The following is a 144,179-nucleotide window of genomic DNA, read 5'->3' on the forward strand; positions in this document are numbered from 1 at the left end:
TGAGGGCTTACTGTAATTGTGTTAAGTTTGAATGTACAATAAGAAATGTTTCCAGTATTACCGCTAACAGTAGAATAGAGAGTCAAACACAAATACAAATAGACAGACAATGGAAGAGTAAAATAAACTACATTTTGGGTGTAGCATTAGTTGAGAAAATCAACTGAAAATCTCAGAAAAAATATAAAACATAAAGTGTCACTAATGCAGGGGTGCCCATTATGTCGATCGCGAGCTACCAGTCGACCGCGGGGGGTGTGTCAGTCGATCTCCAGCCACGCTTTTAAAAAAAATAGACCTAAAAATTAGTGATCATCAATCTTCACCAAGACGTCACTTAAATGACATTCACGGTACCGGAGGGTCTTGTGAGATGACGCTGGCTGCTGCAAGATCATTATTATGAAAATATGACCGGGAGGAAGGCGAGAAACACTTTTTATTTCAACAGACTCTCGCGCCGTACCTTCCGTCAAAACTCTAAAGGCCGACTGCACATTTCCTATCTTCACAATAAAAGCCCTGCTTCATGCTGCCTGCGCTAACTAAATACAGAGTCTCGGAAAACTGGCGTGCACAAGCGATCCCTCAGAAAGCTGGCGTGCACATCACTTGTGCACGCCAGCTTTCCGAGACTCTTATTTTGTTAGCGCAGGCAGCATGAAGCAGGGCTTTTATTGTGAAAATAGGAAATGTGCAGTCGGCCTTTAGAGTTTTGACGGAAGGGACGGCGCGAAAGTCTGTTGAAATAAAAAGTGTTTCTCGCCCTCCTCTCTGTCATTTTTTCATAATAATGAACTGGCAGCAGCCAGCGTCATCTCACAAGACCCTCGGGTGCCGTGAATGTCAATCAAGCAAGCTACGGAATTTGCCGCCAATGTTTTTCTTGTAAAGTGTATGGAAGCTGGATGAATTAGATGCCAAAAACCAACCACTTTCATGTGGTATTGTACAGAAAGGACAACTTTTTTTCTCCATTTGAAAATGTGGGCGTTATCATCATTACTGTCTGATTCCAATCAATGCAAGTCATCAGAATCAGGTAATACACCAACTTATATTCTTGTCTTCGTGAAAGAAAGACATCTATATGTGTTACACATGCTTGCATTATCATTAAACACATTTAACTTGTTTACAAAAATGTCTCTTTCATAAATAAATAAATATAAATGATATATATAAATGAGGTAGATCCCCTCGAGTTGGTCAATTGAAAAGTAGCTCGCCTGCAGAAAAAGTGTGGGCACCCCTGCACTAATGAATAAAGCAATATACCATATTTTTCAGAATATAAGGCACACTTAAAATTGTTGCTTTTTTTTTTTTTAACTTGACAGTGCGCCTTACAACCCGGTGCGCCTAATGTAAAGAATAAGTTTGGTTGAGATTACCCAACTCGAAGCTATTTGGTACATGGTGTAATGATAAGTGTCACCAGTAGATGGAACACAAACATAAGGGATACATGTAGCCTGCACTATGATGGGTCTCAAGTAAACAACACCAAAATTTTAAATGTTCCATTTAGAATATAGAATATTACTCACAACGTTCAAAAATCTATCAAAATGTTTTAGTACGACTTTGGTAAGCTATGAAACCGCATCGCTTGATGGATTGTCAGCGCATTAAACATACAAGTATTATTAGATTATATTAGATTAGAATAGATAGTACTTTATTTATTCCGTCAGGAGAGTTCCTTCAGGAAAATTTAAATTTTTAGCACAATCCCATTCAAGATCAGAAAAACATTACGGGGAGACAGAACAGGATCGCTGACGGGTCTGCTGGCTTCCAGCGCCCCTTACAAAAAAGTTGAGATACAGGTAAACAAGGGGGTGGGGGGAGAAAAAAGTAGAAGATTAAAATTAAATTAAAAAAATCGGTCTTAGCCTGGGCCCTGGAGTGGGGGTGCAGACTGAGGCCAAGGGAAAAAAACAACTCATAGCCATGGTACACGTCCCTCTTCCATGTGTGTAAGAGGGAACCATCAAACATCAAAGAACACAGAGGACATTAAAGACATTAAAGCAGCAGATACAACCAGACACTTCTACATACAGCTATGAAAAAAAGTAAAAGAAGCATATCCACTGTGGTGGCCTCTGCTGTGTCCCACGCCATCGTCTGCTGGGGTGTAGGGAGCATGGCCAGAGACAGGAGCAGACCCAACAAAGCAACCAAGACAGCCGACTCCATTTTCGGCCTGTGTCCAGTCCGCATGGATGAGCGAGGATACGTCCAAGGTGACTGAGGTGTCCGACACCTGCTCACCCAGCGAAGACACCGCGAAGACTCTCCGTCCTGGCGCTCAGTGCTAGCTCCACAGTCCTGTCCCCTCATCCGCATCTCCTCCAGTCCCTCTAAACAGACTCCGGTGTGGCAGAGACCCAGCAGCTGATCTCCATGGCCAAAAGGCTCCCGGGAGGCAGATCCAGAAGTCCCCAAAAAAGCATCACAGAGGTCACGAAAGTGCCACCCCTTGTCACACAGTCCCAAAAGGCAAAAAAATATAATAACACATGAAAACAAGAGGAAAACACAAAAGTTTGACACAAGAGCACAGAGCTCTTGCCAACAGCAGCCACTACAGCAGAGCCATCTTGGAAAAAAAAATTAAATCAAATAAAATAAAATATTATTACGGAGTGTGTATAAAGTAAGACATATTCTCTGGCGTTTTGTTTCGCAATATTATGCAAAAGCAACTTTTCTTATGTTCTGGTACCTGCTAATCTGTATTTGGGATCTGCGTACCTGAAAACTTGGGCAAGTCCGCGTCGACGCCGTAGGTGATTAGCTTCTTCTTTTTCTCTATCTTCTTGTTATGGGACATTCATTCTCCGCTGTTGCCATTTCTAATATAAAGTAGTGTAAAGTTCTTACTTATATCTGTCAGTAAACTTGCCATGAAAGCGCTAAAACATACCGGTGTTGTGAGTTTACATAATTCACCCAAGGAACTTTAGTTTTTAGAGTTTCCGGATAAGGAGGTGCTGCTCTGTCATTGATTTAAATAAAGTCTGAATGTCATTAAAACAGTTAGGTCCATCTTTTGACACTTGTTCCACTCCCGTCCTTGCACGCTACACCGCTACAACAAAGACGACAGAGAAAAGACGCTGTTGAAGGTGAGCCACGTAAATAAGACCGCCCACCAAACGGCGCGTCCGGAAGCGACTGTCAGAAAGCGGTTTGAAGATGATCTGTTACAAATAATTAATGCAACATTTTGACCAAAGAACCACCATTACATGTTATGTAGACCACAAGAAAGCGTTTTCAATTTAGAAAAAATAAATAAATTAATGACTCTTTTAATGCGCCCTATAATCTGGTCTGATTTATAGATGAAAAAATTATTGAAAAATGACCATTTATCGGCAGTGCAATTTATAATCCAGTGCGTCCTATGGTCCGGAAAATACGGTATGTTCTGGATTAAAAAATCACTCCATATTCTCTACTGCTTGCCAGTGTTACCATATCTGAGTTATTGTGCAGAAATATGGGGAAATAACTACAAAAGTACACTTATTCACTTAGCATGATAGAAAAAAGAAAGATCAGTTAGAGTAATAATTAATGAGAGATACCGACAGAGATTACAAATACATTGGAGGCAGCCACCACAGTTAACATACTTCACACAAAAGTCAGAATTTCTCCGTGTTTGTTGGTCCACAGCTAATGAAGATTTTTGGCAAAATTAGGCTAGTAAGTCATTTCTTTAGTCCATCCATCCATCCATCATCTTCCGTTTATCCGAGGTCGGGTCGCGGGGGCAACAGCCTAAGCAGGGAAACCCAGACTTCCCTCTCCCCAGCCACTTCGTTTAGCTCTTCCCGGGGGATCCCGAGGCGTTCCCAGGCCAGCCGGGAGACATAGTCTTCCCAACGTGTCCTGGGTCTTCCCCGTGGCCTCCTACCGGTTAGACATGCCCTAAACACCTCCCTAGGGAGGCATTCGGGTGGCATCCTGACCAGATGCCCGAACCACCTCATCTGGCTCCTCTTGATGTGAAGGAGCAGCAGCTTTACTTTGAGTTCCTCCCGGATGGCAAAGCTTCTCACCCTATCTCTAAGGGAGAGCCCCGCCACACGGCGGAGGAAACTCATTTCGGCCGCTTGTACCCGTGATCTTATCCTTTCGGTCATGACCCAAAGCTCATGACCATAGGTGAGGATGGGAACGTAGATCGACCGGTAAATTGAGCGCTTTGCCTTCCGGCTCAGCTCCTTCTTCACCACAACGGATCGGTACAACGTCCGCATTACTGAAGACGCCGCACCGATCCGCCTGTCGATCTCACGATCCACTCTTCCCTCACTCGTGAACAAGACTCCTAGGTACTTGAACTCCTCCACTTGGGGCAGGGTCTCATTTCTTTAGTCGTTCTGTGTATTTTTAATTTTTTTACGTTTATTTTTACCTGGAGTGCGTGTTATAGTGCCTGCTGGTCACGAAACACTGCAGAAATTTAGGAGCAGAGTGCGTCAAATACGGCCGCAATATTGTTCTTTCACGAAATAAAAGCATGTTTTATTGTAAGTTTACGAGCTGGAGTATATTAAGATTGTGGAGAGGCGGAGCCGGCGGGCCGACAGCGGGGTAGGACAAACCGTGGTCCTACTCAAGATGGCGGCCAGGAGGCGGAGTATGCAGCGGAACGGAGCGGCGCTGCAGCGATCGGAACCAGGTGCGTAATACACACACCTGCTCTCAATCGGTGCATCTCCTCCTACTGTATAAAAGGGGAGAAGGAGGAGCAATCGTGGCAGAAGGAGAAGGAGAGAGAGGAACGATCAGACGAAAGACCAGACGAGCGATCAGACGAGCGAGAACCACGGAGAGCCACGGAGCGACAAAGACCAGCACAGGAAGACGGGCGACTGAAAAGGAGACCGGCGCGAGCAGAGAAGGATGCACTGAAAGAGCGAGCGACTGACACTGCGAGCGACTTTTAGTGCAAAATAAAGAGTCAAACCTGTGCGAAGCGATGTCCTCAGGTAATGATTCATGCAACCCACACAATGGCGTCAGGAAGCCGTTCACAAGGACTTATTATTATCTATTATTAAGGACTTTCAAGACCGGGCTTCACGGTGGCAGAGGGGTTAGTGAGTCTGCCTCACAGTACGAAGGTCATGAGTTGTCCTGGGTTCAATCCCGGGCTCGGGATCTTTCTGTGTGGAGTTTGCATGTCCGTCCTCCCCGTGAATGTGTGGGTTCCTCCCACTTCCAAAGACATGCACCTGGGGATAGGTTGATTGGCAACACTACATTGGCCCTAGTGTGTGAATGTTGTCCGTCTATCTGTGTTGGCCCTGTAATGAGGTGGCGACTTGTCCAAGGTGTACCCCGCCTTCCGCCCGATTGTAGCTGAGATAGGCACCGGCGCCCCCCGCGACCCCAAAGGGAATAAGCGGTAGGAAATAGATGGATGGATGAACTTTCAAGACCAATTTTCCAGTTTGTCCAGTACCCATTAAAAGGCCAAAACCAGTGTGAATCAATCCATAGCCTTGTTGTTTGAGGTCACTAAAAGCTATCTGTCTGAAAAATACGTAAAATCTGCTAGAACCTTAGCCTAACATTGAACCAGCAGTTATCATTAACTGAATGGGGAATAGAAAATGAAGCAGTGTTTCTGTAGACTATTCAATATGATTGTTTACTTGTTTGTTTGTATCATCATCATTCATGTATACATCATTCCCAGGGGCGTCACTAGACCTAATGCTGTACTGGGGCACACCTGGGGCACAAATATTTCATGTGAGCGTGCAAAGCGCGCAAGCAAAAACATTTTTAGCACTTATTTATCATAAAAAATACATAAATAGTGCTTTAAACCATGAAATCATATCAGATTATGTTGTATGGATCTTTGATGAACCACCTGAAATTAACAAATGCATTTGACCTACTTGTGCACTTTTTTACTCCAGACTTCTAAACTGCTACTGGTAAAAGCAAAAAGGAAGAGCAATGAATCTTTTTGAAATATTTATTGCAGTAATCATCTGCAAATTTAACATCTACAAAAGTAAAACAAAAAATAAAGCACCCCTACATCTCTGGGTTCTTTTATATTATTTAATTTCCATTTATGGCAATGTGGCTAATCCTATTTCAGATACACAAAACTATAAAATATACACAAAACAATAAAGCCACAGTAGTAGAATAAATGAACAACTGTTGTGTGTCTGTTCAGGGAATCATTTTCTGAGAAGTAAACTGGAACGTCTCCTTTTCATTTTTGCAAAGTGGTCAATCACTCTGGACAGACATGGAAATATTACAGTAACTGTTATACAGTTGACCAGTGGTTCCCAACTGCTGGGTCGCGACATAAAAGTGGATTGTGTGTCATTTTCAGTGAGTTGCAGTCAGATGTGTGCATGAAAAAAAAAGTTTAGGGAGAAAAAAATCAAATTGTGGCAACAAAACCAGATTATTTTAGCCTTTTTTCTAGTGACTATTAGTGAGTATTTTAGCAAAAGGCAAACCGACTAACAAGTTGGAGGAGGACTCAGGACAGACATGGAAATATATTTGAAAAAAATCTAAATGGGGCAACAAAACCCGATATTTTCACCCATCTTTCTGAAAACAAATACAGAAATGTTACTATTTTTTCTGGAAATAAAACCAGATGCTTTAGCTGTAGCCATTTTTCTGGTGACAAAACAAGATTATTTTAGTCAAAGTCGCACCGATTAACAAGACAAGTCTACTGTGCTATTTTTCTGTCAAATAAACTTGAATGATTTCAAAATTTGGCTCACGACTTGATGATATGGAAAAAAAATTTTCTTCCTGAAGATAAACCATTTGAGAAGCACTCAACTCACACATGCTGACTCCAAATCATCATTGATGCAGAAGCAGCAGACAATAACCAACATTATGTTTCATGTTCATTGGAAATTCCCCCGACAGCTCGTACAGCAAATGAATATGTTTGTCTTCATACAAGGAATAATGTTAGCTAACTTAGCATCAACTTAAGACAATGATGTTGCCTAGCTAGCTAGGACTTCACTTACATCTCTCATTCCTCGCTTCTTCTCTGCTGCGGGCGAATAACTTTCTTAAATCCATCTAGGAGTTACAGTTTGAGTCAAATCAAAATCAAAATAATGTAATTAACAAATTGTTGTTGGCTAACGTTACCTACCTCAAGCAGTGATTCGAATCCCCTCTCTCTCTCTCTCTCTCTCTCTCTCTCTCAACCGAAGTCTGATCCACACGTGAATAAATTACCATATTAAGTAGCCATGTGCTCACTGTTACGTGGAGTGAATACAGTAGCAATCAATTACCATACTAAGTAGTATGTGCGCTGTTGTCTATGTTATGTAGACTTAAAACTCTGAAGCGTTTTTTTTTTTATTGGTGAAATTTTTACTGGGGCACTACAGATCAACAGTGGGGCACGTGCCCCAGTGAAATATGTCTGGCGACGCCCCTGATCATTCCTTACAAGAAATAAAAAAGTATTATTGTTTACTTGTTTGTTTGTATCATAATTCATGCATACATCATGTTTATTCAAATGACAACCTCCCGGCATGATGGACCGATGCACCACTGTCCTCTTGGGGGCGATACAGAGCCGTATATACATGACAACAACCTAATGTAAGGGCTCGTACAAAGCCAACAGATCAAGCGTGTAGCTTTAATTTTTAAGGAAACTTATTTAATTTTTTTCCCATTTTATAATTAGCCTATTGAGTCAGACTGTGGAGAAATATGATGAGTATTCCCAAGCACTTCACCCAAAATTCAAGCATTATTCAAACCTTGAAAACACAACATTAAAATCCAAGCATTTTCAAGGTTTTTAAGTCCTCGTATAAACCCTGTGTTTGGTTGGCCATGCTCCCTTTGTACACGACTCTGCAACCCCACTGGCATTGCACCCCACCCCGGGGGGCCCGTCCTACAATTTGAGAAGGACTGGATTACATAATGTGGATGTGCCAAAACACATTGAAGTCACGAAGCAACGGTTGCATTCGTTGCTCTGTGAAATCAATGTCAACAACAACATGGAGAGCATTTTTTGTCCTTGTCCCCACTCATTTCTTAGAGCCTTAGGTTATCATATAGCGCTAAACATTTCAAGTGACTTACAATGTCTCTCACTGGGGTGACGACTGACGGGATTATCCTCACCCCTCAGATAAAAATGCTTCCTACTCATGTTGCAACGGTCCTATACTGCGTTGCATTTTTTAAGAGCAGCCAAGTTGGGAGTCATAGGTAGCTTTTGGATTTTCAAAATTGACCAACATCCCAGCTTGGTGACACAATCTTCTACAAAAGGTGATATGAATGATTTATAATCGAGCTTTAACTCAAAAAGAGCAAGGCAGCAACAAAAGCAGCTCAAGCTGCTTCTTCTTATTTATTTTTATGGCTGGTAACAACCAGCTTTATTAGCAGCTCAAGCTAGTTGGTAGCTAGTAGCTGGCTAGTCTTTTTGGTTGGTGGAGCAGTGTGAGCAAGGTGATGTGTCACCACCCCTGAAAAGTAGTTCCTCTGTGTTAGCTCTTACAATAACAATGTTGCTATAGGTTGGTTGATAAGTTAAAGTTAAAGTACAACTGATAATCACACACACACACGCTACATGGGGTGAACTTACCCTCTGCATTTGACCCATTCCCTTGTTCCACCCCCTGGGACATGGGTGTCAAACTCTGGCCCGCCTTGAGGCAATATCAAATTAACATTAGAGCTGGCCCGCCGGTATTATACAGCGGCAGTGCCGCTGTAACACCGCATTCACCGCTAATACTTCCCGGGAGACTCCTGAAGGTCAGTGCTCCTCCCGAAAATCTCCCGGGGCAACCATTCTCCCAAATTTCTCCCGATTTCCACTTGGACAACAATATTGGGGGGCGTGCCTTAAAGGCAGTGCCTTTAGCGTCCTCTACTACCTGTCATCACGTCCGCTTTTCTTCCATACAAACTGCGTGCCAGCACAGCCACGTAATATATGCAGCTTTTACACACACTAAATTGAATGCAACGCATACTTGGTCGACAGCCATACAGGTCACACTGTTACAAATATGCGCCACACTGTGAACCCACACCAAACAAGAATGAGGGACACATCCGCACCGAACACAACATACAGAACAAATACCCAGAACCCCTTGCGTCGTCTACCACCTGTCGTCACGTCCGCTTTTCTTCCATACAAACTGCGTGCTGGCACAGCCACGTAATATATGCAGCTTTTACACACACTAAATTGAATGCAACGCATACTTGGTCGACAGCCATACAGGTCACACTGAGGGTGGCCGTATAAACAACTTTAACACTGTTACAAATATGCGCCACACTGTGAACCCACACCAAACAAGAATGACAGACACATCCGCACCGAACACAACATACAGAACAAATACCCAGAACCCCTTGCGTCCTCTCCCACCTGTCGTCACGTCCGCTTTTCTTCCATACAAACTGCGTGCCTGCACAGCCACGTAATATATGCAGCTTTTACAGACACTAAATTGAATGCAACGCATACTTGGTCGACAGCCATACAGGTCACACAGAGTGGCCGTATAAACAACTTTAACACTGTCACAAATATGTGCCACACTGTGAACACACACCAAACAAGAATGACAGACACATCCGCACCAAACACAACATAATAATAATAATAATAATAATGGATTAGATTTATATCACGCTTTTCTATTGTTATATACTCAAAGCGCTCACAGAGAAGTGGGAACCCATCATTCATTCACACCTGGTGGTGGTAAGCTACATCAGTAGCCACAGCTGCCCTGGGGTAGACTGACGGAAGCGTGGGTGCCAGTTTGCGCCTACGGCCCCTCCGACCACCACCAATCATTCATTCATCATTCATTCACCGGTGTGAGCGGCACCGGGGGCAAAGGGTGAAGTGTCCTGCCCAAGGACACAACGGCAGTGACTTTGATGTCCATAGGTGGGAAGCGAACCTGCAACCCTCAGGTATCTGGCAGGGCCGCTCTACCCACTACGCCATACCGCCCCTAACATACAGAACAAATACCCAGAACCCCTTGCAGCACTAACTCTATTGGGACGCTACAATATACACACCCGCCCCCCAACCCCGCCCACCTCATTGTTATTTTATTTTCAAATTCATTAGCCTGTGATAACGTTAATGTTTATATTTACCTCGGAGGGCTGCAAATGGAAGAGAGGCATTATTTTTTTTTTGTATTATTGTATTTAATGTACCAATTATGTTTTTTCGTTTGTTTTTTGATGGTTGCTTTTGCAAGATTAAGTTATGTAAGTGTTGCTTGTTCCATATTCAGTGTTAAAGCAAATCAGTGTCGCAAACTGAGCAATAATTAAGGTTATATTCATGCACTCTCTCTTCCTACTTCAAAGGTTCAATGTTTGATTCATTGTTATTTTATTTTCAAATTTATTATTAGCCTGTGGAAAAAGTGTATTTTTGATATGTACCTCAGAAGGCTGCAAATAGAAAAGAGGCATACGATTTTTATTTAAATTTTGTTTGATATGCCATTGATATTTTTAAATTGTTATTATTATTATTATTATTATTTTAAACTACATGTTCCATGTCACTGTAAAGTTATATAAGCCTTGCTTGTTCAATATTCAACACAAAACTTGTTTGGGTCCCTATTAATAATTTGTTCGACCTCGGCCCGCGGCTTTGTTAAGTTTTAAATTTTGTCCCACTCTGTATTTGAGTTTGACACCCCTGCCTTGGGAGATGAGGGGTGTAGTGAGCAGCAGCAATGGCCGCGCTCGGTAATCATTTTGGTAATTTAGACCCCGTTTACACTTAGCCAGATAAGGTTATCCCAGGTAAATCCCACCAAACCTTATCCGTGTCCACACACGACATTGCCACAGTTTAAAGGCCTACTGAAAGCCACTACTAGCGACCACACAGTCTGATAGTTTATATATCAATGATGAAATATTAACATTGCAACACATGCCAATACGGCCTTTTTAGTTTACTAAATTGCAATTTTAAATTTCCCGCGAAGGATCGTGTTGAAAACGTCGCGTATGATGACGCGTACGTTTGACGTCTCGGGTTGTAGCGGACATTATTTTCCAGCCCGATCCAAGCTATAAGTAGTCTGCTTTAATCGCATAATTACACAGTATTCTGGACATCTGTGTTGCTGAATCTTTTGCAATTTGTTCAATTAATAATGGAGAAGTCAAAGAAGAAAGATGTAGGTGGCTAGCGGTGCATTGCAGCTGCCTTTAGCCACACAAACACAGTCGGTGTTTCCTTGTTTAAAATTCCCGAACGTGAAGCTTTACTATGGAACAGAGCGGTCAAGCGAACATAGATCCTGACCGCATGTCAACCGGCAGGTTTTGGTGAGAAAATTGTGGTAATAAGTTGGCTCTTACCGTAGTTATGAGCGGAGCCGGCGTCCTCCTGCAGCTGCTGCGGCGACTATTACCTCCTCCCACGGAGACACTGGCGGTCACTACACCAGTGGCCACACCCCTACGACTTTCAGGTACGATATAATCTCACTAAAACACTAGCAACACATTAGGCAAATAAGGAATTTTCCAGAATTATCCTAGTAAATGTGTCTAATAACATCTGAATCGCTCCCACTGCCATCGCCTTTTTTTTTTCCTAGTCCTTCACGCTCAATATCCTCATCCACAAATCTTTCATCCACGCTCAAATTAATGGGGAAATTGTCGCTTTCTCGGTCCGAATCACTCTAGCTGCTGGTGGCTATGATTGTAAACAATGTGAGGATGTGAGGCGCTCTACAACCAATGACGTCACGCGCACATCGTCTGCTACTTCCGATAAAGGCAAGGCTTTTTTATTAGCGACCACAAATTGCGAACTTTATCGTCGATGTTCTCTACTAAATAATTTCAGCAAAAATATGGCAATATCGCGAAATGATCAAGTATGACACATAGAATGGATCTGCTATCCCCGTTTAAATAAGCAAATCTCATTTCAGTAGGTCTTTAAGAAATGCACGGCGCACTTGGTCTAGTAAAAATTTGTCCGAGGAAGGGGACCTTAAACAATGGGGCATAGGCTAAATAATTATTCGTTTAAGGGGTTAGACGACTTAGTGTAGACTTGGCCTTAACTCCCAATTCCAAGACTTGATGCTGAGTACAGATGCAGGTCATGTCATGTAAACATAGTGTTGTTGGATGTTTTTAAGAGGGTTTTATAGAAGGAAAATACAAATACCAAGACCAGCAGTGTTAGCTGATTTGTTCTAGCAGTTTTTCAATATTTAGAATGCACGGAAAAGCTACATATTTGTTTGTTTGATGGGCAAAAATCCCCCCAAAAAATGCAGTTCCCCCAAAAAGTACAGGTTGAGTCTTCCTAAGAGGGCGGTATAGCTTGGTTGGCAGAGTGGCCGTGCCAGAAACCTGAGGGTTGCAGGTTTGATTTCCGTTTCCACCATCCTAATCACTGCCGTTGTGTCCTTGAGCAAGACACTTTACCCACCTGCTCCCAGTGCCACCCACACTGGTTCAAATGTAACATAGATATTGGGTTTCACTATATAAAGTGCTTTGAGTCACTAGAGAAAAGCGCTATATAAATATAATTCACTTCACTAAGATGAATATTGTATGTAGCATAGCCATACAGGGGAAAAAAAACACTTTTTCATTGTAAAATCACTTTTAGTCAGCATGCAATATAATTGTAAGGATGTGTATAAAGTTTGTAAGACTGTGTCAGTGTGAGAAAGTATATTTGATAGATTTAGGTGGAAATAGAGTAGACAAAAGACTCCACTTAGCCTTTGTGTTGAATACTTCTCACTTAGGTGATGGATGGGTTGGCTTCTAGGAGTCAGGACAGTCCAAGGAGGGAATTCCACAGAGAGCATTAGCAAACATTACATCATAACATTCTGTTTTAAATCTTCATCTGTATGTATATATTTATTTTTCATCTCATCTTCCTTTTGTTTCTTTTACTTTACTCCTCGTGGCTTGTAAATTAATGCTTGTTCCCTTCTGTTTTTTTAGAGCACTTATTGTGTGTCACCTTTAATAACTTCCCCACCTCCTGGCTGGTGTTTCCCGTATTTACTCGCCGGCTTCTTAACTACGTACACCTGTGCAATAAAGGTTCCTGCTTAGTTTTAAAAAAAATACCTACATAAAGAACGTATTCTTTAAAAAAATTTCAAGCTGCATGATATGTGCGAAATTGTAACAGTATAACTTAACACAACTACAATATTACAGATACTGTTCAATTTAAAGTAGAACAAGGGTCGCTTTAAACTGAGACGTGTACCTAATAGAGTGTCCATTTTGAGGTATGCTGCTAATTCCATGGTCTGGCAATAACGTGACCATATATGGACATCTGTCTTCCGAAAGTTCCTGTCTAGTCTCCTTCAAAATAAAGCAAACATGAGATGGATTTATTGACTTTTCTCTGATTTGCAAGAGCTCTGGTTATAATTGATCACATATTTGATGTTTTTTTTTGGAGGATCATGTCACACTTTTTTTTTAACCCAAACCGTTCACACTTCATTCTAATGAGATCCACAAAAAATAAAACAATATTGAATTATGACTGACAATGTCAGAGAAGCATTAATTCAATATAATATTCATACTGTGGTTGTACTTTGCTGTGGTTAGACTAAATAATTTATTTTTAAATACATTTAATTTTGAAAAACTAGCATTTTCATGATGTTATAAAGGCAGAATTTGTCTAGAGAACCTATTTTTTAATCACCATGAGAAAAATCTAAAGTGTCATTTTTTTGACTGCTCCACAAAGGAGTCAGGTTTTCATAACATCATGAAGAAAAAACAAAGCCATTGTAAATTAGCATCGAGCTAATGAGATGAGTCCTCTGTAGAAACTGGTTGAGTGCTTGTTTCCTTGCCAAGTGCTTGAGCTGGTGGCCACTCTGTAACTGGATGTGACATCAAGTGCAACAAAGGTACCGACATATGGTACCGTTTGATTTGAACATGAATCGATACCCGATTGTACTGACGGAATTTGGTCAGTACTTATAAAAGTGCCCTTTTCGGAACCCATCCCTAGCCTTGATGCTAGCAAAGTTTGTATTTTGGTGTTGGTCGTCATAGTTAAATTGTCAATAATCCCAGAAAATTACAGCATTATTCATGGAAATGCACCAAATAATCATTTTATAATCAATTTGTGTTGACCACACATGGTCCTTTACCGTAACATCGGACGATTTCCTGTAAGGCAGCACAAGTTGGCGTGCGGTCAGTGATCAGGTCAATACTAATATCCGTGCAAAGATGAGTGGGGGGACTCCAACTGGTGTTCTCCCTGGCAAATTTTCACTTCAAAAAACATATTATGTATATATATATATATATATATATATATATATATATATATATATATATATATATATATATATATATATATATATATATATATATATATATATATATATATATACACACACACACACATATGTGTGTATATATACATATATATATTAATATACATATAATATGTATATATACATACATATATATATTAATATACATACATATATATATGTATATATATATACATATATATATCAATATACATATATATATATATATATATATATATATATATATATATATATATATATATGTATATATATGTATATATATATATACATTAGGGGTGTGGGAAAAAATCAAATCGAATACGAATCGAATTGTTTACGTTGTGCGATTCAGAATCGATTCTCATTTTTAAAAAATCTTTTTATTTTTTTTTGGATCAATCCAAACAAACCACTACACAGCAATATCACAACAATCCAATTCCAAAACCAAACCTGACCCAGCAACACTCAGAACTGCAATAAACAGAGCAATTGAGAGAAGACACAAACATGACACAGAAAAAACCAAAAATAATGAAACAAAAATGAATATTATCAACAACAGTATCAATATTAGTTATAATTTCAGCATAGCAGTGATTAAAAATGCCTCATTGACATTATCATTAAACATTTATAAAAATAATAAAAAGAACAATAGTGTCACAGTGGCTTACACTTGCATCACATCTCATAAGCTTGACAACACACTGTGTCCAATGTTTTCACAAAGATAAAATAAGTCATAGTTTTGCTTCGTTTAATAGTTAAAACAAATTTACATTATTGCAATCAGTTGATAAAACATTGTCCTTTACAATTATAAAAGTTTGACATGCTACTCTGCTAGCATGTCAGCAGACTGGGGTAGATCCTGCTGAAATCCTATGTATTGAATGAATACAGAACCGTTTTGAATCGGAAAAATATCGTTTTTGAATCGAGAAATGAATCGAAAAAATCGATATATTATCAAATTGTGACCCCAAAAATCGATATTGAATCGAATCGTGGGACACCCAAAGATCCACAGCCCTAATATACATATATATACAAACCCCGTTTCCATATGAGTTGGGAAAATGTGTTAGATGTATATATAAACGGCCCATAATATCATCAGAAGGTTCAGAGAATCTGGAGAAATCACTCCACGTAAGCAGCATGGCCGGAAACCAACATTGAATGACTGTGACCTTCGATCCCTCAGACGGCACTGTATCAAAAACCAACATCAATATCTAAAGGATATCACCACATGGGCTCAGGAACATTTCATAAAACCACTGTCACTAAATACAGTTCGTTGCTACATCTGCAAGTGCAAGTTAAAGATTTACTATGCAAAGCGAAAGCCATTTATCAACAACATCCAGAAAGGCCGCCGGTGTTCTCTGGTCTGACGAGTCCACATTTCAAATTGTTTTTGGAAACTGTAGACATTTGTTTCCTAGGGAACAAAGAGGAAAAGAACCATCCAGATTGTTATAGGCGCAAAGTTCAAAAGCCAGCATCTGTGATGGTATGGGGCTTCATTGGTGCCCAAGACATGGGTAACTTACACATCTGTGAAGGCACCGTTAATGCTAAAAGGTACATACAGGTTTTGGAACAACATGTGCTGCCATCTAAGCACCGTCTTTTTCATGGACGCCCCTGCTTATTTCAGCAAGACAATGCCAAGCCACATTCAGCACGTGTTACAACAGCGTGGCTTCGTAAAAAAAAAGAGTGCGGGTACTTTCCTGGCCCGCCTGTAGTCCAGACCTGTCTTCCATTGAAAATGTGTGGCGCATTATGAAGTGTAAAATACGACAGCGGAGACCCCGGACTGTTGAACAACTGAAGCTCCATATAAAATTTCACTTTGAAAGCTTCAACAATTAGTTTGTTCAGTTCCCAAACGTTTATTGAGTATTGTTAAAAGGAAAGGTGATGTAACACAGTGGTGAATATCAATCAATCAATCAAACAATGTTTATTTATATAGCCCTAAATCACAAGTGTCTCAAGGGGCTGCACAAACCACAACGACATCCTTGGTACAGAGCCCACATACGGGCAAGGAATAACTCACCCCAGTGGGACGTCGGTAACAGTGACTATGAGAAACCTTGGAGAGGACCGCATATGTGGGCAACCCCCCACCCCTCCCATGCGGGTCTAACATGATATTGTTGGTGCTGTAAATAATTCTGATGAATAACTTGTGTGATGACTGTATTATGCTGATAGTATATATTTGTTGCATGAATAGATTAACGTGGACTCCCACTTAAACAAGTTGAAAAACCTATTCGGGTGTTACCATTTAGTGGTCAATTGTACGGAATATGTACTGTACTGTGCAATCTACTAATAAAAGTTTCAATCAATCAATCAATCAATCAACAAACTAACGTATACAACCAATAGTAAGCAAATGTTAAATCTTACTTGTGAAAAGTAATCCCCCGATTCCTACTTTCAACAGTCCGCTTATTTGAGCAGGAAAACACTGAACACCAGCCCAGCATCTTTGTTTTCTACCTGTCAACTGTCAGTACTTTAGGCCAGTGGTTCTCAAATGGGGGTACGCGTACCCCTGGGGGTACTTGAAGGTATGCCAAGGGGTACGTGAGATTTTTTTTTAAATATTCTAAAAATAGCAACAATTCAAAAATCCTCTATAAATATATTTATTGAATAATACTTCAACAAAGTATGAATGTAAGTTCATAAACTGTGAAAAGAAATACAATAATGCAATATTCAGTGTTAACAGCTAGATTTTTTGTGGACATGTTCTATAAATATTGATGTTAAAGATTTCTTATTTTGTGAATAAATGTTTAGAATTAATTTCATGAATCCAGACGGATCTCTATTACAATCCCCAAAGAGGGCACTTTAAGTTGATGATTGCTTCTACGAATAGAAATCTTTATTAATAATTGAATCACTTGTTTATTTTTCAACACGTTTTTAGTTATTTTTATGTCTTTTTTTCCAAGTAGTTCTAGAAAGACCACTACAAATGAGCAATATTTTTGCACTGTCATACAATTTAATAAATCAGAAACCGATGACATAGTGCTGTATTTTAATTCTTCACTCTTTTTTTCAACCAAAAATGTTTTGCTCTGATTAGGGGGTTCTTCAATTTAAAAAAAAATGTTCACAAGGGGTACATCACTGAAAAAAGGTTGAGAACCACTGCTTTAGGCTGCTCGCCCGACTCCTCATCACCACTTCAAGATGGCGGCCGAATTTCTCGCGTCACAGCAGCCAATGCTGCATCTACTTATGACAGTGGTTCTCAAATGGGGGTACGCGTACCCCTGGGGGTACTTGAAGGTATGCCAAGGGGTACGTGAGATTTTTTTAAAATATTGTAAAAATAGCAACGATTCAAAAATCCTTTATACATATATTTATTGAATAATACTTGAACAAAATATGAATGTAAGTTCATAAACTGTGAAGATAAATACAACAATGCAATATTCAGTGTTGACAGCTAGATTTTTTGTGGACATTTTCCATAAATATTGATGTTAAAGATTTCTTATTTTGTGAATAAATGTTTAGAATTAATTTCATGAATCCAGATGGATCTCTATTACAATCCCCAAAGAGGGCACTAAAAGTTGATGATTACTTCTATGTGTAGACATCTTTATTTATAATGGAATCACTTGTTTATTTTTCAACAAGTTTTTAGTTATTTTTATGTCTTTTTTTCCAAATAGTTCAAGAAAGACCACTACAAATGAGCAATATCTTGCACTGTCATACAATTTAATAAATCAGAAACTGATGACATAGTGCGGTATTTTACTTCTTTACTTTTTTTTTTCACCAAAAATGTTTTGTTCTGATTAGGGGGTTCTTCAAATTAAAAAAAAAATGTTCACAAGGGGTACATCACTGAAAAAAGGTTGAGAACCACCGCTTTAGGCTGCTCGCCGACTCCTCATCACCACTTCAAGATGGCGGCCAAATTTCTCGCGTCACAGCAGCCAATGCTGCCTCTACTTATGACAGTGGTTCTCAAATGGGGGTAGCGTACCCCTGGGGGTACTTCAATGTATGCCAAGGGGTACGTGAGATTTTTTTTTAAATATTCTAATAAATAGCAACAATTCAAAAATCCTTTATAAATATATTTTTGGGAATATGACTTAAACAAAATATGAATTTAAGTTCATAAACTGTGAAAAGAAATGCAATAATGCAATATTCAGTGTTGACAGCTAGATTTTTTTGTGGACATGTTCCATAAATATTGATGTTAAAGATTTATTATTTTGTGAATAAATGTTTAGAATTAATTTCATGAATCCAGATGGATCTCTATTACAATCCCCAAAGAGGGCACTTTAAGTTGATGATTACTTCTATGTGTAGAAATCTTTATTTATAATGGAATCACTTGTTTATTTTTCAACACATTTTTAGTTATTTTTATGTCTTTTTTTTCCAAATAATTCAAGAAAAACCACTACAAATGAGCAATATTTTGCACCGTCATACAATTTAATAAATCAGAAACTGATGACATAGTGCTGTATTTTACTTCTTTACTCTTTTTTTCAACCAAAAATGTTTTCCTCTGATTAGGGGGTTCTTCAGGGGAAAAAAAATGTTCACAAGGGGTACATTTCTGAAAAAAGGTTGAGAACCACTGCTTTAGGCTGCTCGCCGACTCCTCATCACCACTTCAAGATGGCGGCCGAATTTCTCGCGTCACAGCAGCCAATGCGCATCTACTTATGACAGTGGTTCTCAAATGGGGGTACGCATACCCCTGGGGGTACTTCAAGGTATGCCAAGGGGTATGTGAGATTTTTTTTTAAATATTCTAAAAAATAGCAACAATTCAAAAATCCTTTATAAATATATTTTTTGGAATATGACTTAAACAAAATATGAATTTAAGTTCATAAACTGTGAAAAGAAATTCAATAATGCAATATTCAGTGTTGACAGCTAGATTTTTTGTGGACATGTTCCATAAATATTGATGTTAAAGATTTCTTATTTTGTGAATAAATGTTTAGAATTAATTTCATGAATCCAGATGGATCTCTATTACAATCCCCAAAGAGGGCACTAAAAGTTGATGATTACTTTTATGTGTAGAAATCTTTATTTATAATGGAATCACTTGTTTATTTTTCAACAAGTTTTTAGTTATTTTTATGTCTTTTTTTCCAAATAGTTCAAGAAAAAACACTACAAATGAGCAATATTTTGCACTGTCATACAATTTAATAAATCAGAAACTGATGACATAGTGCTGTATTTTACTTCTTTACTTTTTTTTTTCCACCAAAAATGTTTTGCTCTGATTAGGGGGTTCTTCAATTTAAAAAAATGTTCACAAGGGGTACATCACTGAAAAAAGGTTGAGAACCACTGCTTTAGGCTGCTCGCCCGACTTGATTGATTGATTGATTGATACTTTTATTAGTAGATTGCACAGTACAGTACATATTCCGTACAATTGACCACTAAATGGTAACACCCAAATAAGTTTTTCAACTTGTTTAAGTCGGGGTCCACGTTAATCAATTCATTCCTCATCACCACTTCAAGATGGCGGCCGAATTTCTCGCGTCACAGCAGCCAATGCTGCATCTACTTATGAGATGTGTATGCATACAAAGCTACGTACCGGAGATTCAAAAAATACACGACGCGCTTACCCGTGTAAAAAAAAATGTCCGAGGAGGGAGACCTTAAACGATAGTTTAGTGTGGCTGAAACGTGGCTTAGGCTAAATAATTATCAATTTAAGGGGGGTTAGTGTATAAAAGTAGCGCCATATTTACCGCCCGTCCGAGCACCCACTGAAGTGATTGCTAATCCATAATAAACCAGTCATAGTCGTCACTACATTCCATGTTGTGATGATCTATTATAAGAAGGGTCACTCACTGGGGAAAAAACAAACCATCATTAACAACAGCCGCCTTGTTTTTTAAACTGCATAGTTTACTCGCTTCTCCGCGACTGGATGTCATCTGCGGAGACCTGTCAGGGACGCGTCGAGTGCGCGCGCACACAAGTCATCTGCCTTGAGAGCTCGAACACAAGCGCAGCCTTTATTGGCGCCAACACGGGACTGGAACGCGCATCCTTCCATTACGCACCGGAGGGCTCACATGGACTCCCCGGACCAGCACCCCCTGACACGCGGGGACCGGACCGGGCGCTCGGACGGCGTCCTCACCACTTCCGTCAACTTATGGCGTTGAAAAACAAAACGCCGCTGCGCCAAAAGCACCGACGACCCAGGAGGAGCTTTCGGTTTCGCCCCGCCGGGAAGTTCCAAACTCCCTCCGGTGAGTCCGGTTACGTGCCGCGTTCGCCCCACCCCGCCGGAACACGGACGAACACTTCCACCATGCTCGCCGTGCCCTGAGGGGGAGATGGACCTGGAGGGAGAGGAGCTGAACGGCTCCGCTTGTGTGTCCCGGAACGAGAGCGGCGCCGGGCTGCCGCGCGCCTCCGCCGGACTGTCCACTGCGCTGGCCAGCGTGCTGATCTTCACCATCGTGGTCGACATCCTGGGCAACGTGCTCGTCATCCTGTCCGTGTACAGGAACAAAAAGCTCAGGAATGCAGGTGAGACAGTGACAACGCACCTTTTTAGAGTTGGAGTGGAAAACAAAACAACAAAAAAGGCATCTAATTAATTAGATGCCTTTTTTGTTGTCAGCACCACTGTCTAATTCCAATCAATGCAAGTCATCAGAATCAGGTAATACACCAACTTATATTCTTGTCTTCATGAAAGAAAGGAATCTATGTGTGTTAAACATGCTTGTATTATCATTAAACACCATTAACTTGTTAACAAAAATATCTCTTTCATAAATAAATAATATAAATAAATAAATGGGTTGTACTTGTATAGCGCTTTTCTACCTTCAAGGTACTCAAAGCGCTTTGACATTACTTCCACATTTACCCATTCACACACACATTCACACACTGATGGAGGGAGCTGCCATGCAAGGCGCCAACCAGCACCCATCAGGAGCAAGGGTGAAGTGTCTTGCTCAGGACACAACGGACGTGACGAGGTTGGTACTAGGTGGGATTTGAACCAGGGACCCTCGGGTTGCACACGGCCACTCTTCCACTGCGCCACGCCGTCCCAAAAATAATAATAAAAATAATAAAAATAAATATAAATAAATATAAATCATAAATAGGAATGAGGTAGATCTCCTCGACTTGGTCAATTGAAAAGTAGCTCGCCTGCAGAAAAAGTGTGAGCGCCCCTGGCCTAGCCTTACTCCTGGGTTTATTTTGTTCACCATAGAGATTAATTGGGTTCACCTGCCTCTGGTTAGTGGTCCCAGGCTCAGTCTGGCGTCATCGTTTTCTGTATGCAAAGGTCACGTAGGTTGATTTCTTGTTTCTTGGCTCCTAGTTCACGATTCCAGTGCTTCCTGTGCGATTGGCACAATTTCCTTTTGCTTGTTTCCTGTGTTTGGCTTAAGCTATGATTTCTGATAAATAAATAATCTCCTACCTCACGCTGTCGTCCGGAGTTGTCCCTCTGCATCCCGGGAGAACCCTGTCGTGACAATCCGAGGTCGGGTTGCGGGGGCAGCAGGCTAAGCAGGGAAGCCCTGACTTCCCTCTCCCCAGCCACTTCGTCCAGCTCTTCCCGGGGGATCCCGAGGTGATCCCAGGCCAGCCGGGAGACATGGTCTTCCTTACGTGTCCTGGGTCTTCCCCGTGTCCTCCATCTATCTTAATCCATCTATAGGCGCCGATCTACATTTCTGCTAGTGGGTTCTTGGTGTGTGTGAATTTGTGTTGTCCCGATACCAAAAGTATTTTGGTACTTTTCGGTATTTTTCACAATAGGGGACCACAAAAAAATTTGAAGCGGCCGGAATGAGAATCAGCACCTCCAAATCCGAGTCCATGGTTCTCTCCCGGAAAAGGGTGGAGTGCCATTTCCGGGTTGGGGAGGAGACCCTGCCCCAAGTGGAGGAGTTCAAGTACCTAGGAGTCTTGTTCACGAGTGGGGGAAGAGTGGATCGTGAGATCGACAGGCGGATCGGTGCGGCGTCTTCAGTAATGCGGACGTTGTACCGATCCGTTGTGGTGAAGAAGGAGCTGAGCCGGAAGGCAAAGCTCTCAATTTACCGGTCGATCTACGTTCCCATCCTCACCTATGGTCATGAGCTGTGGGTCATGACCAAAAGGATAAGATCACGGGTACAAGCGGCCGAAATGAGTTTCCTCCGCCGTGTGGCGGGGCTCTCCCTTACAGATAGGGTGAGAAGCTCTGCCATCCGGGAGGAACTCAAAGTAAAGCCGCTGCTCCTTCACATCGAGAGGAGCCAGATGAGGTGGTTCGGGCATCTGGTCAGGATGCCACCCGAACGCCTCCCTAGGGAGGTGTTTAGGGCACGTCCGACCAGTAGGACGCCACGGGGAAGACCCAGGACACGTTGGGAAGACTATGTCTCCCGGCTGGCCTGGGAACGCCTCGGGATCCCCCGGGAAGAGCTAGATGAAGTGGCTGGGGAGAGGGAAGTCTGGGCTTCCCTGCTTAGGCTGCTGCCCCCGCGACCCGACCTCAGATAAGCGGAAGAAGATGGATGGATGGATGGATGGATGGAAAAAAATGTCATTATTGGCTTTATTTTGACAAAAAAATCTTACGGTACATTAAACATATGTTTCTTATTGCAATTTTATCCTTAAATAAAATAGTGAACATACAAAACAACTTGTCTTTTAGTAGTAAGTGTTATGTATCGCAGAGGGAGTGGCGGAAAACGGACACCAGGGGGCAGTATGTCCAATAATTTATTATATATAGTAAATATATATATATAAGAATAATAAACAATACTAAACTAATAAGATAACCCAAGGAAATGGAGTGTGTCAAACCCAAGTGCGAATGTGTGTTACTATGTGTGTAGATTAACTGAAGTGTGTGTTACCGTAAATATTGAATGAGGAAGCAGACAAAACCAAAGAGGGCGAGGCAAAAGGAGTCCAAATTCCGGCGAGGGGTCCGTGGGGCAGAGAGAGAGACGTCAGATCCCGGGGACGAGCGAGGAGTCGGGAAACGAGGGAGGCAGTCCAAATCCAGGGCAACGGAAGGGAAACACTGCGGAAAACACGGGAGAACAAACAAGGATGTCAGAACACGAGGGATTGATTGATTGATTGATACTTTTATTAGTAGATTGCACAGTTCAGTACATATTCCGTACAATTGACCACTAAATGGTAACACCCGAATAAGTTTTTCAACTTTATTTAACTCACGTTAATCAATTCATGGGAAAAGCGCAGAGAGAGAGAGCATAAGCCTTACGGTATACGATTAGAGAACTAAGTTCCCGCGCCGATCCTTGGGTCCACTGGCCCTTTATAGAGCTTGCCCTCATCAGTACCAGGTGAGTAGATTGGTAAATGAGTGCAGGCTGGTCGCTGCGTGGGCGTGCTGCGCTCAGCGTGATCGGGGGCGTGTCCGGGAGGGAGACACAGACAGCGCGTGTGCCGCAACAGTAAGTAAGCAAACAAAGACTTTTAATTTAGTCTGCTGACATATGCAGTAACATATTGTGTCATTTATCATACTATTATTTTGTCAAAATTATTAAGGACAAGTGGTAGAAAAATAATTATTAATCTACTTGTTCATTTACTGTTAATAGCTGGTTATTTTCTGTTTCAACATGTTCTATCTACACTTCTGTTGAAATGTAATAATCCCTTATTCTTCTGTTTGATATTCGGATGATACCACACATTTGGGTGTCAATCCGATACCAAGTAGTTACAGGATCATACACGGGTCATAATCAAAGTCCTCATGTGTCAAGGGACATATTTCCTGAGTTCATAAACATAATATAATTTTTTTTTTAAACGAAATCGGATTTTGTGATGTTAAAACATATTGAAGTAATCATGGGGACGCAGTTGTGAGAGTGGCTGTGCCAGCAACCTGAGGGTTCATGGTTCAATCCCCACCTTCTACCACCCTAGTCACGTCCGTTGTGTCCTTGAGCAAGACACTTCACCCTTGCTCCTGATGGGTCCTGGTTAGCGCCTTGCATGGCATCAGTGTGTGAATGTGTGTGTGAATGGGTGAATGTGGAAATAGTAGAAAACCTCTATATAAGTATAACCCATTTAGTGGTATCGACGAGATACGCTATTGTACGTGGTATCACTACAGTGGATGTTAGGTGGCGATCCACCAATGGCGTTTGTTTATAGTGTCCCGGAAGAGTTTATGTTGTGTTGCGGTGCAAATATTCTTCCGAAATGTGTTTTTCGTTGTTTAGTGTGGTTTCACTATACGGCACATATTTATGACAGTGTTGGCTTTTGATTGATTGATTGATTGATTGATTGATTGATTGAAACTTTTATAATTAGATTGCACAGCACAGTACATATTCCGTAAAATTGACCACTAAATGGTAACACCCGAATAAGTTTTTCAACTTGTTTAAGTCGGGGTCCACGTTAATCAATTCATGGTATTGTTCAAACTGCCACCCTCAGTGTGACATGTATGGCTGTTGAATAAATATGCCCTTCATTCACTCGCATGCAGTGTTTTAAAAGTCAAGATGATTGTTTCGTTAGTTTATTATTGGGCACAATGAAATCTTGGTTAGACTTTGTTAATTAGAGACTATATGATTTGTAACATTTTGATTGATTTTTGAAAAATTATTTTAAAGATTGAATGTTGCCATCAATCCATCCATTCGTTTTCCTACCGCACCTGTTCAAGAATTGTCATTAATGGTAATAAGGTAAGAAGTATTTTATTTATTATTGGTTAGCTGCAGAATAACAATGGCTTCAAAAAGAATAATAGACTTATTATACTCTAAAAATGTTGGTCTTACTTGAAAATGCACGCATTTAGTTGTATTCGGTGTTAAAATATATAAATGGCTCTCACTGGAATATGGTTTTAAAATATTAGGCTTCCATGGCTTCCTCAGCCAAAGAGGTTCCCGACCCCTGCTTTAGTGAATCACAATGATTACATAACATATGCACACGTGCATGTCTGTGCTTTGCAAAGGGATTGGGAAAATCAACTGTATAAAGGTTGAGAGCAGCCATCAACAAACAATTTCCAATTTTTAAAACCGTTAACATTGGAAGTGTGATTTGCATTGCTGTTTTTAAAATTACGTCAGTTTTGAAGTATTGAAATAAATCCAATGGTTTGTGACATTAGACTGGACTTTCCAATAGTGTATTTTAACCCATAGTGAGGTGCCAAATCAGTACAGTAGAACCTCAGCTTACACCAGGGGTGCCCATTACGTCGATCGCGAACTACCAGTCGACTGCAGGGGGTGTGTCAGTCGATCTCCAGCCAGGCTTTTAAAAAAATAGACCTAAAAATGAGTGATCATCAATCTTCACCAAGACGTCACTTAAATGACATTCACGGTACCGGAGGGTCTTGTGAGATGACGCTGGCTGCTGCAAGATCATTATTATGAAAATATGACCGAGAGGAAGGTGAGAAACACTTTTTATTTCAACAGTCTCTCGCGCCGTACCTTCCGTCAAAACTCTAAGGGCCGACTGCACATTTCCTATCTTCACAATAAAAGCCCTGCTTCATGCTGCCTGCGCTAACTAAATACAGAGTCTCGGAAAACTGGCGTGCACAAGCGATCCCTCAGATAGCTGGCGTGCACATCACTTGTTCACGCCAGCTTTCCGAGACTCTTATTTTGTTAGCGCAGGCAGCATGAAGCAGGGCTTTTATTGTGAAGATAGGAAATGTGCAGTCGGCCTTTAGAGTTTTGACGGAAGGGACGGCGCGAAAGTCTGTTGAAATAAAAAGTGTTTCTCGCCTTCCTCTCTGTCATTTTTTCATAATAATGAACTGGCAGCAGCCAGCGTCATCTCACAAGACCCTCGGGTGCCGTGAATGTCAATCAAGCAAGCTACGGAATTTGCCGCCAATGTTTTTCTTGTAATGTGTATGGAAGCTGGATGAATTAGATGCCAAAAACCAACCACTTTCATGTGGTATTGTACAGAAAGGACAACTTTTTTTCTCCTCCACTTGAAAATGTGGGCGTTATCATCATTACTGTCTGATTCCAATCAATGCAAGTCATCAGAATCAGGTAATACACCAACTTATATTCTTGTCTTTGTGAAAGAAAGACATCTATATGTGTTACACATGCTTGTATTATCATTAAACACATTTAACTTGTTTACAAAAATGTCTCTTTCATAAATAAATAAATATAAATGATATATATAAATGAGGTAGATCCCCTCGAGTTGGTCAATTGAAAAGTAGCTCGCCTGCAGAAAAAGTGTGGGCACCCCTGATTTAGACAGTCCATATATGTGAAGCGAAATACCCTCTTTTTTCACAGCTGCCAGTTTGTCCTTTCCGTACAGCACATGCTAAATATAAATGCAAAACAGGGACCGCAGTACAGTTTCAATCTTGATGAATCACAATCTGTGTGCTAAATATTCATATTCGCATTTTCTCATCCCAGTATTGTGAGCGTTCTATCATCAGCATATATTCTGCATATTCATGAAGACTGCGCTCCATATTTCGCACACTTAAGAGACTAAATCTTCTGCTCACAAGTTCAGTAAACCAGCTTTGTGTGCGCTATCAAGTGTGCACGTGTTTTAATACATGCAAACCTTTAGTAAATCAGGCCCATAAAGCATTCCACCAGACGTTATTTTGATTTCAGCCTCACATTTCTTACAGAAAGTCCAAATAACTTGGAAGGCAGGGTTGAAGACGAGTAATATCTATCCCACCAGATGTATTTTGCAATTAGATAGATAGATAGATAGATAGATGGATGGATAGATAGATAGATAGATAGATAGATAGATAGATAGATAGATAGATAGATAGATAGATGGATGGATGGATGGATGGATGGATGGATGGATGGATGGATGGATGGATGGATGGATGGATGGATGGATGGATGGATGGATGGATGGATGGATGGATGGATGGATGGATGGATGGATGGATGGATAGATAGATAGATAGATAGATAGATAGATAGATAGATAGATAGATAGTACTTTATTGATTCCTTCAAGAAAATTAAAATTCCAGCAGCAGTGTACAGTGTTGATATCAATTTAAATAAAAGTAAAAAGTAAATAATGAGGGTTTAAATGGAAACAAAATAGAGAAATGTTACAATAAGAATAAAAACTAAAAAGCAACAATGGGAATACAAATATAACAATAAAATAAGAATATAACAAGACAAAGCAGGCAGTAGTGACCATTTTATGAAAACTAGGGATGCACCGAAATGAAAATTTGTGGCCGAAGCCGAAGCCGAATAAAATTCAAACGCTTGGCCGAAGGCCGAATACCGAATAATGAATGCAGTTTTTCACAATTTTTTAAAATATTGCATAAATAGCCTAGAATAAATATTTAGACATGTTTTTCAAATAAAGTAATTTTTTATTGAATATTGACATTTTTTTTAATATTCCAGTAGTCTTTGCTTTTCAAAAAAAGCACAGTTTTTCATTTATATTAGGCCTTCAAACAAAACATGCATTCCAAAAAAAAAATAAAGTGCATTAAAGTGGATAAACCCACAACAAATGAATTATTGTCCTTTTGGCAAAAGTCTGCTTAGCCACAGTAGATATGCTAATAATGTAAACAGAAGGCTTAAGTAAATCTCAATTAAGTGTGTGCTTGTAACCTCATACACTTATACAGGTAGCCTACACAACAGGCTAGTAATGTAAACAGAAGGCTCAAGTAAATCTCAATAAGTGTGTTTGTAACCTCATACACTTATACAGGTACACAACATATCCCAACGTCACTGCACGTTGGTTGATTGCGTCACCGAGTCAAAAAATTGCGTCACACGCCACTATTCGGCCTTGTTTTTAACTTATTCCACCGAAGGCCGAATGTGGCTTTTTTTGCCATATTCGGCCAAATATATTCGGTTACCGATTAATCGCTGCATCCCTAATGAAAACGTATTGCATTGTTATTGTTTTGCATCCCGCCCCCCACCCCAGCGAGGAGTTGTACAGTCCAATGGCGTGTGGGACAAAGGAGTTTTTGAGTCTATTAAGCCGCTCATGTTGTTATAGCAAATAATATTGAGTCGTCATGCATTGTTAGCCACAACCATATTTTTTTGTCCAACCATGTTTCAATGTACACAGTAACAATAGTAACTGTGGATAACCATCATTCATTCCTTTAGACCAGGGGTCTCAAATTCAATTTACCTGGGGGCCACTGGACGCAGAGTCTGGGTGAGGCTGGGCCGCAAGAAAATATTTCTTTAAAAAAAATGTTGCATATTCCTCAGCGTGTCTAGTTGTATAATGACATTTCAAATTGTATTCTTTGTGCACTGCAACTTTCTCCGTGCAAATAAGACACGTCGGGGTGTCCCTGTGCTCAACAAAGAAATATTGCATCTCCCACTTTTCCTGGAATTGTCTTTGCCCATCACCTTTCTCTTCACTGCAGGTTTTGAAAAAGACATGTTTGGGGTTGTGGAATATATTTGTAGTTAGCCGACGCATGGAGAATAATGTTATTTCCACAATGTGTGTCGTTCCGCTTTTCCTCCCTACAGCAACACGGCGGTCGGTGGATAATAGTACCGGGATAGTGAGCGCAAAAAAGTGACTGCTCCCGGAGTGTTATCGGGCGCCATATAGAAATATATGTAGTGTTCATCATGTGAAGCAATGCAAATTAAACAATAAAACAAACAAATAACGGTTTGATGTGGTCCAAGGTTATCGAGGACTGTTCAATCAATCAATGTTTATTTATATAGCCCCAAATCACAAATGTCTCAAAGGACTGCACAAATCATTACGACTACAACATCCTCGGAAGAACCCACAAAAGGGCAAGGAAAACTCACACCCAGTGGGCAGGGAGAATTCACATCCAGTGGGACGCCAGTGACAATGCTGACTATGAGAAACCTTGGAGAGGACCTCAGATGTGGGCAACCCCCCCCTCTAGGGGACCGAAAGTAATGGATGTCGAGCGGGTCTAACATGATACTGTGAAAGTTCAATCCATAGTGGCTCCAACACAGCCGCGAGAGTTCAGTTCAAGCGGATCCAAGACAGCAGCGAGAGTCCCGTCCACAGGAGACCATCTCAAGCGGAGGCGGATCAGCAGCGTAGAGATGTCCCCAACCGATACACAGGCGAGCGGTCCATCCTAGGTCTCGACTCTGGACAGCCAGTACTTCATCCATGGTCATCGGACCGGACCCCCTCCACAAGGGAGGGAGGGACATAGGAGAAAGAAAAGAAGCGGCAGATCAACTGGTCTAAAAAGGAGGTCTATTTAAAGGCTAGAGTATATAGATGAGTTTTAAGGTGAGACTTAAATGCTTTTATTGAGGTAGCATCTCGAACTGTTACCGGGAGGGCATTCCAGAGTACTGGAGCCCGAACGGAAAACGCTCTGTAGCCCGCAGACTTTTTTTGGGCTCTAGGAATCACTAATAAGCCGGAGTCTTTTGAACGCAGATTTCTCGCCGGGACATATGGTACAATACAATCGGCAAGATAGGATGGAGCTAGACCGTGTAGTATTTTATACGTAAGTAGTAAAACCTTAAAGTCACATCTTAAGTGCACAGGAAGCCAGTGCAGGTGAGCCAGTACAGGCGTAATGTGATCAAACTTTCTTGTTCTTGTCAAAAGTCGAGCAGCCGCATTTTGTACCAAATGTTATTACTGACGGACAGGTGTCGCGGTGTGACTGCAGCCAGGCACGTAAGAAAATCCTCGCCTCCATGGTAACGTCTTCGTCTCTTTCACTCATTTGCAGCTTTTCCACTAATGCAGGGGTAGGCAACCCAGAACGTTGACAGAGCCATTTTGGACCGAAATAACCACGCTGTCAAACGGCCGCGCTAACATTAAACTTTTATATTAAGGCGGGGGACGCAAAATAACGTCTCGCAGGCCGCAATTGGCCCGCGGGCCGCGTGTCTGAGATCCATGCTTTAGACCAAGGGTGTCAAACGAAATTTAGCTCAGGGGCCGCATGGAGGAAAGTCTATTCCCACGTGGGCCGGACGGGTAAAATCATGGAATAATAACTTAAAAATACAACTACGACAGCTTCAGATTGTTTTCTTTGTTGTACTTTGGTACAAAATAGAACAAGCACATTCTGAAAATAAACCTTTTGACAAAACAAATTCTGGGGGAAAAAAATTGTTGCAGTTTCAAAATCACCATGAAGAACACAATTAAATTATACTTATTCTGAGTGTATCTACAAAGTAATTAAACTTTAAATCATAACCCATTTAGAAATAAACAAAAAAACTAATAAAGCATAAATACAAACTCTTCTATGTATCAATGACCTCATTTGTCATTTCCACTGTTTACTTTCTTTGAATTTTCACAGAAAATAAAATAATTTTCACAGAACTATATCAAAATACGGCATTTTAAGTGAGGTTACCAATTGTTTATTTCACTCCCGTTTGTTGTACGTTGGGTTGAGTGGGAGGAGTCACAGCCCCGCTTTACCGCGTACATCTTGCTCGGTATACTTGCTCGCCCCGGAATAAACTATTTGCTTGCCTAACAGAATTGCTATTGCAACATCCAGTGGACACATTTAGAATGGTCGTTTCTTTAATTTAAAAATGCAGCTCAATTTTGCACTAAGCACACATCTTGTGGGCTGACTTGATCTGGTCTGCAGGCCGCATGTTTGACATTTCTGCTTTAGACATTGTTTGGATTTTGCCATACATTCCAATTCACGCAGAAGTAAAATAACATATAATGTGAATCTGGGCTTCACAGTGGCAGAGGGGTTAGTGCGTCTGCCTCACAATACGAAGGTCCTGCAGTCCTGGGTTCAAATCCAGGCTCGGGATATTTCTGTGTGGAGTTTGCATGTTCTCCCCGTGAATGCGTGGGTTCCCTCCGGGTAATCCGGCTTCCTCCCACTTCCAAAGACATGCACCTGGGGATAGGTTGACTGGCAACACTAAATTGGCCCTAGTGTTTGAATGTTGTCTGTCTATCTGTGTTGGCCCTGCGATGAGGTGGCGACTTGTCCAGGGTGTACCCCGCCTTCCGCCCGATTGTAGCTGAGAGAGGCGCCAGCGCCCCCCGTGACCCCAGAAGGGAATAAGCGGTAAAAAATGGATGGATGGAATCTATTCTTGTTAAACAAGAGCCCATCAACTCCTCAGTACCTCACAAAAGTGCCATCGGTCTTAAGACCGTAATGTCATAAGATCATCATGAGAGATATTATTATTGGCTCATACTCTGGTCACATGTATCGTGATAATCAAACAAAATGCAAATGTGACAGTAGACCAATGACACAATGTGCTATGTCCCAGTTTTCTTGATAATAGTTTGTTCCTCAGCTTATAACATCAATAATATTTGGGATTCGTGGAAGTTTCACCTAAATCCTCTTATGAAAAATAAAAACCTAAAAAGTGGCTTCCAACTGCTTTGCCTGGCAGGCTGTTATCTAAAGTGAGTGCCGCGAGGTGTGATGGAGTTTCCACAGCCTTGCATGTCCATAAATAATAACAACCCTCCATTGCCTCCATTTGGCTTTATCCTTGGGTCTCCATTGCTGATAAATCACATCTGTATGAAGACCTGGAGATGGCTCACGGGGTGCCAAGGTGACAGACTGTTGCATCACTACACCTCATATCATGTTGTCATACACTTGAGGGGTCCCGAGTGCAGTGTGAAGGTGAGCAAGGTGTTTTTCTGATTCTCTTTTTCCTACCCTTTAATACAGGGGGTCTCAAACTCAATTTACCTGGGGGCCACTGGATGCAGAAATTGGGAGAGGCTTGGCCTGTACAAATCTAACATGCCCTTTTTAATGTATTCACCTTCTTTGAATGGGTTTCCCGCCTTAGCAACATACTTTCCAACCATTCCTAATTTTCCGTCAGACTCCCGATCTTCAGTGGGCCTCCTGACAATCGCCCAGGACACCCGTTCTCCCGAATCTAACTTGCGGGCCACACTCACATAAAAATTTCACTTCATGGTGCAGGCCGCAAAATACCGTCTTGCGGGCCGCAATTGGCCCGGGGGACGCGTGTCTGAGACCCCTGCTTTAATAGAATAGAATAGAAAGTACTTTATTGATCCCTGATGGAAATTCAGCAATAATTTCTGAAGAATTAAGAAGAATCTTTTTCAGTCCCACGGTGGCTTTTAGAATCTTGGCTGTGGAGCTCCATCCATCCATCCATTTCCTACCGCTTATTCCCTTTGGGGTCACGGGGGGCGCTGGTGCCTATCTCAGCTACAATCGGGCGGAAAGCGGGGTACACCCTGGACAAGTCGCCACCTCATCACAGGGCCAACACAGATAGACAGACAACATTCACACTCACATTCACACACTAGGGCCAATTTAGTGTTGCCAATCAACCTATCCCCAGGTGCATGTCTTTGGAAGTGGGAGGATGCCGGAGTACCCGGAGGGAACCCACGCAGTCACGGGGAGAACATGCAAACTCCACACAGAAAGAACCCAGGACTACTCAGGAGAGTGGTTCTTAACCTGGGTTCGATCGAACCCTAAGGGTTCGGTTAGTTGGCCTCAGGGGTTCGGCAGAGTCAAAGACACATCCGACTTATCGTGTAAATCAGGGGTGCCCATTACGTCGACCGCGGAGGGTGTGTCAGTCGATCTCCAGCCAGGCTTTTAAAAAAAATAGACCTAAAAATTAATGATCATCAATCTTCACCAAGACGTCACTTAAATGACATTCACGGTACCGGAGGGTCTTGTGAGATGACGCTGGCTGCTGCAAGATCATTATTATGAAAATATGACCGAGAGGAAGGCGAGAAACACTTTTTATTTCAACAGACTCTCGCGCCGTACCTTCCGTCAAAACTCTAAAGGCCGACTGCACATTTCCTATCTTCACAATAAAAGCCCTGCTTCATGCTGCCTGCGCTAACTAAATACAGAGTCTCGGAAAACTGGCGTGCACAAGCGATCCCTCAGAAAGCTGGCGTGCACATCACTTGTGCACGCCAGCTTTCCGAGACTCTTATTTTGTTAGCGCAGGCAGCATGAAGCAGGGCTTTTATTGTGAAGATAGGAAATGTGCAGTCGGCCTTTAGAGTTTTGACAGAAGGGACGGGGCGAAAGTCTGTTGAAATAAAAAGTGTTTCTGGCCTTCCTCTCTGTCATTTTTTCATAATAATGAACTGGCAGCAGCCAGCGTCATCTCACAAGACCCTCGGGTGCCGTGAATGTCAATCAAGCAAGCTACGGAATTTGCCGCCAATGTTTTTCTTGTAAAGTGTATGGAAGCTGGATGAATTAGATGCCAAAAAACAACCACTTTCATGTGGTATTGTACAGAAAGGACAACTTTTTTTCTCCTCCATTTGAAAATGTGGGCGTTATCATCATTACTGTCTGATTCCAATCAATGCAAGTCATCAGAATCAGGTAATACACCAACTTATATTCTTGTCTTTGTGAAAGAAAGACATCTATATGTGTTATACATGCTTGTATTATCATTAAACACATTTAATTTGTTTACAAAAATGTCTCTTTCATAAATAAATAGATATAAATGATATATATAAATGAGGTAGATCCCCTCGAGTTGGTCAATTGAAAAGTAGCTCGCCTGCATAAAAAGTGTGGGCACCCCTGGTGTAAATAAAAACGTGTCCCTATCGGCGTATTATGGATACCTCCAAACAATATTCCCTTTAACTTTCCATCTGATTTGCAGGTTTTTTGATGGATTGATTGAAACTTTTACTAGCAGATTGCAAATGAAGAGAATACATTATATGAAACAGTACAGTTTACACAGTACATATTCCATACAACTGACCACTAATTGGTAACACCCGAATAAGTTTCTCAACCTGTTTAAGTCGGGGTCCACGGTAATCAATTCATGGTAATGTGAGTAAGGTGTGTAATTTGTTGTGAGTTCATGCACTGTGTTGGTTTTGTTCTTTGAACAAGGTGATGTTCATGCACGGTTCATTTTGTGCACCAGTAAAAAAACAGATAACTTTTTCTTGAATTTGAAAAAAAATATATATATATTTTTCACTAAAGAAGGGTTCGGGGAATCCGCATATGAAACTGGTGGGGTTCGGTACCTCCAACAAGGTTAAGAACCACTGACTCAGGACGTTCGTATTGTGAGGCAGACGCACTAACCCCTCTTCCACCCTGCTGCCCGCTGTGGAGCTCAATATAAATAATTAGCCTATAAGACACTAGTGAGAAATATTTGTCATCTCGCTATTGGCGGCCAGAGTCGAAGGACAATGTGGAACAAACAAGTACCTGTTTTATTTCCATTGACAGGCATCTTCCTAGCAATAAAGTATTCAGGTTGTGATTTATTATACAAAGCACTTAGCCCAGTTTTCACTGGTGCTCATTTCAGCTCGCCCTGTCCTGGCTTGTGTTACCGCCGCTAAAGGGTAAAGACGAAGAGATAACAATAGCTGTGTCAGCTTTGTACAGTAAATAGTAACGCAACGCAGTTGTAAACCGACGCCGAATTTGACAAAGAGGGATATGACACAGTAGACAAAGGGCAACAAAGTAGGACAGCCATGTGACTGTTCAGTACCGCAATTGAAATAACTAAACAAGCTCCGCTCCCACTGCTATGGTTGATTCCTCCATGTCCTCGGAACGTTAGAGTATTGTATTGTTTCGGTTTTTCATCCAAATGGGCTGACATCGGGTAAAAAAGTCACGCGGACGAGCAAACCACAGCTTTTTAAGAACACTGACCTGTAACTGGAAGCACAAAAGAGACCCCCGGTCGACATTCCCCTGATATTTTCTCGTCTAATCTAATGTGACTTGCAGGAGTAATTGTGCTTCATCCTCGGTTCAAATAACAAACTAACGTTTATTTGCCTGGGGTTAAAAGGATCTTTTTGAGTACATGCACCTGGGGATAGGTGGATTGGCAACACTAAATCGGCTCTAGTGTGTGAATGTGAGTGTGAATGTTGTCTGTCTATCTGTGTTAGCCCTGTGATGAGGTGGCGACTTGTCCAGGGTGTACCCCGCCTTCCGCCCGATTGTAGCTGAGATAGGCGCCAGCGCCCCCCGCGACCCCAAAAGGTGAATAAGCGGTAGAAAATGGATGTTTGGATGGTTTACAGCTAGAAATGTAACGATAAACGGTATTAAAAGTAATGGCCAGGCTACTTGGAAAATGTAGTAAGCTTGTGTTTCGGGCACGTCCGACCGGTAAGAGGCCTTGGGGAAGACCCAGGACACGTTGGGAAGACTATGTCTCCCGGCTGGCCTGGGAACACCTCGGGATCCCCCGGGAGGAGCTGGATGAAGTAGTTGGGGAGAGGGAAGTCTGGGCTTCCCTGCTTAGGCTGCTGCCCCCGCAACTCGACCTCGGATAAGCGGAAGAAGATGGATGGATGGACATTTAAACCTGTCTGGGTGTCACTAAGATTAGGTGGGTAAAGTGTCTTGCCCCAGGAAACAACGGCAGTGACGAGGATGGCGGAAGCGGGGATCGAACCCGGAATCCTCAGGTTGCTGGCACAGGCACTCTACTAACCGAGCCATGCCGCCCCAAAACCCATCCATCCATCCATTTTCTACCGCTTATTCCCTTCCAGGGTCGCGGGGGGCGCTGGCTTTCAGTAGGCCTTTAAAGGGAAAAGATAAAGCTAAACCAGCTGTTGTTTTCTCGTTTTCTTTGTCCATCCGTCCATCCATCCATTTGCTACCTCGTCACTGCCGTTGTGTCCTGGGGCAAGACACTTTACCCACCTAATCTTAGTGACACCCAGACAGGTTTAAATGTCCATTCATCCATCTTCTTCCGCTTATCCGAGGTCGGGTTGCAGGGGCAGCAGCCTAAGCAGGGAGCCCCCGCGACCCCGAAAGGGAATAAGCGGTAGAAAATGGATGGATGGATGGGTTTTGGGGCGGCATGGCTCGGTTAGTAGAGTGCCCGTGCCAGCAACCTGAGGATTCCGGGTTCGATCCCTGCTTCCGCCATCCTCGTCACTGCCGTTGTGTCCTGGGGCAAGACACTTTCCCCACCTAATCTTAGTGACACCCAGACAGGTTTAAATGTCCATCCATCCATCTTCTTCCGCTTATCCGAGGTCGGGTTGCGGGGGCAGCAGCCTAAGCAGGGAAGCCCAGACTTCCCTCTCCCCAACTACTTCATCCAGCTCCTCCCGGGGGATCCCGAGGTGTTCCCAGGCCAGCAGGGAGACATAGTCTTCCCAACGTGTCCTGGGTCTGACGAGGATGGCGGAAGCAGGGATCGAACCCGGAATCCTCAGGTTGCTGGCACGGGCACTCTACTAACCGAGCCATGCCGCCCCAAAACCGCCTAAATATATAGTAAAACTACAGTTTTAGTGCAAATTACATGGACAAATTATTAAATTGGGGCCACGAGCAGAATTTAATTCAGATTTGTTTCCCTATTTCAAAACAAACTTGAATATAATTTGTTTTGGACTGTAAAGGCTAGAGTATACAAACGAGTTTTAAGGTGAGACTTAAATGCTTCTACTGAGGTGGCATCTCGAACTGTTACCGGGAGGGCATTCCAGAGTACTGGAGCCCGAAATGAAAAAGCTCTACAGCCCGCAGACTTTTTTTGGGCTTTGGGAATCACTAATAAGCCGGAGTCCTTTGAACGCAGATTTCTTGCCGGGACATATGGTACAATACAATCGGCAAGATAGGCTGGAGCTAGACCGTGTAGTATTTTATACGTAAGTAGTAAAACCTGGAGCGAATTTACGGTGGATGAGATCACTCCACGGAGACAGCCCTCGCAAAAATGACTAATGATCTATTGCTAACGATGGATTCTGATGCGTCATCTATGTTGCTGCTCCTCGATCTTAGCGCTGCTTTCGATACTGTCGATCATAATATTTTATTAGAACGTATCAAAACACGAATTGGTATGTCAGACTTAGCCCTGTCTTGGTTTAACTCTTATCTTACTGATAGGATGCAGTGTGTCTCCCATAACAATGTGACCTCGGACTACGTTAAGGTAACATGTGGAGTTCCCCAGGGTTCGGTCCTTGGCCCTGCACTCTTCAGCATCTACATGCTGCCGCTAGGTGACATCATACGCAAATACGGTGTTAGCTTTCACTGTTATGCTGATGACACCCAACTCTACATGCCCCTAAAGCTGACCAACACGCCAGATTGTAGTCAGCTGGAGGCGTGTCTTAATGAAATTAAACAATGGATGTCCGCTAACTTTTTGCAACTCAACGCCAAAAAAACGGAAATGCTGATTATCGGTCCTGCTAGACACCGAACTCTATTTAATAATACAACTCTAACATTTGACAACCAAACAATTAAACAAGGCGACACGGTAAAGAATCTGGGTATTATCTTCGACCCAACTCTCTCCTTTGAGGCACACATTAAAAGCGTTACTAAAACGGCCTTCTTTCATCTCCGCAATATCTTTTTAGACCAGTTGATCTGCCGTTTCTTTTCTTTTTCTTCTATGTCCCACTCTCCTTTGTGGAGGGAGTCCGGTCCGATCCGGTGGCCATGTACTGCTCGCCTGTGTATCGGCTGGGGACATCTCTGCGCTGCTGATTCGCCTCCGCTTGGGATGGTTTCCTGCTGGCTCCGCTGTGAACGGGACTCTCACTGCTGTGTAGTATCCGCTTTGGACTGGACTCTCGCGACTGTGTTGGATCCATTATGGATTGAACTTTCACAGTATCATGTTAGGCCCGCTCGACATCCATTGCTTTCCTCCTCTCCAAGGTTCTCATAGTCATCATTGTCACCGATGTCCCACTGGGTGTGAGTTTTCCTTGCCCTTATGTGGGCCTGCCGAGGATGTCGTAGTGGTTTGTGCAGCCCTTTGAGACACTAGTGATTTAGGGCTATATAAGTAAACATTGTTTGATTGATTGAACCATTTCAAGGTCAAAAAAAGTTCAATAATTATTTCTGGGTGGAAAACCAAACTTTTTGGCAAACCTATCTTCTTGCCTCAGCCCATTCATGTGTCTGCCTCGCCAGACGAGCCAAGGATGAGAGAAACAATGTGGAGGGAAATGTGCTATTACATTCTTATCAGGGACGGACCAGGAAGGGGCCTGGAATATGTTTGCAGTAAAATATCATTCATTAATTGACATTTTACATGCGTCTATCCACGCTAAATGCAGCCCCCTATGGATAGCAGGCCCGCGCTAAATGGAGCCCCCTATGGATAGCAGGCCCCTACGCGCAGCGCGTGGCCTTGGATCCATGGCAACTACTTTTGTGGACTTGAAAGAGCTCGGCATGAATATGTAGTACGTTTGGTAGGCCACCCTTTTTGCAGGGTTAAACGAAAAAACTTGGCGTACCAGATATGGCCGGCGGGCCCCACTTTGGGCTAAACAGACAACAAAAGCCTCCAATATAACTACCGTATTTTCTGGACTATAAGGCGCACCTAAAATCTTTTAATTTTCCCAAAAATCGACAGTGCGCCTTAAAACCCGGTGCGCCTGATGTACAGAATAATTCTGGTTGTGCTTACTGACCTGGAAGCAATTTTATTTGGTCCATGGTGTGATGATAAGTGTGACCAATAGATGGCCGTCACACATAAGAGATACGTGTAGACTGCCAGTAAACAACACCAAAACTTTAAAGGCCTACTGAAACCCACTACTACCGACCACGCAGTCTGATAGTTTATATATCAATGATGAAATATTAACATTGCAACACATGCCAATACGGCCTTTTTAGTTTACTAAATTGCAATTTTAAATTTCCCGCGAGTTTCTTGTTGAAAACGTCGCGGAATGATGACACGTACGCGTGACGTCACAGACTGTCAGGAAATATTAGCGCTGCACCACTAGCGGCTAAAAGTCGTCTGCTTTAATCGCATAATTACACAGTATTTTGGACATCTGTGTTGCTGAATCTTTTGCAATTTGTCCATTTAATAATGGAGACTATAAAGAACAATGCTGTGACTGGAAAGCGGTGGATTGCAGCTGTCTTTAGCACCGAGACACAGCCGGTGTTTCTTTTGTTTGTTGTGAATCAGAGCGGTCAACCAGCATGTTTTTGGATGGGGAAATTGTGATATATATATATATATATCTTACCGGAGACATCAGTGGATTATACGTCGTCCTGCAGCAGCTGTCAAAAAAGGCAGCTGTGAGCTTGGCTCCTCGGCTTCTCTCTGAGACACTGCGTGTTCACCGCAGCCATTCGACCTCGAGGTATGACTTTACAATCTTTAAAATCTCACTAAAACACTATTAAAACAATAAGCAGATAAGGGATCTTCCAGAAGTAGCCTAGTAAATGTGTCTACTTACATCTGAAACGCTCACACTGCCGCCGCCCGGAGCTGTCGCTTTTTTTTTTTTAGTACTTCACTATCAATATCTTAATTCACAAATCTTTCATCCTCGCTCAAATTAATGGGGAAATTGTCGCTTTCTTACTGCTGGTGGCTCCCATTAAAAACAAAGTGAATATGTGTGGAGCCCTGCAACTCGTGACGCCACGTGCACAGTTGCGAACTTTATCGTCGATGTTCTCTACTAAAGCCTTTCAGCAAAAATTTGGCAATATCACAAAATGATCAAGTATGACACATATAGTGGACCTGCTATTCCTGTTTAAATAAGAAAATCTCATTTCAGTAGGCATTTAAATGTTCCATTGAAAGTAAAGAAAATTACACAAGGCACTCAGAAATCTGTCAAAATGTTTTAGTATGACTTTGAAGCCGAACCGCTTGATGGATTGTCGGCCCAAAACGACTACCCTAGTCAGAAATACAAGTATTACTATGGTGTGTGTATAAGGACCGCAAAATGGCACCCATTAGCAGGTATATTATCCGCTGTTTTGTTTCACAATATTATGCAAAAGCAACTTTTTTTTACCTTCTGGTACCTGTTGATGTGTATTTGAGATCTGCACAAGTCCTGAAAATTTGCGCACATCCGCCATTGTAGTCCGTGTCGATAAGATTCTTCTTTTTCACTATCTTCTTGTTATGGGGCATTCATCCTCTGCTGTTGCCATTTATAACTTCTATCTCGCTATGAAAGCGCTAAAAACTATCAGTGTAGTACAAACGTAGGTTTACATAATTCACCGATGGAACTTTAGTTATTACAGAGTTCTGGTCGGACTGCTTTTCACGGGAACATTTCCGACGTTGTTGTTGCACTAGTGAGTCACGGATGAGAAGATGCTGCTCCATTATTGATTTAAGTAAAGTCTGAATGTCATTAAAACAGTTAGCTCCATCTTTTGACATTTATTCCACTTCCGTCCTTGCACGCTACACCGCTACAACAAAGATGACGGGTAGAAGACGCTGCCAAAGGTGAGCCACTTAATTAAGACCACCAACAAAACGGCGCATCCGTGTTACGTTCCCAGATGGCTCAGAGTCTAGGGATCGTAGGGGAACGCAACATAAAAGTGTATAAACCAAATTTGTTGTAAATTAAAGACCCCGGAACCAAGAATTGAAAATAAAAACTAGTGTTATTGAAAAGTAACCATTGGGGGTGGAGGGGTTGCAACAAGACACAACACTAGCCTCGCTTCGGAATACAGGTGCTGTCAAAGTAATGAACAAAACATACCAAATAACACCTCTAACAAATAAAGGTAAGCTGACTAACTAAGGCTATTTAATTAGTATCAACCAAAAACCTACCTAGTCTAGCCAAAGAGGGGGTCCAAAACAAAACAAGGGTGGCAGCCACCACTAAGCCTGGTGTCTCTATACACAAAAGAATCCTACGTGTGTAGTGTTTAGAGGCCTCTGTCTAACCTTTCACAAGACGAGGCTGCAGATACTTACAACAGTTGAAAGGTCAAACAAAAAGGAAGACAAAAAAAAAACAGGTGGCACAAGTTTAGCAAAGAGCTTAACAAAAATGATTACAAAACAAAGAAGTGTCTATCAAGTTAAAGTACCACTGATAGTCACACACACACACTAGGTGTGGTGAAATTTGTCCTCTGCATTTGACCCATCCCCTTGTTCACCCCCTTGGAAGGGAGGGGAGCAGTGGGCAGCAGCAGTGCCACGCCCGGGAATCATTTTTGGTTATTTAACCCCCAATTCCAACCCTTGATGCTGAGTGCCAAGCAGGGACGTAATGGGTCCCATTTTTATCGTCTTTGGTATGACTCGGCCGGGGTTTGAACTCACAACCTACCGATCTCAGGGCGGACACTCTAACCACTATGCCACTGAGTAGGTCAAAGCTCCACACGGCATGTCAGTCAAAGAATCCACCCTCATCCAGTGGTGAGCAGGTGGTTTTTAAGCAGCGCAGGAGGATGAATGGTGGACCGGGATTGGCTGGCTGATCAACAGGTGAAACGAAGAGCAGCTGGGAACAGGAACCGGTTGATTGGCAGCAGATGCAGTGATTGAGTGTGACCTGTACAAATAATAGAAGAAGAAACACAAAACAAACCAACCACCACTGCGTGGAACGTAACAATCCTGAAGTGACTGTCAGAATGCGACTTGAAGATGATCTGTAAAACATAATCAATGCAACATTTTGACCAAAGAACCACCATTACATGTTATGTACACAACAATTTAGAAAAAAATACATAAATAATATTACCTAGGGGTGTAACGGTACGTGCATTTGTATTGAACCGTTTCGGTATGGGGGTTTCGGTTTGGTACGGGGGTGTAGCGAACGAGTTTTTAAGCTAAAGTCTTAACAAGCTGCTTTGCTTCCTCTACCTCTGTCTCAGCACCCAGCATTGTCCCACCCGCACAACCATCTGATTGGTTACATATATAGCGGAAACAGCCAATCAGTGGTGCGTATTCAGAGCGGCAACAGCCAATCAGCAGTGCGTGTTCAGAGCGCATGTAGTAAATGCTTCAGCGTCGAGCAGATAGGTGTTTAGCAGGTGAGCATAAGGCAGCGTTCTCTCCCCAAATGATAATAAACACCTCTCAGTCAACTACTACTAACATCACTATGAGCCCGTTGACCTTCTAGAAACTTAAACTGCATCTCAGTTCGCTCGCAGTTCTCAATCAATCAATCAATCAATGTTTATTTATATAGCCCCAAATCACAAATGTCTCAAAGGACTGCACAAATCATTACGACTACGACATCCTCGGAAGAACCCTCAAAAGGGCAAGGAAAACTCACACCCAGTGGGCAGGGAGAATTCACATCCAGTGGGACGCCAGTGACAATGCTGACTATGAGAAACCTTGGAGAGGACCTCAGATGTGGGCAACCCCCCCCCCCTCTAGGGGACCGAAAGCAATGGATGTCGAGCGGGTCTAACATGATACTGTGAAAGTTCAATCCATAGTGGCTCCAACACAGCCGCGAGAGTTCAGTTCAAGCGGATCCAAGACAGCAGCGAGAGTCCCGTCCACAGGAGACCATCTCTAGCGGAGGCGGATCAGCAGCGTAGAGATGTCCCCAACCGATACAGGCGAGCGGTCCATCCTGGGTCCCGACGAGCGGTCCATCCTGGGTCTCGACTCTGGACAGCCAGTACTTCATCCATGGTCATCAGACCGGACCCCCTCCACAAGGGAGGAGGGGACATAGGAGAAAGAAAAGAAGCGGCAGATCAACAGGTCTAAAAAGGAGGTCTATTTAAAGGCTAGAGTATACAAATGAGTTTTAAGGTGAGACTTAAATGCTTCTACTGAGGTAGCATCTCGAACTGTTACCGGAAGGGCATTCCAGAGTACTGGAGCCCGAAATGAAAACGCTCTATAGCCCGCAGACTTTTTTTGGGCTTTGGGGATCACTAATAAGCCGGAGTCCTTTGAACGCAGATTTCTTGCCTGGACATATGGTACAATACAATCGGCAAGATAGGATGGAGCTAGACCGTGTAGTATTTTATACGTAAGTAGTAAAACCTTAAAGTCACATCTTAAGTGCACAGGAAGCCAGTGCAGGTGAGCCAGTACAGGCGTAATATGATCAAACTTTCTTGTTCTTGTCAAAAGTCTAGCAGCCGCATTTTGTACCAACTGTAATCTTTTAATGCTAGACATGGGGAGACCCGAAAATAATACGTTACAGTAATCGAGACGAGACGTAACAAACGCATGGATAATGATCTCGGCGTCTTTAGTGGACAAAATGGTGCGAATCTTAGCGATATTACAGAGATGAAAGAAGGCCGTTTTAGTAACGCTTTTAATGTGTGACTCAAAGGAGAGAGTTGGGTCGAAGATAATACCCAGATTTTTTACCGAGTCACCTTGTTTTATTATTTGGTTGTCAAATGTTAAAGTTGTATTATTAAATAGAGGTCGGTGTCTAGCAGGGCCGATAATCAGCATTTCCGTTTTTTTGGCGTTAAGTTGCAAAAAAAAAAATTAGCCTTCACCTCAAGCCAGAGGTGAAGGCTAATTAGCTTTAAGCGTTACGTTAGCTCATTTCGCGGTGCGTGTGTGTGCGTGCGTGCGGCGTGCGTGTGTGTGTGTGCGCGTGCATGTGTGTGTGTGTGTGTGTTTCACGGACTGAAAAGCTTTGAATGGCAGGGTCCCTGCTACAACATCTTGATAAAAATATAACATTTACATAATAAAAATCAACTACAGGCTTCCCAAATGCTGTGATAATTTAAGCACGATGAGTTGACTTGAAACTGTTTAATGTTGCACTTTTTATATGTAGAAGAAACGGTTTGTCATTTTATTTAATCCGAGCTACAATTTGAGGCAGTTTAATGTGGATTAAGGTGGGTAGAATTAATATAGTGTTCCCAGTGTTAAAAGGATAAAGCCATTGTTTACAAATGTGGTAAATAAATAACCAAAAAATGTATATTTTGTTGTTTTCTTACTGTACCGAAAATGAACCGAACCGTGACCTCTAAACCGAGGTATGTACTGAACCGAAATTTTTGTGTACTGTTACACCCCTAATATTACCCCTCTAAAGCGCCTTATTATCCAGTGGATATAATACGGTACTCTAACACAGTGGTTCTCAACCTTTTTTCAGTGTTGTACCCCCTGTGAACATTTTTTTAATTCAAGTACCCCCTAATCAGAGGAAAGTTGGTTGAAAAAAAGAGATAAAGCAGTAAAATACAGCACTATGTCATCAGTTTCTGATTTATTAAATTGTATAACAGTGCAAAATATTGCTCATTTGTAGTTTTCTTTCTTGAACTATTTGGGAAAAAAGGTATAAAAAGATGATGTGGTCCTGATGGCTTCATCTGACCGGGATCTTCAGCTCTCACTGGATCGGTTTGCAGCCGAGTGTGAAGCGACCGGAATGAGAATCAGCACCTCCAAGTCCGAGTCCATGGTTCTCGCCCGGAAAAGGGTGGAATGCCATCTCCGGTTTGGGGAGGAGACCCTGCCCCAAGTGGAGGAGTTCAAGTACCTAGGAGTCTTGTTCACGAGTGGGGGAAGAGTGGATCGTGAGATCGACAGGCGGATCGGTGCGGCGTCTTCAGTAATGCGGACGTTGTACCGATCCGTTGTGGTGAAGAAGGAGCTGAGCCGGAAGGCAAAGCTCTCAATTTACCGGTCGATCTACGTTCCCATCCTCACCTATGGTCATGAGCTTTGGGTCATGACCGAAAGGATAAGATCACGGGTACAAGCGGCCGAAATGAGTTTCCAGGTCTCTCCCTTAGAGATAGGGTGAGAAGCTCTGCCATCCGGGAGGTTCTCAAAGTAAAGCCGCTGCTCCTTCACATCGAGAGGAGCCAGATGAGGTGGTTCGGGCATCTGGTCAGGATGCCACCCGAACGCCTCCCTAGGGAGGTGTTTAGGGCACGTCTAACCGGTAGGAGGCCACGGGGAAGACCCAGGACACGTTGGGAAGACTATGTCTCCCGGCTGGCCTGGGAACGCCTCGGGATCCCCCGGGAAGAGCTAGACGAAGTGGCTGGGGAGAGGGAAGTCTGGGTTTCCCTGCTTAGGCTGTTGCCCCCGTGACCCGACCTCGGATAAGCGGAAGATGATGGATGGATGGATGGATATAAAAATTACTAAAAACTTATAAAGAAAGATTTCTACACATAGAAGTAATCATCAACTTAAAGTGCCCTCTTTGGGGATTGTAATAGAGATCCATCTTTATTCATGAACTTAATTCTAAACATTTCTTCCCAAAGAAGAAACCTTTAACATCAATATTTATTATAAAATCTAGCTGTCAACACTGAATATTGCATTGTTGTATTTCTTTTCACAGTTTATGAACTTACATTCATATTTCGTGGAAGTATTATTCAATACATCCATCCATTTTCTACCGCTTATTCCCTTTTGAGGTCGCGGGGGGCGCTGGCACCTACCTCAGCTACAATCGGGCGGAAGGCGGGGTACACACTGGACAAGTCGCCACCTCATCGCAGGGCCAACACAGATAGACAGACAACATTCACACACTAGGACCAATTTAGTGTTGCCAATCAACCTATCCCCAGGTGCATGTCTTTGGAAGTGGGAGGAAGCCGGAGTACCCGGAGGGAACCCACGCATTCACGGGGAGAACATGCAAACTCCACACAGAAAGATCCCGAGCCTGGATTTGAACCCAGGACTGCAGGAACTTCGTATTGTGAGGCAGATGCACTAACACATCTGCCACCGTGAAGCCCTTATTCAATACATATATTTATAAATGATTTTTGCATTGTTGCTATTTTTAGAATATTTAAAAAAAATCTCACGTACCCCTTGGCATACCTTCAAGTACCCCCAGGGGTACGCGTACCCCCATTTGAGAACCACTGCTCTAACATAAAGGTGTTGGACTTAAAAAGACTAGACTCTTTGTACCGTGTCCTCTCAGCGAAGGTGGTAAAGTCTTGCAAGAGTAAGTCGCACAACGATGCTAATGAGCCCACAAGAGACAACAATTGCAACAATGAGCGTCGAGTCTTCTCAGACACTGTACATTATGTAACGCAAAAGCGGTTTGGCATGATGTATGGGGGAACAATTTGATTATCGATTAATGGACACAGTCGAATGGATCCTGACAAGAACACCATGGGCGCATTCAAAAGTTCTGCACGGTGGCTCGCAGGAATGCAAATGGGCCTGAATGATGAGAGCAGTCACACCAGTTTACAGTTAGTCACATTTCTTGGCTCGTGCGAAACTCTGAGCAGCACCATGTTTTTTTAATTTATTTTTGTCCCGAAGTCGGTGGAATTGTTGGTACTGTCGGTTTCTCAACAATCTCTTCTGTGTTCTTAGGAAACTATTCATACGCATGAATGTTTGATTGTGCAGAGTTCCCCACAGGAAAGCACAGTCCCGGAGCAAAGCTGTTCCTGCTCTTGTTGGGTGTTTGGATTGGTTCATCTAAGACGTGTTGGGTTTGTGCAGAGGTTATAAAACAGTGGCAAATAATGCACTCGTTTAGTAGTGTCACCTCACAGCGGGAGGCTTCGTGCTTTAAAGTTGACATGTGTTCTTACAGTGTGCACAGACCAAAATCATGCATTCATCCATCCATCCATTTCCCACCGCTTGTCCCTTTTTGGGGTCGCGGGGGGTCGCTGGCGCCTATCTCAGCTGCATTCGGGCGGTAGACTACAGAACACTTTTCCACTTTGCATCATTCCATCTTAGATGACAAGCCAGCATCGTTCCTTGGTGTTGCTGATAAATGGGTTTTGCTTTGCATAGCAGAGTTTTAACTTGCACTTACAGATGTAGCGACCAACTGTAGTTGCTGACAGTGGTTTTACGAAGTGTTCCTGAGTCCATGTGGTGATATCCTTTACACACTGATGTCGGTTTTTGCTGCAGTACCGCCTGAGGGATCAAAAGTCTGTAATATCATACCTTACGTGCAGTGATTTCTCCAGATTCTCTGAACCTTTTGATGATTTTACAGACCGTAGATGGTAAAATCCCTAAATTCGTTGAGAAATGTTGTTCTAAAACTGTTCGACAATTTGCTTACAAAGTAGTGACCCTCGCCCCACCCTTGTTTGTGGATTACTTAGCATTTAATGCAAGCTGTTTTTATACCCAATCATGGCACCCACCTGTTCCCAATTAGCCTGCACACCTGTGGGATGTTCCAAATAAGTGTTTGATGAGCATTCCTCAACTTTATCAGTATTTATTGCCACCTTTCCCAACTTATTTGTCATGTGTTGCTGACATCAAATTCTAAAGTTAATGATTATTTGCAAAAAAAAAAGTTTAGCAGTTTAAACATCAAATATGTTGTCTTTGTAGCATATTTAACTGAATATGGGTTGAAAAGGATTTGCAAATCATTGTATTCTGTTTATATTTACATCCAACACAATATCCCAACTCATATGGAAACGGGGTTTGCACAATGACAATAAAGATATATTCTATTCTATTCTATTTTATTCTATGCTGGTAAACTTTATTCTTTGCAAATGTTAGGTCATCTGGAATGTGATGCCTGTTTCAAAAAAGCTGGCACAAGTGGCAAAAAAGACTGAGAATGTTGAGGAATGCTCATTAAACACTTATGTGCAACATCCCACAGGTGAACAGGCTAATTAGGAACAGGTGGCTGCCATGATTGGGTATAAATGACATGTCCATGAAATGCTCAGTCAATCACAAAAAAGGTTTGGGCGAGGGTCACAAATTTGTGAACAAATGCTGTTTAAGAAACAACATTTCTCAACAAGCTATTGCAAGGGAATTTGGGGATTTCACCATCTACGGTCTGTAATATCATCAAAAGGTTCAGAGAATCGAGAGAAATCCTGTCAGTAGCTACAGTTCGTAAGTGCATGTTAAAACTCTACTATGCAAAAAAAAAAAACAATTTATCAACAACACCCAGAAACGACGCCAGCTTCACTGGGCCCAAGCTCATTAATGATTGTTTGCAAAAAAAAAACTAGTTTCTCAGTTCGAACATTACATATCTCGTCTTTGCAGTCTATTCAATTGAATATTAGTTGAAAATTATTTCCATATTATTGTATTCGGTTTTAATTTATTTTATTTATACGACGTGCCAACTTCTCTGGTTTTGGGTTTTGTACAATATAAAAGATGCAATTTAAACTACCTTAAGCCTTTTTGACCTTGGGACTAAACTTTTCCACTAGAGTGGCCTAAGGCCCACCTCAAATATTAAAACTGAATTATGTATTCTTAGTCCTGATTTTAATCGTATTCAATAATTATATGTAACCTACTTACACTGTCACGCTCAGCAAAGGTTGGACTGCCTATCCTGGTTGCATTTGGACAGCTTTGGACCTTCCTATTGTAAGGCACAGGCACTAACCACTAACCCACTGTGCTGCCTCATGTAATCGTAATATATAGTAATAACAAAAGTGATACAAATAATACTCTCGGCAGGGTTCTTGAGGGTGCATGGGAGTTTGCCCAACCAGTCTACTTGTGCTTTGTGGACTTGGAGAAGGCATTCGACCGTGTCCCTCGGGAAGTCCTGTGGGGAGTGCTCAGAGAGTATGGGGTATCGGACTGTCTTATTGTGGCGGTCCGCTCCCTGTATGATCAGTGTCAGAGCTTGGTCCGCATTGCTGGCAGTAAGTCGGACAAATTTCCAGTGAGGGAAGGCTGTCCTTTGTCACCGATTCTGTTCATAACTTTTATGGACAGAATTTCTAGGCGCAGTCAAGGCGTTGAGGGGTTCCGGTTTGGTGACTGCAGGATTAGGTCTCTGCTTTTTGCAGATGATGTGGTCCTGATGGCTTCATCTGACCGGGATCTTCAGCTCTCACTGGATCGGGTTGCAGCCGAGTGTGAAGCGACCGGAATGAGAATCAGCACTTCCAAGTCCGAGTCCATGGTTCTCGCCCGGAAAAGGGTGGAATGCCATCTCCGGGTTGGGGAGGAGACCCTGCCCCAAGTGGAGGAGTTCAAGTACCTAGGAGTCTTGTTCATGAGTGAGGGAAGAGTGGATCGTGAGATCGACAGGCGGATCGGTGCGGCGTCTTCAGTAATGCGGACGTTGTACCGATCCGTTGTGGTGAAGAAGGAGCTGAGCCGGAAGGCAAAGCTCTCAATTTACCGGTCGATCTACGTTCCCATCCTCACCTATGGTCATGAGCTTTGGGTCATGACCGAAAGGATAAGATCACGGGTACAAGCGGCCGAAATGAGTTTCCTCCGCCGTGTGGCGGGGCTCTCCCTTAGAGATAGGGTGAGAAGCTCTGCCATCCGGGAGGAACTCAAAGTAAAGCCGCTGCTCCTCCACATCGAGAGGAGCCAGATGAGGTGGTTCGGGCATCTGGTCAGGATGCCACCCGAACGCCTCCCTAGAGAGGTGTCTAGCGCACGTCCAACTGGTAGGAGGCCACGGGGAAGACCCAGGACACGTTGGGAAGACCATGTCTCCCGGCTGGCCTGGGAACGCCTCGGGATCCCCCGGAAAGAGCTAGACGAAGTGGCTGGGGAGAGGGAAGTCTGGGTTTCCCTGCTTAGGTTGTTGCCCCCGCGACCCGACCTCGGATAAGCGGAAGAAGATGGATGGATGGATGGATGGATACAAATAATAAACGTAACCATTTAAAAAGCTATACCCACTTATATTCCTCATTACTGTACAATTGTTTACCATTGTACTGTAACTGAAAGGTGAATAACTTAATTATCCTAAATAAATAAACAAACAAAAAAATAATGTTGTTCTTTAAATAAATATTGAACGTCTTAAAGTGTATTTTTTTCGAAGATGGTAAAACGAGGTCGGACAATCGAAGCTCTCTCGCTCGTTCATTTGTATTGATGGGCGTATATTGCCCATCCAATTTGAACCTGAAATGTTACCTCATTTGGCTCTGTAATCATATTTTTTTCCTCCTGATTTTTGTTACTTCCTGCTGACGAGTCACGAGTAGTGCGTGGAATGATGGCGTCCCCCGCTCTCCGTCCAGCGAAACAAAGATTGTGAATGACTGTAAAGAGGGCTCACTGCGTTCAGTTCATTCTACTGTGGAAGAAACACGCTCAGGTGTTGAGAGCAAATGCGAGACGTCGTTCTCCTTGATTGAAGCCAGGTTCAACAGTTCTATCTGGCGAACATGTCCGTCACTCAAATGAAGGTGACGGCGGAGAAAAGTGCTTATATATTGCACTAATTAAAACCTCAATGTCGATTCGATGTCAATTAATCATGCAGTCCTAGTAGACACAAAAAATTTAAATATCTCCGGCTGCTTGTGACCGCTTTGATACCTTACCGCTTTTTGATTGGCCAACGATTTACGTGGTGTTGTGCACCTGACGGCAAGTTACTCTCGCCAGTACGCAAATGGCAGAACAAAGGTTACTCAAATAGTAAAAGGTAAGTGTTGTTGTTTTTTTTTTTAGTAACCAGCAAGCACACTACAGTTAGTAGAACAACTGTGTTTTTTATTACTGTGTATTTGATAGGTGCCGTCTGAAATTCAACTATTTATTTTATTTATATATATATATAAAATAAAATAAATATATATAGCTAGAATTCACAGAAAGTCAAGTATTTCATATATATATATATATTTGTATGTCTTGATTGGATTATCCAGAGAATAGTGCTCGATACCGTGGTAAAGCGCAATATGTATGTGTGGGAAAAATCACAAGACTACTTCATCTCTACAGAACTGTTTCATGAGGGGTTCCCTCAATCGTCAGGAGATACCAAAGACTATAAAAATGGGACCCATTACCTCCCTGCTTGGCACTCAGCATTAAGGGTTGGAATTGAGGGTTAAATCAATCAATCAATCAATGTTTACTTATATAGCCCTAAATCACTAGTGTCTCAAAGGGCTGCACAAACCACTACGACATCCTCGGTAGGCCCACATAAGGGAAAGGAAAACTCACACCCAGTGGGACGTCGGTGACAATGATGACTATGAGAACCTTGGAGAGGAGGAAAGCAATGGATGTCGAGCGGGTCTAACATGATACTGTGAAAGTTCAATCCATAATGGATCCAACACAGTCGCAAGAGTCCAGTCCAAAGCGGATCCAACACAGCAGCGAGAGTCCTGTTCACAGCGGAGCCAGCAGGAAACCATCCCAAGCGGAGGCGGATCAGCAGCGCAGAGATGTCCCCAGCCGATACACAGGCGAGCAGTACATGGCCACCGGATCGGACCGGACCCCCTCCACAAGGGAGAGTGGGACATAGGAGAAAAACAAAAGAAGCGGCAGATCAACTGGTCTAAAAAGGGAGTCTATTTAAAGGCTAGAGTATACAAATGAGTTTTAAGGTGAGACTTAAATGCTTCTACTGAGGTGGCATCTCGAACTTTCACCATAAATGATTCCCCGGGCGCGGCATCGCTGCTGCCCACTGCTCCCCTCACCTCCCAGGGGGTGATCAATAGTGATGAGTCAAATGCAAAGAATAATTTTGCCACATCTAGTATGTGTGTGACAATCATTGGTACTTTGCCTTTAACTTAACTTTCCGGAGGCACTGTACACATGTGCATCTTATCTTTTATACCTTTGTATCGGAAAGGAGGAGGCATGGCACTGTGGCACCGCCAACAGGGTGTCAACATCACAGCGTCCCGGTGGGGTTAAACCAAACTAAAAATACACTCCAAAAACGGGCTCATATAAGAGGGGCAGAGGGAGCAGATGGTGGAAAGAATGACTTGTTCAGCTTGCAGCAGCCATTCGGGTAAATTGAAGGAATTGCATCCCTTCATGCTGGAAGGTCATTGACTGTATTGCAACTCTTCTTGCTCTTATGAATAAAACCTCAATACCGGGGTGTCCCTAAGGGGTGGTTAATTGAGTCATTGGACTGGGTCCAACCATGCCGAGCGTCTCAAATGGACAGGACGGCTCCACAAGGAACATCGCTTCGGACGCCACATTAGATATGTCACATTTTTCTGGGAACGGAACAGCAGATGACACGTTGTTTTTGTCTTGACGTGGTAAGCATGACGAAAGTTGGGATAATCCGATTAAATCCCACCAGATAACGACAATTACATTAAAGCTAGATTCTGGCTTTTCTCATATGTAAGTGTTAGGATATATGAGAGCGTTTCCAGTACAAGACCAGTTATTTCTCAGAACTCATAAAGCATGACTGGCAGTGTCCCCTCAGCCCAAATGTGTGTGTGCTTGCAGTCTTCATCTTGTCTCAAAATCCTAGTACAAAACCCAAAAACCGGTAAAGTTGGCACGTTGTGTAATTTGTAGGTAAAAACCGAATGCAATGATTTGCAAATCCTTTTCAATGTTTATTCAATTGAATAGACTGCTAAAGACAAGATATCTAAGGTTCAAACTGAGAAACTTTGTTTGTTTTTGCAAACAATCATTAATTTAGAATTGAATGGTAGCAACACATTGCAAACAAGTTGGCACGGGGGCATTTTTACCACTGTGTTACATGGCCTTTCCTTTTAACAACACTCAGTAAACGTTTGGGAACTGAGGAGACTGATTTTTCAAGCTTTTCACCTTGATGTACAACTTAAGTACAACTTAAGTTGTTCAACAGTACGGGGTCCGTTGTGGTATTTTAGGCTTCATATTGCGCCACATATTTTTTAATGGGAGACAGGTATCTACAGGTCAGGCCAGTCTAGTACCAGCACTCTTTTACTACGAAGCCACGCTGTTGTAACACATGGCTTGGTGAAATAAGCAGGGGCGTCCATGATAACGTTGCTTAGATGGCAGCATATGTTGCTCCAAAACCTGTACGTACCTATCAGCATTAATGATGACTTCACAGATGTGTAAATTACCCATGCCTTGGGCACTAACACACCCCCATACCATCACAGATGCTGGCTTTTGAACTTTGCACCTAGAACAATCCGGAAGATTATTTTGCCATTTGTTCCGGAGGACACGACGTCCACAGTTTCCAAGAACAACAACGATTAGAAACCACAGAACACTTTTACACTTTGCATCAGTCCATCTTAGATGAGTTCGGGCGTTTCTGGGTGTTGTTGATAAAAGGCTTTCGCTCTGCATAGTAGAGTTTTGTCTTGCACTTACAGATGTACCGACGGACTGTAGTTACTGACAGTGGTTTTCTGAAGTGTTCCTGAGCCCATGTGGGGATATCCTTTATATGCTGATGTCGCTTTTTGATGCAGTTCTGCCTTAGGGACCAAAGGTCCGTAGTATCATCGCTTACATGCAGTGATTTCTCCAGATTCTCTGAACCTTTTGATGATATTACAGAACTTAGATTGTGAAATCCCTAAATTCCTTGCAATAGCTGGTTGAGAGATGTTCTTAAACGGTTGGACAATTTTCTCATGCATTTGTTCACAAAGTGGTAACCCTGGCCCCATCCTTGTTTGTGAAAGAGCTGCTTTTATACCCACTCATGGCACATACCTGTTCTCAATTAGCCTGTTCACCTGTGGGATGTTCCAAATAAGTGTTTGATGAGCATTCCTCAACTTTCTCATTCTTTTTTGCCACTAGTGCCAGCTTTTTTGAGACATGTTGGAGGCATCAAATTCCAAAATAAATATTATTTGCAAAAAATAACAACGTTTTCCAGTTCGAACGTTAAATATCTTGTCTTTGCAGTCTATTCCAATGAATATAGGTTGAAGAGGATTTGCAAATCATTGTATTATGTTTTTATTTATGTGCCAAATTAGCTGGTTTGGGTTTTTTTAGAAGTGATCCTGCTAAACATTCAAACAAAACAATGTAGGGCATATTCATGCTGTCCATATACAGTCTTTTATCGTTGTTAATTGGTTTTGGTAATGACCGCGATCAATTAATTTCCGCAAAGTTGGAAGTATTACTGTATTTTCCCGATTATAAGCTTCTACTTTTTCCAACGCCTGGAACCCTGCGGCTTATAAAACTGTACTAATGTATGGATTTTTCTTCACTAATAACCATTATGTTTGGTATTCAACAAATGCTTTTTATATTACATTCTCTCGCAAGTCTCTCTGGAGGCCTGGGTTCGAATCCCACCGCTGCCACCAATGTAACCGAGGGTTTATATAATTCGCTTATAGTGTATAAAACTATAAAATAACAGACACGGAGGCCCTAGTTTTTACACGAGGACCACTTTATTTTCTCTCTTTTCAAAATCCCCCGCTCCACTCCAACGTGACACCACTTCCTCTCTCCGCGCCTTCAAAATAAGAGCTCAAGGCATTTACTGTATAACAGGAACTTAACATCACAAAGAGATAAAACCATAGAATTAGGTTACATTTGTTTTGGTTACCATAGTTGCTTATTGTTTCCATCCATCCATCCATCATCTTCCTCTTATCCGAGGTCGGGTCACGGGGGCAACAGCCTAAGCAGGGAAACCCAGACTTCCCTCTCCCCAGCCACTTCGTCTAGCTCTTCCCGGGGGATCCCGAGGCGTTCCCAGGCCAGCCGGGAGACATAGTCTTCCCAACGTGGCCTGGGTCTTCCCCGTGGCCTCCTACCGGTTGGACGTGCCCGAAACACCTCCCTAGGGAGGCGTTCGGGTGGCATCCTGACCAGATGCCCGAACCACCTCATCTGGCTCCTCTCGATGTGAAGGAGCAGCGGCTTTACTTTGAGTTCCTCCCGGATGGCAGAGCTTCTCACCCTATCTCTAAGGGAGAGCCCCGCCACACGGCGGAGGAAACTCATTTCGGCCGCTTGTACCCATGATCTTATCCTTTCGGTCACGACCCAAAGCTCATGACCATAGGTGAGGATGGGAACGTAGATCGACCGGTAAATTGAGAGCTTTGCCTTCCGGCTCAGCTCCTTCTTCACCACAACGGATCGGTACAACGTCCGCATTACTGAAGACGCCGCACCGATCCGCCTGTCGATCTCACGATCCACTCTTCCCTCACTCGTGAACAAGACTCCTAGGTACTTGAACTCCTCCACTTGGGGCAGGGTCTCCTCCCCAACCCGGAGATGGCATTCCACCCTTTTCCGGGCGAGAACCATGGACTCGGACTTGGAGGTGCTGATTCTCATTCCGGTCGCTTCACACTCGGCTGCGAACCGATCCAGTGAGAGCTGAAGATCCCGGTCAGATGAAGCCATCAGGACCACATCATCTACAAAAAGCAGAGACCTAATCCTTCGGTTACCAAACCGGAACCCCTCAACGCCTTGACTGCGCCTAGAAAAATTCTGTCCATAAAAGTTATGAACAGAATCGGTGACAAACAACAGCCTTGGCGGAGTCCAACCCTCACTGGAAATGTTTCAGTATTGTTTCCACCTGTCTCTGATTGGTGTTCGCCCACTCATCTGCTGCCCGAGCACTAATCAGAGGCATTATTTGAGCCTGCTTTTGCCAGTCAGTCGACCTGGCATCATTGTTTGCTGCATGCAACAGTCACGTAGGTTGATTTCTTGTTTCTTGGCTTCTAGTTCATGACTCCAGTGCTAAGTGATTACCTTAGCTTCCCGTGTGTTAGGCACACTTGCCTTTTGTTGTTTGCCTGTTATTTTGTAAGTTGGATGATTTATGAGGAATTAATCATATCCTACCTTCACGCTTTCATCCGGAGTTGTCCGTTCTGCATCTGGGAGGAACGACCCCACACAGTTGGAATAATATATAATGTTGGATGTAGAGAAGATTCCAACCTTTTATTCATTTAATCGAAAATACTGAAATTCCGCGACATAGGGAATTTGCAAACAGTTAAAACTATGCACAAAGCAAACTACAATCTGCTACCCAAGAATATGCAACAATTCTTCCCAACAAAAGAGGAGAAGTATAATCTTAGAGAAAAATGTAATTTAAAACTGTTGTACACACCTACAACACTTAAGACCTTCAGTATATCAGTATGTGGAATTTAATAATGGAATGGGTTAAGCAAATAAATCAAACAATGTACTTATATAATCCACTTCCAGAAACTATTCAAATTTAAAGTGTTTGTTTACCAAGAACAAAAAAGAAGAGCCATGATAAACATTCTGAATTTATATAATCCATCCATTCATTTTCCAGATACCGTATTTCCTTGAATTGCCGCCAGGGCACTAATTAATTTAAAACCTCTTCTCTCTCCTGCGCTTACCAAAGGCATGCGGTAAAAGTAGGGATGCACCGAAATGAAAATTTGTGGCCGAAGCCGAAGCCGAATAAAATTTAAACGCTTGGCCGAAGGCCGAATACCGAATAATGAATGCAGTTTTTCACAATTTTTTAAATATTGCATAAATAGCCTAGAATAAATATTTTGACATGTTTTTCAAATAAAGTAATTTTTCATTGAATATTGACATTTTTTTAATATTCCAGTGGTCTTTGCTTTTCAAAAAAAGCACAGTTTTAATTTATATTAGGCCTTCAAACAAAACATTCATTCCAAAACAAAATAAAGTGCATTAAAGTGGATAAACCCACAACAAATGAATTATTGTCCTTTTAGCAAAAGTCTGCTTAGCCACAGTAGATATGCTAGTAATGTAAACAGAAGGCTCAAGTAAATCTCAATAAGTGTGTGCTTGTAACCTCATACACTTATACAGGTAGCCTACACAACAGGCTAATAATGTAAACAGAGCCCCACTAAATCTCAATAAGTGTGTGCTTGTAACCTCATACACTTATACAGGTACACAACATATCCCAACGTCGCCGCGTCACTGCACGTTGGTTGATTGCGTCACCGCGTCAAAAAATTGCGTCACACGCCACTATTCGGCCTTGTTTTTAACTCATTCCACCGAAGGCCGAATGTGGCTTTTTTTGCCATATTCGGCCGAATATATTCGGTTACCGATTAATCGGTGCATCCCTAGATAAAAGTAAGCACTCGCTAATTATTTTAAAACCTCTTCTCACTCCGGCACTTACCAAAGGTATGCAGTAAAAATTTGAGTGTGGTGTAAGCTTGGACCTTAAATCCTACTGAATAGCTCCTAATCTTCTTCCCTTTATGCGATTTCAAATTACCGGTATTGAAATCAGCCTCCTCCATTTTGAAAATGATGACAGGGGAAGTGTCGATCGTGACGTCACGAGTTTGCATGCGCTAATTATTTTGCGAAGCGAGTTTGACTATATGCCCTGCGGCAATTCAAGGAAATACGGTAATCTTATTTATCTCACCACATGAAAAATAACTTACTTCACTAATTATTATTTATTTATTAATTTTTAATGTTATTAGTTATGGAGTATATTGTGAATACATAGACAACAGGATTTTGTGCAACTGCTATGTAAAGGAAAAGGGGTAGGATTAAATAAACTGTGCTTCTTCCTACTCCTTTTTTGACGCGGTGACGCAGTCAACCAACGTGGGGCGGTTTAGCTCGGTTGGTAGAGTGGCTGTGCCAGCAACTTGAGGGTTGCAGGTTCGATTCCCGCTTCTGCCATCCTAGTCACTGCCCTTGTGTCCTTGGGCAAGACACTTTACCCACCTGCTCCCAGTGCCACCCACACTGGTTTGAATGTAACTTAGATATTGGGTTTCACTATGTAAAGCACTTTGAGTCACTAGAGAAAAAGCGCTATATAAATATAATTCACTTCACTTCACTTTTCGAACATGTTGAATAGGGGAACAGGAAATTGTGATACATCATGCTGTGTGCATGCATGTTCGAAATAAACACAAACTTAACAACTTTCGTCGACTAAATTTACTGTAATTTTAGCTGAGTAAAATGTTGGGTAACACTTAAGTATGGGGAACACATATTCACCATCGATTAGTTGATTATCCATCCATCCATCCATCATCTTCCGCTTATCCGAGGTCGGGTCGCGGGGGCAACAGCCTAAGCAGGGAAGCCCAAACTTCCCTCTCCCCAGCCACTTCGTCTAGCTCTTCCCGGGGGATCCCGAGGCGTTCCCAGGCCAGCCGGGAGACATAGTCTTCCCAACGTGTCCTGGGTCTTCCCCGTGGCCTCCTACCGGTTGGACGTGCCCTAAACACCTCCCTAGGGAGGCGTTCGGGGGGCATCCTGACCAGATGCCCGAACCACCTCATCTGGCTCCTCTCGATGTGAAGGAGCAGCGGCTTTACTTTGAGTTCCTCCCGGATGACAGAGCTTCTCAGCCTATCTCTAAGGGAGAGCCCCGCCACACGGCGGAGGAAACTCATTTTGGCCGCTTGTACCCGTGATCTTATCCTTTCGGTCATGACCCAAAGCTCATGACCATAGGTGAGGATGGGAACGTAGATCGACCGGTAAATTGAGAGCTTTGCCTTCCGGCTCAGCTCCTTCTTCACCACAACGGATCGGTACAACGCCCGCATTACTGAAGACGCCGCACCGATCCGCCTGTCGATCTCACGATCCACTCTTCCCCCACTCGTGAACAAGACTCCTAGGTACTTGAACTCCTCCACTTGGGGCAGGGTCTCCTCCCCAACCCGGAGATGGCACTCCACCCTTTTCCGGGCGAGAACCATGGACTCGGACTTGGAGGTGCTGATTCTCATTCCGGTCGCTTCACCGAACCGATCCAGCGAGAGCTGAAGATCCCGGTCAGATGAAGCCATCAGGACCACATCATCTGCAAAAAGCAGAGACCTAATCCTGCGGTTACCAAACCAGAACCCCTCAACGCCTTGACTGCGCCTAGAAATTCTGTCCATAAAAGTTGTGAACAGAATCGGTGACAAAGGACAGCCTTGGCGGAGTCCAACCCTCACTGGAAACGTGTTCGACTTACTGCCAGCAATGCGGACCAAGCTCTGACACTGATCATACAGGGAGCGGACCGCCACAATAAGACAGTCCGATACCCCATAATCTCTGAGCACTCCCCACAGGACTTCCCGAGGGACACGGTCGAATGCCTTCTCCAAGTCCACAAAGCACATGTAGACTGGTTGGGCAAACTCCCATGCACCCTCAAGAACCCTGCCGAGAGTATAGAGCTGGTCCACAGTAGTTGATTATCAACCTGCAAATTAGTAACATATTGGCTCTTAATTAGTCTTTATTAAGTAATTGTTAATGTCTTATTCTGCTTGGCCTATTTATACAACCAGTAAGCCATTAACTAAGAGTCTTACCTCAAAAACCTCAGATATATTGCTTATTAGTAACCCTAACCCTAACCCTTATATGTTCCCCTAGTGTCCAAATAACTCTGAATTAAGTCTATGTTACTTTAATAAGCAACTAATTAATGGCAAATAAGTTCCCCATACCAAAGAGTTACCAAATGTTGCGTAGTTTTGGTGACCAGCACTGAATCCTTTTAGATGACCAAAAATTTGATTAAAACTAAACTGCATTTTCGTCAAAAGACTGTTACTAAAACTAAATTAGAGACGACGTGGCGAGGTTGGGAGAGTGGCCGTGCCAGCAACCTGAGGGTTCCTGGTTCGATCCCCAGCTTCTACCAACCTAATCGCGTCCGTGGTGCCCTTGAGCAAGACACTTCACCCTTGCTCCTGATGGGTCGTGGTTAGCGTTAGCGCCTTGCATGGCTGCTCCTGCCTGCAGTGTGTGAATGTGGAAATAGTGTCAAAGCGCTTTGAGTATCTTGAACGTAGAAAATCGCTATACAAGTACAAACCTGGTTTCCATATGAGTTGGGAAATTGTGTTATATGTAAATATAAACAGAATACAATGATTTGCAAATCCTTTTCAACCCATATTCAATAGAAGGCACTACAAAGACAAGATATTTGATGTTCAAACTCATAAATTTTATTTTTTTTCCGTGCAAATAATAATTAACTGAGAATTTCATGGCTGCAACACGTACCCGCACTCCTTTTTTAAGAAGCCACGCTGTTGTAACACATGCTGAATGTGGCTTGGCATTGTCTTGTTGAAATAAGCAGGGGCGTTCATGAAAAAGACGGCGCTTAGATGGCAGCATATGTTCTTCCAAAACCTGTATGTACCTTTCAGCATTAATGGTGCCTTCACAGATGTGTAAGTTACCCATGTCTTGGCCACTAATGCACCCCCATACCATCACAGATGCTGGCTTTTGGACTTTGCGTCGATAACAGTCTGGATGGTTCGCTTCCCCTTTGGTCCGGATGACACAAAGTCGGATATTTCCAAAAACAATTTGAAATGTGGACTCGTCAGACCACAGAACACTTTTCCACTTTGCATCAGTCCATCTTAGATGATCTCGGGCCCAGAGAAGCCGGCGGCGTTTCTGGATGTTGTTGATAAATGGCTTTCGCTTTGCATAGCAGAGCTTTAACTTGCACTTGCAGATGTAGCGACGAAATGTATTTAGTGACAGTGTTTTTTTGAAGTGTTCCTGAGCCCATGTGGTGATATCCTTTAGAGATTGATGTCGGTTTTGATACAGTGCCGTCTGAGGGATCGAAGGTCACGGTCATTCAATGTTGGTTTCCGGCCTTGTCGTGGAGTGATTTCTCCAGATTTTTTGAACCTTTTGATGATATTATGGACCGTAGATGTTGAAATCCCTAAATTTCTTGCAATTGCACTTTGAGAAACGTTGTTCTTAAGCTGTTTGACTATTTGCTCATGCAGTTGTGGACAAAGGGGTGTACCTCACCCCATCCTTTCTTGTGAAAGACTGAGCATTTTTTGGGAAGCTGTTTTTATACCCAATCATGGCACCCACCTGTTCCCAATTAGCCTGCACACCTGTGGGATGTTCCAAATAAGTGTTTGATGAGCATTCCTCAACTTTATCAGCATTTATTGCCACATTTCCCAAATTCTTTGTCACGTGTTGCTGGCATCAAATTCTAAAGTTATTGATTGTTTGCCAAAAAACAAAATGTTTATCAGCTTGAACATCAAATATGTTGTCTTTGTAGCATATTCTACAGAATATGGGTAGAAAATGATTTGCAAATCAGTGTATTCTGTTTATATTTACATCAAACACAATTTCCCAACTCACATGGAAACGTGGTTTGTATAACCCATTTACCATTTACCATGGTTCTCGCCCGGAAAAGGGTGGAGTGCCATCTCCGGGTTGGGGAGGAGACCCTGCCCCAAGTGGAGGAGTTCAAGTACCTAGGAGTCTTGTTCACGAGTGAGGGAAGAGTGGATCGTGAGATCGACAGGCGGATCGGTGCGGCGTCTTCAGTAATGCGGACGTTGTACCGATCCGTTGTGGTGAAGAAGGAGCTGAGCCGGAAGGCAAAGCTCTCAATTTACCGGTCGATCTACGTTCCCATTCTCACCTATGGTCATGAGCCTTGGGTCATGACCGAAAGGATAAGATCACGGGTACAAGCGGCCGAAATGAGTTTCCTCCGCCGTGTGGCGGGGCTCTCCCTTAGAGATAGGGTGAGAAGCTCTGTCATCCGGGAGGAACTCAAAGTAAAGCCGCTGCTCCTTCACATCGAGAGGAGCCAGATGAGGTGGTTCGGGCATCTGGTCAGGATGCCACCCGAACGCCTCCCTAGGGAGGTGTTTAGGGCACGTCCAACCGGTAGGAGGCCACGGGGAAGACCCAGGACACGTTGGGAAGACTATGTCTCCCGGCTGGCCTGGGAACGCCTCGGGATCCCCCGGGAAGAGCTAGACGAAGTGGCTGGGGAAAGGGAAGCCTGGGTTTCCCTGCTTAGGCTGCTGCCCCCGCGACCCGACCTCGGATAAGCGGAAAAGATGGATGGATGGATGGGCATTTAAATTTAAAACTGCTGTCCAAAACAACACTGGTGTGGAGGTTCCACTTGTACTGTGACTGACAAGTGACCGCTACATAGGCGTACCACGCCCCCTCTACTGTGACCCTGATTGGATAAATGGTATAAATGGACGGTTGTAACATTCCATCATAATAAAGGAATGCTCATATGATCTTTTTATGCTCTATAGGTCATTCCTTGAGAGGTACACGGAAACAGCCCAGAGTGTGACAGGCGAAGATAAACCCCCCCCCCAAGACTCTCTTGTGCAGCCACGCAAGATGTCTTTGGCCTTGTTTGTCTTCCCTCTCGGTGTATTATTGTTGTTGCTCATTCGCATCGGTCTCTCTGCTGTTTTGTATGACTGACACGGTGTCCCATAAATATGCCGACTTGTAGGATCTATTTTTATACTTGAGCGCGGGCTTGTAGGAGTGAGTCAGTTTGTATTTCTGAAAGTGCTGCAGCCCTTTTGTACGCTGGTGACAAACATATGCGGGCCGGGGATGTTTCCCCGTTGTGTTGTTTCGCTTGATGTATCATTCATCAGAGATGGTCTTTGGGAGGAGGAGCCCCTCCTGTGGAGGGCCAAAAGGTTTACGGACCACTATAGAAAAAGGGTTTTCTTTGCTGGACTATGTTTTTCAGAAGAAAATAAATCTAAAATGATGAATTAAAAAGCTAGAATGTTGCGATCCGTGACTCGGATCTTCACTTGTTTATTTTCCCATCTTTGTTTCATTCTCGCCCTGCGATGAGGTGGCGACTTGTCCAGGGTGTACCCCTGCCTTCCGCCCGATTGTAGCTGAGATAGGCGCCAGCGCCCCCCCACAACCCCAATAGGGAATAAGCGGTAGAAAATGGATGGATGGATGTTTGTTCAATATTTAATGCAAAACTTGTTTGGGTCCCTATTAAAAGGTTAATTTGTTCAACCTACTACTACTTACGTATAAAATACTACACGGTCTAGCTCCAGCCAATCTTGCCGATTGTATTGTACCATATGTCCCAGCAAGAAATCTGCGTTCAAAGGACTCCGGCTTATTAGTGATTCCCAAAGCCCAAAAAAAGTCTGCGGGCTATAGAGCTTTTTCATTTCGGGCTCCAGTACTCTGGAATGCCGTCCCGGTAACAGTTCGAGATGCTACCTCAGTAGAAGCATTTAAGTCTCACATTAAAACTCATTTGTATACTCTAGCCTTTAAATAGACTCCCTTTTTAGACCAGTTGATCTGCCGTTTCTTTTCTTCTTCTTCTATGTCCCACTCTCCCTTGTGGAGGGGGTCCGGTCCGATCCGGTGGCCATGTACTGCTCGCCTGTGTATCGGCTGGGGACATCTCTGCGCTGCTGATCCGCCTCCGCTTGGGATGGTTTCCTGCTGGCTCCGCTGTGAACGGGACTCTCGCTGCTGTGTTGTATCCGCTTTGGACTGGACTCTCGCGACTGTGTTGGATCCATTATGGATTGAACTTTCAAAGTATCATGTTAGACCCGCTCGACATCCATTGCTTTCCTCCTCTCCAAGGTTCTCATAGTCATCATTGTCACCGACGTCCCACTGGGTGTGAGTTTTCCTTGCCCTTATGTGGGCCTACCGAGGATGTCGTGGTGGTTTGTGCAGCCCTTTGAGACACTAGTGATTTAGGGCTATATAAGTAAACATTGATTGATTGATTCATTCATTCTCTTCTGACCCACTTACTTCCTGTTTAGTCCGTTGCCAAGGTTACACATTGACTCATTTGTATACTCTAGCCTTTAAATAGACTCCCTTTTTAGACCAGTTGATCTGCCGTTTCTTTTCTTTTTCTTCTATGTCCCACTCTCCTTTGTGGAGGGAGTCCGGTCCGATCCGGTGGCCATGTACTGCTTGCCTGTGTATCGGCTGGGGACATCTCTGCGGTGCTGATCCGCCTCCGCTTGGGATGGTTTCCTGCTGGCTCCGCTGTGAACGGGACTCTCGCTGCTGTGTTGGATCCGCTTTGGTCTGGACTCTCGTGACTGTGTTGGATCCATTATGGATTGAACTTTCACAGTATCATGTTAGACCCGCTCGACATCCATTGCTTTCCTCCTCTCCAAGGTTCTCATAGTCCTTATTGTCACCGACGTCCCACTGGGTGTGAGTTTTCCTTGCCTTTATGTGGGCCTACCGAGGATTTCGTAGTGGTTTGTGCAGCCCTTTGAGACACTAGTGATTTAGGCTATATAAGTAAACATTGATTGATTGATTGATTCATTCGCTTCTGACCCACTTACTTCCTGTTTAGTCCGTTGCCATGGTTACACATTGATTTCACCTGCTCCTCGTTTTCTACACACACCTGGTTCTCCTTGATTACTCCCTATATAAGCCTTCCTGTTTTCTTTGTTAAGTCCGGGTCCATAAATTTGCTCACATGCAATTAGTGACGACTGCTTCTTTTGGTAATTGTATTCTTGCTAGCTCATATGCTAAGCCACCTGCCTTTTCTTAGCTCTCATGCTAATTGTTTTTTTTTTTTTACATTTTGTGCCTTTGTGCCAAGTCTAGTTTTGTGTTTGAATATCCTAGTTCTCATACTAGCGTTTTTGGTATGCTTTTTATTAGCTCCAGCATTTCTGTTCAGAGCTCTTTTTTTGCTCAATAAATCTTTTAAGATCTTACCTTTGTTGTGTTCACTTCAACGCATCCTTGAAGGAATCGAACCCGGCAACTCGATGTCGAACAGTCTCCACATAGAAGGTGCAAATATTCACCTTGACTACTCAAGGTTTGGGGAATAAACGAAGGGATCCGAATCTTTATTGTCGTTGTAAAGAGTGCAATGTAATTGTGTGTAGGGGTGTGACGGTACGTGTATTGGTATTGAACCGTTTCGGTACGGGGGTTTCGGTTCGGTTCGGAGGTGTACCGAACGAGTTTCCACACGGACATATTAAGTAGCGTACCGCACGTTGTGTAAACAATGCACTCCGAGGCACAACACACAGCATGCTAGCAGCTACCAGGCGACGATAGACTGACCATACCGCTGTAAAAAAAAATTCTGTAAAAAAAACGGTCATCTACTGGCAGCTATGACTGCCAAACGAAAATCATAAAATTCAAGTAAAACACTGTAAACCCAAAAATGATCAAAAACATCCATCCCATCCATTTTCTACCTCTTATTCCCTTTTGGGGTCGCGGGGGGCGCCGGCGCCTATCTCAGCTACAGTCGGGCGGAAGGCGGGGTACACCCTGGACAAGTCGCCACCTGATCAAAAACATATTTACAGAAATTTTCATGAAAGGTTTTGCGGAAAAATATCATAATTTTACAGATTTTTACTAAATTATTAAGATCAACCACCTTTAATAAAGTGACGATGCAAACAGTTCTGCAGACAAATACCTTTATTCTACAGTTTTTCCAAATTATTACAATCAACCAACTTTAATGAAGTGACAATGCTGGCAGTTCCACAGAAAAATACCATTATTTGACGGATTTTTTCTGAATTGTTAAAATGAGGGGTTTCAAACTCAATTTACCTGGGGGGCCACTGGATGTCGTATGAGCATGAACTTTTATATAACAGGCTACAAATATTTTTCAACTTGAATATAAAAATACACATAATATTTTAAAAAAATCCTTAAAATTACATATAAAACTCTTAGATTGTTAGTATGGACATGGACTTTTATATAACAAGCTACATATTAAATGAAAGTTAATTACTGTAATTTTACATGAATTTGAAAGTAATTTGAGAAAACAGAAAATGATAGATGAGGTGGTTCGGGCATCTGGTCAGGATGCCACCCGAACGCCTCCCTAGGGAGGTGTTTAGGGCACGTCCAACCGGTAGGAGGCCACGGGGAAGACCCAGGACACGTTGAGAAGACTATGTCTCCCGGCTGGCCTGGGAACGCCTCGGGATCCCCCGGGAAGAGCTAGACGAAGTGGCTGGGGAGAGGGAAGTGTGGGTTTCCCTGCTTAGGCTGTTGCCCCCGCGACCCGACCTCGGATAAGCGGAAGATGATGGATGGATGGATGGATTATTTGGTATTTTTCTGTAAAAAAAAATTGAAATATACAGTTTGTCATTACTGGCATATTACTTAAAATAACAGGCGGTTTGTTTATTTACAGATAATGTCTTCAATTCTACAGTTTTATAAGCTATTTTTAAAAAAATTAAAAATTACAGTAGACATTTAGAGTAAATCAACCATAAAAATTTGATTTTTTTTTTTACAGTGCCTCTTTTCACCGGATATGTCCTCTTTTGCGGGGCTGTCCGGGTGGAGTTTCTTAAATGCCTCAAATGTCTGGCATTTTAAGTTAGGGTTGCGTGTATTTCAATTCACGTTCAGGGTTAAGAAGGGGTAAAAACAAAAAGCATTTGTGAGGTAGGGGCGGAGACAAAAAGAGCGAGAGAGTTATGATAAACGCACATGCGCCGTCAGGCTTTGCTTTTTACCCATGGATTTATCAGATTTTATTTTTTATTCTATAGCAGGGTGTCAAAAGTGTGCCATTTGCGGCCCACAGCTAATGTTTTAAAGGCAAATTCTAATAATACTATTATATAAACAAAACATAAGCAAAAGTGAAATAAAAAAGCTTAAAGGCTAAATGTAATTTAGAAAAAGTTGCAACGTTGACTAATAAAACAAAGCTGTTTTTTTTTCTTCTTTCAAACTGTCATTGCTCAAAACAAAATATTGAATCAAAATCAATGTTATGAATCATTGGAGATATATATATATATATGTATATATATATATATATATATATATATATATATATATATATTCAATATACTGTGATGAGGTGGCGACTTGTCCAGGGTGTACCCCGCCTTCCGCCCGATTGTAGCTGAGGTAGGCGACAGCACCCCCCGCGACCCTGAAAGGGAATAAGCGGTAGAAAAATGGATGGACGGATGGATGGATGGATATATATATAATAATTATATATATATAATATATATATATAATTATTATATATATTATATATTTTTGGTGGAAGATTTTGCAAATTTGGTAAATAAATAACCAAAAAATGTATATTTCGTTGTTTTCTTACTGTACCCAAAATGAACCGAACCGTGACCTCTGAACCGAGGTACGTAGAGAACCAACATTTTTCTGTACCGTTACACCCCTAATTGTGTGCAATCATTCAACGCAGCATTGAAAAAAAACAACTAACAAAAACAAATAATAAAAACAATACATTTGTTGCTGGTTGGGGGGGTCGGGGTGTCCCGTCTTTCTGCCCGCCGTCTCAATAATAACGGTTACACCTCGAAGTCATGCCTAGCGTCAGACATGGTGGGTAAGAAAAGGAAGTACGTCTTTCTGTCCATGTAAGGACCCGTGTCCGTTGTTGTTTTAATTTACTTTTGATGATTACTTTTATTTCTTCCATACATTGCTTAGATTGACTAATCTATGCAATGTTTATTTTTTTTATTTAGTTTTTTATTACTATTTAGTGAAGTGTCACCAACCTCCATCATTTGCACGGGTACAGTGGACAGTCAATCAATCAATCAATCAATGTTTATTTATATAGCCCCAAATCACAAATGTCTCAAAGGACTGCACAAATCATTACGACTACAACATCCTCGGAAGAACCCACAAAAGGGCAAGGAAAACTCACACCAAGTGGGCAGGGAGAATTCACACCCAGTGGGACGCCAGTGACAATGCTGACTATGAGAAACCTTGGAGAGGACCTCAGATGTGGGCAACCCCCCCCCCCCTCTAGGGGACCGAAAGCAATGGATGTCGAGCGGGTCTAACATGATACTGTGAAAGTTCAATCCATAGTGGCTCCAACACAGCCGCGAGAGTTCAGTTCAAGCGGATCCAAGACAGCAGCGAGAGTCCCGTCCACAGGAGACCATCTCAAGCGGAGGCGGCTCAGCAGCGTAGAGATGTCCCCAATCGATACAGGCGAGCGGTCCATCCTGGGTCCCGACGAGCGGTCCATCCTGGGTCTCGACTCTGGACAGCCAGTACTTCCATGGTCATCTGAACGGACCCCCTCCACAAGGGAGGGGGGGAAAAGAAGCGGCAGATCAACTGGTCTAAAAAGGAGGTCTATTTAAAGGCTAGAGTATACAGATGAGTTTTAAGGTGAGACTTAAATGCTTCTACTGAGGTAGCATCTCGAACTGTTACCGGGAGGGCATTCCAGAGTACTGGAGCCCGAACGGAAAACGCTCTGTAGCCCGCAGACTTTTTTTGGGCTCTGGGAATCACTAATAAGCCGGAGTCTTTTGAACGCAGATTTCTTGCCAGGACATATGGTACAATACAATCGGCAAGATAGGATGGAGCTAGACCGTGTAGTATTTTATACGTAAGTAGTAAAACCTTAAAGTCACATCTTAAGTGCACAGGATGTGGACAGCTATTTAATGTGTTAGCTTACTTTACTTTTGTTAGTGTGGACTGTAACACTGTGAATTTCATTTTTTTGTGTGCGTGTGTCACGAGTGAGGGAAGAGTGGATCGTGAGGTCAACTTAGGATCGGTGCTGCGTCGGCAGTGATGCGGAACCTGTAACGAGAGCTAAGCCGGGAGGCAAAGCCCCTCAATTTACCGGTCAATCTACATCCTTATCCTCACCTATGGTCATGAGCTTGGGGATATAGAGATAGTGTGAGAAGCCCTGTTATTTGGGAGGAGCTCAAAGTAGAGCCGCTGCTCATCCACATCGAGAGGAGCCAGATGAGGTGGTTCGGGCATCTGGTCAGGATCCCCCCCCCCCCCCGAACACCTCCATGGGGAGGTTTTTAGAGCATGTCCGATCGCTAGGAGACCACAGGGAAGACCCAGGACACAGTGGAGAGACTATGTCTCTCAGAACTTCGGATAAGCGGAAGAAGATTGAGGGACAGATGGATGTGCGGGGTTTCCCACACATTCATTTATTTGTGGCGGCCTGCCACGAAAGAATTACGGCCGCCACAAATAAAAACATTTAAAAAATGTGGCTTTTGACTTGCTCGACCGCTCATAAAAGCAATGGGACTCTGTCTGTGAATAGAGTTTGTAGTTCCATATTATATAAATATGTAAATATTATATAAAAATGTATATAAATACGTACATAAAGTGTTGTAGTTATATTCCAACTCCGCGTTCAAAAATTAAAAAAATATTCAGCTTTTGACTCGCTGAATAACTCGTGGGGCGGTATAGCTCGGTTGGTAGAGTGGCAGTGCCAGCAACTTGAGGGTTGCAGGTTCGATTCCCGCTTCCGCCATCCTAGTCACTGCTGTTGTGTCCTTGGGCAAGACACTTTACCCACCTGCTCCCAGTGCCACCCACACTGCTTTAAATGGAACTTAGATATTGGGTTTCACTATGTAAAGTGCTTTGAGTCACTAGAGAAAAGCGCTATATAAATATAATTCACAATTCACAATTCGCTCGACCGCTCATAAAAGCAATGGGACACTGTCTGTGAATAAAGTTTGTAGTTCCATATTATATAAATATGTAAATATTTTTTTAAAATGTATAAAAATATGTACATGAAGTGTGGTAATTATATTCCAACTCCGCGTTCTTCTTGGTCATCGCCGCCCGACCTCACCACCACAAATAGATGCCTTACCTGTGGGAAACACTGGATGTGTGTATATATACTTATATATATATATATATATATATATATATATACATTAGAGATGCGCGGATAGGCAATTATATCATCCTTAACCGCATCACCAAAGTCGTCATCCACCCGCCGTCCGCCCGAACCAACATTTTATCAGAAACGCATCCGCCCGCCACCCGCCCGCTGAAATACATCAGATGTTGGCCACCTCTACCACTCACAGAGCTATCTAAACCCGTTTCACAGAGTAACAAAGACAATTGGAGCCGCTAACGTTCTCGCGATAATCCAATTGGCGTTCATCCTGATGACAAGGATATGGGAGTGCTGTGAAGCCATTGCCTTTGACACCTTCAACAACATGTACACACCGATTGTTAGTCTGGCAACATGTTGTGTGCAGCTTCCGCAATCACACGTACAAGACTGAAAGGCATACTGGGTGACACAGAGTACACTGATAGTTGTGATATAAACAACTTTAACACTTACTAATATGCGCCACACTGTCAAGCCACACCAAACAAGATTAACAAACACATTTCGGGAGAACATCCTCACAGTAACACAACATAAACGCAACACAACAAATACCCAGAATCCTAGTATCCGTGACAATTCCTGAATATATTTTACACCCCGGCGCCCCCAACCCCGCCCACCTCACCGACGCACGGGGTGGGGGGTGGCGGGGTTTGCTGCTAGCGGGGTGTATAAAATAGTCACTGTGTCATGGATACAAAGGATTCTGGGTATTTGTTGTGTTGCGTTTATGTTGTGTTACTGGGAGGATGTCCTCCCGGAATGTGTTCGTCAATCTTGTTTAGTGTGGCTTCACAGCGTGGAGCATATTACTAAGAGTGTTAAAATTGTTTATATCACAACCATTAGTGTACTCTGTGTCACCCGGTATGCCTTGCAGTCATGTGCATGTTGCTGCAGAAGACACACATAACATGATGCTGGACTGACAAGCAGATAGTACATGCTGTAGAGAGTGACAAAGTCAATGACTTCATAGCACGCCCTAATACTTATTATCTGGGTGACTGCCGGTAGTCATTCTAGAGAATATTAGCGTGTCCTATTGTGTTCTTCGCTTTGTGAAACGGGTCTTAAATGGCTCTTTGAATGGCAAAGGATACCGATCCCAGAATCATGTATAGCAAATATTTCCGGATGGTTCAACCGCCTCCCGCCCGAATCTAATTAAAATCTATTTTTTCGTCATGTCACCCGCCGGACCCGCGGTCTATCCGCGGATGAGACCGCAAACCGCGCATCTCTAATACACATATACATACATACACAGTCATGGTCAAAAGTTTACATACACTTATGAAGAACATAATGTCATGGCTGTCTTGAGTTTACAATAATTTCTACAACTCTTATACTTTTGTGATAGAGTTATTGGAGCACATACCTGTTCAAAACATTCATGAAGTGCGGTTCTTTTATTAATTTATTTTGGGTCTATTGAAAATGTGACCAAATCTGCTGGGTCAAAAGTATTCATACAGCAATGTTAATATTTGGTTAAATGTCCTTTGGCAAGTTTCACTGCAATAAGGCGCTTTTGGTTGCCATCCACAAGCTTCTAGCAAGCTTCTGGTTGAATTTTTTACCACTCCTCTTGACAAAATGTACGCAGTTCAGCTAGATGTGTTGGTTTTCTGACACTGACTTGGTTCTTCAGCATTGTCCACACGTTTGAGTCAGTACTTTATTAAAAGCGTTACTAAAACGGCCTTCTTTCATCTCCGTAAAATCGCTAAAATTCGCTCCATTTTGTCCACTAAAGACGCCGAGATCATTATCCATGCGTTTGTTACGTCTCGTCTCGATTACTGTAACGTATTATTTTCGGGTCTCCCCATGTCTAGCATTAAAAGATTACAGTTGGTACAAAATGCGGCTGCTAGACTTTTGACAAGAACAAGAACGTTTGATCACATTACGCCTGTACTGGCTCACCTGCACTGGCTTCCTGTGCACTTAAGATGTGACTTTAAGGTTTTACTACTTACGTATAAAATACTACACGGTCTAGCTCCATCCTATCTTGCCGATTGTATTGTACCATATGTCCCGGCAAGAAATCTGCGTTCAAAAGACTCCGGCCTATTAGTGATTCCTAGAGCCCAAAAAAAGTCTGCGGGCTATAGAGCGTTTTCATTTCGGGCTCCAGTACTCTGGAATGCCCTCCCGGTAAAAGTTCGAGATGCCACCTCAGTAGAAGCATTTAAGTCTCACCTTAAAACTCATCTGTATACTCTAGCCTTTAAATAGACCTCCTATTTAGACCAGTTGATCTGCCGCTTCTTTTCTCTCTCCTATGTCCCCCCCTCCCTTGTGGAGGGGGTCCGGTCCGATGACCATGGATGAAGTACTGGCTGTCCAGAGTCGAGACCCAGGATGGACCGCTCGTCGGGACCCAGGATGGACCGCTCGCCTGTATCGGTTGGGGACATCTCTACGCTGCTGATCCGCTTGAGATGGTTTCCTGTGGACGGGACTCTCGCTGCTGTCTTGGATCCGCTTGAACTGAACTCTCGCGACTGTGTTGGATCCACTATGGATTGAACTTTCACAGTATCATGTTAGACCCGCTCGACATCCATTGCTTTCAGTCCCCTAGAGGGGGGGGGTTGCCCACATCTGAGGTCCTCTCCAAGGTTTCTCATAGTCAGCATTGTCACTGGCGTCCCACTGGATGTGAATTCTCCCTGCCCACTGGGTGTGAGTTTTCCTTGCCCTTTTGTGGGTTCTTCCGAGGATGTTGTAGTCGTAATGATTTGTGCAGTCCTTTGAGACATTTGTGATTTGGGGCTATATAAATAAACATTGATTGATTGATTGATACTTTGGGAAGGTAATTCTAAAACTTTAATTCGAATGGACAAAGATAAAACCTTCTGGAGGAAAGAGCCGTGGTCAGATGAAACAAAAATTGAGCTGTTTGGCCACTATACCCAGCAATATGTTTGGAAGAGAAAAGGTGAGGCCTTTAATCCCGGGAACACCATGCCCACTGTCAAGCATGGTGGTGGTAGTATTATGCTCTGGGCTTGTTTGGCTGCCAATGGAATTGGTGCTTTAAATGGGACAATGAAAAAGGAGGATTACCTCCAAATTCTTCAGGACACCCTGAAATCATCAGCCCGGAGGTTGGGTGTTCCAACAGGACAATGACCCCAAACACATGTCAAAAGCGGTAAAGGAATGACTAAATCAGGATAGAATTAAGGTTTTAGAAGGGCGTAGAATGGCCAGAAAACCAACAAATTTAGCTGAACTGCACTAGAAGCTTGTGGATGGCAACCAAAAGCGCCTTATAGCAGTGAAACCAAATATTAACATTGCTGTATGTATACTTTTGACCCAGCAGATTTGCTCACATTTTCAGTGGACCATAGAAAATTCATAAAAGATCCAAACTTCATTAAAAAAATTTTTTTGTGACCAACAAGTATGTCCTCCAATCACTCTATCACAAAAAAATAAGAGTTGTAGACGGTATTGGAAAAACTCAAGACAGCCATGACATTATGTTCTTTACAACTTGTGACTGTATATATATATATATATATATATATATATATATATATATATATATATATATATATATATATATATGTTATGATCTGCCCCCCGGATCATATATTATTTGGATTTTGAGTTTGTTTGTGCACTTCCTGGTTTGTTCTGTCACTATGGCTGCCTATTAGTTTCACCTGTCCCCTGCATTTGACGCGCAACCTGCCTTGTAATTACGTTCCTTATTTAAGCCTGCCTTTTCCGTTGTTTCGACCTCTCATCCTAGCTTTTGTTGCATGCAAGTAGTGACGACGCTGCTTCGTATTCTGGTAAAAACCTGCTTTGTTTTGGCTAGCTTGCACGCTATGCTTTGGTGTTTTTCTAGCTCCCATGCTAGCTCTTTGTTTTTGCCTTTTTGTGCCTAGTGCTAGTTTTCTGTTCTTAGTCTGTTCTTAGTTTTAATAAATCAATCATTTCTTAGCTTCACGCTGTGTCCGAGCCCGATCTGCATCTTGGAAGAACGCACCATCACCACCATGCCACGCAAACATCATATATATATATATATATATATATATATATATATATATATATATATATATATATATATATATATATATATATATATATATATATATATATATATATATATATATATATATATATATATATATATATATATATATTATGATCTGCCGCCCGGATCATATATTATTTGGATTTTGAGTTTGTTTGTGCACTTCCTGGTTTGTTTTGTCACTATGGTTGCCTATTAGTTTCACCTGTCCCCTGCTTTTGACGCGCAACCTGCCTTGTAATTACGTTCCTTATTTAAGCCTGCCTTTTCCGTTGTTTCGATCTCTCATCGTAGCTTTTGTTGCATGCAACTAGTGATGACGCTGCTTCGTATTCTGGTAAAAACCTGCTTTGTTTTAGCTAGCTTCCACGCTATTTTTTGGTGTTTTTCTAGCTCCCATGCTAGCTCTTTGTTTTTGCTTTTTTTGTGCCTAGTGCTAGTTTTCTGTACTGGCTGCCTATTAGTTTCACCTGCCCCCTGCATTTGACGCGCAACCTGCCTTGTAATTACGTCCCTTATTTAAGCCTGCCTTTTCCATTGTTTCGATCTCTCATCGTAGCTTTTGTTGCATGCAACTAGTGACGATGCTGCTTAGTATTCTGGTAAAAACCTGCTTTGTTTTGGCTAGCTTCCACGCTATGCTTTGGTGTTTTTCTAGCTCCTATGCTAGCTCTTAGTTTTTGCCTTTTTGTGCCTGGTGCTAGTTTTCTCTTCTTAGTCTGTTCTTAGTTTTAATAAATCAATCATTTCTTACCTTCACGCTGTGTCCGAACCTTGATATAACCGGCTCTGTTTGTATATATATATATATATATATATATATATATATTTGCCTGAGTGGTTGGACAGGACATGTAAAAAAAAACAATACATTCTCAGGCTTCAATTGTACATTTAACTGCCATATATAGATACATTTATATTGCAGTTAATAATAATGCACCTTGGTTACAGAAACCATTCTTAAATCTGTAAGGTTCACATAGGATGTTGCACAGATGCTTCCAAATGACAAGGAGCAGTTATTGATGTATTAGAAGACCACCCTGTGATATGTACTTATCTTCTACCGCCTTCCTGATGGGAGCAGTTGGAACAGAGGTGAGGTGGGTCCCAGAAGAAGCCTCGGGCCTTTCTGTAACAGCAGGACCTGTACATCTCCTCCAGTGAGAGGAAAGGGCAGCCAGTTATTTTCTTTTATCTGTGTTTATCACCTTCTGGAGCGCTATCTTTTCCTGAGCAGTGCAGCTGGCCAACCACACTTATATAAATGAGAATTGACATGGCTACTTTATATTCTAATAGTCATATATTCTTTATGCGGACATATCGATATGGCTCCAGCAATTTCATCCTCGCAAAGTTGAGGTACCGACCACCTGGCTGGGTGCCATCTTGGTCTCAGTGGGGCAGCAACATGTAAAGAATGCTTAGATTCACAATTCTAATTGAACAAGCAAATGGTTGGTGTATTTAAAAATCATCCTTGTGGGCATTGGAGGTCTGGGCAGGCGCTCGGGTGTTGGGGAGGTTAGGTTGGGTTTGCAGATGGAGGTAGCTGTGCATTCTAGCTTTATCCTGGGGTATCGACAGGGTTTGATGTCGCAAGCCTTTTGTGTGCAGGAGTGATATAGGAAGTTAATAGCAACCGATGGGATATAGAGAAGGGGTAGGATTAAATAACATAGATATCTAATATATAGACGCCGCATTGACCGCTACTGCCGATTGGTGCTGACCAGCTGTGGGGCCGCCATCTTGAACTGGTCAACATCTCCATTTAGTGACAGGATCAATGAAGTGTTAGCACTTTTAATCTATTATAACTTTCTCAATACATAACTGATTTAAACACTTTCTTTTAATGCAAACTTTATATACAGTAGGTAGCAATGATACAGTGCAAATGAATTGTCATATTTTAATATTCACAGTGGGATTAACAATAATACAATATTCTGACTCGACTGTAGACAGGTATTTTGCACACACTTAAAACACATATATGTTCATACACACTGTTGTATTTATAATATATAGCTATATATTATAAATACAACTGCGCCACTCTCCCACGGCGTGGCGCAGTGGGAGAGTGGCCGTGCGCAACCCAATGGTCCCGGGTTCAAATCCCACCTAGTACCAACCTCGTCACGTCCGTTGTGTCCTGAGCAAGACACTTCACCCTTGCTCCTGATGGGTGCTGGTTGGCGCCTTGCATGGCAGCTCCCTCCATCAGTGTGTGAATGTGTGTGTGAATGGGTAAATGTGGAAGTAGTGTCAAAGCGCTTTGAGTACCTTGAAGGTAGAAAAGCGCTATACAAGTACAACCCATTTATCATTTATTTAACATTGATATAACCGGCTCTGTTTATAACTTTGTTTATAAACTATTTTTGTGGTACTCATTGGGCTAAATCTGGTACATTGGGTACTAATTTTGTGTTATTTCATGACAAAGGTCCTTGAATATATATATATATATATATATATATATATATATATATATATATATATATATATATATATATATATATATATATATATATATATATATATATGTATATATATATATATACATATATATATATATATATATAATTTATATTCTATATATGTGGTAACTATATATATATATATACATATATATGTGTATATATATATATATATACATATATATGTGTATATATGTGTGTATATATATATATATTATATACATATATATATATATATATATATATATATATATACACACATATATACATGTACGTATGCATGCAGTAAATGCTTCAGCGTCCAGCAGATAGTGTCATGATCCACATCCTGGATCATGGCATATTCTGGTTTTGGTTCTGTTTGTTATCACATTCTGTGTAGTATTTGTCTTCCTCAGTTCTTTGTGGCACTTCCTGGTTTTGTTTCGTTGTCATAGTTACCCATTTAGTGTCACCTGTCTCTGCTTTGATCACGCGCACCTGCCCTTGATTATTTATCTCCCTATACATGCCCGCCTTTGTTTGACATTCAGTCTTGGACTCTTGTTTGCTCCCACGCAACAGAGGACGTCAAATTCCAGCATTGTGCGCTCGATTAGCTTCCACGCTATTTTGTTTGTTCTTTTCCCTAGTTCATACGCTAGCGCTTTTTGTTCTTTCTAGCTTCCACGCTAGTTCTGTTGTTTTGTTTGTTAGTGCCTTCATGCAAAGTGTTTTGTTTCCTAGTCTCTTTTATAGTGTACAACGTACGCCCCCAAATGATAATAAACACTTCCCAGTCAACTACTAGTAACATTACTATGAGCCCGTTGACCTTCTAGAAACCTAAAACTTTAGCTTGCTCGTTCAGGACTAACTGCAAGCGGGAGAGAGATTTTTGGCCAATGCCAGCATAAAGTGCATTGCAGTAGTCCAGGCGACTTGAAATAAAAGCATGCACGACTTGTTCAAAAAGGTTAAAAGATAAAAACGGTTTTACCTTTGCTAAAAGACGAATTTACAAAATTGTTATCAAACTTAAAAGGCTCTAGCTACATAGAGAAAAATGTTCTAAGAAATAAAACTACAAAAAGCACTCCAACGGAGGCGATACTATGAAGACAAAGAAGATACCTAACTCTAAAATGCACTAATCTACAAGACTACAAAACTATTCTATGGTTCAACGACTAATCTAATTAATTAAACTAACCTTACCTAAAAAAGTTTCAAACAAAACTCTCCCGAGGATGCAAAAGGCATAACAAAATGTGGCTATAACTGTGGGCAAGACTGTGATAAGTGATCTGAAACGAGACGAAGACTTAGCTTTTCAAAATAATAAGAGGACCTGACAAGACGACCTGAAACCAGACAAAACCCAGACAAGACTTCACCCAGGTGTGACATAAAGTCAAAAACCGTCAACAGATTTCTACTTTTGCTCAATACTCGGTCTTAGTTTCTGCATCGATTAATCTAAGGATGCAGAGCTGATTCCTTTGATCGAGGTTGCTGCTACCGATGCCGCCGAATCGCTCACTTGTCAAATCCGATATTCGGCAGCATTGGTTTATTGTTAAAAACCTTAGTAGACGGTCACCAGCAGCTCTTTGGTGAGGGTGTTGTTTATCAGAATCTTTGGGAAGTGGAGTCTTCTTGATAAGTGTGGTGGTATTAGGTATGCAGGTGAGGTTGTCATACAAGTGCAAGCCTACTGAAGACGGCGTGGCGCGGTTGGGAGAGTGGCCGTGCCTACAACCTGAGTGTTCCTGGTTCGATCCCCAGCTTCTACCAACTTAGTCAAGTTAATTGTGTCCTTGAGCAAGACACTTCACCCTTGCTCCTGATGGATTGTGGTTAGGGCCTTGCATGGCAGCTCCCGCCATCACTCTGTGAATTTGTGTGTGAATGGGTGAATGCGGAAATAGTTTCAAAGCGCTTTGAGTACCTTGAAGGTAAAAAAACGCTATACAAGTGTAACCCATTTACCATTCTAGGAATTTAAAGGGGAACATTATCACCAAACCTATGCAAGCGTCAATATATCCCCTTGATGTTGCAGAAAAAAGACCATTTATTTTTTTAACCGATTTCCGAACTCTAAATGGGTGAATTTTGGCAAATTAAACGCCTTTCTGTTTATCGGTCTTTTAGCGATGACGTCAGAACGTGACGTCACCGAGGTAACACACCCGCCATTTTCATTTTCACATTACAAACACCGGGTCTCGGCTCTGTTATTTTCCGTTTTTTCGACTATTTTTTGGAACCTTGGAGACATCATGCCTCGTCGGTGTGTTGTCGGAGGGTGTAACAACACTAACAGGGAGGGATTCAAGTTGCACCACTGGCAAGAAATCTGCCGCCAGACCCCCATTGAATGTGGCAAAGTGTCTTCACATTTTACCGGCGATGCTAAGACGGACATGGCACAGAGATGTATGGATAACCTGCAGATGCATTTGCAACGATTAAGACAACGAAATCACAAAGGTGAGTTTTGTTGATGTTGTTGACTTATGTGCTAATCAGACATATTTGGTCACGGCATGACTGCCAGCTAATCGATGCTAACATGCTATGCTAATAGATGCTAACATGCTATTTACGCTAGCTGTATGCACATTTGAAACTAGATACCCACATTTAATGCGAAACAAACACTTACCAATCGACGGATTTAAGTTGCTCCAGTGTCACAATATGCGAAAGTCCTGATCGTTTGGTCCGCACATTTTACCGGCGATGCTAATAAGGCAGCCCTGCTATGGGCCACTTCATTAGGTACAAACATGCTAAGGCCGAATAGCGTCAATAGCTATTCGCTCAATGGCTTCAATTTCTTCTTTAATTCCGTTTTCGCTATCTGCCTCCATACTCCAACCATCTGTTTCAATACATGCGTAATCTGTTGACTCGCTTAAGCCGCTGAAATCCGGGTCTGAATCCGAGCTAATGTCGCTATATCTTGCTGTGGTAACCGCCATGTTGTTTGTATTGGCAGCCCTGTATGACGTCACAGGGAAATGGACGGGTGGATATTGCGATGGTGAAAATCAGGCACTTTGAAGCAGTTTTTCAGGATATTCCGGGAGGTGTAAAATTTTGAAAATAACTTCTAAAAATAAAACAAGCCACTGCGAACTGATTTTTATTGTTTTTAACCCTTTTGAAATTGTGATAATGTTCCCCTTTAAAGTCAGAGAACTTCTCCACACAAATCCTGTTGATATGTAAGGGCACCATTGTGGTGTTGAGGACCAGGTTATTGTCGCTGCACCACAAGAAAAGTGTCTCCACCTCGTCTCTGTATGCAGTCTTATCTCCCCCCGTGATTACTCCGACCACTGTCATCTCATTGCCACTAGTTATAAGGCTGAGTGCTAGAGAGAGGTGAGGAACTATTTGCTTGCAGTCACTGAGGAATGTGGCAGGCTGAGTTTTGGTTTCCAGCCAGTAGGCTTTTAAAGGCCTACTGAAACCCACTACTACCGACCACGCAGTCTGATAGTTTATATATCAATGATGAAATAATAACATCGCAACACATGCCAATACGGCCTTTTTAGTTTACTAAATTGCAATTTTCAATTCCGCTCGAATTATCCTGCTGAAAACGTTGCGGTATGATGACGCGTGCGCGTTACGTCACGGATTGTAGCGGACATTTTGAACCAGTACCGATCCCAGCTATAAGTCTTTTGCTTTAATCGCATGATTACACAGTATTCTGGACATCTGTGTTGCTGAATCTTTTGCAATCTGTTCAATTAATAATGGAGACGTCAAAGAAGAAAGATGTAGGTGTGAAGCGGTGTATTGCGGCCGGCTGTAGCAACACAAACACAGCCGGTGTTTCTTTGTTTACATTCACTAAAGATGACGGTGAAGCTATACTATAGAACAGAGCGGTCAAGCAAACACGGTCCCCTACCACATGTCAATCAGCAGGTTTCGGTGAGAAAATGGTGGCAATAAGTCTGCTCTTTCCGTAGACATGAGCGGAGAGTTTGCGTCGTTCTTCCTGCAGATTCTCTTGCCTCCTCCCAGCGGCCGCCTCGGACCGTCGGATGCTTACACAGGGGAGGAGGGGAAAAAAATCTCAGCCAGGCTGCCTTGCCTTGTCGAGAAACGTGGCTTCCCACGGAGACACTGGTGGTCACCCCACCCGTGGCCACACCCCTCCTACTTCCAGGTACCACCATATAATCTCACTACAACACTAGTACCACAATAAGCAGATAAGGGATTTTCCAGAATTATCCGAGTGTAACAAACAGTTCAGGGTGTCCCAAGTTAACAGAGAGTGTGAGGAGGAGGAGGAGGAGTTTTGTCCTTTCAGCGTTGCCGTGGGGCTGTGACGTAGGGTGTGTGATTGTGGAGAGAATGGTGTAAAGGAGTTCACATTAAAGAACCGTTGGCTACCGGACGTCCTCGGGAAGTCCTGTGGGGAGTGCTCAGAGAGTATGGGGTATCGGACTGTTTTATTGTTGCGGTCCGCTCCCTGTATGATCAGTGTCAGAGCTTGGTCCGCATTGCCGGCAGTAAGTCGGACACATTTCCAGTGAGGGTTGGACTCCGCCAAGGCTGTCTTTTGTCACCGATTCTGTTCATAACTTTTATGGACAGAATTTCTAGGCGCAGTCAAGGCGTTGAGGGGTTCCGGTTTGGTGGCCACGGGATTAGGTCTCTGCTTTTTGCAGATGATGTGGTCCTGATGGCTTCATCTGACCGGGATCTTCAGCTCTAACTGGATCGGTTTGCAGCCGAGTGTGAAGCGACCGGAATGAGAATCAGCACCTCCAAGTCCGAGTCCATGGTTCTCGCCCGGAAAAGGGTGGAATGCCATCTCCGGGTTGGGGAGGAGACCCTGCCCCAAGTGGAGGAGTTCAAGTACCTAGGAGTCTTGTTCACGAGTGAGGGAAGAGTGGATCGTGAGATCGACAGGCGGATCGGTGCGGCGTCTTCAGTAATGCGGACGTTGTACCGATCCGTTGTGGTGAAGAAGGAGCTGAGCCGGAAGGCAAAGCTCTCAATTTACCGGTCGATCTACGTTCCCATCCTCACCTATGGTCATGAGCTTTGGGTCATGACCGAAAGGATAAGATCACGGGTACAAGCGGCCGAAATGAGTTTCCTCCGCCGTGTGGCGGGGCTCTCCCTTAGAGATAGGGTGAGAAGCTCTGCCATCCGGGAGGAACTCAAAGTAAAGCCGCTGCTCCTTCACATCGAGAGGAGCCAGATGAGGTGGTTCGGGCATCTGGTCAGGATGCCACCCGAACGCCTCCCGAGGGAGGTGTTTAGGGCACGTCCAACCGGTAGGAGGCCACGGGGAAGACCCAGGACACGTTGGGAAGACTATGTCTCCCGGCTGGCCTGGGAACGCCTCGGGATCCCCCGGGAAGAGCTAGACGAAGTGGCTGGGGAAAGCGAAGTCTGGGTTTCCCTGCTTAGGCTGTTGCCCCCGCGACCCGACCTCTGATAAGCGGAAGAAGATGGATGGATGGATGGCTATCGGACTAGAAAAAAAAAAAAAAACGCGATTGCATTGGGACGGATTCAGATGTTTTTAGACACATTTACTAGGATAATTCTGGGAAATCCCTTATCTTTCTATTGTGTTGCTAGTCTTTTAGTGAGTTTAAGAGTACCTGATAGTCGGAGGTGTGTGTCCACGGGTGTCTTGACGCCAGTCTCTGAGGGAAGTCAACGGCAGCTTTATGGACGGCGCAAGCTCAGCTGATCTGATTGATTGATACTTTTATTAGTAGATTGCACAGTACAGTACATATTCCGTACAATTGACCACTAAATGGTAACACCCGAATAAGTTTTTCAACTTGTTTAAGTCGGGGTCCACGTTAATAAATTCACGGTAAGAAGCGACTTTTTACCACAATTTTGTCATCGAAACCTGCTGGTTGACATTCGGTCGGGATCTATGTTCGCTTGACCGCTCTGATCTATAGTGAAGTTTCACCTTCGGTAATTTTAAAACAGGAATCACCGTGTGTTTGTGTGGCTAAAGGCCAAAGCTTCCCAACTCCATCTTTTACTTTGACTTCTCCATTATTAATTGAACAAATTGCAAAAGATTCAGCAACACAGATCTCCAAAATACTGTGTAATTATGCGATTAAAGCAGACGACTTTTAGCTGTGTGTGTGTGCGCAGCGCTCATATTTCCTAACAGTCCACGACGTTTTCAAGAAGAAACTCCCGGGAAATTTAAAAATGCAATTTAGTAAACTAAAAAGGCCGTATTGGCATGTGTTGCAATGTTAATATTTCATCATTGATATATAAACTATCAGACTGCGTGGTCGGTAGTAGTGGCTTTCAGTAGGCCTTTAAGATCTTCCACCAGCGCAGCAGTACCAGCCTTGGCCTTGGTATTTAGGTGAAGGTTTACAAACCATGTCGACTATCAGTCTTGCTGATGACAACTGATGAGCAACACCTGCATGTTTCAACTGCAGACGGCAGTCGAAAAATGTCAAGGTAAAATGTTACATCTATTGCCTAAAGCAGTGGTTCTCAACCTTTTTTCAGTGATGTACCCCCTGTGAACATTTTTTTAATTCAAGTACCCCCTAATCAGAGCAAAGCATTTTTGGTTGAAAAAAAAAGAGATAAAGAAGTAAAATACACCACAATGTCATCAGTTTTTGATTTATTAAATTGTATAACAGTGCAAAATATTGCTCATTTGTAGTGGTCTTTCTTAAACTATTTGGAAAAAATATATATCAATCAATCAATCAATAAAAAGTAACTAAAAACGTGTTGAAAAATAAACAAGTGATTCAATTATAAATAAAGATGTCTACACATTGAAGTAATCATCAATTTAAAGTGCCCTCTTTGGGGATTGTAATAGAGATCCATCTGGATTCATCAACTTAATTCTAAACATTTCTTCACAAAAGAAGAAATCTTTAACATCAATATTTATGGAACATGTCCACAAAAAATCTAGCTGTCAACACTGAATATTGCATTGTTGCATTTCTTTTTTTAGATTAGATTAGATAGTACTTTATTTATTCCGTCAGGAGAGTTCCTTCAGAAAAATTACAATTTTCAGCACAATCCCATTCAAGATCAGACAAACATTACAGGGAGACAGAACAGGATCGCTGACGGGTCTGCCGGCTTCCAGCGCCCCTTACAAAAAAAGATGAGATACAGGTAAACAAGGGGGGGGGAATAGAAGATTAAAATGAAAAAAAATATCGGTCTTAGCCTGGGCCTTGGAGAGGGGGTGCAGACTGAGGCCAAGGGAAAAAAAAAAACAACAACAAAAAAAACAAAAATCAACAACAACTCATAGCCGTAGTACACATCCCTATTCCATGTGTGTAAGAGGGAAACATCAAAGAACACAGAGGACATTAAAGACATTAAAGAAGCAGATTATGAACTTACATTCATATTTTGTTGAAGTATTATTCAATACATATATTTATAAATGATTTTTGCCTTGTTGCTATTTTTAGAATATTTTGAAAAAAATCTCATGTACCCCTTGGCATACCTTTAAGTACCCCCGGGGGTACGCGTACCCCCATTTGAGAACCACTGGCCTAAAAGCTTGTCTGACTAAAAGAGACTGAAAAGTATAGCTTAACTATAATTGCTATGAGAACATGGACTACAGTATATAGTTGTCTCTCCTCACATCGCGTTTTAAAGTTTGCAGCTTCACTATCAGAATGTTTTTGTTATTTTTAGCTTATTCTAAGTCAGGGCTATTCAACTACATAATGAAGAGGGCCACAGTTTCAAGGGCCGAACATCAAAATGCAGATGTTTCGTCACAAAGTGCGTCCGCAGGTTATATTTCTTTGAGACTACGTTTACTTAATTTCAAAGTAAACCCATCGACTTTCACACTGCAATGTCAATAAATTCATTATTCTGCCCTCGCTACTCGTTTCCAGCGTGTGCAGCTAGTTAACAGTATGAAGAAAAAGAAGATCTAATTTTTGGGGGGGGAATTGATGTTCCTACTTTTGCGATGTTTTCCATCTGTAATTTATTTATTTACACTTCTTCCTTCATTTAGGTTTGTAAGGCTGAAAACATAAACATAAAACAAACATAACAAAAGTTTAACGTCCATTGTGTATTTTACATGAATAAAATAGAAGGTTTAGAGTTAATATAGTCACACGATAAACTACAAAAGTTCACTCATATAGAAATTAAACAACATTCCCACACCAAACATTGTATTATTAGCGTTGTCGCTCTCTAATAGTCAGATTTAGCACTACATGTACGAAACAAGATTTTGTAATGAAGCTTACACTCTGGGATTTCTACCATTGTTACTGCTTTTCGGGATCAATGTGTCCGTCGCTTAAAAGTCCCGCCAGGGAACAACGACTCGAGCACTTGATCATACTTTGTGGTCCAGTTTTTGTAAAAAGTCGGATTTTCGCAATGTATTAAGATTTCTTTTCCAGGATTGAATCAATCAATCAATCAATGTTTACTTATATAGCCCTAAATCACTAGTGTCTCAAAGGGCTGCACAAACCACTACGACATCCTCGGTAGGCCCACATAAGGGCAAGGAAAACTCACACCCAGTGGGACGTCGGTGACAATGATGACTATGAGAACCTTGGAGAGGAGGAAAGCAATGGATGTCGAGCGGGTCTAACATGATACTGTGAAAGTTCAATCCATAATGGATCCAACACAGTCGCAAGAGTCCAGTCCAAAGCGGATCCAACACAGCAGCGAGAGTCCCGTTCACAGCGGAGCCAGCAGGAAACCATCCCAAGCGGAGGCGGATCAGCAGCGCAGAGATGTCCCCAGCCGATACACAGGCAAGCAGTACATGGCCACCGGATCGGACCGGACCCCCTCCACAAGGGAGAGTGGGACATAGGAGAAAAAGAAAAGAAACGGCAGATCAACTGGTCTAAAAAGGGAGTCTATTTAAAGGCTAGAGTATACAGAATGAGTAGTTTTCTTCTTTAAGCCGCTTTCTGACGGTCCGTTGCGGATGCGCCGTTTTGTGGGCGCTGTTATTTACGTGGCTCACCTTCGGCAGCGTCTTCTCCCCGTCATTTTTTTGTAGCGGTGTAGCGTGCAAGGATAGGAGTGGAAGAATTGTCAAAAGATGGAGCAAATTGTTTTAATTACATTCAGACTTTACTTAAATCAATAACAGAGCAGCATCTTCTCGTCCGGAAAAACCGTCCGACCGGAACTCTCTAACAACTAAAGTTCCTTGGGTGAATAATGTAAACTCACTACACCAGTACGTTTTAGCACTTTCATGGCGAGTTTACTGACAAATAAAAGAAAGAACTCTACACTACTTTATATTAGAAATGGCAACAGTGGGGGATGAATATTCCCATAACAAGAAGATAGACAAAAAGAAGAAGCTTGCTTATCGACTACGGTGTCGACACAGACTACAAAGGTGGACTCACGCAATTTTTCAGCATTTATGCAGAGCCCAAATACAGATCAGCTGGTACCAGAAGGTAAAAAAGTTGAATTTGCATAAATTGCGAAACAAAACGCCAGATAATATGTCTTACCTTACACACACGCACCATAATACTCCTATGTTTAATGCGATGACAATCAAGTGGTGCGATTTCATAGCTTACCAAAGTCGTACTAAAATATTTTGATGGATTTTTGAGCGCCGTGTGTAATGTCCTATATTTTTAATGGAACATATAAAATGTTGCCGTTATTTACTTGAGTCATATTTCTATCATGGCTTCACGGTGGCAGAGGGGTTAGTGCGTCTGCCTCACAATACGAAGGTCCTGCAGTCCTGGGTTCAAATCCAGGCTCGGGATCTTTCTGTGTGGAGTTTGCATGTTCTCCCCGTAAATGCGTGGGTTCCTCCCACTTCCAAAGACATGCACCTGGGGATAGGTTGATTGGCAACACTAAATTGGCCCTAGTGTGTGAATGTTGTCCGTCTATCTGTGTTGGCCCTGCGATGAGGTGGCGACTTGTCCAGGGTGTACCCCGCCTTCCGCCCGATTGTAGCTGAGATAGGCGCCAGCGCCCCTCGCCACCCCAAAAGGGAATAAGCGGTGGGAAATGGATGGATGGATATTTCAATCATATTGCAGTTAACACGTATCTCTTTTTTTTTGACTGCCATCTACTGGTCACACTTATCATTACACCATGTACCGAATTAAATTGCTTCGAGGTCGGTAAGCAAAACCAGAATCATTCACCGGGTTATAAGGCGCACTGTCGAGTTTTAAGAAAACAAAAATGAATTCGAGTGCGCCTTGTAGTACGGAAAATATTAGTCAGTTTAAACATGACATTAAAGTTGTCATTCATTTTAATGGTCCAATTACTGCAACGGGTACTCAATTAAAATGAATTCACACATTTTGTAAAGGCTTACATTGCCTCATGTAATATTAATACAGCTTCTAAAATAGCACGTGGGATGGCTCTGTTGTGTAAACATGAGAATGAATTAAATCACATCAACCGCAAGTGGTTACTTAAAACAACACCCAAAGTAATTGTTCATTCTTTGTCTTTCAATAATGCATAACAACCAAACAAAGACAGCCAGTCGCCTTGCCGCTTCATCGCCGTCCTCCGAGCCGCGTTTTTAGTGCTTACCTCATCCTCTTGACGATAAGGAGGAGAGATAGTTGAGCCGGCAAGAGTTCAGGCTGGCCAGCCTGTGCAGATGCACACGCTGGGCTGTGTCGGGCTGAAATCAAACCTCTGCATGACGGCAAGAGCACACAACGAGCTGACCATCGCAAATACAAAGTGACAGACTTGAGAATGGAGGGAGAATGCTTTTATTTTTGTATGAACAAGCTGATGTTTTTACCCGTAAGTGAGAAAAAAAGCTCTGTGGAAAAAAATTCTCAGACTGCACAAAAATGTATGCAAGATTCCCAAAGACAACTATTTGAGCTAATTAAAGACTTTTTTTTGTATTTATTCTTCAGACCTTCACTCCGAACAAACAGCTCCACAATGCTTGTACCTCATAAAAGTGCCTAAACATGCCTTGTGTCTTCTACCTTCTTACTCTAACTTGCCCGATCCACTGTGATTGTCTGCTTTTGTACTGTTTTTTTAAGTTGGCGCGACGTCATAAAGTGACTGTGGAAACAACTCGGAAACAGTTAGTTCCGCCTCCAAATGCACTGCATTATTGATTGACACTGTGCCAAAAATAAAAGGACATGAAAAAAATACCTGCTCATATGATGCGGTTTCGCATTCCAACCTTATCTTCCATGGAAGTGACAATTCCCATACCGTCAAATAAAGGTAAATAATAAACGTTAATTAATAATAATTTTAAAACTCTAACAGTTAATATTGCGTAATATGTTGAAGAGTTTCATTGAGCCTACTGATGTGAATTTATAAATGGTTGACCTCAATAGACAATGAGGGCATTGACATGAGTATAGTAAAAAACACAATTGATTGCATCATTAAACCATTGCATTATATAATTAATTGTTCTTTAAAAGTAGGGGTTTTCCCAGACAGTATGAAAACTATAGAACTATATTTAAAACCGGAGATAAACATACATTTGGTAATTATAGACCAGTATCTCTCTTATCCCAATTTTCAAAAGTGCTTGAAAAACTGTTTGTTAATAAATTAGACTGTTTTATTGAAAAACATAAATTATTAAATGAAAATCAGTATGGATTTCGATCAAACAGGTCTACGAGCTTGGCCATCATGAACATTATTGAAGAGATTACAACTGCAGTTGATCAAAATAAATACACAATAGGAGTGTTCATTGATTTAAAGAAGGCATTTGACACTGTAGATCATCAAATTCTCATTTCTAAATTATATACTTATGGAGTCAGAGGAGTTGCACTGGACTGGTTAACCAGTTATTTACATCAACGACAGCAATATGTTGAGATCGATGATCATAGGTCAGAATGTATGAATATTGAATGTGGAATTCCACAAGGTTCAATTTTAGGACCCAAACTTTTTACTTTATATATAAATGATATTTGTGAGGTTTCGAAAATTTTACAGTGCGTATTATTCGCAGACGATACAAATGTATACTGTTCAGGGGATGACTTGAAAATTTTAGCCAATATTATTAAAGAGGAAATGGTTAAACTAAAATTGTGGTTTGATATGAATAAATTATCTTTAAATTTGGAAAAGACTAAGTATATGGTATTCGGTAATAAAAGAAAGATAGAAGTTAGTTTATCCATAAACAATGTGAAAATTGAGAAGGTGTCTGAAATCAGATTTCTTGGGGTCATCTTAGATGAAAAGTTGACATGGAAAGCTCATATAATGCATGTGAAAAATAAGGTATCTAAAAGCTTATTTATTTTGAACAAGGTTAAATATAGTTTTCCATACAACACAATGAGAATGTTATATTGCTCAATTATTCTACCTTATTTCAATTATTGTGCAGAAATATGGGGAAATACATATCATAGCAACATAATGCCTTTATTTCTTTCACAGAAAAGAGCAATTCGAATCATTTTTAGGATATAGAGATCATACAAATCCACTCTTCATTAGGTCGGGATTACTAAAACTAAAAGACATTGTAGAATTGAGTACACTATTAATGATGTTCAAAGCGAGAAATAAAGTTCTTCCGAAGGACATACAAAAGTTATTTGTGTTCACATCTGAAGATGAGAACCACAGAAGGCCGTATGACTTAAAACATCCAAGAGTGCGAACAAATTTGAAACAAATGTGCTTGTCTGTTGTTGGTGTGAAAGCATGGAATTCTCTAAACAAAGACTTAAAAAGCTGTAAGAATATCCATCCATCCATTTTCTACCGCTTATTCCCTTTTAGGGGTCGCTGGCGCCTATCTCAGCTACAATCGGGCGGAAGGCGGTGTACACCCTGAACAAGTCGCCACCTCATCGCAGGGCCAACACAGATAGACAGACAACATTCACACACTAGGGCCAATTTAGTGTTGCCAATCAACCTATCCCCAGGTGCACATCTTTGGAAGTGGGAGGAAGCCGGAGTACCCGGAGGGAACCCACGCATTCACGGGGAGAACATGCAAACTCCACACAGAAAGATCCCGAGCCTGGATTTGAACCCAGGACTGCAGGAACTTCGTATTGTGAGGCAGACGCACTAACCCCTCTGCCACCGTGAAGCCGCTGTAAGAATATATTTGTATCAAAAAAAAAGTTAGAAAAAGAGAAAACTGAAATTATATCAAACTGAGTTTTGATTTAGATTGGACGTGTCATTGTGAAAGTGCTTAAAGGGCAATGGAAAAGTATGTTGGAGTTTGGGTGTTGGTGGAGGGAACAGTTACAATTCATCTAAAATACCGTAATTTGTGTTAAAAAAAAGGGGCAGATAAATATAAGAATATAATTCTTCCATCTCCTCCTTTCTGATCATGGAAATGTATAAGAAAGGAAAACAAAAAAAACAATGACAGTGTCAATTGTACGTGGCTTGTGAATATGCATTTTCATGAAAGGAATAAAAATAAATGATGATGATGATGATGATTTATACAGGCTAGTAAGGTTAAGTTTTGTACCTGACAAGTTTCGGCTACCTTGCTTCTGCAGCCTTCATCACAGGTGTCACGTGATGTTAGCATGGCGTTGCCTCTGAAGTGTTATATGGATTGTTCCGTCGGGCGGAGGGCGGTTTGGTAGACATTACAATACATATATATTAGGGGTGTAACGGTACGTGTATTGTTATTGAACCGTTTCGGTACAGGGGTTCCAGTTTGGTGCGGCTACTTCATATGTTCTACACGAACATATGAAGTAGCCACCTATGCTAAAGTCTTAACAAGCTGCTCTGCTCCGTTCTGCCTCGTCTCTGTCTGTACACAGCACCCAGCAAGGTACCTCCCACACAACCATCTGATTGGTTACAACCGTAGCGGTGACAAGCCAATCAGCAGTGCATATTCAGAGCGCATGTGGTCAGTACCTCAGCGTCGAGCAGATAGGTCTTTAGCAGAGGAGCAGCGGACTCTCCTCAAATTATACTAAACCAGGGGTGCCCACACTTTTTCTGCAGGCGAGCTACTTTTCAATTGACCAACTCGAGGGGATCTACCTCAGTTATATATATCATTTATATTTATTTATTTATGAAAGAGACATTTTTGTAAACAAGTTAAATGTGTTTAATGATAATACAAGCATGTGTAACACATATAGATGTCTTTCTTTCACAAAGACAAGAATATAAGTTGGTGTATTACCTGATTCTGATGACTTGCATTGATTGGAATCAGACAGTAATGATGATAACGCCCACATTTTCAAATGGAGGAGAAAAAAAGTTGTCCTTTCTGTACAATACCACATGAAAGTGGTTGGTTTTTGGCATCTAATTCATCCAGCTTCCATACACTTTACAAGAAAAACATTGGCAGCAAATTCCGTAGCTTGCTTGATTGACATTCACGGCACCCGAGGGTCTTGTGAGATGACGCTGGCTGCTGCCAGTTCATTATTATGAAAAAATGACAGAGAGGAAGGCGAGAAACACTTTTTATTTCAACAGACTTTCGTGTCGTCCCTTCCGTCAAATCTCTAAAGGCCGACTGCACATTTCCTATCTTCACAATAAAAGCCCTGCTTCATGTTGCCTGCGCTAACAAAATAAGAGTCTCGGAAAGCTGGCGTGCACAAGCGATGTGCACGCCAGCTTTCTGAGGGATCGCTTGTGCACGCCAGTTTTCCGAGACTCTGTATTTAGTTAGCGCAGGCAGCATGAAGCAGGGCTTTTATTGTGAAGATAGGAAATGTGCAGTCGGCCTTTAGAGTTTTGACGGAAGGTACGGCGCGAGAGTCTGTTGAAATAAAAAGTGTTTCTCGCCTTCCTCTCGGTCATATTTTCATAATAATGATCTTGCAGCAGCCAGCGTCATCTCACAAGACCCTCCGGTACCGTGAATGTCATTTAAGTGACGTCTTGGTGAAGATTGATGATCACTAATATTTAGGTCTATTTTGTTTAAAAGCCTGGCTGGAGATCGACTGACACACCCCCCGCGGTCGACTGGTTGCTCGCGATCGACGTAATGGGCACCCCTGTCCTAGACCAAATAAATACAGTGATATTTTTTTGTTTTAAAAAGGGAGGCTCATGCTTTTGCAAGTAGATTGAATGGAGGCGCCACTGCATGAGCGTCCTATCTGATATTTTATCCGACACATCACAATTTGATTTATGTGCCGTCTTCCCGGCCCGGGACAGTCGCACTGTAACGACATCAAACGTCATTTTTTATGATGCATGCCCTCTGAGAAGACCCAGTGTCACGCAAATGTCAGCTTTGACCTGAGGAGGACGGGAAAATAAACGCTCTTGCTCCTGCTCTAAAATCACAATCCATGGTCTGTCTGTCCCCGCAGCGTGCAAACATGAACACGAGGGATGGAGAAGGACTGCCCTTACTCTGCAATTATTGGACTAAACAGATGTGTGTGCTGTGTGTGGTCAAACGATAAATTGTGTTAGTTCTGGTTGTAAAGACATACATAATGTTGAGTAATCTAGACGGCTGCTTGAAAGTCAGTCTGTCAAATACTGCAATATCATTGAATCTACGGTGGGGTTGGCCATCAACTTACATTCCCATTCTCGTAGAGCCGTCCACATTTTTAAACGTTGATTCTTATTTTGATGCTATATGAAAGATGTCACGCGTTCGGCGCACTTGTTGCACGGAGTTGCCACTTTGTGGATGCACACACTACCAGTCAGCAGGATTGCATGTAAGAGGTGTCTTTAATATAATAAAACAAAACAACATTGGTGCAAAAAGGGAAAAACAAAGCGGGAAGCTAATGCTAAAACTTAGCAGGAAACAGAAGTAAAACTAAACGACGTGCCGAACGCACGTGAAGCTAAGGTGGAACTTAGCACAAAATAATCTATGATACAAAATACAAACCGTGACGTGTTGCGAAAAGCAAACAATGGACCGAGGACGAACTAAGGAGTCAGGTGGGCTTAAATACACAAATAATTATTAGAAACGGGTGTGTGACAGGAGCCCGTGAGGAGGAACACAATACGTTACCGTGGTGACTAGCACAAACAAGGAAGTGCTCAAACAAGGATCATGAACAAAGACATAAAAAGGGCAAAACCATTAACGATCCGAGACACGGATCGTGACAAAAGAGCTGCAAAAGAGGCAGTAAGCATCTAATTGAGCAGCTCCCCTAAGTCAATAATTGTTCCATTGCGGCAAATGAACAACATTTCTTACTAGTAGTATTATCACTGGAGGATGAGGTTAAACATTTTACACCCACAGGAAATGTGCTGCTTTTGTTGATCCAACTCTTCTTTGTCAGATTGTTAAGAGATTAGTCTTGTGTCATCTGGGCGTCTGCTGCAAGTGGGGAGATCTGTAAACTCCAGATTGTCCGGAATAGGGCAGCCAGGCTGGTTCTGGGTATGTTCACTAACAACCAATGTTAACCGAATGCCATCCATCCATCCATCCATCATCTTCCGCTTATCCGAGGTCGGGTCGCGGGGGCAACAGCCTAACCAGGGAAACCCAGACTTCCCTCTCCCCAGCCACTTCGTCTAGCTCTTCCCGGGGGATCCCGAGGCGTTCCCAGGCCAGCCGGGAGACATAGTCTTCCCAACGTGTCCTGGGTCTTCCCCGTGGCCTCCTACCAGCTGGACGTGCCCTAAACACCTCCCTAGGGAGGCGTTCGGGTGGCATCCTGACCAGATGCCCGAACCACCTCATCTGGCTCCTCTCGATGTGGAGGAGCAGCGGCTTTACTTTGAGTTCCTCCCGGATGGCAGAGCTTCTCACCCTATCTCTAAGGGAGAGCCCCGCCACAATCAATCAATCAATCAATCAATGTTTATTTATATAGCCCCAAATCACAAATGTCTCAAAGGACTGCACAAATCATTACGACTACAACATCCTCGGAAGAACCCACAAGGCGGAGGAAACTCATTTCGGCTGCTTGTACCCGTGATCTTATCCTTTCGGTCATGACCCAAAGCTCATGACCATAGGTGAGGATGGGAACGTAGATCGACCGGTAAATTGAGAGCTTTGCCTTCCGGCTCAGCTCCTTTTTCACCACAACGGATCGATACAACGTCCGCATTACTGAAGACGCCGCACCAATCCGCCTGTCGATCTCACGATCCACTCTTCCCCCACTCGTGAACAAGACTCCTAGGTACTTGAACTCCTCCACTTGGGGCAGGGTCTCCTCCCCAACCCGGAGATGGCACTCCACCCTTTTCCGGGCGAGTACCATGGACTCGGACTTGGAGGTGTTGATTCCGGTCGCTTCACACTCGGCTGCGAACCGATCCAGTGAGAGCTGAAGATCCCGGCCAGATGAAGCCATCAGGACTACATCATCTGCAAAAAGCAGAGACCTAATCCTGCGGTCACCAAACCGGATCCCCTCAACGCCTTCACTGCGCCTAGAAATTCTGTCCATAAAAGTTGTGAACAGAATCGGTGACAAAGGACAGCCTTGGCGGAGTCCAACCCTCACTGGAAACGTGTCCGACTTACTGCCAGCAATGCGGACCAAGTTCTGACACTGATCATACAGGGAACGGACTGCCACAATAAGACAGTCCGGTACCCCATACTCTCTGAACACTCCCCACAGGACTTCCCGAGGGACACGGTCGAATGCCTTCTCCAAGTCGACAAAGCACATGTAGACTGGTTGGGCAAACTCCCATGCACCCTCAAGAACCCTGCCGAGAGTATAGAGCTGGTCCACAGTTCCACGACCAGGACGAAAACCACACTGTTCCTCCTGAATCCGAGGTTCGAATGCTTGCTTCTCTTTCCTGGCTAACAGTGCAGAACTGGTTGTCAGCTAATACTCTTGTATTGCTCAAATCAGTAACTCCTGCTTTTCTAATGGCTCAAATAGTTCACAGTAGCACTATACATAATATACATAATCATAAAAACCAGGGCGTCTAGTGAGGGGCATTTTGTACTCCCTCATCCCAGAAAGAATGCCCTGCGGAAACCTTTTATTCATAGATCTGTATCGCCCTGGAATAACCTGCCTCAAATTCTCACCGGCATTGAAAATAAACAGGTTTTTAAAAAATGTTTTTTAATTGATAAATATTTATTAATGATTATTCTGCGACTGTAAATTGTTTGCTTGTTCTCTTATTGATGCTTTTATTTATTTTCTTTACTGTGTAGTCATAATTATATGCTTTTACTTGTAACTGTATTGAGTTTGTAGACCCCAAGAAGACTAGTGGGTTGTTGTGGCAACCAGCTAATGGGGATCCTTAATAAAAATCAAATCAAGCAGGAGCAGGCAAGGTCATCGCTAAGCTAGGTGCTAAACTAGCTCAAAACAATACAAGAAATAAGTGTTTAGTAAAGTTTAGATTGAAGCGTGTTGCTGCAGAGAGTAAGCCACCTGACGCTGACTAGCCTTTTGTGCCTTAGGTTTACGACACACTTTGTTTTTTGTTTTGTTTTGCTAAGACCGTATGGAATATGGACACCAGTCATAACATTTTTGCTTGACTTTCACCACAACACAACATCCCAGATGATGTAGTTAGACCAGTGTTCTCACAGTGGTTTGTTGTTAGCTCAAGGAGGAGAAGACGCCGGGGACAGAGAGTAAGAAAGCCCGGCTAAAAATCTGGTACTAAACTTCTACAGAGTCATTATCTCTCCGATGCTAAATCTTGTTCATATGCATCTGTGTATTGACCATATAATGCTTTTATATGCACTGATGCTTCAAACTCTTGTAAAAAAAAGATGTTTGCTAATATTGGACTGCCGATATTAGTTGCCGATAACCGATTATCGGTGTCGGTTTCAAAAAGTGAAATTTATGACTTCTTAAATATAAATAAACCTTGAAGGCACTGCCTTTGCGTGCTGGCCCAATCACATAATATCTGCAGCTTTTTCACACACACAAGTGAGTATAATACATACTTGGTCAACTGCCATACAGGTCACACTGAGGGTGGCCGTATGGACAAATTTAACTTTAAAATATGCGCCACACTGTGAACCCACACCAAACAAGAATGACAAACGCATTTCGGGAGAACATCTGCACTGTAACACAACAGAATAAACACACAGAACCAACTCCCCCCCCCCCCCCCCCCGCTACCTCCTACCTTCCCACCTCAACTCCGTCCCCCCCCTAACCCCGCCCACCTCAACCTCCTCATGTCTCAAATTCCAAGCGGCTGTTTTGAGGAATGTTAAAAAAAAATAATGCACTCTGTGACTTCTATAATAAATATGCCAGTGCCATGTTGGCATTTTCTTTCCATATTTTGAGTTTATTTATTTTGGAAAACCTTGTTAGATTGGATCGGTTCGCAGCCGAGTGTGAAGCGGCCGGAATGAGAATCAGTACCTCCAAATCCGAGTCCATGGTTCTCTCCCGGAAAAGGGTGGAGTGCCATCTCCGGGTTGGGGAGGAGACCCTGCCCCAAGTGGAGGAGTTCAAGTACCTAGGAGTCTTGTTCACGAGTGAGGGAAGAGTGGATCGTGAGATCGACAGGCGGATCGGTGCGGGGCCTTCAGTAATGCGGACGTTGTACCGATCCGTTGTGGTGAAGAAGGAGCTGAGCCGGAAGGCAAAGCTCTCAATTTACCGGCCGATCTACGTTCCCATCCTCACCTATGGTCATGAGCTTTGGGTCATGACCGAAAGGATAAGATCACGGGTACAAGCGGCCGAAATGAGTTTCCTCCGCCGTGTGGCGGGGCTCTCCCTTAGAGATAGGGTGAGAAGCTCTGCCATCCGGGAGGAACTCAAAGTAAAGCAGCTGCTCCTTCACATCGAGAGGAGCCAGATGAGGTGGTTCGGGCATCTGGTCAGGATGCCACCCGAACGCCTCCCTAGGGAGGTGTTTAGGGCACGTCCAACCGGTAGGAGGCCACGGGGAAGACCCAGGACACGTTGGGAAGACTATGTCTCCCGGCTGGCCTGGGAACGCCTCGGGATCCCCCGGGAAGAGCTAGACGAAGTGGCTGGGGAAAGGGAAGTCTGGGCTTCCCTGCTTAGGCTGCTGCCCCCCGTGACCCGACCTCGGATAAGCGGAAGAAGATGGATGGATGGATGTTAGATTGTTTAACGCATCCAGCGGGTCATCACAACAAAATTAGGCATAATGATGTGTTAATCCACGACTGGGTGTATTGGTATCGGTTGATATCGGATTCGTTAATTAAGAGTTGGACAATATCGGAATTTCGGATATCGGCAAAAAAGCCATTGTAAACAATAGAGGCCCAGGCCGGCTATACAGTTGGCAATGCTATGGGCTTCTTGATTGTTCGCAAAGCTCGCGAACAAAATAGATTATATTCCGAACTGGCCCTTTTGCCGAAAAACAGTAGGCAATGATCCGATCAAAAGTAGCTCCTCATTCTTTATTTGACACTATCGCCTTACATTAGACTGCAATGAGGTAGCGACTTGTCCAGGGTGTAGCCCGCCTTCCGCCCGATTGTAGTTGAGATAGGCACCAGTTCCCCCCGCCAGCCCAAAGGGAATAAGCGGTAGTAAATGGATGGATGGGTTTTACATTAGAAGGCCAAGCTAGCTACACAACAACTAAATCTTACATTGCCAAAATATCACACACACATTTCAAACTTACTATTATTTTTTTACTATTTCATGACACAGGACTCATCAATCAATGTGCTGTGTTGGATCCGCTTTGGACTGGACTCTCGCGACTGTGTTGGATCCATTATGGATTGAACTTTCACAGTATCATGTTAGACCCGCTCGACATCCATTGCTTTCCTCCTCTCCAAGGTTCTCATAGTCATCATTGTCACCGACGTCCCACTGGGTGTGAGTTTTCCTTATGTGGGCCTACCGAGGATGTCGTAGTGGTTTGTGCAGCCCTTTGAGACACTAGTGATTTAGGGCTATATAAGTAAACATTGATTGATTGATTGATTGATTTATATAGCCCTAAATCACAAGTGTCTCAAAGGGCTGCACAAGCCACAACGACACCCGCAATACAGAACCACATAAGGGCAAGGAAAAACTCACCCCAGTGGGACGTCAATGTGAATGACTATTAGAAACCTTGGAGAGGACCGCACAGTTCGGTCTCTCCAATGATTGTCACACACACACACACACACACACACACACACACACACACACACACACACACACACACACGAGGTGTGGCGAAATGATTCTCTGCATTTGACACCCTTGATCACCTCCTGGGAGGTGAGGGGAGCAGTGAGCAGCAGCGCTTGCCGCGCCCGGGAATCATTGCCAAGAATGATAAAAGTAAGGCCCTTTTTAACGCAGATGAGGCTGAAAGTTTGTGTGGTTACTTGCGCTGGTTAAAGCAAACAAACAGAGCATTTTTCTTCATTAGGTTTCATGGTTGACAGTTGGATTTACATGAATTAAAAGAGGCTGGCTCACGGAAGGATTCTGGGTAAATTTCTGCCATATATGGATAATCTGCTGACGTCACACTTGAACATAATTCCACACAGACCGTTTGGAGGAAGTATGAATGAACACAAGATTGTTAAATATTTCCACAATGCCTCCAGGATAGGATAAGTCTTTTTTTTTGTCATTGCACAAGTACAACGAAACTTTGTTTTCAGCACAAACCCCTTCAAGATTAGACAAACAAACAGTGTACAGGGTTATAGAACCGTAAAAGATGGGGGAAAAAGGTAAAACGCTGAGGAAGGATGAGTAAAAAAATACAATCTCGACTGGGCTTCTAAGGGGGCCCAGTCTGGAGTGGGAAAAAACCCTCCATAGCGAAGCACATATTATACATATTACAACATACATCTCGAGACTTGCAACATAGGGAAGGGAGTGCGGGGTCATGGTGGTAGGCCGCAGCTGTTAGGCGATGACCATTCTTTTTTCATACCTACGGGATTTGTGTGGAGAGTGTTGGATTGGGGGGTGTTGGGTACATTTTTGTGGATGCATGTTTACAATACGAAGTTCCGGCAGTCCTGGGTTCAAATCCAGGCTCGGGATCTTTCTGTGTGGAGTTTGCATGTTCTCCCCGTGAATGCGTGGGTTCCCTCCGGTTACTCCGGCTTCCTCCCACTTCCAAAGACATGCACCTGGGGATAGGTTGATTGGCAACACTAAATTGGCCCTAGTGTGTGAATGTGAGTGTGAATGTTGTCTGTCTATCTGTGTTGGCCCTGCGATGAGTTGGCGACTTGTCCAGGGTGTACCCCGCCTTCTGCCCGATTGTTGTTGAGATAGGCGCCAGCGCCCCCCGCGACCCCGAAAGGGAATAAGCGGTAGAAAATGGATGGATGGATGGATGTTTGTGTGTAAGCTTGCAGTGTGTCTCTGTTCCGCGGCCTTGTTGCCGTGCATTCGCTAGTCCAAAGTCAACGACAACAAGTGTGTGTCCATGACGGACAAGTCTGTTGTGTCTTCGCCGCACTGTCCTTCAGGAGAGTCTCAAAGCCAGGGAAACAATCCAATGTTTTGTATACGAGTGAAAATAAAATTTGCTTTTCACTCTAATATGTCTATGACTGATCCTCAAACCTGCGGGGCAGACAGTCCTTTGTGATCCAAAACCACAAGTGTCCACAGTTCTTCCCGCATCCTCCAATCATTCGTGGCAGCTTTGGGGTACTTTGAAGACTGCCAGCAACTTCCAATTTGTGGACAAACCAGAGCAACGCCTACTCCAATCAGCTGATGTCCTGTTCTCATAATTCCGAATAGGTAGATACTATCACGTCCTCGACTGAAAAGGGTCGCCACTCCTTCTTCTCCCAAGAGTCCGTCGTCTGCCCAGCAACAACCGCTACGTCACGACAGCAGGTTCCCCCAAACCCAAGATCTTGTCCGTTTCGTTGAGGCCAGTTAAATAGTTCCAATGTTGATCTGGAGAGCAGTGCAAAAAAGAGGCAACAAAAAAGTTAAGACGAGACAAAGAAGCAAGCAGGAGAGATAAGAGAGAGGGATGGGGAGCGTACACCCTCAATGAGTGCCAGAGAAAAAGGTTCAATTTCAAAATTTTCGGGAGATATGCAGATCCCAAATACACAAAAGCAGGTACAAATAGGTAAGAAAAGTTGATTTTGCATATTAGGAAATAATGCAAATCCAAATAATCTCTTCCAGACACCTACAAATGACACAAAATATTTTAACATACACAGTATTTGATGATTTTGATGCTGGATTTGACATCACAGTCCCTCCTTCCAGCTTATTCTAGAGCCAAAACCACATAAACCAAGTTCAAAATGTAGAACCAGACCAAGACCTGAGAACAGCTTGAAACTTGCATTGTAACACTGAGGAAAATAGAATAGAATAGAATACAATAGAATACAATAGAATAGAATAGAATAGAAAGTACTTTACTGATCCTTGGGGGAAATTCAGCAACACAGTTAGCGCACAATAATAATAATAATAAAAAATATTTAACATATACGACGGCGTGGCGCAGTGGGAGAGTGGCCGTGCGCAACCCGAGTGTCCCTGGTTCAAATCCCACCTAGTAGCAACCTCGTCACGTCCGTTGTGTCCTGAGCAAGACACTTCACCCTTGCTCCTGATGGGTGCTGGTTAGCGCCTTGCATGGCAGCTCCCTCCATCAGTGTGTGAATGTGTGTGTGAATGGGTAAATGTGGAAGTAGTGTCAAAGCGCTTTGAGTACCTTGAAGGTAGAAAAGCGCTATACAAGTACAACCCATTTATTTAAAGGGCTTCACGGTGGCAGAGGGGTTAGTGCGTCTGCCTCACAATACGAACGTCCTGCGGTCCTGGGTTCAAATCCAGGCTCGGGATCTTTCTGTGTGGAGTTTGCATGTTCTCCCCGTGAATGCGTGGGTTCCCTCCGGGTACTCCGGCTTCCTCCCACCTCCAAAGACATGCACCTGGGGATAGTTTGATTGGCAACACTAAATGGTCCCTAGTGTGTGAATGTTGTCTGTCTATCTGTGTTGGCCCTGCGATGAGGTGGCGACTTGTCCAGGGTGTACCCCGCCTTCCGCCCGATTGTAGCTGAGATAGGCGCCAGCGCCCCCCGCGACCCCGAAAGGGAATAAGCGGTAGAAAATGGATGGATGGATGAATAATATAACTATATTCTACATATATTCTACATTTAAGTGCAGTCAAGGAACTTATCCATTACACAGTCTGATGGCTGTCAGTATGAAGGACCTCCTGTGTCGTTCCGTGTCGCATTTTGGGAGTGTGAGCCTTCCACTGAACATGCTCATTCTCTCCGCAAAGTCCGAGTGTAGTGGGTGGGAGGTGTTATCCATAATGACTAGGAGTTTTGCTAGACTTCTCCTCTCTGACACCACCGCCAGAGAGTCCAGCTCCAATCCCACTACGTTACTGGCCTTCTCTACCAGCTTGTCCAGTCTGTTTGTGTCCCTCACTCTCAGCCCGCTGCCCCAGCAGGCCACGGACTATAAGAAGGCGCCCGCCACCACCGATTCGTAGAACATCTTCAACATCTTTGTACAGACGTTGGAGGATCCTAGCCTCCTGAGGAGGGCCTCAGCAGGTTTTGACCCATTCAGTTTGTTGTCGATGTGTACTCCGAGGTATTTATAATCCTCAACCATGTCCACATCCACCCCCTTGATGGAAACAGGGGTCGCCGGAGTACTCCTCCTCCTTCTCAGGTCCACAACCAGCTCCTTGGTCTTCGTCACATTGAGCTGGAGGTGGTTCTTTCCCCACCATGTAACAAAGTCCTCCACCAGTGCCCTGGATTCCTCATCATCACCAAATAGTATCAGCTTCAACAGTTTCACGATTAAACCCTTTCCAAAAATGACGGTGCATGAAATGTATTTCCAGACACGGCAACAAGCAACTTATCCACATGTATAAAAGGTTCACCCCAAAATAAATATTGAAAATAGATCATCGATACAATAAAAGGGTAAAGCACTGCTATGAGCAGCTCTACTCGCTGGTCTTAAGAATACATTTTCCAATCCAGGAAGTCCAAGTGATGTAGACTGAGGCCTGTCACAGGTGGTCTGAGACAGGTCTTAAGACCAGAGCTAAAACCGGATACAGCAACACTGCTCCAAAACACCTTAAGCAAAATTCCAGGAAGAAGCTGATCATTTTCTGATAGTGGACCAGGAGACTGTAGACTGCCAGTCAGTCAGAGGGTCATGGGACATGTGGCAAACTGTTTTTTGTGGTCAATCCGATTAAAGAGGAACAGTGTGGTTTTCGTCCTGGTCGTGGAACTGTGGACCAGCTCTATACTCTCGCCAGGGTTCTTGAGGGTGCATGGGAGTTTGCCCAACCAGTTTACATGTGCTTTGTGGACTTGGAGAAGGCATTAGACCGTGTCCCTCGGGGAGTCCTGTGGGGAGTGCTCAGAGAGTATGGGGTACCGGACTGTCTTATTGTGGCGGTCCGCTCCCTGTATGATCAGTGTCAGAGCTTGGTCCGCATTGCCGGCAGTAAGTCGAACACATTTCCAGTGAGGGTTGGACTCCGCCAAGGCTGTCCTTTGTCACCCATTCTGTTCATAACTTTTATGGACAGAATTTCTAGGCGCAGCCAAGGCGTTGAGGGGTTCCGGTTTGGTGGCCACGGGATTCGGTCTCTGCTTTTTGCAGATGATGTGGTCCTGATGGCTTCATCTGACCGGGATCTTCAGCTCTCACTGGATCGGTTCGCAGCCGAGTGTGAAGCGACCGGAATGAGAATCAGCACCTCCAAGTCCGAGTCCATGGTTCTCGCCCGGAAAAGGGTGGAGTGCCATCTCCGGGTTGGGGAGGAGACCCTGCCCCAAGTGGAGGAGTTCAAGTACCTAGGAGTCTTGTTCACGAGTGGGGGAAGAGTGGATCGTGAGATCGACAGGCGGATCGGTGCGGCGTCTTCAGTAATGCGGACGTTGTATCGATCCGTTGTGGTGAAGAAGGAGCTGAGCCGGAAGGCAAAGCTCTCAATTTACCGGTCGATCTACGTTCCCATCCTCACCTATGGTCATGAGCTTTGGGTCATGACCGAAAGGATAAGATCACGGGTACAAGCGGCCGAAATGAGTTTCCTCCGCCGTGTGGCGGGGCTCTCCCTTAGAGATAGGGTGAGAAGCTCTGCCATCCGGGAGGAACTCAAAGTAAAGCCGCTGCTCCTTCACATCGAGAGGAGCCAGATGAGGTGGTTCGGGCATCTGGTCAGGATGCCACCCGAACGCCTCCCTAGGGAGGTGTTTAGGGCACGTCCAGCTGGTAGGAGGCCACGGGGAAGACCCAGGACACGTTGGGAAGACTATGTCTCCCGGCTGGCCTGGGAACGCCTCGGGATCCCCCGGGAAGAGCTAGACGAAGTGGCTGGAGATAGGGAAGTCTGGGCTTCCCTGCTTAGGCTGCTGCCCCCGCGACCCGACCTCGGATAAGCGGAAGATGATGGATGGATGGATGGATGGAATCCGATTAAAGCAGTTCAAAGGCCCAAGGCCTTTTTCATTTTGATGTCTTTTTAATACTGTATTAGGGGAAATAAATCTTTGCAACAGTGCCCGACACTTTTCTCTTGTCAGTCAGTATCAAAGCTGGGAATTGATCACTTTTTTCGATATAAGTTTGTGATTGTAGATATAGTGAGTTGCCTTTCTGAGGCTAATTGGTGTAAGAGTGATCAATGTTCAGCCCTAAAATGTTGGGTTTGGGCCTCAGGTTCCCAGCATTCATGTTGAAATGTTCTTGAACATTTTAGAAATGTTTGGGGAAATAAATATTTTGATGGAACAGTACGACCTTTTTCAGGCCAAAACAAGTCTTGGCAAACAAACTGTCTCTTTCATGAGTTATTAGAGTCAAAGTGGCCCTTGTTTGTAGGATTAAACCCAGGCCACCAAGACTTTTTCCAGTAAATTAAGGTCAAGACAGATTTTCACTCTGTAAGTTTTCTTACTAAATATTTCCTTCCTTTCTATTTTACAAGAAAAAAATATGTACTCCATGTAATTGCAAATTATGTTAACTTAAATATTGTCTATCCATCCTTCCATCCATTTCTACCGCTTGTCTCGTCCGGGGTCGCGGGGGGTGCTGGAGCCTATATCCACTGCATTCGGGCGGAAGGCGGGGTACACCCTAGACAAGTCGCCATTACGCAAAAATATATTATTAATCAATTTTTATCAAACCATTTTATAAATAGAAATAAATACTAATAATAATAGTTTCAAAGCAAGTTATCCATCAAATTGTGCAATGCAAAAGTAGCAATAGATTCCATGGTAAAATTGTGAAATTTACTGTGGTTTTTACAGATAAAGGAAACTGGGGTTATCTTTTTTTGTAGACTTTGTAGAAAATCCAGTGTAGGGTGATTTATATCCTGGCCTTCACTTGGGACTCAACAGACCTAACCCACCTCCTGACAACTACCATTATCCCATTAAAACATCAATAAAATGCAAAAATCAATGTTAAGGTGTGGCATTTAATATATTAAGGATGACTACTATTATTTCCATTACCAGCAGTATAATTTGCACTTATAGGCAGGTAGGTAGTAGTCTGGATTTTGAGTTTGATTGATTGAATGATTCATTGATTGAGATGTTTAATAGCAAAAGATTGCACAGTACAGTACATATTCCGTTCAATTGACCACTAAATGGTAACACCCCAATAAGTTTTTCAACTTGGGGACGGCGTGGCGAAGTTGTGAGAGTGGCCGTGCCAGCAATCTGAGGGTTACTGGTTCAATCCCCACCTTCTACCATCCTAGCCACGTCCGTTGTGTCCTTGAGCAAGACACTTCACCCTTGCTCCTGATGGGGTCCTGGTTAGCGCCTTGCATGGCAGCTCCTGCCATCAGTGTGTGAATGTGTGTGTGAATGTGGAAATACTGTCAAAGCGCTTTGGGCTCCTTAAAAAGGGGTAGAAAAGCGCTATACAAGTACAAACATTTACCATTTAATTTGTTTAAGTCGGGGTCCACTTTAATCAATACATGGTATGAGAACTAACACCTTGCTGAGGCAAGTTAAATCAGGGGTGTCAAACTCATTTTAGATGGGGGGGCCACATGGAGAAAAATTGGCAGCGATTTTGATGTCAATAGGCGGGGAGCGAACCTGCAACCCTAAGTTTTCTGGCACGGCCGCTCTACCCACTACGCCATGCCGCCCCAAATATCGACGTAATCATAGTAGTATCGACTAGATTTGTTGGACCGGTACTTTTCAGAGGCGGTATAGTACCAAATATGATCGGAGAGTGTTTGGGCCCGTGTGTGTGTGTGTGTGCTTGTGTGTTTTGTCTTGTCTTGTCTTGTCAATCAATCAATCATTCAATGTTTATTTATATAGCCCCAAATCACAAATGTCTCAAAGGACTGCACAAATCATTACGACTACAACATCCTCGGAAGAACCCACAAAAGGGCAAGGAAAACTCACACCCAGTGGGCAGGGAGAATTCACATCCAGTGGGACGCCAGTGACAATGCTGACTATGAGAAACCTTGGAGAGGACCTCAGATGTGGGCAACCCCCCCCCCCCCTCTAGGGGACCGAAAGCAATGGATGTCGAGCGGGTCTAACATGATACCGTGAAAGTTCAATCCATAGTGGCTCCAACACAGCCGCGAGAGTTCAGTTCAAGCGGATCCAAGACAGCAGCGAGAGTCCCGTCCACAGGAAACCATCTCAAGCGGAGGCGGATCAGCAGCGTAGAGATGTCCCCAACCGATACACAGGCGAGCGGTCCATCCTGGGTCTCGACTCTGGACAGCCAGTACTTCATCCATGGTCATCGGACCGGACCCCCTCCACAAGGGAGGGGGGGACATAGGAGAGAGAAAAGAAGCGGCAGATCAACTGGTCTAAAAAGGAGGTCTATTTAAAGGCTAGAGTATACAGATGAGTTTTAAGGTGAGACTTAAATGCTTCTTGTCTCATGGTATTGTTAGTGTCCAGGAGTTTTTCTTGTTTTGTTTATAGAGTATTGTTCTTGTATTATATTGTTTATGTTAAATGTGGAATGAGTGAGAGGGGTTGGGCTTTTATAAGCAACTGCTTCATCCAACCCCTTTTCAAGCCTTGCATCTTTGCCAAGATGTAAAAAAAAAAAAAAACTGTGTTTAGTTGTACTGTGCAGGTTTGAAATAAATATTTCAATTAAAAAAATATGATTAATCAGTATCATGGTACTAAACTGATACCGGTATACCGTACAACCTTAGTAGGAAGGGGATTCAAATAGCCCAATTTGTCATGGTTTACCTGACACATGAAACGTGACGAATTGGGGGCGTTGCATGATCCTCTTTAGTCACCAGTGGGCTAACGTAGAACATTCACCAGTATTGAATGTCTTAAAATGTGTTGCATGGCAATTCCAACTTTGACCACAGCGTCACTTGCACTGGTAAAATCACGGCACGATAACTTAAAAACAAAGACAACTTCATATTGTTTTCTTTGTTTAAAAATAGAACAAAGACATTCTGAAAATGTACAAATCATAATGTTGTTGGGTTTTTTTTTTTTTACATTTACATGTTGCGGTTAATAGTATTGTACTCTTATTTGTAGTTATTTATATTTTCTAAATAAATGATGTGATAATGTTCATCAGTCAACTCTTTGGTGGCAATTTTCTATCTATCAAGATAAAAAAAATTATATCAAAATTTAATGACAGTATGATATTTATGTAGTTTGATCATTTCGCCTCGACCGATGCACTGACATTGTCATAGCGGGGTGTTTTTGTTGCGAGGTTTGTTCTTTCGGGAAGCAATCGGACTATTCCGGACAAGGCGTGAAGGTAGGAACATATTTATTTTCTCAAGAAATCTTGGCAGGGCATGAGGTAAACAAACATAAACTATGGCGTGGAACAAACACAAAACCATTGCATGAAACAAACAACATAAACTATGGCTTGGAACAAACACGAAACTGTGGCATGAAACAAACAACATAAACTATAACTTGGAACAAACACGAAACTGTGGCATGAAATAAACACTACTTTCGTGGACACGGCCTGAATGGAACAGCATGAACTATGGTATTGCATGAAAACAAGCAAATGACGCCAGGCCGACTGACTGGCAAACGCAGGCTTAAATAATATCTCATTATTGGAGCCAGGTGAAACTAATATGCAAACATGGCAACTAAAAGGTGTCAAACAGGAACTAAAAGAGTCCAAAACTAACAGAATATAAAAAAAACATGATCCGGACCACGGGTCATGACAAACATATGGTTTATTTTGTACATATGTAGCATCATCTACAAAGATACAAAGAATTGCTATTGCGACATCCAGTGGACACATTTAGAACAGCAGTTTCTTTCATTCAAATATTTCAGGGTAATTTTTATACTTAGCAAATTCATCCCGTGGGCCTTATGAAATCTGATCCAGCCCTCGGGCCTGATCCGGCCCTCGGGCCGTACGTTTGACACCCCTGAGTTAGATACTGTAGCTTCAGGACTGTCGGAAAAAGCTAAAAAAAAAAAAAGTTCCTACGATGTTGAGCTTTTCTGTAAAAGGCAGTTTGAAAATAGATTTTTAAGAATTTTCCGACACCAAGTCACAGGTGTCAAACTAAAGGCCACGGGCCCAGATGTGGCCCGCCACTTCATTTTATTTGGCCCTCAAAAGCCTGGAAATAATATGTATCGATAAAGTACTGTAAGTTTTCTTACTAAATATTTCCTTCCTTTCTATTTTACAAGAAAAAAATATGTACTCCATGTAATTGCAAATTATGTTAACTTAAATATTGTCTATCCATCCTTCCATCCATTTCTACCGCTTGTCTCGTCCGGGGTCGCGGGGGGTGCTGGAGGCTATATCCACTGCATTCGGGCGGAAGGCGGGGTACACCCTAGACAAGTCGCTATTACGCAAAAATATATTATTTATCAATTTTTATCAAACCATTTTATAAATAGAAATACATACTAATAATAATAGTTTCAAAGCAAGTTATCCATCAAATTGTGCAATGCAAAAGTAGCAACATGGGAAAATTGTGAAATTTACTGTGGTTTTTACAGATTTTTTCTCTAAATGAAAAAAAAAGAGTACTTTTATTACTGTGATAAACTGTGGTGCAGTTTTGGAATTTGCAGTAATACACCGAAAAATCTAAAGTTGTTGATTTGCGGGGTGAAAAAACAAAAACAAAACAACAACAAACAAACAAATGAACTGACAGCTCAGGTGCCAAAATTTGACTGTGATTTTTTTTATTAAAAGTAAAAAAAAAAATTATGTCAATTTTACAGTAAAATTGCAGATTTTATTTTATTTACAGTAAAAAAAATGTTTTGTTATTTTACAGTAAAATGTTGGCAACTAAGCTGCCTTTTTTTCCATTAAAACAGTGGTACTGTTTTTTCATTCAGAGTAATATACACACATTTTTGGGGTTAAATTATTGCAACTTACCATATTTTTTTTTTAGTTTAGTTTAAAATAAATCTACTAATAAAATGATTTTTGAAAATGGTGAAAAATAGTATTCACTGTTTGAAGAGGCCCTCTGGGGCCAAACATAACTGCGAAGTGGCCCTCGGTGAAAACGACTATGACACGCTCTAAGTCGCTGTGGGTAGTTTTGCACTGATCAACCAGTTGGAGAACAGAAAAATGCCAAAGTTATTGTACGCTTGCATGCAGGCCCTCAGAAGCGAATCTGAAATCTGATTGGTTAAAGAAACAGCCTCGTTAGTAAAAAAAAAAAAAACCTGAAGTGACATAGTCCAGTACTCCTGATTCCAAAGGACCTCGGTAGATTAAATTAACAAGGCAACACACAGACACTGAAATCTGACAAAAAAAATTAAGATAATAACCTGTTGTGGATAAATTGGTAGAATTTCACGAACAAATATTACAATTTAGGTTGCGTACTTAAGTCAGTGTTTCTGACTGAGTTTAGGCCAGAAAAAAAGCCTTGCTGGCCCGGATACTTTAGGGCAGGGGTGCCCACACTTTTTCTGCAGGCGAGCTACTTTTCAATTGACCAACTCGAGGGGATCTACCTCATTTATATATATCATTTATATTTATTTATTTATGAAAGAGACATTTTTGTAAACAAGTTAAATGTGTTTAATGATAATACAAGCATGTGTAACACATATAGATGTCTTTCTTTCACAAAGACAAGAATATAAGTTGGTGTATTACCTGATTCTGATGACTTGCATTGATTGGAATCAGACAGTAATGATGATAACGCCCACATTTTCAAATGGAGGAGAAAAAAAGTTGTCCTTTCTGTACAATACCACATGAAAGTGGTTGGTTTTTGGCATCTAATTCATCCAGCTTCCATACACTTTACAAGAAAAACATTGGCGGCAAATTCCGTAGCTTGCTTGATTGACATTCCCGGCACCCGAGGGTCTTGTGAGATGACGCTGGCTGCTGCCAGTTCATTATTATGAAAAAATGACAAGGCGAGAAACACTTTTTATTTCAACAGACTTTCGCGCCGTCCCTTCCGTCAAAACTCTAAAGGCCGACTGCACATTTCCTATCTTCACAATAAAAGCCCTGCTTCATGCTGCCTGCGCTAACAAAATAAGAGTCTCAGAAAGCTGGCGTGCACAAGTGATGTGCACGCCAGCTTTCTGAGGGATCGCTTGTGCACGCCAGTTTTCCGAGACTCTGTATTTAGTTAGCGCAGGCAGCATGAAGCAGGGCTTTTATTGTGAAGATAGGAAATGTGCAGTCGGCCTTTAGAGTTTTGACGGAAGGTACGGCGCGAGAGTCTGTTGAAATAAAAAGTGTTTCTCGCCTTCCTCTCGGTCATATTTTCATAATAATGATCTTGCAGCAGCCAGCGTCATCTCACAAGACCCTCCGGTACCGTGAATGTCATTTAAGTGACGTCTTGGTGAAGATTGATGATCACAAATTTTTAGGTCTATTTTTTTTAAAAGCCTGGCTGGAGATCGACTGACACACCCCCCGCGGTCGACTGGTAGCTCGCGATCGACGTAATGGGCACCCCTGCTTTAGGGCAGTGGTTCTCAAATGGGGGTACGCATACCCCTGGGGGTACTTGAAGGTATGCCGAGGGGTACGTGAGATTATTTAAAAATATTCTAAAAATAGCAACAATTCAAAAATCCTTTATAAATATATTTATTGAATAACACTTCAACAAAATATGCATGTAAGTTCATAAATGTCAGGCTTGGACTTGGTCTTGGTTTGTTTTCCCGAGGTGCAAAGCGAATGGAGTGGAAACGGCGTGAAGGTAAAGACATCTTTATTTTAACACTAAAACTAAAAACAGGAACCAACAAAAAGCGCGCACAATGGCGGTACAAAAAACTGGGCTATGAAACAAAAGACTAGCACAAAGACTATAAACTACAAACATGAAACAAAAACACTTGCGCAGTGGCATGAATAACAAAAACTTACGTGGACAAAATGGACAGCATTGCAAGGCATGAAGCAGATAATTGAGGGCGTGAATGAGGTGATGTTGCCAGACCGACTAACTGGTAACTGTGGCTTAAATAATGAACATGATAAGTGAAAACAGGTGTGAGACAAGACAGGTGAACTGGTTGGTTGTCATGGTAACAAAACAGGGAGTGAAAAAAAAAGGAATTTAGAGTTCAAAGGGTCAAAAGCACCTGGTATTCCTAGGCAGTCTCCCATCCAAGTACTAACCAGGCCAGACGCCGATTGGCTTTGAGAACAGATAAGATTGGGGATGCTCAGGGTAATATGGCCATACAAAACTCATGATCAGACATGACATAAAACTAAATCAGTTGGCATGGTAACAAGACAAACAAGGAAATGCAAAACAAAACCAAATGTCCAAAAAACTAAACATAGCATGACCAAAACAAAACATGAACCATAAGCGTGACAATAAACTGTGAAAAAAAAAAATGCAACAATGCAATATTCAGTGTTAACAGTTAGATTTTTTTGTGAACATGTTCCATAAATATTGATGTTAAAGATTTCTTTTTCTGTGGAGAAATGTTTAGAATTAATTCATGAATCCGGATGGATCTCTATTTCAATCCCCAAAGAGGGCACTTTAAGTTGATGATTACTTCTATGTGTAGAAATCTTTATTTATAATTGAATCACTTGTTTATCCATCCATCCAACCATCCATCCATCCATCATCTTCCGCTTATCCGAGGTCGGGTCGCGGGGGCAACAGCCTAAGCAGGGAAACCCAGACTTCCCTCTCCCCAGCCACTTCGTCTAGCTCTTCCCGGGGGATCCCGAGGCGTTCCCAGGCCAGCCGGGAGACATAGTCTTCCCAACGTGTCCTGGGTCTTCCCCGTGGCCTCCTACCGGTTGGACGTGCCCTAAACACCTCCCTAGGGAGGCGTTCGGATGGCATCCTGACCAGATGCCCGAACCACCTCATCTGGCTCCTCTCGATGTGGAGGAGCAGCGGCTTTACTTTGAGTTCCTCCCGGATGGCAGAGCTTCTCACCCTATCTCTAAGGGAGAGCCCCGCCACACGGCGGAGGAAACTCATTTCGGCCGCTTGTACCCGTGATCTTATCCTTTCGGTCATGACCCAAAGCTCATGACCATAGGTGAGGATGGGAACGTAGATCGACCGGTAAATTGAGAGCTTTGCCTTCCGGCTCAGCTCCTTCTCCACCACAACGGATCGGTACAACGTCCGCATTACTGAAGACGCCGCACCGATCCGCCTGTCGATCTCACGATCCACTCTTCCCCCACTCGTGAACAAGACTCCTAGGTACTTGAACTCCTCCACTTGGGGCAGGGTCTCCTCCCCAACCCGGAGATGGCATTCCACCCTTTTCCGGGCGAGAATCATGGACTCGGACTAGGCTTGTTTATATTTTCAAAAATGTTTTATTTTCCAAATAGTTCAAGAAAGACCACTACAAATGAGCAATATTTTGCACTGATATACAATTTAATAAATCAGAATCTGATGACATAGTGCTTTATTTTACTTCTTTATCTCTTTTTTCCAACCAAATATGCTTTGCTCTGATTAGGGGGCACTTGAATTAAAACAAATGATCACAGGGGGTACATCACTGAAAAAATGTTGAGAACCACTGCTTTAGGGCATCACAAATGGGGCTGTTATTAAGAGAATGATTTATTTTTGGTGCTGTCTGGTTCCATCATGTAGATTTAGTTATTTGTGGTCATGCTTTGTCTGGTATTTCAACTTCCTTTCTCTCTCCAGGCAACATCTTTGTGGTGAGTCTGTCAGTCGCAGACCTGGTGGTGGCGCTCTACCCCTACCCTTTGGTACTGACAGCCATCGTCCACGACGACTGGACTATGGGGGACACGCACTGCCAGGCGAGCGGTTTCATCATGGGCATTAGCGTCATCGGCTCCATCTTCAACATCATGGCCATCGCCATCAACCGCTACTGCTACATCTGCCACAGCCTGAACTACGACCGCCTGTTCAGCCTCAGGAACACCTGCTGCTACCTGGGCCTCACCTGGATCTTCACGGCCATCGCCACCGTGCCCAACTTCTTTGTGGGCTCGCTTCAGTACGATCCTCGCATTTACTCCTGCACTTTCGCCCAGACAGTTAGCTCTTACTACACCATCTCCGTGGTCATCATCCATTTCCTGATCCCGCTGCTGGTGGTGTCGTACTGCTACTTGAGGATATGGGTGAGGGTGATCCAGGTGAAGCATCGGGCGAAACCAGAACAAAGAGCCAAACTAAAACCCAGCGACGTAAGGAACTTCCTGACTATGTTCATGGTGTTTGTGTTGTTTGCTGTCTGCTGGGCGCCGTTGAACCTGATCGGCCTGGCGGTGGCGATCAACCCGGCCAGAGTTGCTCCGAACATACCGCAGTGGCTGTTTGTCACCAGCTACTTCATGGCATACTTCAACAGCTGCCTCAACGCCATCATATACGGACTGCTGAACCAAAACTTTCGTAAAGAATACAAGACGATCGTCCTCGCTCTGTGCATCCCACGCTTGCTCCTGGTGGAAACCTCAAGGTGTGCCACAGAGGGTCTGAAGAGTAAACCCTCAGCGGCTGTGACAAACAATATCATAGCGGAGATAAACGTATAACAACGGGCATTTCTCGGGAATCCGGGTTCACCTGCTGCCTTCAGACATGCCATCGTTTTGTTTGCTGCTTATTCTGTTCTGGTTTTACACCATACTTGCCAACCCTCCCGATTTTCCCGGGAGACTCCCAAATTTCAGTGCCCCTCCCGAAAATCTCCCGGGGCAACCACTCTCCCGAATTTCGTGTACGGAGTAGTACACGGACATAGGGAGAAGTACAGAGCGCCAATAAACCTTGAAGGCACTGCCTTTGCGTGCCAGCCCAATCACATAATATCTATGGTTTTTCACACACACAAGTAAATGCAAGGCATACTTGGTCAACAGCCATACAGGTCACACTGAGGGGTGGCCGTATAAACCACTTTAACACTGTTACAAATATGCACCACACTGTGAACCCACACCAAACAAGAATGACAAACACATTTCGGGAGAACATCCGCACCGTAACACAACATACACACAACATAACAAATACCCAGAAGCCCTTGCAGCACTTACTCTTCCGGGACACTACAATATACATCAACCGAAACCACGCCGCCCCCTATCTCTCGAATTCCGAGGTCTCAAGGTCGGCAAGTATGTTTTACACCAGGAGCTGAAGCCCGACTACACCTTGACACATGCCAAGCTTAGGTGGACCACGGCAACACCCAAGGTGCTTTGGTATTACAAAATAATCACACCATATTTATTTTCTCACCATACACATCTGTTGTGTTCCACCGAACAATAAATGTACAGACAAACCCTGATTTTGCCCAAAAAATGTGTCAGTTTAAGAAGAGCAAAGTCTTTGACACAACACGACTGTTTTCCGGCATGGTTGCATCACCTGCGCCGTCACTGCATTCGTCTTTTACGTTCTGATCAAATATAAACTCAATAAAAAAAGTGTGTTTTTTTATGTCACTGTGTTTTGATCTTTTAGAAGATAACAAAAAAGCTTCAGTGCAATCCGCCAAATGTCATGTCTTTGTGATCATGTTCTGTTTAGTTACAGTATGATCTGTTTTGCTTTTGACTCCATTAGTTCCTGTTTTTGCGCACCCTGGATTGTTTTAGTTTCCATGACAACAATTAGTTTTCACCTATCATGTCACGCATCTGGTTCATTTGGACTCATGCACCTGTTAATCACCACAGCATCATTTAAGCCTGTAGTTGCCAGGCAGTCAGCCTGGCGACATCACCTCCGACACACCCATGTTATCCATGCCGATGATCCATGCTCTTTCTCAGTCACGGTAAGTGTTTTCGTTTTTGTTGTCCACAGTTTTGCCTTAGTGCAAGTTTAAGTTTTCATAGCCACGTTTTTGTACCTCCTCCGTGAGCGCCTTTCGTTTGTTCCTTTTTTTTGAGTTAGGATCAAAATATGTCATTACCTTCACGTCGTGTCCGGTCCAGTTGCGGGAAAACAAACCACACCAAAGTCCTCTCGCCTTGACAGCCGACCAATGAGCGAACTCAAACTCAAGGCTTTGCACTCAACACTGAGATCAGATCCTAAGGATTACACGCTTACTTGAAAGTCTGTGGAGAATATTGAAAGTCTGGAATCACTGATTGTACTTTTGTAATACCGCTCTATGGTTTCATCTTCAAAGTGTATAAGTATGAAGTATAAGCCTTTGTTCACAAGAAAATGTCAATCAATCAATCAATGTTTATTTATATAGCCCCAAATCACAAATGTCTCAAAGGACTGCACAAATCATTACGACTACAACATCCTCGGAAGAACCCACAAAAGGGCAAGGAAAACTCACACCCAGTGGGCAGGGAGAATTCACATCCAGTGGGACGCCAGTGACAATGCTGACTATGAGAAACCTTGGAGAGGACCTCAGATGTGGGCAACCCCCCCCCCCCCAGGGGACCGAAAGCAATGGATGTCGAGCGGGTCCAACATGATACTGTGAAAGTTCAATCCATAGTGGCTCCAAGACAGCAGCGAGAGTCCCGTCCACAGGAAACCATCTCAAGCGGATCAGCAGCGTAGAGATGTCCCCAACCGATACAGGCGAGCGGTCCATCCTGGGTCCCGACAAGCGGTCCATCCTGGGTCTCGACTCTGGACAGCCAGTACTTCATCCATGGTCATCGGACCGGACCCCCTCCACAAGGGAGGGGGGGATATAGGAGAAAGAAAAGAAGCGGCAGATCAACTGGTCTAAAAAGGAGGTCTATTTAAAGGCTAGAGTATACAGATGAGTTTTAAGGTGAGACTTAAATGCTTCTACTGAGGTAGCATCTCGAACTGTTACCGGGAGGGCATTCCAGAATACTGGAGCCCGAACGGAAAACGCTCTATAGCCCGCAGACTTTTTTTGGGCTCTAGGAATCACTAATAAGCCAGAGTCTTTTGAATGCAGATTTCTTGTAGCTTTCATTATTAATCACTTTGTTGCTGTTGGATTGCTAGACTTTGGATTTGAAGTGATAAGGCAGGGCTTGTAACTAAAAACTGAAATCCTTCATTGATTTGTATGCTGCTTTTATCAGGTTTTTAACAGATGCATGCATGACTGTGTTGCCACAAACACTCTTATAAGAAAAGAAAAACAAAGAAAGGAGCAGAAGCTAATACAAAGTAAACATTTATCCGTATCAGAAGCCCAAAGGGCCTGATATGCATCAGGCTCCAGTGATGTGATTGCATGATTATGCAAAATCACAACACATGCCACCTCGGCTTGTTTTGCTCCGAAACATAACTTCCCAACAATCTTATCTGCGGTTCACCTCTCTTAGAAGCCCAAAGATGTATTACTGCCTTGAAACATTACAAAGGCACTCAGTGGAGTGCAGGCCTCCGTCAAGGTGAAAAGATGTGGTCTGCATACCAACGCTAAAGATTCCTGGCAAAGAACAGTACGCTGGACGGGGGACGTTTTCATTCACATTGTTGCATGGACTGTATGGCAGTGAAAGTGGATTCATTAAGAAAAATTGATGTGGGTGCTCTGCCAAGTCTCGGGGGGTTTATGGAAGTAAACACTATCAGTGGGAAATATGCAGCTTCTACAGAAATACTCTTTTAGTAATTTACATATAATTGACTTACACAAAACGTTACCGCTTGCTTAATGTGGAGTCGATACGAGAGAGTACCAAAAACCTTTTCATAAAAAATGCAAAAAACATACGGTGTCCGACAAAAAAAAAACAGTACAACCCTCACATTTCCGCTACCATCATCTCAAAGAACAGTACAATGAAATTCAATCAATCAATCGATGTTAACTTATATAGCCCTAAATCACTAGTGTCTCAAAGGGCTGCACAAACCACAACGACATCCTCGGTAGGCCCACATAAGGGCAAGGAAAACTCACACCCAGTGGGATGTCGGTGACAATGATGACTATGAGAACCTTGGAGAGGAGGAAAGCAATGGATGTCGAGCGGGTCTAACATGATACTGTGAACGTTCAATTCATATTGGATCCAACACAGTCGCGAAAGTCCAGTCCAAAGCGGATCCAACACAGCAGCGAGAGTCCCGTTCACAGCGGAGCCAGCAGGAAACCATCCCAAGCGGAGGCGGATCAGCAGCGCAGAGATGTCCCCAGCCGATACACAGGTGAGCAGTACATGGCCAGGGGATCGGACCGGACCCCCTCCACAAGGGAGAGTGGGACATAGGAGAAAAAGAAAAGAAACAGCAGATCAACTGGTGTAAAAAGGGAGTCTATTTAAAGGCTAGAGTATACAAATGAGTTTTAAGGTGAGACTTAAATGCTTCTACGGAGGTGGCATCTCAAACTTTTACCGGGAGGGCATTCCAGAGTACTGGAGCCCGAAATGAAAACGCTCTATAGCCCGCAGACTTTTTTTGGGCTTTGGGAATCACTAATAAGCCGGAGTCCTTTGAACGCAGATTTCTTGCCGGGACATATGGTACAATACAATCGGCAAGATAGGCTGGAGCTAGACCGTGTAGTATTTTATACGTAAGTAGTAAAACCTTAAAGTCACATCTTAAGTGCACAGGAAGCCAGTGCAGGTGAGCCAGTACAGGCGTAATGTGATCAAACTTTCTTGTTCTTGTCAAAAGTCTAGCAGCCGCATTTTGTACCAACTGTAATCTTTTAATGCTAGACATGGGGAGACCCGAAAATAATATGTTACGGTAGTCGAGGCGAGACGTAACAAACACATGGATAATGATATCCGCGTCGTTAGTGGACAAAATGGAGCGAATTTTAGCGATATTATGGAGATGAAAGAAGGCTGTTTTAGTAACGCTTTTAATGTGTGACTCAAAGGAGAGAGTTGGGTCGAAGATAACACCCAGATTCTTTACCGTGTCGCCTTGTTTAATTGTTTGGTTGTCAAATGTTAGAGTTGTATTATTAAATAGAGGTCAGTGTCTAGCAGGACCGATAATCAGCATTTCTGTTTTTTTGGCATTGAGTTGCAAAAAGTTAGCGGACATTCATTGTTTAATTTCATTAAGACACGCCTCCAGCTGACTACAATCCGGCGTGTTGGTCAGCTTTAGGGGCATGTAGAGTTGGGTGTCATCAGCATAACAGTGAAAGCTAACACCGTATTTGCGTATGATGTCACCTAGCGGCGGCATGTAGATGCTGAAGAGTGCAGGGCCAAGGACCGAACCCTGGGGAACTCCACACGTTACCTTAACGTAGTCCGAGGTCACATTGTTATGGGAAACGCACTGCATCCTATCAGTAAGATAAGAGTTAAACCAAGACAGGGCTAAGTCTGATATACCAATTCGTGTTTTGATACGTTCTAATAAAATATTATGATCGACGGTATCGAAAGCAGCGCTAGGATTTTCCGGACCATTGACAAGCGCTTTTGTGTCGTCCTCGCCATTTCCAGGTCCGAAATGGCGGTCAAAGTATCCCTTGAGGCTTTAGGAAAGTAAGAAGTAGCCATACTCCCTTCTTATCTCTACCAGTCCCAGGCTTAGCAGAACAACAGATAAGTGTATTCGTTCCGGTAGATGTGGCCGGGGTAGATATTGAAGAAGACGGCGCATCCGTAGGGTTTTTAGATCAACTAGGCAAAGCGAATTGAATGTGTTGTTTTTTTAGGTTGGTCTCTCCGAAGCTTTGGAATAAATTGTAAAATACCTATTCTGTTCTGGGTTATCATTTAAAATCATCTTATGTGTCATAAGAAGAACTTGGGATTGACCAGCAATTTAAATTTCCTCGGAGGAACATCTGGTTCAAACGCAACAGGTGTCTGACAAAAAAAAAAAATAGTACAACCCTCACATTTCCACAACCATCTTCTCAAAGAACAGTACAATGAAATAAAACTTTTCCAGACTATTGACAAGCGCTTTTGTGTCGTCCTCGCCAGTTCCATGTCCGAAATGGGGGTCAAAGAAGTAGCCATACTCCTTTCTTATCACTTCCAGTCCCAGGCTTAGCAGAACAACAGATAAATATATTCGTTCCGGTAGATGTGGGCGGGGTAGATATTGAAGAAGACAGCGCATCCATAGGGTTTTTAGATCAACTAGGCAACGCGAATTGAATGTGTTGTTTTTTTAGGTTGGTCTCTCCGAAGCTTTGGAATAAATTGTAAAATACCTATTCTGTTCTGGGTTATCATTTAAAATCATCTTATGTGTCATAAGAAGAACTTGGGATTGACCAGCAATTTAAATTTCCTCGGAGGAACATCTGGTTCAAACGCAACAGGTGTCTGACAAAAAAAAAAAATAGTACAACCCTCACATTTCCACAACCATCTTCTCAAAGAACAGTACAATGAAATAAAACTTTTCCAGACTATTGACAAGCGCTTTTGTGTCGTCCTCGCCAGTTCCATGTCCGAAATGGGGGTCAAAGAAGTAGCCATACTCTCTTCTTATCTCTTCCAGTCCCAGGGTTAGCAGAACAACAGATAAGTGTATTCGTTCCGGTAGATGTGGGCGGGGTAGATATTGAAGAAGACGGCGCATCCATAGGGTTTTTAGATCAACTAGGCAAAGCGAATTGAATGTGTTGTTTTTTTAGGTTGGTCTCTCCGAAGCTTTGGAATAAATTGGAAAATACCTATTCTGTTCTGGGTTATCATTTAAAATCATCTTATGTGTCATAAAAAGAACTTGGGATTGACCAGCAATTTAAATTTCTTCGGAGGAACATCTGTTTCAAACGCAACAGGTGTCTGACAAAAAAAAAAATAGTACAACCCTCACATTTCCACAACCATCTTCTCAAAGAACAGTACAATGAAATAAAACTTTTCCAGACTATTGACAAGCGCTTTTGTGTCGTCCTCGCCAGTTCCATGTCCGAAATGGGGGTCAAAGAAGTAGCCATACTCTCTTCTTATCTCTTCCAGTCCCAGGGTTAGCAGAACAACAGATAAGTGTATTCGTTCCGGTAGATGTGGGCGGGGTAGATATTGAAGAAGACGGCGCATCCATAGGGTTTTTAGATCAACTAGGCAAAGCGAATTGAATGTGTTGTTTTTTTAGGTTGGTCTCTCCGAAGCTTTGGAATAAATTGGAAAATACCTATTCTGTTCTGGGTTATCATTTAAAATCATCTTATGTGTCATAAAAAGAACTTGGGATTGACCAGCAATTTAAATTTCTTCGGAGGAACATCTGTTTCAAACGCAACAGGTGTCTGACAAAAAAAAAAATAGTACAACCCTCACATTTCCACAACCATCTTCTCAAAGAACAGTACAATGAAATAAAACTTTTCCAGACTATTGACAAGCGCTTTTGTGTCGTCCTCGCCAGTTCCATGTCCGAAATGGGGGTCAAAGAAGTAGCCATACTCTCTTCTTATCTCTTCCAGTCCCAGGCTTAGCAGAACAACAGATAAGTGTATTCGTTCCGGTAGATGTGGGCGGGGTAGATATTAAAGAAGACGGCGCATCCGTAGGGTTTTTAGATCAACTAGGCAAAGCGAATTGAATGTGTTGTTTTTTTAGGTTGGTCTCTCCGAAGCTTTGGAATAAATTGGAAAATACCTATTCTGTTCTGGGTTATCATTTAAAATCATCTTATGTGTCATAAAAAGAACTTGGGATTGACCAGCAATTTAAATTTCCTCGGAGGAACATCTGGTTCAAACGCAACAAGTGTCTGACAAAAAAACCCTCACATTTCCACAACCATCTTCTCAATGAACAGTACAATGAGATAAAACTTTTCCAGACTATTGACAAGCGCTTTTGTGTCATCCTCGCCAATTCCAGGTCCGAAATGGCGGTTAAAGTGTCCCAACTTGTCAGATTATATCCTCAATTATCTACTTTTCGGGTGATATACATGATTTATGATCTACAAAGAAACTTCCAAGGAGTAGGGAAGTGAGGAAACAGCAGACCACTCCATCATCATCATCGGCGGTCACTCAAAACGAGTGGTAGGGGGGTATCCCTTTATGGAGGATGTCTGAGTTTAACGTGGGGAAACTGGTGCACTGACAGTCACCACACGATCCTTGACAGAATCAGGTCAGGGTCCAGTGGCATGGATTCCAAGACGACTGGGGACCCTTCTCTCCTGCAGCCTTGTCCAGCCATCCCAAATGTTGTGGTAGTTCTTAAAACTACCGTCTTCCACCTGCTCCGTCGTTGAGGTCTTCACCGTATCCCTGGCTAGGGGGCAGTCAGGTACCAAGCCTTTGCCAAGGGCCACCTGGGGTAACAGCAGGGGCGTCGCCAGACATATTTCACTGGGGCATGTGCCCCACTGTTGATCTGCAGTGCCCCAGTAAAAATTTCACCAATAAAAAAAAAACGCTTCAGAGTTTTAAGTCTACATAACATAGACAACAGCGCACATACTACTTAATATGGTAATTGATTGCTACTGTATTCACTCCACGTAACAGTGAGCACATGGCTACTTAATATGGTAATTTATTCACGTGTGGATCGAGACTTCGGTTGAGAAAGAGGGGGGGGGGATTCGAATCACTGGGTGAGGTAGGTGACGTTAGCCAACAACAATTTGTTAATTACAATATTTTGATTTTGATTTGACTCAAACTGTATGGATTTAAGAAAGTTATTCGCCCGCAGCAATGAAGAAGACGCGAGGAATGAGAGATGTAAGTGAAGTCCTAGCTAGCTAGGCAACATCATTGTCTTAAGTTGATGCTAAGTTAGCTAACATTATTCCTTGTATCAAGACAAACATATTCATTTGCTGTACGAGCTGTCGGGGGAATTTCCAATGAACATGAAACATAATGTTGGTTATTGTCTGCTGCTTCTGCATCAATGATGATTTGGAGTCAGCATGTGTGAGTTGAGTGCTTCTCAAATGGTTTTATCTTCAGGAAGAAAAATTTTTTTCCATATCATCAAGTCGTGAGCCAAATTTTGAAATCATTCAAGTTTATTTCACAGAAAAATGGCACAGTAGACTTGACTAAAATAATCTTGTTTTGTCACCAGAAAAATGGCTACAGCTAAAGCATCTGGTTTTATTTCGAGAAAAAATAGTAACATTTCTGTATTTGTTTTCAGAAAGATGGCTAAAAATATCGGGTTTTGTTGCCCCATATAGATTTTTTAAAAATATATTTCCATGTCTGTCCTGAGTCCTCCTCCAACTTGTTAGTCGGTTTGCCTTTTGCTAAAATACTCACTAATAGTCACTAGAAAAATGGCTAAAAATATCTGGTTTTGTTGCCACAATTAGATTTTTTTCTCCCTAAACTTTTTTTTTTTTTCATGCACACATCTGACTGCGACTCACTGAAAATGACACACAATCCACTTTTATGTCACGACCCAGTAGTTGGGAACCACTGGTCAACTGTATAACAGTTACTTTGCAAAAATGAAAACGAGACATTCCAGTTTACTTCTCAGAAAATGATTCCCTGAACAGACACACAACAGTTGTTCATTTATTCTACTACTGTGGCTTTATAGTTTTGTGTATATTTTATAGTTTTGTGTATCTGAAATAGGATTAGCCACATTGCCATAAATGGAAATTAAATAATATAAAAGAACCAAGAAACGTAGGGGTGCTTTATTTTTTGTTTTACTTTTGTAGATGTTAAATTTGCAGATGATTACTGCAATATATATTTCAAAAAGATTCATTGCTCTTCCTTTTTGCTTTTACCAGTAGCAGTTTAGAAGTCTGGAGTAAAAAAGTGCACAAGTAGGTCAAATGCATTAGTTAAATTCAGGTGGTTCATCAAAGATCCATACAACATAATCTGATATGATTTCATAGTTTAAAGCACTATTTATGTATTTTTTTATGATAAATAAGTGCTAAAAAGGTTTTTGCTCGCGCGCTTTGCACGCTCACATGAATTATTTGTGCCCCGGGTGTGCCCCAGTACAGTATTAGGTCTAGTGACGCCCCTGGTAGACGGTGAGAAGGAGGTGATGTTGCCAGGACGAAGAACAGAAACAGACAGGCTTAAATAATACTGTGGTGATTAGTGAAAACAGGTGTGAGACATGAGGACAGGTGAAAACTAATGGGTAGTCATGGTGACAAAACAAACCAGGAAGTGCAAAAACTGGAACCGAGTGTTAAAAAACAAACAGAACATGACTAAAACAAAACATGATCACATAGACATAACAAAGACATATCATTAAGATGATCAGTGTTTCCACAAAGATAAATATCATGAATTATTAATAATAACATAGAGTTAAAGGTAAATTAAGCAAATTGGCTATTTCTGGCCATTTATTTAAGTGTGTATCAAACTGGTAGCCCTTTGCATTAATCAGTACCCAAGAAGTAGCTCTTGGTTACAAAAAAGGTTGGTGACCCCTGGTCTAATGGTTGTCATAGAAATAATCCGTATTAAAGTCCTTATGTGACAATCCGTCACTTCACTTCGGTTTGTGGCATAGCTCGGTTGGTGGAGTGGCCGTGCCAGCAACTGGAGGGTTCCAGGTTCGATCCCCACTCCCGCCATCCTTGTCACTGCCTTTGTGTCCTCGGGCAAAACGCTCCGAGTCCCACCCGCACTGGTTTAACTGTAACTTATTTATTGGGTTTCACTATGTAAAGCGCTTTGAGTCACTATAGAGAAAAGCGCTATTTAAATATAAATAAGTTCACTTTTTTGATTTCCATTTCCTGCATGTCTCTACTGAGCGCTCGTTTCCCTCACCTGTCCCTGATTGCCAGCCCGGCACACCTGGCTGCAGTTGCCAATCAACCTCGCCTGTTCCTAAGGGCTCAAGGATTGTAGTCATGTGGAAGACCTTTTGGATGCATGACTGCTCCTCAAGACTCTTCTCCTGTTTCCTGCATCTTGGGGTTCCATGCGGGTTCCTGACAACCTATTAGGGACGGCGTGGCGCGGTTGGGAGAGTGGCCGTGCCAGCAACCTGAGGGTTCCTGGTTCGATCCCCACCTTCTGCCAACCTAGTCACATCCGTTGTGTCCTTGAGCAAGACACTTCACCTTGATCCTGATGGGCCGTGGTTAGCGCCTCGCATGGCAGCCCCCGCCATCAGTGTGTGAATGTGTGAGTGAATGGGTGAATGTGGAAATAGTGTCAAAGCGCTTTGAGTAGCTTGAAGGTAGAAAAGCGCTTGTCAGGTTCAAACACTGATTACATCTATTAAACGAGACAAGAAGCAAGGAATTAAACAGAGACAGAAATAAATTTGGCTCAATTTGAGGAGAAACGTCTGGTCTTTACTCTCGTACAGTCTCCAGTACGCTCTGGCGAAAGACTGTACGCCACCTCTTTTTATTTGGACTTTTCCTGTTTATATAGCAACAGCTTTTTTCTAAAGGAATGTACACAGCCATTGTTTTCGGTCACATTAACACAAAAGAAAGAGATACCTCGGGCTTGGGCTGGTCCTGGATCGAGCTTGGGCAAGTCTTGGATCACAATGGATAACTCCTTCCGTCTCCTCCCGTCGTACACAATGGAATTTCACAAAGCTTTGGCTTGGTACAACAAAGAAAGCCTCTGTCTGCTCGCCGGAAGTTTCCGAAAACGGAAACTATTGTGATAACTTACACATAATTATTCTAAAAGCGTAATACAAGTATAACCCATTTACCATTTATATATTTTCGAAAGAATACAATAAAATTATCCGCAAACAGACGTGATGTGAATGGCGGACACACCCCACCACTTAGTTTGGACATCACTGGGTAAATATTTTGTTATTTTTACTCGGTAACAATTTATTTAGTAACTTCCATTTTCGTTGTTGACGAAATGTTGATGCTGCTGTAAGTTCAGCTGTACATCTTTGTACTCCTTCGTTGTCAAAGTTAAGTGCTCTCTCTACATTTTGTGTGCCTCAAAAAATTGTATATCCTTCTTTAGCCCTTCTCCAACACATGTTGTAGATTTATCTAATTTACAACGCACTTTGTTTGTCTCTTTGTTTCGCTGATTCACTTTCAGCTAGCTAGCTGCTAAGCTAATGGAGCTAAGCTAGCCTCGGTCCGAAGCCCCCCGCTCCAAAGACAGCAAGAACTCGACTCGGTGAAGGAAAACACCTCCAGGAGAGCCTGGACGTCAGGGTACAACACTGTTTTATTTTCATAAATGTGGAGAGGCTTTTGCTTTCCAGCAAAATGTCTTTGTCTTTGTTTGTGTCTCTCTCTCTCTGGCTCCCACTCCAACTCCAAGAGTGTGTCTCATCCCGGCTGCTGCTAATAAAGGCGACATGTGATTAGATAACAGGTCCACCTGGGCCATCTACTCACCTGTAGCTGTCTTAGAGGCAGGTCTGGCACACCCTGTTCCGCAGCAGCCCCGCAGGCCACGCCCCCCTCCACAATGGGCAATTTCAACAAATCTGGGATATTTTTTGTTTTTATACCACGTTCAAAATAAACTACTTTTTCTTTCTTTTTTTCAACTCTATCTGGTAATACACTTATTGAATTACCCAAAATGTGTATTTTTCTTCATCTCAGGCAATTTTAATCCTGATCTAAATAAGTTTATTTGAACCACGACATTACAGGACAGAAAGTAACAGGAATCCTTTTTGAGCGAAGAGTCACCAAACACTTAAAATGTCACCATGTGACATTTATACTAATTGCATGTTCACGCTAAGAACGTCACAGTTATTCAGCAAAAAAATGGCATTTAAAAAAAAAAAAGAAAAAAACATTAAAAATGTATTTGGTGACAGGACTGTGCTGACATTTTAACAACACAAATTGTTACGGAGAGGTCGTATGTCAATGTGCCGATCGTTTTTCCAGGACTGCGATTAGATGGCGACTTGTCCAGGGTGTATTCCGCCCTCCACCCAAATGCAGCTGAGATAGACTCCAGCACCCCCCGCAACCCCAAAAGGGACAAGCAGTAGAAACTGGATGGATAGATGGGTTTTTCCAGGATGCAGACGGAACTCCGGAGGCAGTGTGCAGGTAGGTTTTTGATTTATTCTCCATAAATCAGTCGAAATACAAAAGTACCGGAAAGCGTGCCGATAGCACTGCAAGCTAAGGAAAAAGCAAAAGCTCAGCATAGAAACAGGCAAAGAAATGCCGAAGCTAAACCGAGGAATCAAAAAGGTGTTCAACGTAACTTGTTGCATGAAGCAAACAAAACAGCCAGACAAAAAGAAGGAATAAATAGCTCTCCGATTAGTGCCCGGGAGCAGGTGAGCGTCTCCAACACTAATCAGAGGCAGGTGAAAATAATCAGCACCCACGGCACCCAAGAAAACACAAAACCCAGGGGTGCTGAAACAGAACGAAGGAAGTCTTTAACCCTACAAAACGTGATCCGGGCAACAGATCATAATATCGTAAATTAGATTATGCAAAAAAAAAATAGATAAAACTGTCAAGACTTGGGCTAACGTGCAGTTTCCTGCGAGGATTGTTTTCCTGTGGTGCAAAGCGACTGGACTGGACAAGGCTTGCAGGTAAGGACATGATTTAATTTTACTTAAAAAAGGAACAAACAAAAAGGCGCGTACAGGGCGGAGAACAGACTTGGCTAAGAAAAACAAAAAATAACAGAGGCGGAACTATGGACATCAAACAAAACTACACTTATGGTGACGTGAGCAGAACCGCATGAACTTTCATATCAAGAGCTATGGCATAAACAGAGTCTAGAGTATCAAGGGTGAAACAAGAGTGATGTCACCAGGTCGACTACCTAGCAAATACAGGCTTAAATAATGTTGACATGATTAACACAGGTGCGTGAGTCCTAAACAAATCAGGTGCGTGAGTCCAAATGAATCAGGTGAACTAATTGGTCGTCGTGGTGACAAAAAAAACAAGAGGGCACAAAGAGTTCAAAACCCAAAAAGAACATAACTAAACAAAACGTCACCACAGAACTTGGCATAAGCAAACTTGCAAAGAATGTGAATGATGCAACTTCATGTTGATTCGTGGAATGTTCACATTTTTTAATGATGTCAGTGTAAGAGGACTGAGTAATCTTTGATTTTTCCGTATATATATATATATGTATATATATATATATATATATATATATATATATATATATATAGGTGGCGACTTGTCCAGGGTGTACCCCGCCTCCCGCCCGATTGTAGCTGAGATAGGCCCCAGCGTCCCCCGCAAACCCAAACGGGAATAAGCGGTAGAAAATGGATGGATGGATGGATGGATGGATGGATATATATATATATATATATATATATATATATATATATATAAATATATTTATTTTTTTATCATTTTTTTTTTTTTTGAGTTTTTGAATCAGTGTGTTTAAAAGGGTCATATTCTGTTTGTTTTTTTTCTACATTAAAACCACTATCTTGTGTTTTGCATGGATTATAAATACCGACCATCTTCGAGGCGCTTTCTGACCCTCTTTTCGGGATCCGCCGTTTTGTGTCTTATTACATGCCTCCACTTCGACAGGGTCTTCTCCCCGTCATCCATGTCGTTGTTGTTTTTTTTTTTGCTCTTCTACACAGTCTACTGACAGATATAAGTTAGAATCATACGCTAGTTTGTATTAGAAATGGCAACAGCAAAGGATGCATGTGCACATACGAGCCAGTCTGCCCCACAACAGGAGGATGGAGACAAAGAAGGAGCTTATTGACAACAATGGCAGACTCGTACAAAGCTGTTCTGGTGAATTTCTGCCACATATGGAACGATCCGCTTTCTCGTTCTTTCCTCGTTTCTCCACCACTCTTCCCCATGTTCACAGCCGCCGTCCCTTTTAACAGTGCGAGAAGATTCATTAATTGTGTCCAGGTGCACGATCCACGCACCTGATCTCGCTTGTGGCGTCGCTCCCGGTACGTCCCGCCTCGCCGCTCGCTCCCCATCTCCGCCTCCCCGCCGCCATCTCCAGCGTGCCCTGCCGCTCTTTTGGACCACAATAATAAATACAATATTTGACAATTCCCAATTCCCATGTACAATATTACAGTATATGTAACAGCTGCAGCGGGGAGGGGGCTACAATAACATTTTGATGCAAAGCACACCATGGCAGATATCTAACCACACATTACTGTTACCCGTATTATTTTCGGGTCTCCCTGTAACGATCTGTCACTTACTTTCTGATAGTTTTTCGTGTTTTGTACTTTGTTTCCTGTTCAGTGCTCTTATTTTGTCATACTTCCTGTTTACTCCGCTGAGCACTGTTTTTGTCACACTCGCCGTTGATTGGCAGCGGTCCTCAGCTGCGGTCAATCAACATAGGTCTATTTATGTTTCACTCGAGCACTCCTCAGTGCTCGAAGTTAAACCTATGTTGGGAACATCTCCATGCAAGACTGCTTTCTGTTTATATCTTTTACTTTGATGAAATTAAAATCATCTTACCTGCTTTCTGCTCTCCTGGATTTTTGCATACTTGAGGTCACACAACTGCAGCCATGCGACATCCCAACAGTAACTTCGAGCCAGAAAATTGTGACCTCGCGAGAATCCCTGTCGGCAATCTTCAGCCGACGTTCTGGACCGCACAATTCCTGGAGGACTTGAAGGCCAGGTTTGTGCGGTCCCAGCCTACAGACGCGGACCCTCTCCCCGCGGCAACGCCACCGGCTTCGGCTCTCCGACCGGCGCGTCCGCCACTTCCTGCATGCCTCGCGGCTCCCGCGGCAACGCTACCGGCTACGGCTCTCCGACCGGCGCGTCCTCCGCCGCCATCCTTCCTCTCGGCAACGCTGCCGGCTACGGCTCACCGACCGGCGCGCCCGCCTCCTCCTTCACGTCTCGCGGCTCCTGCGGCTCCGTCGCCGACTGCGGCTCTCCGACCGGCACGTCCGCCGCCGCCATCCTTCCCGTCGTCTGCTGAGCTGCTTCTCCCTGCTCCTACGCAGCTTCCAGCGGCTGCTCCCCGGCTGCTCTTTTTGCCAGCTCCCGCTCTCTTTTTTGGTTCGCCGAGAGCTCCAGTGGAGCCCACAGTGAGGTCGCTTTTGTCCTCCTGCTGGGACTTGGCACGGGACGTGTCTTCGTCCCTCCTCCTGGTCCCCTCCCGCCCGTCCCTGGTTTTCGCACCGGGGGACTCCGACGAGCAGGCACGTTTTCCCGCATGTGTGAACGGTGTCTGGCAGCCACCTAGTGGAGGGGGGCCCACTATACACTGCGGTGCAGCCAGGCACACACCGCTGTCACCCCCGCCAGCGTCTCCTTCCACGGAGACATCTACGTCCCTAGCGGGCTTTCGCACAGCTCCAACGCCGGCTCCACGCCGAGCCCCAACGCCGGCTCCACGCCGAGCCCCAACGCCGGCTCCACGCCGAGCCCCAACGCCGGCTCCACGCCTAGCCCCAACGCCGGCTCCACGCCTAGCCCCAACGCCGGCTCCACGCCTAGCCCCAACGCCGGCTCCACGCCTAGCCCCAACGCCGGCTCCACGCCTAGCCCCAACGCCGGCTCCACGCCTAGCCCCAACGCCGGCTCCACGCCTAGCCCCAACGCCGGCTCCACGCCTAGCCCCAACGCCGGCTCCACGCCGAGCCCCAACGCCGGCTCCACGCCGAGCTCCAACGCCGGCACTACGCACGGTTCCAACGCCGCCAAGAGCAGCACCACGCCGGGCTTCGTCACCGCCGGCATCCGCTATTCCTCGGCCAGCATTTGCTGCTCCTCGCCCGGCGTCATCTGCCGCTTTCACGCCGCCGATGACATCTGCAACAATCACGCCTCCGATGACGCCTGCCGCTTCAACACCGCCGATGACGTCTGTTGCTTCCACGCCGTTGATGACGTCTGCCGCTTTCACGCCGCCGATGACGTCTGCCGCTTTCACGCCGCCGATGACGTCTGCCGCTTTCACGCCGCCGATGACGTCTGCCGCTTTCACGCCGCCGATGACGTCTGCCGCTTTCACGCCGCCGATGACGTCTGCCGCTTTCACGCCGCCGATGACGTCTGCCGCTTTCACGCCGCCGATGACGTCTGCCGCTTCCACGCCGCCGATGACGTCTGCCGCTTCCACGCCGTTGATGACGTCTGCCGCTTCCACGCCGTTGATGACGTCTGCCGCTTCCACGCCGGCACCAACATCGGCTCCTCAGCCGCCTCCTGCAGAGGTATCTGTTTTGGCTGCAGCCCCCGCCGCTTTGTCTGCTGTCTCCGGGCCTGCTTCAGCGCGCCCGCCTCCACGTCAGCCGCGGATGTGGCCGTGCCCTGGGCGTCCTCCTCGCGGGATGCACTCGTCTCTTTTTCGGCCAATGATGTGGCTGTTCCGTGGCCGCCCGCCCCGCCAGTTCCAGCGGCGCTCTACGCGCCGTCGCCACCTGACTTTCCCTCGCTGGCTGCGGGGACACGAGGTTTGGCGACCTTCCACCAAATCCTCCTTCCATCCTCCCTTACTTTGTGGACATTTTTTTCCATTTTTCTTTTCTAGGGAACATCTGGTATCTGTTCCTTGAGGGGGAGGTCCTGTAACGATCTGTCACTTACTTTCTGATAGTTTTTTGTGTTTTGTACTTTGTTTCCTGTTCAGTGCTCTTATTTTGTCATACTTCCTGTTTACTCCGCTGAGCACTGTTTTTGTCACACTCGCCGTTGATTGGCAGCGGTCCTCAGCTGCGGTCAATCAACATAGGTCTATTTATGTTTCACTCGAGCACTCCTCAGTGCTCGAAGTTAAACCTATGTTGGGAACATCTCCATGCAAGACTGCTTTCTGTTTATATCTTTTACTTTGATGAAATTAAAATCATCTTACCTGCTTTCTGCTCTCCTGGATTTTTGCATACTTGAGGTCACACAACTGCAGCCATGCGACATCCCAACACTCCCCATGTCTAGCATTAAAAGATTACAGTTGGTACAAAATGCGGCTGCTAGACTTTTGACAAGAACAAGAAAGTTTGATCACATTACGCCTGTACTGGCTCACCTGCACTGGCTTCCTGTGCACTTAAGATGTGACTTTAAGGTTTTACTACTTACGTATAAAATACTACACGGTCTAGCTCCAGCCTATCTTGCCGATTGTATTGTACCGTATGTCCCGGCAAGAAATCTGCGTTCAAAAGACTCCGGCTTATTAGTGATTCCTAGAGCTCAAAAAAAGTCTGCGGGCTATAGAGCGTTTTCCGTTCGGGCTCCAGTACTCTGGAATGCCCTCCCGGTAACAGTTCGAGATGCTACCTCAGTAGAAGCATTTAAGTCTCATCTTAAAACTCATCTGTATACTCTAGCCTTTAAATAGACCTCCTTTTTAGACCAGTTGATCTGCCGCTTCTTTTCTTTCTCCTATGTCCCCCCCTCCCTTGACCATGGATGAAGTACTGACTGTCCAGAGTCGAGACCCAGGATGGACCGCTCGTCTGTATCGGTTGGGGACATCTCTACACTGCTGATCCGCTTGAGATGGTTTCCTGTGGACGGGACTCTCACTGCTGTCTTGGAGCCACTATGGATTGAACTTTCACAGTATCATGTTAGACCCGCTCGACATCCATTGCTTTCGGTCCCCTAGAGGGGGGGGGTTGCCCACATCTGAGGTCCTCTCCAAGGTTTCTCATAGTCAGCATTGTCACTGGCGTCCCACTGAATGTGAATTCTCCCTGCCCACTGGGTGTGAGTTTTCCTTGCCCTTTTGTGGGTTCTTCCGAGGATGTTGTAGTCGTAATGATTTGTGCAGTCCTTTGAGACATTTGTGATTTGGGGCTATATAAATAAACATTGATTGATTGATTGATTATGCTAGTAGCCATCCTCCCCTTTGTGGCTGCATTAGCAGGCCTTGTAAAAGTTTTATAGACTTTTTCTAATCCGTTTTCTTAGACAATCAGATTAGTTGTTCCCTTGCGCCGCTGAAACAGACATGTGACAATGTCCTTAAGTACATTTGTGCGATCGTTTGGAGAATCTTTTTTATACAGCGATTAGTTCTGGCCCCAGTAAACATCGCTGAGCATTTATCAAAAAGATTATTATGTAAAAGTTGTTTTTCCACTAATGACTGTAAGGGATGTCAAACTCCTTTTCATTGAGGGCCACATCGCAGTTATGGCTGCCATCAGAGGGCCGGTTGTAACAGTAAATAATGTATGAATTTGCATCTGGCTTTCATTATTAATTATAAATATATATTTTTTAAGTAGACTATCGAGTTTACAGCAAAAACTTTACTTTTACAAAAAAGCTATGGTAAAAAAGTGTATTTTTTGTACGAGAGACGGTGTGGGGCAGTTGGGAGAGTGGCCGTGCATACAATCTGAGGGTTCCTGGTTCAATCCCCACCTTCTACCAACCTCGTCACGTCCGTTGTGTCCTTGAGCAAGACACTTCACCCTTGCTCCTGATGGGTCGTGTTTAGAGCCTTGTATGGCAGCTCCCACAATCGTTGTGTGAATGGGTGAATGTGGAAATAGTGTCAAATCGCTTCGAGTACCTTGAAGTTAGAAAAGCGCTTGTCAGGTTCAAACACTCATGATATCTATTAAACAAGACAAAAAGCAAGGAATTAAACAGAGACAGAATTAAATTTGGCTCAATTTGAGGAGAAACGTATGGGCTGTATTCTTGTACAGTCTCCAGCACGCTCTGGCGAAAGATTGTACGGCCTTTTTATTTGGACTTTCCCTATTTACATAACAATATCTGTTTCGGTTTACATTAACACAAAAGAAAAAGATGCCTCGGGCTTGGGCTGGTCCTGGATCGAGCTTGGGCAAGTTTTGGGTCACAATAGATAACCCCTCCCGTCTCCTCACATCGTACACAATTTAATTTTACAAGCATAACCCATTAAATATTCATTTTATTTCTTACAAAATTATACGGTAAATATAAAAACATTACCACAGTTTTTTGGGGTTTTTATACAGAAAATATCTGGCATCTGAGTTGCTGGGAATTAACTATTAAATTTACATTGTTTTTTACAACATTGTATTGTTAATAGAAAAACGGTACAAGATTTATTTTTTTTTATTCTGGCAACTTCGCTGCCAGTTTTTCCACCGTAAAAACAAATGACTCGTTTTTCCATTTACAGTAATACACCATTCAAAACAAGATTCTACAGTAAAAAATATGGCAGCTCAGTCAACAGAATTTTAAAGGAAAAATGTTTTAGTTTTTTTTTTTCAATTTACAGTAATATGCATGTAAAGAACGTCATAAAATGCATTGTAATTTGTATGCTTTAAAATCATAAAACAAACAGATATTTATGTCACGCCTGTAAGATTATGTTTTGGTTTTTGCCATGTTTGGTCAGGTTATGTTTAGTTTTTTGGACATTTAGTCTTGGCATTCCTGGTTTGTTTTCGTCTCCATGACAACTCATTAGTTTTTCACCTGTCATGTCACGCCCCTGTCCTCAGTTTTCACACCTGCTTGTAATTATCATTGGTATTATTTAAACCGGTCGTTGCCAAGTCTTCAGTCTGGCATCTTCACACACCCTACCCATGCTGTAAGTTTTGTTTATAGTTCAGAGTCAATTGCTTTGTGCTAAGTCTTTTTGTTTATGTCCATTATTCATGCCATCGAGCAAGTGTTTTTGTTTCCTGTTTGTGTTTCATAGCCTATATTATTATCCGTCATTGAGCGTGTCCTTGTTTTCCCTGTTTTGTATTATTGTGTATAAATAAATTTAAAGATGTACTCACATTCACACCTCGCTCGTGCTAACTTCCCTCTGCGTCGAGGAAACAACTTCAATCCAAGCCCAAGTTTGACAATTTAAGTATTTTTTTTTATTTAGAAAAAAAAATGTTTGGAAAGTAGGATAATATACTGTAACATTTGTTTTAATAACGGATACTATTAAAGTTTAAAATGGGTGCATTTTTTTTGGTCCTGTCGTCAGGCAAATCATATTGTTGATGTAGATGCCCATATCAGCTGTACACATTTACTTTATAAAAGACAAGTATGGGATACTTCTCATGTTGTCTTGTTTGTATTTCACTTTATTAAAAGTATTAATAAAAAATGCGTATTATTATTTGGGGCTGGAGGGGATAGAAAAAAAAAAAAGGAAGACAGAGGGGGAAATTGCGGGGACAAAAGGGGGATAAGATTGAGTGACAACAGCAACAACAAACACAACAATAACAACCACAACAGAAAAACATCAGCAAATAGGATATGTGCAAATATGATGGTAAACGTAAAAGCAAAGAAAGAAATAAAACAGAAATGAGAATGAACATTATTACACTACAAATGGAGCCATACTGTCAGGCTTGTCCCTGACAGTGTGGCCATGTTTTAGTTTTTCCTGTCTTTGGTTCCTGTCAGCGCTCTTATTTTGTCTGTTTCCTGCCTTTCTCCCTGAGCGCTGTTTCCCCTCAGCTGCGGCTGATTGGCACCTGGCCACACCTGGTGTCAATCAGCCTGGTCTTAATTTTACCTGCTTTGTCCTCCAGTCAGTGTTGGATTATGGTCGCTCCTACCGGTTGTTTGTCACCACTACCAATAATGATCATTAATACTTTGTTGTAGCTGTGTCTACCTCTTGTTCACTCCGCTCATGCCATAGTTCCGTTTGTGTCACAGTAAGTATTTTTGTTCTCAGCCAAGTTTGTTATCCGCCTTGTGCGCGCCTTTTGTTAGTACCCTTTTGTTTGTTCTTGTTTTAATGTTTAAATTAAAGTATATTTTCTTACTCAATGCCTGCCTCTTTCTCCGCATCTTGGGGTTCGTCAGCAACTCTATCGGACAAATACAAATACCAAAGGAAATAGCACTCTTGATACTGACTAATAACAATAATTACCTGTATTATCATCAATACAATTGTTCAAATGCAACAATACGTACACGTAATGATAACTTGAAGTACAAAAGAACGCAGATAAATGGAGGGGAAGAAAGAGAAGCCAGCTATATTAACCTTGTAGATTGTTATAGTAACAATAGGGTGCAATTTCAAGCAGTACATATATTTTTTCTGTCAAAATGAAAAAGACAAAAAAGTCAATTACATTTAGTGAGAAAATATTAAGTACTTTATTGACACATAACATTTCTAGGTGTTTGCGGGCCGGACAAAATGACCACCCGGGCCTTAAATTTGGCCCCCCTGCTGCGAAGAAACAAAATGTCTTTAGCAACGAGATGATTTCCAGCACTATGCATTCAACACAATGAACCCACAATGAAGGCGCAACGAGGCATTGCATGGACATGATGGCTGCAACCAGTCTCTTTGCAAACAGGAACGTCTACGCTGTTGCATTTTACAGCAGGGAGCGTCTCTACGACCGACTCAACTCTCTAAAGTCTCCAAATGGATTCGTGCATTGGATTGAGCGCGCCATGTGTGCTCATGCATATAATGTTTCTCTCTGCATGTCCCCACGGGCTTTGGGTCACAATCGTAGCAGGAGGTGTCACGGGTGCAGGCGGGGCGGATAAGAGCAGGAAATATCCATGATAAAGATCAGTTGTGTCAAATGGGTTGAATTATTTTGAGATGGATTCCGTTATAGCGGATTTCAGAGGAGACTGGTGAAATAACTGAACAGTCCGCCCGTGGTCTCCCTTGCGGTTTGTTGATGAAAGCAGACAAACAGTATTCAGTCCCACTCGGCATTTGTAACAAATTACAATTACAGCAGTAACAACTTTGGAGAAAATGAATAAATAATCATGTCTGTTCCAACACTTAATGGGGACCGATGATGATTTTTGTCTTTTATGACTTATAAATAGAGATGTCCGATTATGGCTTTTTTTGCCGATATTGTCCATCTCTTAATTACCGATACCGATATATACAGACGTGGAATTAACACATTATTTTGCTTAATTTTATTGTGATGCCCCGCTGGATGCATTAAACCAGGGGTGCCCACACTTTTTCTGCAGGCGAGCTACTTTTCAATTGACCAACTCGAGGGGATCTACCTCATTTATATATATCATTTATATTTATTTATTTATGAAAGAGACATTTTGGTAAACAAGTTAAATGTGTTTAATGATAATACAAGCATGTGTAACACATATAGATGTCTTTCTTTCACAAAGACAAGAATATAAGTTGGTGTATTACCTGATTCTGATGACTTGGATTGATTGGAATCAGACAGTAATGATGATAACGCCCACATTTTCAAATGGAGGAGAAAAAAAGTTGTCCTTTCTGTACAATACCACATGAAAGTGGTTGGTTTTTGGCATCTAATTCATCCAGCTTCCATACACTTTACAAGAAAAACATTGGCGGCAAATTCCGTAGCTTGCTTGATTGACATTCACGGCACCCGAGGGTCTTGTGAGATGACACTGGCTGCTGCCAGTTCATTATTATGAAAAAATGACGGAGAGGAAGGCGAGAAACACTTTTTATTTCAACGGACTTTCGCGCCGTCCCTTCCGTCAAAACTCTAAAGGCCGACTGCACATTTCCTATCTTCACAATAAAAGCCCTGCTTCATGCTGCCTGCGCTAAAAAAATAAGAGTCTCGGAAAGCTGGCGTGCACAAGTGATGTGCACGCCAGCTTTCTGAGAGATCACTTGTGCACGCCAGTTTTCCGAGACTCTGTATTTAGTTAGCGCAGGCAGCATGAAGCAGGGCTTTTATTGTGAAGATAGGAAATGTGCAGTCGGCCTTTAGAGTTTTGACGGAAGGTACGGCGCGAGAGTCTGTTGAAATAAAAAGTGTTTCTCGCCTTCCTCTCGGTCATATTTTCATAATAATGATCTTGCAGCAGCCAGCGTCATCTCACAAGACCCTCCGGTACCGTGAATGTCATTTAAGTGACGTCTTGGTGAAGATTGATGATCACTAATTTTTAGGTCTATTTTTTTTAAAAGCCTGGCTGGAGATCGACTGACACACCCCCCGCGGTCGACTGGTAGCTCGCGATCGACGTAATGGGCACCCCTGCATTAAACAATATAACAGGGTTTTCCAAAATAAATCAACTCAAGTTATTGAAAAAAAAAATGCCAACATGGCGCTGCCACATTTATTATTGAAGTCACAAAGTGCATTATTGTTTTTAACATGTCTCAAAACAGCAGCTTGGAATTTAGAGTTAGTGCTGCAAGGGTTATGTTGTGATCCGGCTTCCGGATCACACATCTAGTAGGTTTTGTCCCCTTTTTGTATTTTCCTATTACGTTTGATCATGTTTTGGACTCATTCGCTCCCGTTTCATAGCGCACTTCCTTGTTTACATTCGTCACCATGACTACCTAATTTGCTCCTCCTGCACGGCTCATTCACACACCGGTTTGTAATTATGTTTTCTGTATTTAAGCCCTTCTGCTACCTAAGTTCGCTCTGGCCAGTTTGTTTGCACCTGCAACCGTTACGTGAGTAGTCCCTGTTTATTTTGCTGCCTGCTAAATGTAGCTTGCCTCCGCGCGCTTGGCTCGCGCTTTATGGACTTCGAACTCTGTCTTCTGTTTATACTAGCATTTAGTTTCCTGTGCTCAGGCACGTCTTTGATTTGCTCTTGGTACAAGTGTTCTTTTGTAACTTCACATTAAAAAGCTGTTCATACCTTCATTCCTGCCTGCTGTGATCCTGCGCATCGAGAGGCGACACTCCCCGCGCATCCACGATGCCGCGCAAACGTAACAGGTTACCTGGGTATTTTTCCTGTTGTGTTTATGTTGTGTTACTGTGCGGATGTTCTCCCGAAATTTGTTTTTCATTCTTGTTTGGTGTGGGTTCACAGTGTGGCGCATATTTGTAACAGTGTTAAAGTTGCTTATACAGCCACTCTCAGTGTGACATGTATGGCTGTTGACCAAGTATGCCTTGCATTCACTTGTGACTGTGAAAAGCTGTAGATATTATGTGACTGGGCCTGTACGCAAAGGCAGTGCCTTTCAGGTTTAATGTCGCTTCGAACTTCTCCCTACGTCCGTGTACACAGCGGCGTTTTAAAAAGTCATACATTTTACTTATTGAAACCGATACCGATAATTTCCGATGTTACATTTTAAAGCATTAATCGGCCGATAATATTGGCAGTCCGATATTATCGGACATCCCTACTTATAAATGTTGTTTCAGTGTTGGATGCTGGTGTTAAACAATGACAAAGTGTTAAATTATCAGGTTTGCATAAGAGGCGGGGTGGGGTTGGGGTGGGTGGGGCGGGGTTAAGGGGGGAGGATTATATTTATAGCTAGAATTCACTGAAATTCAAGTATTTCTTTTATATATATATATATATATATATATTACAAATACTTGAATTTCAGTGTTCATTTATTTACACATATATACACACATAACACTATTCTCTACTCATTGTTGTATTTGAAAGTGCAATGCTTTGCAGCCAGTAGCGAAGCCTTTGAAGGAGCATAGGTATGGGCAGCATCTTTGACATTTAATTTGCAGGAAAGGAGTGAGTATAGGGTTGAATTGTCCATCCTAGTCTTTTTCTCTGTCACTGTCTTTTTTTTGGACATTACTACTTGCCGTAGTTTTGAAGCAATGCATGATGGGATTCCGGATGTTGTGTGTCAGCTCTCGCTGGATCGGTTCGCAGCCGAGTGTGAAGCGACCGGAATGAGAATCAGCACCTCCAAGTCCGAGTCCATGGTTCTCGCCCGGAAAAGGGTGGAGTGCCATCTCCGGGTTGGGGAGGAGACCCTGCCCCAAGTGGAGGAGTTCAAATACCTAGGAGTCTTGTTCACGAGTGAGGGAAGAGTGGATCGTGAGATCGACAGGCGGATCGGTGCGGCGTCTTCAGTAATGCGGACGTTGTACCGATCCGCTGTGGTGAAGAAGGAGCTGAGCCGGAAGGCAAAGCTCTCAATTTACCGGTCGATCTACGTTCCCATCCTCACCTATGGTCATGAGCTTTGGGTCATGACCGAAAGGATAAGATCACGGGTACAAGCGGCCCAAATGAGTTTCCTCCGCCGTGTGGCGGGGTTCTCCCTTAGAGATAGGGTGAGAAGCTCTGCCATCCGGGAGGAACTCAAAGTAAAGCCGCTGCTCCTTCACATCGAGAGGAGCCAGATGAGGTGGTTCGGGCATCTGGTCAGGATGCCACCCGAACGCCTCCCTAGGGAGGTGTTTAGGGCACGTCCAACCGGTAGGAGGCCATGGGGAAGACCCAGGACACGTTGGGAAGACTATGTCTCCCGGCTGGCCTGGGAACGCCTCGGGATCCCCCGGGAAGAGCTAGACGAAGTGGCTGGAGAGAGGGAAGTCTGGGCTTCCCTGCTTAGGCTGCTGCCCCCGCGACCCAACCTCGGATAAGCGGAAGATGATGGATGGTGTGTCAGTGAATTAACGTGCCGGCTGGAATAAACACACGCTGAGCGATAGTTCCGTGCCTGCCTACTTTATGGGTTATAGATAAAGCTATGGATAACGGAGACATATATAATGGTCTCTTTCTTGTTGTGTGTGCAGTTGTGTACTCTCCAAAAGCCGTAGATGTTATATGGAGGAAAAGCGGACGTGACGACAGGCTGTCCTCATTTATCGGGAGAAATTCCGGAGAATGGGTGTCCCGGGAGATTTTTCGGGAGAGGCGCTGAAATTCCCGGAAAATCAGGAGGGTTGGCAAGGGCAGCTGGGGCTACAAATGTAGCTTACCACCACTAGGTGTGAATTAATGATGGGTTCCCACTTCTCTGTGAGCGCTTTGAGTATCTAATAATAGAAAAGCCCTATATAAAATGTAATCCATTATTATTATTTGAAGCAAAAAGTTTTCAAAAAGGATTTGATATAAGTTTTAGGTACCATTTTCCATCAACGCTCCTACAACCCCGACATTCAACGGTCTTCCCCAAAAAACACATTTTAATTGGGTGGTGTATACACAGCTGCCAGTCTATTTAAACTTGATTTTATTCCAGGGCGCCGTTAATCCAAATAACAGGTGTGGCGTGCCGCCTGCGCCTCGTTTTACCACGAGCACTTATGGCATCAGGAATGCCAAAGGAGACAGATAGGGTTTCCACACAGAGATGACCATGGGAAAGCCTTTTAAAAAAGGTCAGAGGTGAAAAAAAATGCCACGAGGGAACCCGTTATCCAACTTCCAAATCATGCACTCTCATTTCACTGCGAACATGACCTTTCTTAAGCTCCTATTTTTTGACGTGGTTGTTTTATTAAAATTCCTAATCCCAGCATAACGGGGGCGATCATATTTCCCAAAGCCCGATTGAATGCAATCGGACGGTGTTTTATTTATTTTTTTGCCAATGTTTGCAGAGAAAATATGACAGGCAGCTTGAACTTGCATTTACATGTTTTAGGAACACTGTTTGTTTTTGTTTTTTGACTGGGAGTCGATCATGAACGATTCCCTAATTATGTTATGACAGCAGACTTCCAAGTTGCCTCAAAATAGAACCATTTGGAGTGCACTATTTTCTGGGGTTGGAAACAAACACAATGTACGGTACACCATCTCACGAGTATTCAGGAAATTTTGCGGTGATATGATATTTTTAAAGGGGAACATTATCACCAGACCTATGTAAGCGTCAATATATACCTTGATGTCGCAGAAAAAAGACCATATATATTTTTTTAACCGATTTCCGAACTCTAAATGGGTGAATTTTGGCGAATTAAACGCCTTTGTATTATGATATTATATGATATTTTTAAAGGGGAACATTATCACCAGACCTATGCAAGCCTCAATATATACCTTGATGTTGCAGAAAAAAGACCATATATTTTTTTAACCTATTTCCGAACTCTAAATGGGTGAATTTTGGCGAATTAAACGCCTTTCTGTTATTCGCACTCGGTTGTGACGTCACATAGGTATTCAATCCGCCATTTTCTCAAACACATTACACACACCAAGTCAAATCAGCTCTGTTATTTTCCGTTTTTTCGACTGTTTTCCGTACCTTGGAGTCATCATGCCTCGTCGGTGTGTTGCCGGAGGGCGTAACAACACGATCAGGGACGGATTCAAGTTGTCTTACGTGGAGTGTGCATCGATTAGCACGGCATGCTAATCGATGCTAACATGCTATTTAGGCTAGTTGTATGTTCATTTGTAGTTATATTTTCATCCAGCCTTTCCCTCCACCCACATTTAATGCCAAACAAACACTTACCAATCAACGGATTTAAGTTGCTCCGGTGTCACAAGATGCGAAAGTCCCGATCGTTTGATCTGCACATTTTACCGGCGATGCTAAGGCAGACATGGCACAGAGATGTATGGATATCCTGTGTTGGATCCGCTTTGGACTGGACTCTCGCGACTGTGTTGGATCCATTATGGATTGAACTTTCACAGTATCATGTTAGACCCGCTCGACATCCATTGCTTTCCTCCTCTCCAAGGTTCTCATAGTCATCATTGTCACCGATGTCCCACTGGGTGTGAGTTTTCCTTGCCCTTATGTGGGCCTACCGAGGATGTCGTAGTGGTTTGTGCAGCCCTTTGAGACACTAGTGATTTAGGGCTATATAAGTAAACATTGATTGATTGATTGAGATGCATTTACAACGATAAAGTCAATGAAATCACAAAGGTGAGTTTTGTTGATGTTATTGACTTATGTGCTAATCAGACATATTTGGTCGCGGCATGACTGCCAGCTAATCGATGCTAACATGCTATTTAGGCTAGCTGTATTTGCATCCAGCTTTTCCCTCCACCCACATTTAATGCCAAACAAACACTTACCAATCGACGGATTTAAGTTGCTCCTGCACATTTTACCGGCGATGCTAAGGCAGACATGGCACAGAGATGTATGGATATTCTGCGACACTCAATCGTAGCCAATTTTGTTTTCGCTATCTGCCTCCATTGTCAGGATCCACGTCTTGGATCATGGCATATTCTTGGTTTTGGTTCTGTTTGATATCACATTCTGTCTAGTGTTTGTCTTCCTCAGTTCTTTGTGGCACTTCCTGGTTTATTTCTGTTGTCCTAGCAACGCACTTGTGTCACCTGCCTTCCGTGTGATCACGCACACCTGCCCTTGATTATTTATCTCCCTATATATGCCCGCCTTTGTTTGACATTCAATCTTGGACTCTTGCTTGCTCCCACGCAACAGCTGACGCCGCTCTTCCAACATTGTGGCAAATCTATTTTTGTATACTTGCTAGCTTATATAGTATTTTGTTTGTTTATGTCCCTAGCTTCCACGCTAGCGCCCTTTGTTCTTTCTAGCTCCCAAGCTAGTTCTGTTGGTTTTTGGTTAGTGCCTTTGTGCAAGTTTTTTTGTTCTTAGTTTGTTTTATTATATAAATAAATTCTTATTCTCACCCTCACGTTGTGTTCCATCTTCCGCTGCACCCACGAGAGAACAACTTGTCACCACAATGCCACCGAGACGTCACATCCATACTCCATCCATCCGTTTCAATACATGCGTAATCTGTTGAATCGCTTAAGCCGCTGAAATCCGAGTCTGAATCCGAGCTAATGTCGCTATATCTTGCTGTGCTATCCGCCATGTTGGCATCACTGGATGATGTCACAGGAAGATGGACGGTGGCTACACAGATTGCGAAAATCAGGCACTTTAATGCCTTTTTTCAGGATGTTCCATGATGGGTAAAATTTTGAAAAAAACTTCGAAAAATAAATGGGCCACTGGGAACTGATTTTTATTGGTTCTAACCCTTCTGAAATTGTGATAATGTTCCGCTTTAACCAATGGCCGATCGTCTAAGGATCTTTACCGGAGTTGTGTCCCAGTTTTTACATAGCTAAAGGTTTTCATTAATTGATTGATTGATACTTTTATTAGTAGATTGCACAGTACAGTACATATTCCGTGCAATTGACCACTAAATGGTAACACCCGAATAAGTTTTTCGACTTGTTTAAGTCGGGGTCCACGTAAATAATTTCATGGTTGTACTCACAAGAACGATTCCTTCAAAAATGATGCATGCTCAGGGAGTCACAATTACATTTCCATATTGCTTGTTACACACATGGAAAAGTTGCATGAATTTCAGGAGGCTGCGTGTCATGCCGGAACACCGGCTCGAATTTGAGAGTAGAGCTGCAACAAACTCGTCGTCCGCAGTGCGAAGCAACTTCTAAGAGCCTAATCCTCACTATTGTGGCGAAAAATAAACTAAGCTTCTTCCAAGTACAAACCCTGTTTCCATATGAGCTGGGAAATTGTGTTAGATGTAAATATAAACGGAATACAATGATTTGCAAATCATTTTCAACCCATATTCAGTTGAATATGCTACAAAGACAACATATTTGATGTTCAAACTGATAAACATTTTTTCTATTTGCAAATAATCATTAACTTTAGAATTTGATGCCAGCAACACGTAACAAAGAAGTTGGGAAAGGTGGCAATAAATACTGATAAAGTCGAGGGATGCTCATCAAACACTTATTTGGAACATCCCACAGGTGTGCAGGCTAATTGGGAACAGGTGGGTGCCATGATTGGCTATAAAAACAGCTTCCCAGTCTTTCACAAGAAAGGATGGGGCGAGGTACACCCCTTTGTCCACAACTGCGTGAGCAAATAGTCAAACTGTTTAAGAACAACGTTTCTCAAAGTGCAATTGCAAGAAATTTAGGGATTTCAACATCTAAGGTCCATAATATCATCAAGAGGTTCAGAGAATCCGGAGAAATCACTCCACGTAAGCGGCATGGCCGGAAACCAACATTGAATGACCGTGACCTTCGATCCCTCAGACGGCACTGTATCAAAAACCGACATGAATCTCTAAAGGATATCACCACATAAATGATAAATAAATAAATGGGTTGTACTTGTATGGCGCTTTTCTACCTTCAAGGTACTCAAAGCGCTTTGACACTACTTCCACATTTACCCATTCACACACACATTCACACACTGACTGAGGGAGCTGCCATGCAAGGCGCCAACCAGCACCCATCAGGAGCAAGGGTGAAGTGTCTTGCTCAGGACACAACGGACGTGACTAGGTGGGATTTGAACCAGGGACCCTCGGGTTACGCACGGCCACTCTCCCACTGCGCCACGCCGTCCCCACATGGGCTCAGGAACACTTCAGAAAACCACTGTCACTAAATACAGTTTGTCGCTACATCTGTAAGTGCAAGTTAAAGCTCTACTATGCAAAGCGAAAGCCATTTATCAACAACATCCAGAAACGCAGCCTGCTTCTCTGAGCCCAAGATCATCTAAGATGGACTGATGCAAAGTGGAAAAGTGTTTTGTGGTCTGACGAGTCCACATTTCAAGTTGCTTTTGGAAATATTCGACAACGTGTCATCCGGACCAAAGGGGAAGAGAACCATCCAGACTGTTATCCACGCAAAGTTCAAAAGCCAGCATCTGTGATGGTATGGGGGTGCATTAGTGCCCAAGGCATGGGTAACTTACACATCTGTGAAGGCACCATTAATGCTGAAAGGTACATACAGGTTTTGGAACAACATATGCTGCCATCTAAGCGCCGTCTTTTTTCATGGACGCCCCTGCTTATTTCAGCAAGACAATGCCAAGCCACATTCAGCACGTGTTACAACAGCGTGGCTTCGTAAAAAAAAGAGTGCGGGTATTTTCCTAGCCCACCTGCAGTTCAGACCTGTCTCCCATCGAAAATGTTTGGCGCATTATGAAGCGTAAAATACGACAGCGGAGACCCCGGACTGTTGAACGACTGAAGCTCTACATGAAACAAAAATGGGAAAGAATTCCACTTTCAAAGCTTCAACAATTAGATTCCTCAGTTCCCAAACGTTTATTGAGTGTTGTTAACAGAAAAGGTGATGTAACACATTGGTGAACATGCCCTTTCCCAACTACTTTGGCTCGTGTTGCCGCCATGAAATTCTAAGTTAATTATTATTTGCAAAAAAATATAAAGTTTATGAGTTTGAACATCAAATATGTTGTCTTTGTAGTGCATTCAACTAAATATGGGTTGAAAATGATTTGCAAATCATTGTATTCTGTTTATATTTACATCCAACACAAACGGGGTTTGTATTTAGGTTCAAGCCATTGGTGCTGGAACATTGATTTTGTATGCCTTTTTATAAGTCAACTGTAGTGTGATGTCGAGTTTACATTATGGTCTGTTTAGTCGATTGTTTTGATTGCATAGCTTTCACTATGCTTCAAGTTAGGGAAGGGAATCTAAAACATGTTCTTGTTCAGACTCGGTTCTAAGTTCCTTGAAACCGCTTAAGCCTGTTTTCTTATCGGTCCTTCCTCGTCGTGGCGTCAGATCTCAAAATGGCGGGGCTCAGGCACAACAAGCACTCTTCAGTTGACTACATTTTACAAGGAAAGATGGCAACAATTTAAAAAATCCATCCATCCATTTCCTACCGCTTGTCCCTTTCGGGGTCGTTGGAGCCTATCTCAGCTGCTTTCAGGCGGTAGGCAGGGTACACCCTGGACATCTCATCTCAGAATTTTAAA

General features: G+C 43.1%; 1 protein-coding gene across 1 annotated transcript; it reads left to right on the top strand.

The window, feature by feature from the left end:
* Nucleotides 1-20,436: 20,436 nt before the first annotated feature.
* Nucleotides 20,437-113,343, top strand: LOC133553603 (melatonin receptor type 1C-like). Its single transcript, XM_061901981.1, has 2 exons — nt 20,437-21,056; nt 111,560-113,343. Exons 1-2 carry the CDS (start codon nt 20,861-20,863, stop codon nt 112,423-112,425), a joined length of 1,062 nt encoding a protein of 353 aa, XP_061757965.1. The 5' UTR covers nt 20,437-20,860; the 3' UTR covers nt 112,426-113,343.
* Nucleotides 113,344-144,179: the final 30,836 nt, after the last annotated feature.

Source organism: Nerophis ophidion, linkage group LG05 (genome assembly GCF_033978795.1).
Source record: "Nerophis ophidion isolate RoL-2023_Sa linkage group LG05, RoL_Noph_v1.0, whole genome shotgun sequence".
NCBI lineage: Eukaryota > Metazoa > Chordata > Actinopteri > Syngnathiformes > Syngnathidae > Nerophis > Nerophis ophidion.

Excerpts from the sequence above, each read along its gene's own strand:
- LOC133553603 (XM_061901981.1), top strand. The coding sequence starts at position 20,861 with ATGGACCTGGAGGGAGAGGAGCTGAACGGCTCCGCTTGTGTGTCCCGG. Across the intron at positions 21,057-111,559 it reads CAAAAAGCTCAGGAATGCAG|GCAACATCTTTGTGGTGAGT; the intron begins GTGAGACAGTGA and ends TTCTCTCTCCAG.